A 121896-nucleotide genomic window follows, 5' to 3' on the forward strand; every position below is an offset into this window, starting at 1 on the left:
ATCTTGTGTTATTTCAGCAGTATAAGCATCCAAACTTTTTTTATGTTAATTATATTAATGATCGTGTTGTCCCAAGTTTTCTGAATGTAGAAGGACCGTACTTTCTCTAATCAAACTTCAGATAGATTTGTAATCCATAAGGAAGTAAAAGGTTATGTGGGCCAGGCAAAAACGTGGGTTAAGGTGATAATCAGATCAGCCACTACCTTATTAAATAATGGTGCTGCCTTGTGGGCCAAATGTTCTATGTCTGTTCATAAGCATTACATTCATTTTTTTTTACTGTGGTTGCTTATTTTCCATAGTTAGGACATGCAGCCTTTGCTCTGGGACATATTCTAGAATTGTGCTAAAAGCCCATGTTGTAAAGTGTTTTATGCATAGATTATGGATCTCCTTCTGGGCAAGTAAAGGAGCCATACTATCAGATGATCACAATGACATTGAAATAATCCTCAGCATGACAAACACTCTCATAAATCTGACTGTTTAAAAAGATTTCCAAGTCTGGGTAAGGAAGCACCAGCTCTTATTGGCTGTGTTAACTCTGTAGCATTTGACCTGTCTGAAAAATTCAGGCAATTTTATGAGATGAAGGAATTAGAATCATAGAATCATTGAATCCCTACAGTGTAGAAACAGGCCCTTTAGCCCAACAAGTCTACATCGACCTTGAAGCATCCCACCCACACCCAAAACCCCCAAACCCACCTAAACCACACATTCCTGAACACTATGGGTAATTTAGCATGTCCAATCTACCCAGCCTGCACATCTTTGGACTGTGGGAGGAAACAGGAGCACCCGGAGGAAACCCGGAATCATGAGGAAAGTCAAAATAATTGGCATACAATTGTATAATTGTATTTTGGCCCATTTAGATGTTGTTATGGACCAGACCAAACACCTTAAGAATATATTAAGAAGATAGTCTATACCCTAAGTTTTTCATATTTTAGAGATATTGTGTTCCAGATGCAATTCAATTGGTCAAGCTATGAGATTTGAAATAAAACACACTCATTCGTACTCTATAACTAAAAAATACAGGCAAAGTTAAAATTAAAAAGAGTTGGCTTAATTGTAACTCTATTGAAATGCTTTACAAAATAATATATGTGCAGTAACTACTACTTATTAACTGTTCCAATCTAGTAACATCCCATAAACACACCCTTGGCAAAGGCAAATTCAGTAAAATAGATTGTCTCACGTGTAATTGTAGCAGCAGGAAGTGAACACCAGCTTTTAGCTGTAACAGAGAGAGGAATAAAAGCTTCCACATCCAGCTTCAAGACCTTAGCAACTGCTACTGAAGGTTAAAAGTAAAGAAAAAGCTCAGTTCTGTGGGTGCTTGACACCACCCATTCAAGCTGCTTCTATTGTTTCAAGTTTAAAACAAGCTCCAAACCCCTCATAAGCTGTTTACTTTATTAGCTTTGGAGCACACTGCTTGTCACCTCTGTCTCAACCTTCATTAAAAGGAAAGGACAAAATACACCTCTTAAGGCTGTAGTATTATCACATCATGCCGTGTGAAATCTTTCCATCTTGGGTATTTGAGCGCAGGTATTGTCCAAATCTAAACATTTATGAAATAAGTAGCGCTCTCTTTTTATTTTTGGAGGTTTTTTTGGAGCAGTCAGTTGTTGTTTTCCTGTTCTAATGAAGTATACGTACTCTTTTGGGTAATTATTGGTGAGCATATATGAAGATATTTGGTTGGCATATTTAGTCACTTCACTGCAGAAATGAATAAGAAAATTACTAGTAAACAGCTAAATTGCTTATACAGTTTCTTGGTCTCTTTTGCTCCTTTGAATCAGTTGGAATGTTCAACTGATATTAGTCTGACAAGAGCTAGATCATTAGTCTGAATTAGTAAATTCTGTTCTTCGTCCAGTTACTGGGTTTGGTTCAGCTACTGTTATTATCAATTATCAATGTCTCTGTTCCTTAATCTATTCAGTCTATTATTTAATGGAATTTTATTGTTTGGTTTCTTGCAACTCAGTCTGTTGTAGCAATGTTAAGGTTCTGTACTATCAAACAATTATAATGAACTTCATCATAATGTCACAAAGTATGCTCCAACCAAGCAATATTAAACCAAATATTAATATTTTAATGCTAATCTGTCTCATTGCACAAAATTAGTGGTGTGTCTTATGATGTGAAGATTCAAATATTTTTCCTTTGTAAGTCAAACAATTTACACCTTTTATTTTCAGTTGTTTCAGTGGCCTGGTGAAAAGAATCTGTGCCAAGATTTAATGTTTGTATCTTTGAGTATAGTGATCTTTGTGACAGCTTTGACATTTTGATAAAACTTAATTGGTCTTTCACTACTGGTCTATGTATATTAATACTGAGTTGGCTACTAAACAGCTCCCGGCCAAACACATGGTTAGCGCAGAGGATGATCCACTGCTTTATATTCTATTGATTTGTTCCATTTCTGTTTGAAAAATGATGACTGCTATCCATCTGTGATCAAGCCAGACCGGACAGCAATCCATGCCACAGTATTGGTGGTATTATTCTGACTGTCAGCTGGACAAGCTCAAATTCTAGATTGTTGATTTGTTTTGATTTTCATCTTCTTCTTAGGTAGTCCCCGAGGCTCAAAGATGATTTGCTTCCACATTAGCTCATTAGGCTCAATGATAACTGTAAAGTTCGTTGTGTGATCTGCAGACTGTGCCACATATGAGGTGCTGAAAGGATTGGGGAGGTGAGCTGTTATGAGGATTATGCACCCTCTTTGCCTCTTGGCATTCCAACAATGTCTCTTGATGTATTCAGTGTCCTCTAAATGAACATTCTCCATTTTTGTCAGTCACAAGCCAGTGATGTCCATATTTGATCTCCTGTGGAATGCACTGTTCTCAGGAAGTCTCTTTCCATGGACCTGGCTGTGTAATGTTCTTGTGCCGGTCTCTATTTTGTTTCTCATACTTTTGGTATAGTAATCCATACAGTGACCGCTATGTGCATTGTAAGATTTGTGATGCCATTTGCAGTAAACTACTTAGATTGTAGTTTGCCAAAAATTGTGACACTATGGTTAGGCCAAAACCATCTACAATGATTTATCTATTGCAGCCTCTAATTTGTTTTGGAAATGCTAAATTTTGGCATTGTGAGAAATGAGACTGCTTTGTTCTCCGACATACTCTGAGAGTTGATTCCTTCAATATCTGTGTGAATAATACAGCTGAATGCAGTTGTGATTTCTTTTCTTGGAACTGAATTTAGATTTGGAAACACAATTGTACCAAAATAGTTTTGCTGTGTACATGCAATGGTCATGGGAGTCAATCTCCATGTTGTCAAATTATAGCAATGTTAGCGACATGAGTTACGACCAGATAGAATGAGATAGATGGTTGACCCAACCAAACATAATGAAAGATGTTACTCAATCAAATGGTGGTGCTTTCAAGTGGGAAAAATTTTAAAGCAAAGTATGTAAACTACATTTGTTATCTGAGACTAATTGTTCTAGTAACTCCTGACGGATTAGAAGCTTTTATATTGACTGTGATAATAAACTTTGATCAGCCCAGAGAAGGTAAAAACACTTTCCACATGTTCTACAATATTTAGTGGGAACAATTGTGAATAACCTGAATTCATAGCTTCCCTGCACGAACAAAATATGACAAACTATGTTTTAACCATCCCAAGCACACAATCCTGACCTGTATAGGTAAGGTGATAATTCCACATTGAAGAAATATAGTGATTGTACAATTGAATCTACAATTTAAGTAATTTATAAATGTTTACAAACAACAAAAATTGTTGATGCAATTCCATTTTTAAATAAGGATGTCTTCCAAAAGACCATTCAACACATAGTATTTGCAATTGTTTTCACAAGTTTCAGTAAGAGTCTTAAACATCGAAATCAGAAGTATTAGGTTTATTAAGCATACATAAATGCTTAAACATACATGTAAATAATTACACTTGCAACTACAACCAATCATGAATCACACAAAAAAGAAAGTGCTGGAAATATTCAACAGGTCTGGCAGTGTCTACGAAGAGAAAAACAGAGTCGAGTGTTCAAGCCCAGTGACACATTTCCAGAGCTGAAAGCAGTTAGGAATTTTGGTATTTATGCTGATGATAGGATGGGTTTGGTGTGGGAAAGTGGAGGGTAAGGAGTCCTGCATTCCAGATATCACTAGCTCATGAGACGTCATATTGCATTGTGTCCAAAGATGTGCAGGTTGAGAACGGCATGCTTCAAGAGGATCCACACCATTAACTCATGATCTAAAGTATATGTCATCCTTGAATCGAGGGACAATTTCTAACAATAGTATAACGATTCGGACACCTTCAGAATGGTAACAATGGCACATCTTCCTGATACAGAGCATTGTTCCAGGATCACACTCGGTTCAACAATCCAGCAGGACTTTAAATTAATTTATGCTTCCTTGCTTAATGTTATGCAAAGAAGATTTTATTTGTATCAATACAGTGTCAAGCTGGAGGAATGCAGCAAGTCAGGAAGCATCATGGAGCAGAAACGTCAATGTTCTGGATTTACACCCTTCATCAGAACCGGCAGTTTTTGCAACATTTCAATGCATTGGTGAAACTCTTTATTCTGATTTTAACCGATCTTCTGTTAGACCTAGCTAATAGCTTGTTTCTTGTTGGGGATACGGAGATGGCCAAAACCCTAGAATCCATGTGAAGCATATTTGATTTAGAAATAATATTACTGGTGCTAATAATGGTGCAATTTTACTTCATCAGTTACAAATGCTGATCATGTGTTCATAATACCACAAAAAGCATTATTCAAACAATGGGGGCAGTTGTTTGATACTTAGATTGTCAAATGTGTTTAGTTGTTTGAATTGTGTTGAGGAGGTGGTTTACAAATTTTGTAGATTTTTCACCTCTGCATATTGTCTTTGTGAAGTGTACTTACCTGTGAATTTAAGATGATTTGTTTTAAATACCACCCAGATTTTAAAATGGCTACTGCCAAGTTGTTAAGTCCAATTGTTTAAAAATATTTAACTCACAACAATTCTTTCATTCCGTTAAATTTAAAAGCACGACAATTCCAATGTTTCCAAATTAATAACTTCTTTGACCATAAGCTGAAGTAACTTTGAAGTAACCGATATGTCCATTTTCAAAGTATCAAGTCTCAGTTTTTGCAAATCCTCCAAAGATTGAATCACGGTTGTCCCATAACAAAATAATCCAAATTAATAACACCCTTGGGAATAAATCTAAATTTGTTTGTTAAACATTGACTTTAAGCAAAACTTAAACGACACTTTTGAGATTTGAAGCACATCCAAAACTGAAATCAACATCCACAAAAAAAGTCGAGAGTCAAAGAGAAATTGGAAGTGAAATCGCCCTTTCGTCCTGAAAAATAAAAAAGGGCAAGGGGCTAGAAAACCTTGACCTTCCCGGGTATGTTGTCAGTCTGATGGGCTCCTTTGACTGTTTGCTGATGTCTGATCCCATATACCTGTGGGTTTTTTTTTGCGCATGGCAAGGTTACAGAGAGTAGTGGGTGTGCGTGGATATGTATGTGACAAAAGGCAGCTCCAGCAGCAATCACTCTAATCTCCATCCAGTTGCGTGGGTCCCTGAATCCCTTTGACAGACGGGGCTCCAGCTCTCCACACATAGACAAACACAGACCGTGTGTTCCGGGTATCAGCTCTTCAGCCCAGCTCGGTGTAGTCCAGAGCAGAGTCGGGCTTGTGCGTTGCACGTCTGCGTTTCCAGTCGACACTGACTCATTCGCCCCGGACACATCGCACTGAGGGAAGAGGGTGGGCAAAAAGTCAAGCAGATCCTCCCCTTCCAGCGCCGTCAGCAGCCTCTCCACAGAGCGGAGAGGGAACTGGGGGAGAGGAAGAACCTTCCTCCCCTCCCCTCCCCCCTATAGATACCTCTTTCTCTCGCACACGCATACGCACCAGGAGAGGCAGCTACAGTCGAGCGGGACAGTAGAGAGGGAGCAGGGAACCGTCACTTCCTTCTTTCTCCTCCCAGGTGAGACCTAGGCGAAGCCGGGGTTTGGGGGCCTAGTGCTTGCGCGCTGCGGTCGCGAACTTGGAAGTTGTGGAGCGGTAGATTTCCGTCTCGGGCTGAGTTGACAGAAAATGGCGCCCCTGGCTCCTGACAGGGGTAAGAGACGGAGGCGTGGGGAGTGGAGAGACAGAGATAGAAAGGCAGGAGCCAGGGGTCGGGAGCTGCTTCTGTGTCCGGGAGTGTGCGCGCAGCGGGCATTTCTGCAATGAATATAAATGCGCGACTCTGTGTGTGGATTTATATTTGCGCGTCGCAGAAAGTTGATTTTTTTTAGGGACAGGCATGCATGAAAGGCCGCTGTTTGTTTTTTTGCAAACATTTTTGCCTTTTGTTGCAAATTTGCACTCACTCACAAAAAAACGTATTAGGTAAAGAGCTGAGCATGGTTTTTCTTCCCCCCTTTTTTTAAACACAAAGGAATCGACTGGACGTGGCACTTGCGTCCTGCATTTTGCTCGCAAGCCCCGGGGCTCTGACAGGCGCGTAAAGGCGGAAGAAGGTGACCCCGGGTGCCCGTGCGCCAAGCTGCCGCTCTCTCTTTTTGGAGAACCGTGCGGGGGCCCCCAGGAGGCGAGCGGCCGCCAAAGGCGCACGGGCAGCGGGCGAGCTCCGGCGGCACCACTTGGCACCGATACCCACCCCGACAGAACAGCCCTGCCTCTCGCACCCCCTCCCTCCTTCCTTCACACCATTGGCAACAGTGGCTTTTTTTTGTGTTTTAAACATATTTCGCCCTCTTTAGATTCTTGGCAGTTTTAGGAGATATTCTTCTAGCACCAGCTTTAAAATAAATGTTGCTTCCTTTTTTCTGCTCTCTCTCCCTCCTTCTGAGGTGTCTCCCCTTTTTTTTTGACTCGTTCTTTGCGCCGCAGTCTTCAAGTGCGAGCGTGGGGCACCATTCGGTGCGGACTGACAACGTTTACGTTTTGTCGCCTACAATCGCGGCTTTGATCAAGTTCATCTGCCCTTTTAAATCGTCCAAATTCAAGTACTTTGTAGGGGGGGGGGAAACAATTGACAAAGTAGCTACACGAACATTTCCACACACTCACTTACCCTCTTTTCCCCCCCCCCTCCCGTTTATTTCTGTCCTTTTTGGGATAATAGGGCGATGCAAATCGTGAAGGGGGAAATAAAAGAGAGGCTGCTGTGTGCGCTCGGGCCGCAGCAAGACGATAAAGCTTTCCAAAACTCATTTTATTTTAAAAAAAGAGTTGAGGTTGCTTTAAGGGGGAGTTTTTTTAATGGCAGGGGGGCAAATTCAGTCAGGTAAAGGGGGTTTTGCCTTGATTATTTGCACTAAAGTAGCCGAGACTGGAACTGCGCAACCGGAATGTTGCCTTGCGCACACTCGGAGCTGACATCTTGTAGCCAGTGGTTGGGGCTCTCGAAGTCTGGGTGTTGTCTCACATTGGCCCCGGCTCGATACAATGTATCCGCCACGGGCTGCAACTTTGTATCCACCGCGTTCCCTCCAACACAAGACACCTTCCCCCCCCCTTCCTCGGAGTCTCACCGTATCTTCCAGAAAACGGGAAGGGTTGGGGGTTGGTGTGTGTGGAAGGGGGAAAGGTGTGTGTTTTTTTTGGGGGGGGGGGGGGGAGGGAGATAAATGGATATGAGAGAGGGCGGTCGGGGTGGCGTGTGTCTGGGGTTGGCTTTGGAGAAGGGATTCTGTGGAAAAATGGCACCGAGTCCCCGGCTCTTTCTCCCCCCGCCCCTCGGCGTGAAGCAGACTCCAGGAGAAGGGAGGGATACCGTCAAAGCGGAACTTTTTGACGGCAGCGATGAAACCCCATTTTTAAAAATGATTAATTCAATGCGGTATCCTCACTTTTTCTATGTTTAGCCCCCTTTTTAGAAGCGCGCTGAGAAGCGAGGGTATCCACTTTTTCGTTTTTCTTGTGGAAAACGAGTGGGGGATCGAACGCAGTTTCTTTCAAGTGATGGTTTCAGCGCTGAGGTTCTGGTGGAGGATGATGGTTTGGGGGGCGGTGCGGGGGGTAGCTGTCTTTGCTGAGTGTTGTGCCCACACCTTGTCCTTCGGAGCTGAGTAAAATGCTCGGATCACGCCGAATGGAAATTGCGCCATGCCGCCGCCTGTGACTGAGGTCCGCTTCTACCAACCCTTGAGCTCAGGAGGCGGTGCCACTCTCCCGCTTCCTCCCCTCCGGTACCGGCTGGCAGAGGGAGCGGGGACGGTGTGCAGCGTTTTTCTGCCAGTTCTCTTAAGAAGTTTACAGTGGCCTGCTGTAAGCTGCGTTTCCCCGCAGCAGCGATACTTAAAGGGCGGGATCGTACACCACTTTGAGGCTCCCTGTGGCCGTCGGTAGAAAGAAACGGTTATGTTTTATTAGCATTATGGATGTGGCTTTCCCCTGTTTTCGGGTGAAGAAGTTAGGTCTATCTTTGCGTTATTGAATGTTGAGGTTTGCGTCACTTAAAGTCGGGAACTGTACTGTCAAGCGCCCTGTGGATTCAGTTTCATGGGTCGTCTCAAGTACATCATTATAAAATCCACATCGACGATTAAAGAATGCTTTTTTTTAAAAGCTTAACTCCAGCGACTTTTGCATTCCAGGCTTTATTTTTTCGGGGTGGGAGGGGAAGTTCATTGCAAAACAGGTACCTGCATAAGATCTCCTACTCGTTATGTTAACGAGCGCAAGCGTTATTCGAGGATAGGGCATTGTCTGTGTGGAATAGTTCCAAGACTTTTTTAAAAATTATGTATCACTGCCAGTTTCTCCGGTGAATTTAACCGCATGTATCAGTTATCCATAGGACTCCGCCTCTACGATGTGCCACCTTTGAAATTTAACATTGTTTTGTGTTTACTGTAGAGTGGGAATGCACATGCTGTGACCGTGTCTGGTCCAGCAAGTCAAAATCACGGTTCAAAGTACCAGCACTCCTTTTAGAGTTCAGTTTTCCACACCAATTTCGTTTTAAATAGTATGGAGTACTTGCTGTTCATTATTCTGCCTCTTAACAGATTCACTCATTTTTAAAACCAATTGTTCTTGTTTCTGTGTTCCAAAGGAATCTTGTGAATGGGCAAATCGATTTGCAGTGATTAGCCTCAGCAGCTGTCTTGTCAGGTAACTGCGAGAGATGCAGGAAGAAACTTTTTCTTGTCAGGGAAGTAAAGCCTAGTTGAGTGGGAGGTAAGGGATGAAGTACAGAGCTCTAAATTTCTATTGCACTGTTTTTTGGTAGACGGTTGAGAAGAGGCTCCTTCAGATTTCAAATATTTCTATAAACAAAACTCTTACATTTAAGCGAACCCCCTGTGGTGTCTCTGAGTAAATGCTCTGATTCAGCACTGCGCTGTGCCAGACTGCCAGATCCTCAGTGTAACCTCTTCTCTTCTCCCTGATGAATTGGGCAATCCCACTTCATAATACCCCTGAGATTACTGCAAGTGAACATAGTGCTCTTGGCTAGTTAAGGGAAAATATTTAATTCAGTTCCACCTATTTCGGTTTTACTCTTGACAAGTTGCTTTGTTTGGGCCCCAGGTGTGAAAGGATCAAACGTTGCTGTAAGGAAATATCCAGTGCCCCCACCAACCACAGTGGTTTACTGTCCCAATTTTCAGCTGGAACGTGGTTACTTATGCAGACTGTCAGAGTGTTGTTAGGCTGTGTAAAGCACTGAGGCTCCTCCCTTCAGGAGAGAAAAGTATGTGGTCATAATTTCTGCTGACATGCAAACAAAATGATTCTTGTTTGAAACTATTAAAGTTGTGATGGAATCATCAAAATTTCACCTCTGAGCTTTCAAAGGATATTGCAGTTCAGTAAATATTTTTAGGATGGCTTTTAATCTGTCTCATATTCAAATTTTATTTTACTAAATTCCAGCATTCATTGTTTGGATTATGTACAGCTACATAGATTTAATCAGTGCCATGTTGCAAAATGTCACTGGATGTTTCGGAGAGCAGGGGAACATTCGGAGGAAGCAATGAACAATAAGGAATAGAAACGGGCTAGGAGGAGGGATGAAATTAAGATGGTGTATTTGAAAGCTTCACCTTTCTCTTTCACGCAGTTCCAAAAAACACTAAAGATTCAAATGCTTCAAGCTTAGAGTGTAAGATGTACAGATCCTCAAGATGGAGTTTGGAAAAGGGTGTAATGGAGAGGTGCAGCTGGACTGTGAAGGAAATTATTGAAGATTTTGAAGATAAACACAAGGCAGTAAGTGGCTTGAAGCTTGAAGAGGACTTGGTGTTGGATAGGATGCAAGTAAAGTATGCATAGCACAGTGTTTTGTGAGGACATGAGAAAAATTGAGGTAAGAGTGAACTGTGATGAATAAACTTTTAATTGGTGGAGATTGGGTACTGAGACAGGCTGTGTTCTCAAGATGAAAATGACAATATTGGTAATAAACTGAGGATTTTGAGGTTCAGTTTAAGATTGAACACCATCAACAGTTTGAGATTTGAGCCATGGAGGGAATAGTTGGAGGTCAAATTAGAGTTTCTAGCAAAATCTACTAATAAGATTTTTGTTCCGGCTGATGTTTATTTGGAGATAGCTCTGGCTTAACCGTGACTTTTAAACGAGCATTCTGATATTGCATAGCAGAAAATAGATTATTGGTGAATGGTTCTTTTTTTCGAGTGGAGTACGGTAGATGTAGTGTACTCCAGGGGTTGGAATTTGCACCACTATTCTGTAATGTGCACTCAAGGTTAGATCATTAATATATAAGGTATAATCTCAAAATTTGCACACAACAGAATTTGAGATTATTATGAATAGTGAGGATTGTGATAGACTTCAAAAGGGCATTGAAGGAGTGTTGGAATGGGAAGACAAATTGTTTGAAATGTAATGTAGTGAAGTGATTCACTTTTGTTGGAAAAATGAATGAGGAAAAGGTAATATGAAGTAAAGGACAATTCTAGCCTTACAGGAGCGAGTTTATCTTGTAGTCATAGTCCTACAGCACGGACGCAGGCCCTTTTACCCAAACATGCTGACCCCATTTCCTTGCACTTGGGCTGTATTCTTCCAAGCCTTTTGTATCAATGTATTTGTCCAAGTGCCTTCTAAATGTTGTTAACAAACCCGTCTCAACCACTTCCGCTGGCAGCTCGTTCCATTCGTGTACTGCCCGCTGTGTTTTTCAAAAAGTTGCTCCTCAAGTTCCCATGTATTCTTTCCCCTCTTGCTTTCAACTGATGCCCTCTAGTCCTCTTTCCCCAACCCTGGGGAAAAAGATTGAGTGCATTCATGCTATCCATGCTTCTATGATCACATTTACTTCTATAAGAAACATGCCTCAGTCTCCTCTGCTGTAAGGAAAAATGGTCTAGCTTGCCCAACCTCTCCCTGGAAGTCAGTGCCTTGAGCTCTGGCAACATCCTTGTCAATTTCTTCTGCACTCTTTCTGGTTTAATAACATCTTTCCTAGGGCAAAGTGATCAAAACTGAACACAATGCTTTAATTGCTGCCTCACCCAAGTCCTGTTAACTGCAGCAAAACTTGCCAACTTATATACTCAATGCCCTGGCTGATGAAGGTCAGGGTGACAAAAGTCACCTTCACTGCTCTGTCAACCTGTGACTCCACTTTCAGAGAACTGTGCACTTGAACTCCAAGGTCTCTCTGTTTCACCACATTCCTTAAGGTCCTACCATTCACCGTGGTACCATCCTACCTTGATTTGCAAACTTTGTGGAAAAATGGTTGCAGATGGCATGGAAGGTTGTAGAAGTGCATTTAAAGGCACACAGAATGAGTAAAGGCATATAATGCAAAGATGAGGAAGTTACAATGGATCACTTCAAAAAAACAACTGGTTTGATCTCAACTGGAGCAGTATGTCAAATTCTGGGTAACAGAAGGTGGTGAACGCTTTAGGAAGGGTGCAATGAAGATATGAGAATGGTTCCAGGGATATAATGTTCATTTAAGTGAATAGATTGCAGGAGCTGAGTATTTGTTCCTTGTTTTTTAAAAGAACAGGAAAAAAAAAATTGACAAGATGTTTTAAAATCATGAAGGATCTGTAAAGGGTAGTTAAATATAAACTGTTCTTTGACAGATTTGAGAATAAAAGGATAACCATCAACTAAATGATGAATATACAATGAATGCAACAAGAGTGATGGTGACAGGACCAAAAATTAATGCAATAAATTGATATATCCGGAATGCACTGGCTGGAAATTTGGAAGCAGCTTCAATAATGATATAGGAGAGAACCCTGATAAGAGAAATTTTTCAGGCTTGTCAAGAAAGGGCAAAGGTGTGAGATGAACTGAATTGATTGCAAAGAGGGGCCAATGCCTTTTGACTAGTAATCATTCTATGACTTTTGTTCAAAAAAGAACATAGAAATTGTTCTGTGATGTGGCCAATAAGCCATCAAAATCTGTTCATTGTTACATTGCTCTTTGTGGGAATTTGCAGTGATGATTGGGTTTCCATGCTTCCAAAGATCCATGAATGATACATTTCAGAAGTGTTTCATTAGCGTTTGGAAGCATTTTCATATTCTGTTCAGTGATGATTTAATCAAAAGTGAAAAAGGATAAATCATCTCTGCACGTGCTCCAAGGAGAATAGTGAGAAAGTTCATTGTTCAAAATCAAAGTCCTGGTAGCAAAAAAAAAATGAAGAAATCAGCTATACACAAACCATTATGGAGAAAAGTTTCTTTAACTCATTCACTGGGCAGAAACAGTGAAAGATATGAGAATTGGAATAAAATGAAAACCTAGTTGAAACGAATGGTAACTGCGTACAAGATAGTATAAAGAATGATTATCTCCTTTTGATGTTTTGGGCCACACAGCAACTTGTTTAAATAACGATAGTGTAAATTAAATTATTTTGAAAAGGCTTGGAAAAGTTGAAAGGACTGTCAATGTTTCCTTAGGATTTATTTGTCTTATTTTTCCCAGGGTGCTAAGAAGAAAAAGGATTTGAAGTGCAGATTCCCAAGTACATGGGATGCACTGAACATTGGGAGGCATGATTGCAAATTTGCAAACCTGCACGTTTTTGAGTCAACAAGGCCAACTGAGGCAATGATACTCAATACCATAACTAAATACAATAACTAAATCCCATATCAGCGTCATTGGTCCTTGGGGAATTTTTGACAAGCAGACAGTAGATTTTGAAAAGGTATTTGACAAAGTTACACCTACTAATTTAGGTAAGCTCTCTTCCATGAGGACTTAAGATGATCCATGGAAAAGTATAAGAAATAGTTTGGATGATAGAATCGGTGGACATTGATTGGGAAGAACAAGCTCTTTGGAAGTGTTGAGAGGGGTGCATCTGCTCTTGCTACAGTTGGCTATATCTGTTATAAAGATTTTCTAATTCACCTGTTCAAAGATGTTATTAAACATAGATGGAGCAGTTGGGACTTGAATCTGGGATTCCTGGTTTAGAGGGAGGCAATTGACTTCAATTTGGAAGCTTGTAAATCAGTTAACAAGCAAGAACATGTAACTCATTTATGTAGAGAAGCTTGAGAAATACAGAATATATGAACGTGCAGCATAATGGAAGGAGAAATTTAATATGGATATTTACAGTCTGCACAATAAGAAAATGTGCAACACCCATTTCCATGAATTGTGTTGAAATAAATCAAGCGAGGTATGGGATCCTTATGGACTTCTTGAACGGTTGATGCATTTTAACCCCTTGAGAGCGGTGGTCAGTGGAGAAAGTAGAATGTTGTACCTACTGTATAGTTGTACTAGACATCATGCTCAAATTGTTCTATGTTGCCTGAATCAGGTCAAATCTTGTGTTGTCATCAGACACATATATTTAAACCAGTTGAGAGAAGGGACATTATGTTTGACATCGATGATTAGATATTTGAGCTTTTAACAAAAATGGGAATAACATGGGTCTTTCCATCTTGGAAGCCGTTGATTGAAAGCTTGACGTATAATGTTATAAAGGGTATGGGAAATGGTAAATCGGAAGCATTGTTGCATTATATATTGTTTTTGGGTAGGACCAGGAAGGCATAGGTGAAAACTAGTTGAAGATGCAGTTCTTCCCACAACAGATGGAACGAATTACTGAGGAATAACGGCGACACAAAACTCAAATTATTTAAAATCTATTTGAATACAGCAGTAAGTTTTGAAGGATTAGTGAGTTAAAATAAGCTGATTGCATTCCACACCCTTTATCAATCTTGTGAAGTGTCTTGTAAGTAATTTGACCTTCCTGTCTGCACATTGGATAGGGACGGATGAATCCTTTCACTGAGTTTTTTTTTGTGTATCTTTCAAGAGTAGCCTGATTTTTTTTTAAAAAAAAATTTGTTCTGAAACATAAAGCATTGAGCTACAGTGATGATTCTTTGTCTTTTGGGCTTATTCCTGTAGTAGTCACTTGAAATAAATGTAGTTAGCTGTTGTGATTTTTACAGAGTCCCAAGTTCTTGATTTCGATTGTAACCTCTCTGAAAAGGTATCAATTCTGTCTCATCACCAAAGGAATGTTTGAAAACTAAGAGACTTGATTTTCTTCCGGGAAGATTGTTGTTTGTGTGGTGTAGTTACGAGTTGCTCATCAAGATTACATTTGAAGTATTGACAAAACTGACTGCAGGATTGCCTGTGTAGTTGAAACTTCGGGCAATTACCCAGTGTCTGAAGCGCTTTGTAAACATCCCCAACTCTTGAATCTGTTGGAAACTTTGGATGCATCGAGCAGTTAGCCAGGATAAGTTATGGAATTAAGACTGGCTGTAACTCGTAGCTACCGGTGAAGCAAATACTGTCTTGCATTCTTATTACCAACTGACTTCTGCCCCGTACTTCCCTTTTCTGTCACTGCTGGACCGATGACCCCCCCCCCCCCCCCAAAAAAAAAATCCCAGGATCTCAATCTGACTGAATCAGTCCTAAATACACCCGTCCATGCAACTCTTCTGTTTGCTGGCCACACACTCATCTATCACTTATCTCAAGCACTTAATACCTGTCAAAGTGGCTTTAGACCCTTTAAACTGTGAATTGTGGCACCTACTACTGCAAACTGGGTGTGAATTGTGTTGATTATGCCTGCTGTTGTCCCCCCCAAGAATTCCTTTTACAGGACTGTGCTGCTTCAACTAGGAAGGCTTCTAGTCCAAAATTGCAGCTCAAAAACATCTTTAGATGTGGTTGGGTAGTTTTTGTCTAAATGTGTCAGAGTTTTTGTTTCCAGTCCAGAATTGAAGATTCTATTCATACTGCCTGATTAATTTATAGTTGTGTGACACTGGAGTAGACCTGATGAGCTCTTGTTTGGCATGTCATTGCTGTGCTTTCAAGATGTATGATAAGGATTCTATCGTAAGATTTAATATCTTGTAATAGAAAAATAGGAATAAAATATATACATTCTCTCAATCTCATGTAAAATTTTACTCTATTTTCATTAACTTTTTTAAGAGATGTTATGACATACCTCTGGAACAGGTGTGTCTTGAATCTGGGTCTCTTTGTATGGAGATAGGGACACTACCATCATGTTGCAAGAGCCCCAAAGGTTTTAGATATTATTGTACAAGTTGTAGGAAGTACATATTTCATTGTAAGCTTGTTAGTCCCTCTTACTATTTTAGAGCGATGCTGTCTGTGTTAATGATACAATTCTGTGTGATCCATAGCTGTTGCATTTATTGAGATTATATTTCATCCATGCTTTCATTTATTTGGAATCTCGGAAATTATTCAGAATGCTTTATTTGAAATTATTTTATTCAGTTGAAATTTGAAAATCTAAAAGTTGCAAATAAAACGCAAAAATCAAAGGTTTCTGTATTTTGCACCAATTGAGTTAAGAATTACCCATTTGTACTTTTATATCTAAAATTTGGAAGCTCTTTCAAAAATTCTGTGAACTGATTTCTACACATGCAAGTGTGTGCACACAAATGCATTTCATCAGAAGATGTGCAGACTGATCTTGGACTGTGCAGTTTGAGCACAGTTATTTTTAATCAACAGAGATAATGGGAACTGCCGACGCTGGAGAATCCAAGATAACAAAGTGTGGAGCCTGATGAACACAGCAGGTCAAGCAGCATCTTAGGAGCACAAAAGTTGACATTTAGGGGCCTAGACCCTCCTTCAGAACAAATTTTTTCTGAGGAAGGGTCTCGGCCCGAAATGTGTTCATCAGGCTCCACGCTTTTTTTTAATCAACATCCTGTTGGGACATGTTATGGGACACCTTCAGGGTGGAAGGTCCATGTTTAAGTCTCACCTGGGGTGGGGACAATACCAGTGTGCCAGACATTCCGTCAGTCTGTGTGTATCTTGTGCTTAACTTCCTAACGTTTCTAATGTTATTCAATTAGCTGTGCTAATATGTTTTCCTAATCAATAACAGATTTTTGCCCAGAAACTTTGCTTGAAGTGATTGCTAAGAGTAAGGTTAAAGTGGTTGTATTTGTTTCTGAATGTTTTTGCACTTGTATGACTGAGGTTGGGAAATGCTGCTGTTTGGATTAGAAAACAACAGATTTTGGTATCCTGTAAACATCAGAAAATGAAATAACATGAGGGAGTGGAGAGAGTTTTCATGTTCAGATTCATTTTTAACAAACCAAAATGTGAAGCAAGATAATTGCTGATGTTCTGTGCTAGTTAGAAAGCAACAATTATTGTTTATGAAGTGCATATGGTGCAAATTGATTTTGAAGGTTCAGGAGAGAAAGCTGTTGTTTGATAAAGAAAGTGGCAAATTTAGCATTTGTTTCACCTTCGATATTTTGAAGAAATTAATGATTTTGGTTTATGTTTGGCAATGACACAGTGGCAATGTCACTGGCTTTGTAATCAAGGAAGTCCAGCTAATGTTCTGGTGCCATGGGTTCAAATTCCACCATGGCAACTGAAATGAAAATACCTAGGCTAATGTTGACCATTAGTGATCTAGACATTGAACACTGGATTAATCTAATTTAGGGAAGGAAAACTGCTGCCCTTGAGATGTTTTGCCTAGGTGTGCCTGCAGCAAATTTCTGGAAATGACAATGGTGAGCCTAGCCCTGTCTGCGTAGCAAAGTCCTCCTTACCAGTGCCATATTTGTTGCCTCGAAGACCAGTCAGGCAACAGCCTGAGATAGTCAAAGAACTACACCTTTCACGTTGTAAGGCACTACCATCAATGAAAGTGGTGGTGACACATTGATACATTCAGAGGAGTAGCCTCTGGATCCCTCAACTAACTGGATCACATGAAGTCTCATGGCATTTCTCAAACATGTGCAATTAAACCTGCTGATTTACCATCAACCACTTGCATCAGCTAATCAGTATTTCTCCATGACAGACAACAATTTGAACAAGCAGACGTATAGCAGCTCCTCTTGGTCAAGGCTCCTAGCACCCTTACTGACTGAGCTGACCGGCCTCTAAAAGATGTAACTGCTAGATTGGGTCTGTGGTGTGTTGGTGTGGCGGGGCAGGGGGTGGGTGGTGGCGGTGGGAAAGAGTGTGAATAAAACCTACTTGGACCTTGTCATGACCAACCTACCTATTGCTGATGCTTCTGACCAATAATGGGAGGAGTGACAGCTACACAGTACTCCATAGAATCATAGAATCCCTACAATGTGGAAACAGGTCCTTTGGCCCAACAAGTCTACATCAACCCTCAGAGCGTCCCACCTAATCTACACCTCAGCACTATGGGCAATTTTCCATGGCCAATCTACCTAGCCTGCACATTTTTGGACTGGGACGAAACTGGACCACCTGGAGGAATCCCACACAGACACGGGGCGAATGTGCAAACTGCATACTGACAGTTGCCTGAGGGCAGAATCAAACCCAAGTTCCTCATGTTGTGAGGCAGTAGGGCTAACCACTGAGCCACCGTGCTGCTCCAAAGTACTTGTGGAGACTAAGTTACATCTTCACATTGGGGGTACCCTTCTTTGTGTTGTGTGTTACTCGTGCCATTTTACTTGAGAGGTTTTTAAACAGATCAAATGACTAATCTGGGCATTCAGGAGATTCTGTGGGCCAGTCGAAGAACGGTTTTCAATCACGATCTAAAGTCAGGACTGAGAATATTTCCCACTCGATTGTTATTATTGAGCATGATTCAACGAAGGGTGGAAGATGGCACACTAGCAACCTACGGAATTCTAAAGGCGAGGTGTCAAACTGGTGAAGCTACAACACAGGGTTAGTTGCAAGTCAGCCAGTGGAAGCAGAATGTGATTAATCAAGCAAATTATCTCCCAACCTAAGGATCACATCTGAGCACTGCGGTTTTTCTATATCCAGTCATGAACACTGGACAATTAAATAATTAATCCAAAGGATGAGACTCCAAAAACATTTCCAGCCCCAGGAATTGGTGTAGCCAATACATGCAGTGTAAATGCATGTTGAAGCATTTGTCAGCCTGGAGTGCTGAATGGGTGATCCAGCTTAGTCTCTTCCCGAGGTCCCTACCATCGCAGATGCTAATCTTAAGCTAATTCAATTCTTGGCACTTGATATCAAACAGCTGAAAGGATTGGATACCGCAAAGACTGTTTTGCCCTGATGACATTTCAGCAATAGAGTTGAAAACCTGTTTGCCAAAACCAGCTATGTCCCTGGCCAGTCATTCCAGTTCAGCGATTGGAACACGACAGCTACCTGTTAATGTGGAAAATTGTCCAGGCATGTGTTACCCACACAAAGCAGGGCAGTTATAGGCCTGATTGGATTTTTCCAATCTGTCGACTCTGAATCAGCAGGACAGTGAAATATCAAAAGGCAGTTACTCAGCAATCATTTGCTCTCTGAGATAATAAAATGTGAGGCTGGATGAACCCAGCAGGCCAAGCAGCATCTCAGGAGCACAAAAGCTGACGTTTCGGGCCTAGACCCTTCATCAGAGTCTCTCTGATACTTGGTTAATGTTCTGCCGGGCCATGTAGCTCCTGCCTACATTTGAAGCCTTAGTCCAAATGTGTACAAAAGAGCTGAACTCTGGAAGTGAGATGACTCTCATGGCTCTGTTCTCCGTATCTACTGCAAGAGGAAAAGAAAGGCAAATAAAAGTCAATTTGGACAGAATTTAGAGGTGAAGGGAAGGAAGCATGAGAAGAGAAAGATAAGCAGGTAAAACAGCAAGGCAAAGTAGCCTGAGCCTGCAAAGAAGGTCACCATGTTCTCAGATATATCATGTGCACCTACTGGGAAGTTTGACCAATATGTTTATATTTCTTATTGTTTTAAAAGTTAATTTTCAGTGACAGGAGTTATGGTCATGGATGGGTCAAAACCCACAATGGAATCTGTAGGTTTTGTCTAACCTTTTGCGTTTGGTTAGTCACTGAAACACATTCACGTGAGGTTGTAGGTGTTACTAATATAACATTCTATTGTTAATTATGTGAAGGTAGAAGGAAAAAACAAACAGCCATAATACTTAGTCAAAAGAACGTAACATTTGTTGGAACTTTGTTTTCGTGATTATTTCCAACATCATCTACTTCCAGAGAAATATAATTCCTGTTTCAGTGTAGAAATCATTACTTAAGTGACCTTGCACAGTATTGTTTTTCTTTGAACTGTGGAGACAATTTTATGATTCCTTTGAGTTCACTGGCATGAATTTTTCATAATTTGGATGGACTGAACTTTGTCAGCTGTAAAAGTTTGTCGACTTCAATTCAGATTCTCTCAACCTGGAAGTTCCACACTAAAACACTTTTTAATTTGTGTGTGATTTGGTTGGCTTGAAATTTTAACTTGGTTCTCAGAAGAAACATTGTTTTCTGAACTGAATTCCAAGTTCTCCTGACCTTGTACTTAGAAGCTTCTGTCTTGAAGTCAAAACTGTAAACCCAACAGTATAAATACTTTTATCTGTTAACACTTGCAAGTGTTTTTGCAGGCATTTGACCACAGTGTCCCCCTTTCTTGGAACTGATGTAATTAAGTCACTGTTCCAAATTGACTTTCTGATCTTTTTTTTCCAGGACTAATGAAAATTCATCTGCCTCTAGTTTTAAAAATCTAAATTCCAGGCATTATAATGTACACTTGTCATTGCGTCAGGTCTTAGCATAAGACTTAAAAGGTAATTTGAGTTACACATGTTAGAATAGCTAATAATTTTAAATGATTTGCAGATCAAAATGTCCCTTTTAAAAAGAGCAGTTCTTCAGGACTGGCAATATTGAGATTATAGAGACTCTACAGTGAGGAAGCAGGCCATTTGGCCCATCAAGTCCCACACTGACCATCCGAACATCCCATCCGGACCCACCCTATCCCTGTAACCCTGCATTTCCCATGACTAATCCACCTGGCCTGTGCATCCATGAACACGATAGGCAATTTACCATTGCCAGTCCACCCAACCTGCACATCTTTGGACTTTGGGAGGAAACCACACTGTCACGAGAACATACAAACTCCACACTGTCACTTGAAGGTGGAATTGAACCCAGGTCCTTGATGCTGTGAGGCAGCAATGTGAACCACTGAGCTGTTGTGTTGGCCCAAGATCTCCCCATTTAACTAAACATTTGCAGTCAAAAGTCAAATTGCTGTCTAATTTCTACTTGAACCAAGTGAGCATTGTTGGTCTCACTTCTTTTTCATAAATCCAGAGTCCTAATGTCTTTGGTTCAGTGCATTGCTTTCAAGTGCTGTGATTACTGTTTAGGCAAATATAGCAGCTGTGTTGCAAGCAAGATCAATAAACAGAAATAAGACAAACAATAATATTGAGAAGGAAATTTTCCCGTTTTTTAAAGCATTTAACTGTATGTTGTTGATTTAATTTTAACATCTTATCCAATACGTTGTTCTGCCATACTGCACAGAAGTGCAAAGGGGCCATGGAACAGGGACCAAGCTCACGGCTGTTAATTCATGAAGTATATGCTCTAACAACTGAGCTAATTTAGATCTAGTGAATTTTGTATTATCACAATGAAATTTTGTACTGTGGACTGAATAGAGCACATATTAACTTGCCCTTTTCCTACTAAAGTTACTGGCTGCCCTTTCATGCATTTTCTAGCATTCTGATACCTCTGGAATATTTTGCTTTCAGTTAAGATGAAGTAAGAATGAGAATACAACAAAAGGAACCAGGATTTAGATGCCCACTTGACATGTTAAGGCTATGTGCTGGAAAATGGGATTAGAATTGTTAGGTGTTTGTCTTTGGTGCAGATTTGATGGGCTTTGAACCTCCTGACTCATGAAGCTTTATGAAGATCACACTAAATATCAAATATTAAAACTGTTCAATGTAAACTGGGCAGTTGTATCTAAATGACTCCTCTGGAAGCAATAGGGTGCTGGTGGTACAGTTAGCTACTTCATTTATCTGCACAAGGGGATAAATTAAATATTAGTGAGTTACCACTCCAGTTCATTTGTCTGATACTTAAGTTAAACGTTTCCTTGGGACTAGAAAAAAAGTTCATCTGGGATGAAAAATAGTAGATGGAGTAAATGATGGAATGTATATAAACGACTTAAGTGGTGAGGTAGGGTAAGGTTATGTTTTTAGTTTTCTATGTTGTAAAAATATTATTGGTATGCCTGTTGTAAAGCTTAAACTCTTGGTTTCACATTCATTATGACAATATGTTGGTGACAGCCTAGTTACTTTACGATTTTTGAGGTTGTGCAAGTTGCTTTGTATTGAAGAATGCCAACAGCAGATTAGGACCAATTGATAATAAAATTCCAGGAAGTGCATTTTGTTTGCTTAATGTCTAGAATAAGAAAAAGATCACTTTTTAACTGTCTGAGATTAATTGTATAATTACATGTAATGTAATGCTCATTCTTGGCTATAAATGTGCAATTAATGCTACATTTATAGTCTAATTTGGTGCCATTGGGGAGGGTAGAATGGAGGCATAGTTTGCAATGGAATAGTGTGCTTATAAAAATACACTTTTATTGTTTGCTTTTAATGCCCTTAACATTTTTAGATGCCGAAATTTTAAATGCAGATTTATTTTCTTTTTATTCAATGACATTGTGCACTGAAATTGACAGCTGGGAAAATCTATAACAGCAACCTGCAATGATGAATTGTTTTGTGGTTTATCTATTACCTGTTACTACTCTGCAGGTGCATTTAAGCCCCTGTGCCTTCGGAGAGTGGTGGGGGAGCAGGGACGGGCGGGAGGTGTTTGGGCAGTGGTAGTGTCCCTACCTATGAACTAGAAGGCCCGGGTTCAATTCCCACCTTCAGAGGGCTGCAGTGACAACTCTGAATAGGCTTTTTCGAGGAAAAGGTTCGTGTATTGGGCTTCTTTTGACACAGTGGTACTGTCCCTTCCTCTGAACCAGGATTTAGGTCCCACCCTGCTCCTGAGGTATGCAGTAACATTTCTCAACAAGTAGATTCAAACAAAGTCTCAGTCTGTCCGCTTCTGAGCAGTGTTTCTGTATTTTCCCATGGCTGCCAAGGTCAAAGTAGCTTCTTAGAGTTCTAGGAATTAGAAGGAATCAAGGCAAAGTACACAGTAGTGTTAATGTAGTTGAGTGTGATGTTTGGGTGGAAAGAAAGATTATAGTAAGCACCTACTTGACTAAAATTCTCATCTGTATTTGTGAAACAGAATTACAATCATTGGAAATAAATGAGGTCTTTAAGCTCCACATTCACATCCATTCTAATGGGTCTGTGCACAAAGTGCTTGATTCTTAAATATGTTCCTGATTTGCGATGTGTGGATGGGTGCTGACCTCATTCAGTGCCAATTTTATAATGTGACGTGTACTTGTCTTGAATGAATACCCCCATCTACCCCCTTTGATTGCCGTAGCTTGAGGGGAGATTTTGTTTGTTGGTTCTACTTTTGTGATTGCGTAAATAGAAAGCAACTGTCATACATTAAATTGTGCAATGGTGGTTTTCGTGCAAGTTTGAAGACTGAGTGTGGGTCTACTCAGTCTTGGGGCGGTGAATTCAATTGGCACGAGTCATTTTTGGTGAGCAAGAAGTTATTGGGATTTTACTAGTCTTTCTCACTAACATGGAGAAACTGGTATTGTAATTCCTGCTTTTCACGTAAAGGAGTTGTCAGTAACTTTCTGGATCAGGAGTTGTTTCAATAACTAGTGTATTCAGTATATGAAGAAATAGAGATATGCAGCTTAATTCTTGTTCGGAACGTTTGAGCAGGACTCTACAATTGGGCGGCACGGTGGCTCAGTGGTTAGCACTGCAGCCTCACAGCGCCAGGGACCCAGGTTTGATTCCAGCCTCTAGTAACTGTCTGCGTGGAGTTTGCACATTCTCTCCCCGCGTCTGCGAGGGTTTCCTCCGGGTGCTCCGGTTTCCTCCCACCGTACAAAGACGTGCAGGCTAGGTGGATCGGCCATGATAAATTGCCTGTAGTGTTCAGGGGTACGTGGGTTACAGGGGGAATGGGTTTGGGTGGGATGCTCCAAAGGGCTGTGTGGACTTGTTCGCCCAAAGGACGTGTTCCCATGCTAGGGAATCTAATCTAATCTAATCTAATTAACACCCTGGAGCCTGCTGTGCTATTCCTAGATCATAGCTGATCATCACCTCAAAGCTGTTTTCCTGCACTATCCCCATATCTTTTGATGTCATTACTAACTAGGAATCTGATAATCTGTCTTAAATTAACTTAATGACTGAACTACTATCACCCACTTGGCAGAGAATTTTAAAGATTCACCACCACCTGAGTGAAGAAGTTCCTCCACATTTCAGTCTCAGATGGCTGGCTCTTATTTTGAGTTTATTCCCTAGTTCTGGCCCTAACATCCAGAGGAAGCATCATTTCAGCATTCACCCTGTGTAGCTCTTCAACCAAGAATCAGGTTTGGTGAACCTCTGCTGGACTCCAAGTCTTCTTCCTTCGGTAAGGAGATGAGAACTGTAGACGGTGTTCAAGGTTGACTTTCACTTTGTGTTCCATATAATTCGAGGCAATTCTTCTTTGCCCCTTGTGTTCAAATCTTCTTGCAATAAAGGCTAACGTACCACTTGCCTTTCGAATCTCTTACTGCACTTGTTTTCGGTGATTTCTGAACAAGGACACCTAGGCCCCTTTTAGACATTTTCTTGTCCTGTTTTCCTCAATTTAAGAAATACCTGCATTAGTGCTACCAAAATGAATTGCCTCTCATTTATCCACATTAGAAGCCATTTGCCAAGCTCTTGCCCACTCTCTCGGCCTGTCTAAAATTCTTTTTGAAAGTTTTTGAAACCATGTAGAAATTCTCAATCCCACTAAGCCTTATGCCAACTGCAAGCTTGCATATTTCACAATTGGCCTCCATATCCAAATAGTTGGTCAGGACGGTATGACCCCAAGCACTGCTTCTTGTAATACCTCATGGGGTTTTGACTGCCAACCTTTACTCCTACTCTCTGCTTCTTGTCCAGTCATCAGTCTGTGTTCCTATACTACCACCAGTGCCGTGTACTTTTTTCTTTCAACTGATCTGTGTGGGGTTTTATCAACAACCTTCTGAAAATCCCAATACACCACATCTACTGGCTCCCTCCTGTCAACTGTACACACAACACCCTTTTAAAACCTACTTGTCAAACATGATTCTCCCATGAAATCCCAATATGTTGTTTTTTTTTCACATGTCCAGTTTTTACCTCTAACAATAAATTCTGTACTTTTTGCCCGCTACTGACAGGCTAACAGGTCCATAGTTGTTTGTCTTTGCACTTTCCTTTCTTAAGTGGTGAGGTAATGTTTGCAACTTGCCAATCTGCAGAATTGATAAAAGTTTGAGTACCAAAATGTCTATCATCTTTTAACCCTCTGAAGAGTGAAGGTCATTGGGTCTTGGATATGTCAACTTTCAGTTCCATTAATTTCTCCAGTTTTTTAAAAATATTTTTGAACGCTGGCTATATTTTGATTTATCACTATGATTGGGTCCTTGGATTTCTGTTATTGCAGGGAGACTTTTATTTTCCTCCAACAGATACCCAAACACTTAATTTTTGCTGCCATTTCCGTATTTCCCCATTATGAATTCTTCTGTCTCTATCTGGAATGCACTCATTCTTGCCTTTGTGAATCTTTTTCTTATTTCTGAAGCCGTAGAAGCTTTGATTTTTTTTCAGCTTTTAAAGTTTTTTTTCTTTTGCTAGTTTACAATTTATATTCTGTAATCTTTATCAGTTTCTTGGTCCTCCCTTTGTACTCAGGCTTGCAAATTTGTGACCTCTTCTGAATTAGTACTATCTTTAAGCATGGTGCTCTCGCTTTTCCTTATGCTTTTTATCTTGCTTTTAAATGTATTTTTTTTGACAATCAAGCAGTAATTCTGTAAATTAACGGGGGAGGCGATGGCCTACTGGTATTATCTATGGACCGTTAATCCAGAGACCCAGATAAAGTTCTGCGGAACAAAAACAAAGTTGCTGGAAAAGCTCAGCAGGTCTGGCAGCATCTGTGGAGGTGAAAAAGAGTTAACGTTTCAGGTCCAGTGACCCTTTCTCAGAACTGAAGTTCTGTGGACCCTGGTTCAAATCCCGCCACACAGATGGTGGAATTTAGATTCAGAATTCCAGGTATTTATTGAATTCAGCGATGATTGTGAATCCATTGTCAATTGTCAGGGGGGAAGAAGAAACCCATCTGGTTCGCTAATGTCCTTTTTAGGGAAGGAAGCTGCCATCCTTACCTTGTTTGGCCTATGTGTGACTCTAGACCCACAGCAACGTGGTTGACTCCAAACTGAGTTTGGGCAATTAGGGATGTGCAATGAATTCTGCCTGGTCAGTGTTGCCCCTCGTTCTGTGAATGAATAAAGGAGGAAAAAAAAATAGCCATTGACTATCTGTTGCTCGACATTTCAATTTGTTTCCAAAGAGCCACAGCCAATTTTTCTCCTCATTACTTCATAATTAGCCTTGTTTAGGTTCAGAATCCTTGTTTCAGATTGACCTGCATCTTTTTTGAACTTTATGGAAAATTCTGCAAATAGTGGTGACGATTCCCCTAAAGATTCTTTTGCAACAAGATTATCCATTAGCCATTTTACAACTTCCATTACCTAATAGTATATCAAATGTAACCTGTGCCCTAGTTGGTTCCTCAAGTTTTCTGAAGCAATACAATCTCAAGCACGTTTCAGAAATTCTTCCACCACAGCGTTGGTGCTCGTTAGATTTATCCAGTCTATATGCAAGTGGATGTCACCCATTTGCTGCAATCCCCTTGCTATAAGCACCTCTTGATCACCCTGCAGCCTCTGTACCGGTAATTAAATCATAGCATAGAACATTACAGCACAGTACAGGCCCTTCGGCCCTCGATGTTGTGCCGACCTGTCATACCGATCTCAAGCCCATCTAACCTACGCTATTCCATGTACGTCCATATGCTTATCCAATGACGACTTAAATGTATCTAAAGTTGGCGAATCTACTACCGTTGCAGGCAAAGCGTTCCATTCCCTTACTACTCTGAGTAAAGAAACTACCTCTGACATCTGTCCTATATCTTTCACCTCTCAATTTAAAGCTATGCCCCCTCGTGCTCGCCGTCACCATCCTAGGAAAAAGGCTCTCCCTATCCACCCTATCTAACCCTCTGATTATTTTATATGTTTCAATTAAGTCACCTCTCAACCTTCTTCTCTCGAATGAAAACAGCCTCAAGTCCCTTAGCCTTTCTTCGTAAGACCTTCCCTCCGTACCAGGCAACATCCTAGTAAATCTCCTCTGCACCCTTTCCAAAGCTTCGACATCTTTCTTATAATGCGGTGACCAGAACTGTACACAATACTCCAAGTGTGGCCGCACCAGAGTTTTGTACAGCTTCACCATAACCTCTTGGTTCCGGAACTTGATCCCTCTATTAATAAAAGCTAAAACACTATATGCCTTCTTAACAGCCCTGTCAACCTGGATGGCAACTTTCAAGGATCTGTGTACATGGACACCGAGATCTCTCCGCTCATCTACACTGCTAAGAATCTTACGATTAATCCTGTACTTTGCCTTCTGGTTACTCCTACGAAAGTGCATCACCTCACACTTGTCTGCATTAAACTCTATCTGCCACCTCTCAGCCCAGCTCTGCAGCTTATCTATGTCTCTCTGCAACCTACAGCATCCTTTGTCACTATCCACAACTCCAACGACCTCAGTGTCGTCTGCAAATTTATTAACCCATCCTTCTACGCCTTCATCCAGGTCATTTATAAAAATGACAAACAGCAGTGGATCCAACACCGACCCTTGCGGTACACCACTAGTAACTGGTCTCCAGGATGAACATTTCCCATCAACTACCACCTTCAGTCGTCTTTCAGCAATCCAATTTCTGATCCAAACTGCTATATCTCCCACAATTCCATTCCTCCGCATTTTGTATAATAGCTTGTTGTGGGGAACCTTATCGAACGCTTTGCTGAAATCCATATACACCACATCAACCGGTTTACTCTCATCTACCTGTTCGGTCACCTCAAAGAACTCAATAAGGTTTGTGAGGCACTACCTTCCCTTCACAAAACCGTGCTGACTATCTCTAATCAATTTCTTCTTTTCTAGATGATTATAAATCCTATCCCTTATAACCTTTTCCAACACTTTACCAACAACTGAGGTAAGGCTCACTGGTCTATAATTACCAGGGTTGTCCCTACTCCCCTTCTTGAACAGGGGAACCACATTTGCTATCCTCCAGTCATCTGGCACTATTCCTGTAGACAATGACGAGTTAAAGATCAATGCCAAAGGCTCGGCAATCTCCTCCCTGGCTTCCCAGAGGATCCGAGAATAAATCCCATCCGGCCCAGGGGACTTATTTATCTTCACCCTCTGAAGGATTTTTAATACCTCTTCCTATTGAAGCTCAATCCCACCTAGTCTAGTAGCCTTTATCTCAGTATTCTCCTTGACAACATTGTCGTTTTCTAGAGTGAATACTGTTGAAAAATATTCATTTAGTGCTTCCCCTATCTCATCTGACTCCACACACAACTTACCACTACTATCCTTGATTGGGCCTAATCTTACTTTCGTCATTCTTTTATTCCTTAAATACCTGTAGAAAGCCTTAGGGTTTACCCTGATCCTATCCGCCAACAACTTCTCATGTCTCCTCCTGGCTCTTCTGAGCTCTTTTTAGGTCTTTCCTGGCTACCTCGTAGCCCTCAAGTACCCTAACTGAGCCTTCACATCTCATCCTAACATAAGCCGCCTTCTTCCTCTTGACCAGAGATTCCACCTCCTTCGTAAACCACGGCTCCCGCACTCTACAGCTTCCTCCCTGCCTGACAGGTACATACTTATCTAGGACACACAGGAGCTTTTCCTTGAATAAGCTCCACATTTCCAATGTGCCCATCCCCTGCAGTTTCCTTCCCCATCCTATGCTCCCTAAATCTTGCCTGCTCCCTAAATCTTGCCTAATCTCATTGTAATTGCCTTTCCCCCAGCTACAACTCTTGCCCAGTGGTATACACCTATCCCTTTCCATCACTAGAGTAAACATAACAGAATTGTGATTGCTATCACCAAAGTGCTCACCTATTTCCAAATCTAACATCTGGCCAGGCTCATTACCCAGTACCAAATCTAATGTGGCTTTGCCCCTTGTTGGCCTGTTTACATACTGTGTCAGGAAGCCCTCCTGCGCTTGCTGGACAAAAACTGACCCATCTATAGTACTCGAACTATAGTGTTCCCAGTCAATATTTGGAAAGTTGAAGTCCCCCATGACAACTACCCTGTCTCTCTCACTCCTATCGAGAATCATCTTTGCTGTCCTTTCCTCTACATCTCTGGAACTATTCGGAGGCCTATAGAAAGCTCCCAACAGGGTGACCTCTCCTTTCCTGTTTCTAACTTCAGCCCATACTACCTCGGTTGACGAGTCCCCAAACATCCTTTCTGCAACTGTAATATTGTCCTTGACCAACAATGCCACACCTCCGCCCCTTTTACCATCATCTCTGTTTTTACTGAAACATCTAAATCCCGGAACCTGCAACAACCATTCCTGTCCCTGCACTATCCATGTCTCCGAAATGGCCACAACATCCAAGTCCCAGGTACTAACCCATGCTGCAAGTTCACCCACCTTTTAGCTTTTTGACTTCTAGCACCATTAATTCATCTATCTTCTGAATGCACATATCTTGCCTTTAATTTTACGCTTCTATAATTTGACCCCAGCTGACTACAAATTTTGTTTCTACTGCCTTCCACTTTCTCTTAGCTTTTCTAATACCTGAATTTCCTCTCGGGTTCCAGTGCCCCTGGCAAGCTATGTGAAATAGCAGTAGCAAATCTCCTTGCCAGGATATTAGACCCAGTCTCACTATGGTGTAATGCACCTATTTTTGTACAGGTTCCACCTGTCCCATAAATGTATAGCCTTCCATTTTGCAACATCGTTCTCGCCAAGTGTTTATCTGTTTAGTCTTACTGTTTCTATATGCCAACACGTTGTACTGGGAGTAATCCTGAGGTTACTGCTTTAGATGTCCTGATAATCTGTCTCCTACCTAACTCCCTAAATTCTTTTTCTTCAGCACCATGTCCCTCTTTCTACCTTTTGTCATTGATACCATAATCAGCCACAACCTCTGGCTCCTCACCCTGCCCTATGGCTGCTCTGTTAAATACCCCACTGATGCCAGGGAAGCATCACAGCATCCTTAAGTCACGTCTGCAGCTACCGAAGCAACCGTGGGTTCTCCTAACAATCGTTGCCCTTCCACTGTTGTCCATACCATCTCCCCCCCTGCTGGATCTGTGCTGCCAGTTTGACTCTTGCTACAATTTGCTTATGAAATAAATTGGTTGGTTGTCAATTTGTAATAAAATGAAATAAAAACCTTTTATAACGAAAGGATTTTTATCAATTATTCAAATTTGTATTTTAAATTTAGACTTATTGCCAAGGATCAGCCTCAAGATGACATGGTGGTAACTGATATGGAAAACAAACCTATTGTCAGTCTTGAAACATTCTCAGCCAGGTATGCAAAGATAGTGTCTCACTGACTGGTCCATATCATTCAGTATAAGAGTTGGCCATGGCCACTGGTCTTAGATTTCTTTTTCTAAATAGTCTTCATTGGTGGTCCCACCGTTCTGCCCTCCAAGACTGATCCAGTAAGAAGGTAAAAAGTATTCAACCATGATATAATTAGTGTCCTTCAACACCGCGATTGCAGAAATGAACTTGCATAAACATATCTGGGTCAACTGAGATTTAGCAATGTTTTTGTTGTCATGTGATTAGTATGCCTCAAGATTAACTATTCTTTTACTTTGCTCATTTTTATCAGTAGGTCACTGCTACCTTTTCAAGGGCAATTGGAAATGGACAATAAATGCTGGCCTGGCTAGCAACGCACCACATAAACAATGAAGGAACAAAAAAGTAGGATAGATTATCCTTTACACATTCCTTAACTCAGTATTCTGAAAAATGTCATGCTGACATATCAGGTAATTGGGCAACAAATATGAATATAAAATTTTGACAGGGTAGAAGAGGTGTCCAAGGTTTTGTTTTTTTTTTCTCCCTTGAGACTATGGTGTGCCTCTCAGGAACAGAATGGCTAATTACTCAGTCATTTTTAGTTACAGGAATTCTACTTCAAATCGCATTCTTCTGCACTTGGTATTGCAATGATACTTGGTTCTCAGTTTTTATTTCCTTAGCATTATCAACTCTTATCCAATTACACAGAAGGGGTTGTTAAGTGAACAAATGGAGAGGGAAGGTTGGTAAGAGGCTGCCACATGTATGTGATGGGGAGAGGTGTTGGGAAATTGTGTGCAGTTGTGGGAGGGTGGGGAATTAGGTGATTACAATGTGATGGAGGAGGAGAAGGTAATTTCTGAACCTCCTTTCATCAGGGAATATGGAGAGGTTGGCTGAACCTGTGCGAGTACACAAAGTAATTTTTCTTATTTTGATATTTTAATCTACTATATTGAACTTTTTCTGACGCTGTAGTGACTAGTGGGACTTGAACTTATGTCCTTGCTGTAGAGACACTACTATTGCACCACAAGACCCTCAATGATTAAATGTTGACACAACCACAATGTGGAGTTTGATTTGCTACTCATCATTAAAGAGTTACCTGCTCCTTTCATGCAAGAACACATCTGCATCCTCCTTCATGTAGATTGGCCTGGGGTGGGCTGGTGGGTGTGGGCGGGGAGGGGAGTGAAAAGCCAAATTGCGAGCATTGCATATTTTTCACTTCTTTAGCTTTATTGACTGTACTCAGTTGTTTTTGCATCACTGCTGTCTTTTACTCTGGTATGTTTTGTTAAATACTGCTATGATGCTAACCGTTGTAATTAATCCTTTCTAAAATCCAATACCCTCTTGTAATGTTCTGGTTGGACTCGTGCTTCCCATGCTTTTTGCAATATTGCTAATGTTTGTTATAAACAAGACATTTTCACTAGATTTCTTTTGTTCTTCCTTCAGACCTATAAATTTGTTTGTTTACTGTCTTGCTTAACTTTTGTAACGTGTATTGTTGATATTAGAAAACTACTTCTACTCTTTCCCTCCTTGCGTTATCAGTTCTTCTATCCAACCTGTTTGTTTCTATCACAACTCTCTGCTTTAAATATCTTCCAGATGCACCATGATTTTTATATACTAATCAATTCCCCCGGTGTTACATTTGAGAAATCAGGGCAAGGTGGTCTTTAGGGAGAGGGGATAATTGGATCATAGTGCACAGCTGTACCTTTTTGCACTTTTTTTAAACGTTCCAGCGTCCATATTTATACTGTATGTTATTGTTCTAAATCTGCTGTGCCAAAACAAAGCTTGCTGGCAATGGTGGGTCAGCAATGCCTCTTGTGATGGCATGTTGTAATTGTGGTGTGTAGTGTTGCTATAATAAATGTGAAATTAGGAATTAGTTATGGACAGGAGTTAAAAGGAAAAGTATTCTAATATCAGATACATATCTTAATTGATATGTGATGTATTTACTCATCTGTTCAGTTATATAAATGCTATATTAGCAAATCATTATTCATTTTTATTTTTCAAAGCAGCAAATATACTTTTCTATAGGCTATTCTCTTGCCTCAGAACGTGTGGAAATCCAAGTTGATCATGCTGTCTTGCATGCTCGCGCGCTTTGAGAATCCTGTAACTATGTGGTATCGCTTGCCTTACTTGGCCGCTAAGGCTTAGATCGCAGGATTAATAATCTAAAAGATTTTAAGCCTTCTTTCCTTGCAGTGAGTGCTGGTTGAAAGTAGGTGCATCCTTTTCACCCTGCACAAAAATAGTTTGGTCAGCTCCATAACGTCAGACTTTTCACCAGACTGAAATGAAACTTCAGGAATTATCTCTGTTTGAATACTGCCAGTGACAAATTTCCACTGTTGACTTCAGAAATGAAAGAAGTAGGAGCAGGAGCAGTTATTTGTCCCCTTCAAGTCTGCTCTACCAATTGATAAGATCATGACTAAGCTCATTGTGGCCTTAACTCCACTTTCCTGCCTGCTACCCACAAGCTTTAACTCCATTATCATTCAAAAATCTGTCAATCTGGCCTTGAATATTAAATATATTCTGTGACCAAGGATCAACTGATCTGTGGGAAAGTGAAGTACTCAAAAGTGTTGAGGGAGAGAACTCCTCCACATCTCCATCATCTTACGTGGAGACCCCATACTTTGAAATCTTGTGCCACGTGCGCACAATGAAGGGAGATGTCCTTTTAGCATCTACTTAGCATCATACTCCTTTATAATCTTTTGTTTCAGTCTGACCACCTCTCAATCTTCTAATATTCTAAATTCTAATGTAGTGCAAATTTTCACATGCAGTTTTTTCTTGGATTATAACATTTATACACTTCTGCTTTGTTTTGTATGATTTCTTGGGTGACTGAGCTTTTTTTTTACAGCAGTAGCGTAAACGTTATTGCCTCAGTAAACAGTGGTCTTTTGGAAATGAAAATCCTGATATCATCTTCATTCAGTTTTCGATCAAGGTCAGTCTCAAGAATTTTGTTTTGCTCTTCCGATCTTCACTAAGGAGGAAAGTTGTGGTGATATAGACTATTTCTATAACTTCACTGGCGCTAAGAGCTTGTGGAGAAGGCTTGGATAACTTTATCACTTCGCATACGGTTGCTTTCTGTCTCTTACTGGGGCTGAAGAATCAGCAAGTGTGAATCCCTACACTGGTTGTTCTACTGAGGGGGGTCTAGGCCCGAAACGTCAGCTTTTGTGCTCCTCCGATGCTGCTTGGCCTGCTGTGTTCATCCAGCTCTACACTTTTAACTCGAGGCAGTCTTGGGTACTGTCAAGAAGATGGAAAGCTGAATAAACATGAATGAATTGGATGCAAGTGGATAAGTGCTTCTTGCTCATTTTAAAATTGAAATCATTAAATAATTTTTCTCAGGATCCAGGTGTTGGCTAGATTTCCTGTGCAGAGAAAGTGGCATGGCACAGGTAGTACATTTACTGAATCAATTCCAGCTAATAAACAGAAAGCCCTTTCAATGTAACTTTTTCTGTCGTCAGTTAAATCCATTGTTATTAACATTGGATCTTTGTTTTTGTCAAACTTTTTAAAATTCTGAATTCTAAGGAAGAGTCATTTGACCTAAAACATTAACTGTGATTTCTCTCCACAGAAACTGCCAGACCTGAACTTTTCCAGCAGTTTCTATTTTTATTTTTACAATTTAGTCCCTGGGTTAAGCAGTATCAGAATAATAGGCTAGCATGCTACTTGATAAGTGTGTTATTTTAAATGTAGCTGAATCCAGTCTGATCTCAAACATTTCTGCCCTCTGCTCAGAATGATCCCTTGGCTTGGGTACTAAAGTATAAAACCTGCCACAGTTACAGCAGCCACACGTTACTGTGAATGGAAGGCAAGACTCCTTTTTGCATCTTCTGTTCTTTTGAGTAGAACTGTGATTTTACTGGCAAGAAGATCAAAATTGGGTGAATGTCAATTGGCTACACTTAGCCTATCACACCTACAAAATGGGAATGGGAAGACCGACTTTGAGAAGTACTTTTTGGCACTTTCAACGGTGCATATTGGTGTGATTGATACTTATACTTTGAGCATAGATAACTCCTGTTAAATTTGCAGGGCAGGTGGGTATAAGTTAAGTTTTAGATGGGGTATTTGAATTTGTTGGCTCCTTTTTGCAAAGTTGATGTTTCAGTAATCGCATTAATTGCAAGTGAACCATATTATTTCATTTGAGTTCAGCAGGGGTCATCGCTAAATTAAGTTGGTCGCTTCTGTATGGCAGGTGGGGATGAGTTGGATAGTCTGTTTAATTAGAAGCTAACTATAAAGTTGGATCTTGAAGCAGAAACCCATAAATGCTAGAGGCAGTGGGAGTGCAAGAAGAATGGAACACAGGAAAAAGAAGGTGATAAACCAGTTTTAAGCCAACACAGTGAAGCTGGGTAGCAAAGCGTCTTTGCTACTTGCTTATCACCAAAAGCAAGCTGTTTGGATTGAAATAAACAGCTTTGTTCCTTACTTGTTCAGTGTTCCTCTATTCAAGATGAAAACAGCTTAGCAATTCACAGTAAGTCCTCTAAGTCATCACCACACAGTCCAGATCACTAGGGGATGCTGTTGTTACATTCCTGGGTTCTGCCGTTCTGTGGCATTTACCATTGAAGTGCAACATGCCTAGCTTAATGTAGTAATTGAGACCATTGACCCAACTCTGAATACATCAGATTTAAATTTGCTTGCATAGCTCTACTGTACTTCAGTGCACAAATTTTGTATCAAATTGGGAATCCAGCACCAGCACAATGGACTATATAAATAGAGATTTTAGATTGTTCTTGGCCCTGTTTTTTGAATGATTATGCGGACAAGTTATTGGTGTCAACAAACCTTGACAGCGTTCAGTCTTTCAAGAACCCAGATTGCCACAATGGACTGCCTGCAGAACAGATACGGTTACATTTAAGATGCATTTCATGGCATTGCTCAGTGGGTCACTGTAAACGCCAAAACATCATCAGATCGTTCTGAAACCTTTTTAATAAGCTATTACAATGACCATAATTACCTCAATGGTCATTAGATACTGTATTGAATCTCACTGTGCAAAGCAAAGATTCTTGTGTTCATTGGCTTCACATTTATCCCACATCCCATGGAAATAACTTCATATAGTTTTAGTGTTGAGGTAGTGACCTTGTGTGTTTATATCCAGAGACACACATTGTTAGGAGCAAAGCAGATTTGTGGTCTGCAAGATCTCGGACACAAGTTTTCATAAGTAATAACTGTGGTTAACATTTACAACTGCAATTTTTGGCTAAGATTAAATGTGAAAATCTGAAAGCTGGTGTCAGATGTCCTGCTGTTCCCTAGGCTGTTCATAACAATATCTCACTGATAAACCTGACATAACTCGTATGTTATTTTTGGTGTCTTTCTTAATAAAGTATTAGGCTTGCTGCATTACCACACCTGGATGCATGATAGTTGCTGCTAAACAACCTAGAAGACACTATAAATTAGTTTTTACAAACGTGAAGTTTTATTCGTTCAGAAGATGGTGTTGGGGAATTTAGAAAATTGTAACTTGCTTAAAACCCAGTCTCCTTCGCTTCTATTTCTTAATCCAACATGTTTTTTTTCCTCTCTTCATACTTCCTGATTCACATTTCCTGGTTTAGGCTGTGTGTCTGACTTTGAGGATTTTCCCAACTGTTGAAAGTCTCACTGCTGGTTGCTTGGCTAAAAGCAATCAGTTGTCTGATTAAAGGATACCACCCTGTGGTATATGTGCTTCTGCCCTGAAGTCCAGCTGCCAGGGAGGTGAATGACTGCAAAGTTGGAGTCCTTTATCTGTATGGCTTAGCACTGATTGGAACTGTTGAGTGACTAAGCAGAAAATTAAAATCGACTGCTGTACTTTGATAAGCTATGCTTTTATTCTGAGATAACAAGGTGTAGAGCTGAATGAACACAGCAGGCCAAGCAGCATCAGAGGAGCAGGAAAGCTGACCCTTTCTGAAGAAGAGTCCAGACTCCAAACGTCAGCCTTCCTGCTCCTCTGCTGGTTGGCCTGCTGTGTTCGTCCAGCTCCACACCTTGTTAGCTCCGACTCACCAGCATCTGCAGTTCCTACTGTCCCTGAAACAATGTTCTTTTATTCTTGTTGGATAACGAGTGTTTGGTTATATTGGGCTGAATCTTCCCATACATTGGCTGTATCATTTGTCGGCTCCAGGTTTTCTATCTGCAAGGCAGAGTGTGTTTTCTTTCACCGACTGTCCCAAACTCGCCTCATTAACTACCAACCATACCACTATGGCACAACGCTTTTATCTGATGCTAGCCTAATTCTCCCACTTGCTGTAGCGGGAAGTACCCACCAGTGCCAGGATGTGCTGGGATCCCTGGCATCTTTTTAAAAAGCTGCGGCGGCAGTCAAGCGTTGTCAGTCCAGACTACCTTGCATGGTTTGTGATATTTGCCTCAGATATGGCCCATGAGGGGAAATTGATGCTGGGTTTTATGGACAGGGCCATGGAGGTTTGGGCGAATGAGGTGGTGCAGGGTAGGGATGTTATCTTTCCCCACATCTGACCTGAGGAAGCTGTGACACCAGGCTCTGACAGCGTGTTCTGAGATTGAAACTACACTGAACCCCGGGCAGCAATCATCCGGAAGAATGCCTAGCAGTGTCTGAAAAATTGCTTCCTCACTCTGCCGGGGTAAGGACCACTATAGTGTTTTTCTACTACCTCACACTCGCTCTGTCTCCATAACTGCACGCAGACACCCCCCCCCAAGCCCCGCGCCACACACACCCCACAAGAGGGCTCATGCTGTACCACTCTTTCCATTTTGTGCAAAATATTTCTTCACTTGTTATTACCCACCCAGTTTCCCCACACCGCTAACCCTGCATGACATCTCCCGTGCCTACTTTGTCCCTCGCTTGGGACAACATATTGCTATTCTCCCACCTATACTAGCACTAGCAGCTGTGCCACCCTCTTTCGACACCCTTCTCCCCCACCGTCCCCCTTACTCTCATTCTGAGAGAAAACAGACAACATTTGAGCATTCCACTGCCTACTTGGCTGCTTTCTATGTTTGGTTCCTCACTCCCTTTTGAAAGTGTATATTGTCTGTGCTCAAGCCTGATCTGATACAGACTTGCTTTGCCTGGCCCCTTGATTGAAGGGTATCGTTAAATTGACTGAGGAATACTCCTGTGGACTTTGAAACGTGGTCATTTGTTTGAAGACCTGCAGTGAGTTAGCCACATATGCTTTTGACAAATGGGATGTGCGATTAATGTAACATGATGCCACATGGCATCGTGTCCACTCCTTGATTGACTGCTGACAACCATGACAGGCAACACTGACTTTGCACGCAAAGGCAAGACAGAAGTAGGGTGAGCCTATTAACTCCTAGATGAGGCAGCAAGGCAAAGTAGGGATGCTGTGAGCTGCCAGGTAGGTTTAGAGTGAGCAAGCAGCTTTGAAATGCATTTTGGTTCAGTCTATGAGCTGGATGTCTGTCCATGTGGAATAACAGATGTAGAAGTGTACTTAGCTGAGTGTACCATGAGGATGTGATGAGACTGGTATATTTCAGAAGCCAGCGTCCATTGACATGGGATGCGTGTTGGTATTATCCATGGAGTGTGCTCTGCGATATTGGTGTCTAAATCAGAGGGCTGAAGGATCAAGTGGTGAACTATCTGCTCTGACTTTCACACCAGGAGTTCTCGCCATCTTGTGACTGGGCTGTGAACTAAGAGAGTGGATGATAATGAAGCAAGTTTTTAAGTAATATGAGGATGATAATGAGTGATAATCCCTGTTAATAGACCTCTCTTCATCACTGAGAATCTTGTTTTGATGTCTGGAGTTGAGTTGGAAAATGAAACTTGTCGGTCTGAACGTCCACCAAGGCCTCACTCAATGTCTGTCTTAGCATGTTTCTAAATTTCTGACTGTAGCCCACGTTGTTCAGGGCTTGGGAAGATTCCACCCTCTGGAAATCGCTTTGGGCAGCACGGTGGCTGCCTGATAGCGCCAGGGACCCGGGTTCAATGCCAGCCTTGTGTGGGTGACTGAAGTTTGCTCACACTCCGTGTCTGCGGGTTCTCTAGCTTCCTCCCACAGTCCAAAGATGTGCAGTTTAGGTGCAATGGCCATGCTAAATTGTGCAGAGTGTGTAGGTTAGGTGTATGAGCCGTGAGAATTTCAGGGTTTATTGGGGTTGGGTCTGGTTGGGATGTTCTTTGGAGGGCTGTTGTGGACACAATGGGCTGAATGCTTCCACATTGTAGGGATTCTATGATTCTGTGCATTTGTTTATTTTAGAGAATATACTGATTGTGGAAGCAGGTGATTTCTCTTTCAACAAAAGTGAGAAGTATTGATTTGCTGCCTTGGTAATCTGTTTCATCAGAATGTATTCTTTAAGTGAGTCACATTCATAACTTATCCTTGTATAATTTGATTTTTTTGATTTTTTTTTAAAATGTTTCCTAGTCAACATACCTCTGTTTACTTAATTTGTTCAATATTCATGTGTGTGGTAAAATCGTTCAAAACTAGAGTCCGTATTAGATTTGTGTGGATAGATGGGAAAAGCACAAGACTGCTGATGCTTCATTTGCAGAGTGAAGAATATGTGACATAGGAATTAATTTTTTCTTTCAGGTTTCATTGTCTACATGACATGACTAAGCCATAGGAGTCAAACTCCAAGACTATGCTGCTTTTGGATTTAAATGCTACAGCACTCTTGAGACTTGATCTGCCATTTAGGAGATCCAAAGGACAATGTTTAGAAAACCCAATTGATGTAACCACGTTTATAAATAAGGTCTAAATTTTATTTTTAAGGACCTGAGTGTTTTAAGTAATAACATAATCAATAGCACAGCACTATTCCCTCTCTCTCAATCTTTGCTTTGCATTTAGTTCAATGTCTGTCTTGTGACAGAGCAGCTGTCTCAACTTCTTCTTAAACAGTGTGCAGCTGAGGTAGTCTTAGACCCCTCCATGTATGTTAGTTCAAAATTGAACAGCACCCAGCTTTGTTTGCCAGCACTGAGTTTTAGTTTCAGTAGGTATGAAACAGGGTTGTCATCAAACCACGTTCTAATTTTGTGAGACAGGTGATTATGTCTGGTCTTTGTTTAAAGTTTGGCTAAAGCTAAGAAGCAGCCTTGATCCCAGCCTCTCCAACTTGACATGAACAGGTCTTTTAAAACACCATACAAGTCTGGCACTAACAGTAGAAGGAGCCAATCAAGATTCAGGACAACTTTGAACTTTCCAACTGCAGACTGACATTCAGTTGTCCAGTCTTCTGAAGCCTGAATTTCCAAACATAGTTAACTCTTTTCCCCCTTCGAGTGCCTTTTTGTTTTGAGTCCTTAGAGTAACGCATTCAACAGTTCAACTGAAAGGGAAAAATGATTGAAATAGTAGTTAATAAGCCCCATTCCAGATCTGATTCAGACGAGGCTTTCTCCATTGTTGTTTAACACAATGGTTTGGGGTCAGTTTCCTGTTCGTCTTCTGCTTCTATAATACAGAACATTACACCTGCCTTTTTGAGCATGTATGCCTGCAGTCAGCTTTAGACCCACTTTCAGTGAACCGTTTCTTCTCTTGGTTGCAAACCAGCAGGACCTCCAGCTAGCAGAAATGCTGATTCACTTGTTTTAAATAATAGAAGGCGTGATTTTCAGAGACTTGGGAAGACATGAGTAATTGATTTAAGTCCAAACAAGAATCCCAACTGCAAAAGTAATCATAGTCGCCCTATATTTTACATCGTACAGAGAAATGTTGAAGGCCTTGGCAATTTTCTGCAGATATATTCCGCATATAAGCGGCTACCCTCAGTTCTGAGGAAGGGTCACAGGACCTGAAGTGTTCAACGTGATTTCTCTCCACAGATGCTACCAGAGCTGCTGAGCTTTTCCAGCAATTTCTTTTTTTTGTACCAGGAGTTGTTTGGAATGAAAATCCAAATAGTATTTCAATTCATTCTAAATAAGTAAAGTGTATGACTTCTTTGAAAAATCTTAAAATTTCACCATTACAAGAAAGAGGCTGCAAATGTCAGGCCTGCACATGAGTCCAGATTATAAATATTTGTTGTTGCAATTAAGAATGGGTTTTTAAAAAAAATGCTGGCTGAACTGACAATACCCACGTCTTTAAAACAAATTTAAAAAAAACTTTGTATGATTTCCATCCTGTGCATCCCTTAACAGACAAAGCCATAGAACAATAGAGCACAGGAAGAAGCCAATCAGCTGAACTGAGTGTTTGGAAAATCTAGCCATTTGGTTCCAAAGTGTTCCTATTTCCTTTTATCCCTGCAAATTTTCTGTCTCAAATTTTTGTTCAGTTCACTTTTAGTAGAAGATATGCCTTGAGGCAGTTTCTTCCAGATCATTACAGTCAGCGATGTGAAATTTTCTTTTCTCATGTCAACTCTGGTTCTCCTTGCCAATTATTTTAAATGAGAATTGCCCTGTTACTGACTTTGGTGTCACTGGAAACAGTTTGTTTTTCTTACATGGTCCATCAAACCCTTTGTAATTTTGAACATCTCTATCAAAGCGTTCATAAGCTTCTCAGCTTTGAGGATACACTAATTTGTTTATTCTCTCTGTGTGACTGCTCTTCAGCCCTGGTACCATTCTAGTAAATCTCCTCTGCACCGTCCTTAAATGTATTGACACACTTCTTAAAGTCTGATGTCCAGAGGTGATCACTACAGCTGACGCACATGAGTGCTTTTACAAAAGTTTTCATCACTTGCTTTCCTATCTAATGGCTCTAAAGCCAAGGATTCTATCATTGTACAAGCATTCTTAACTTGGCCTACTACCTTGACAGACTTTATAATTATACAGGTTCAGGCTTCTCTTACTGTACTTAATTTAAAATAATTTATAATTTGGTTTGTGATGCATTTTCTGATTCTACCTAGGAAAGAAAATCACCACATTTCTGTTCTAAATTTCACCCACTATGTTGCTGCCCATTTTTCCGGACTCTGCAAATGCGTAGTGTCAGTTGCTATCTGATTCATTGCTGTCTACATTTTTGAGGTTCCTGTCATACGTAAACTTGGAAATGAATACTCTCAGCATTCAAGCTGAAGTCACTAATGTATGCCCAAAGAAAAAGTCTCCCGATCTTATCCCAGTCTCTGGCAACTATCAGTGGATAAACCAAAAAGCTTGATGCCATTTTGGACACATCAGTCCATTTGACTGGCGCTGCGTCCACTCCTTCCACCAGTGCTGCTGTTACAGTCTACAAGTTGCACTGCAAAAATTCACCAGAAATCTTTAGACTGGTCCTTCCAAACCTATGACCACATTCTTCTCGAAAGGTAAGAACACCACCTGCTCCAAGCCCCACAATTATATTGCTGTTCCTTCACTGTCATTGGGTCAGAATTGTGGAATTCCCTCTCTAATGACATTGTGGGTCAACCTGCAACAATTTCAGAAGGCAGCTCACTGCCACTACTACCATTCAAGGGTATCTAGAAATGGTCAACAAATGCTAGCCAGCCCCGACACCCATAACCCATGAATGAATTTTAATTTTTTTTTAAACTCCCCTAATCTAAGGAACAATTACTATGTACTCCCATAACTAGTTTTGATTAATGCACTCACTGACTGCCAGTGTTGTTTTCAAAAGTCAGTTATCTGGTGCTACCCCACACACCATTTTTGAAAGCCCAAATACACATCATTAACCAGACTGCCCTGATCAATCCTCTTCTGCCTTTCATAAAATAATATATAGGTAAAAAAACACTTCATGCTGTATAAATTTTGGAATTCCCTTTCAGTTAAATAAATGCAATATTATTGATTTGCCAATTGTTTATTATTATTTTGCACACTTATTTCTCTCCCTGTAGTGTTCTGAAATTATATTTAAATTGTGGAGTGGGATTTCCAGGTGAACAGATTGTAGTGTAGGACATAATGTCCCTTGATAATGCGATGTGAAGGAATTCATTTTGTAAGCATTCTTTGTGCTGCAGAAACCAGCATTCTCTGAAAACGTAACGTCCAAGACCCACTGCGGTCCAAGGCAGAATGATAGTTGTGTACGCTTCAGTTTACTAATAGGGGTGGGGCCTGTTGCAAACTTTTTTCAATGAGTCACTTGGAACAGTTCAGTGATCACCATAAAGAGGTCCAGGCAATGTGGCTAGAAGTCAAGTATGAGAGAGAGAAGCAAACTCTCCTCATAGGTAACACTGCTTTTGTTGTATTGCTGGAAGGTTGACTGCATGACGTTACAGGAGACAGACTGGGAAGTCCCAGTAACAGATTTCCCTCTGCTTTTAGAGTGCAAGAATAAATTCGAGGAGTTAGTAGGCAGCTAAGCATTGAAGCCAGGACTCTGGAAAAATCCTGGGACCTTTTGTTTTACACCAAAAAATAACTAGTTAAACATAATTAAGTCCAGACTTTGAGAGTTTTGTACCCGTTATCCACACCTCCATGAACATAAGCACATAAGAACTAGGAGCAGGAGTAGGCCAGCTGGCCCCTCGAGCCTGCCCCGCCATTTAATAAGATCATGGCTCATCTTTTTGAGACTCAGCTCCACTTACCCGCCCACACACCATAACCCTTAAATTCTTTACTGTTCAAAAATATATCTAGCCTTGCCTTAAAAACATTCAGCGAGGTAGCTTCAACTACTTCACTGGGCAGGGAATTCCACAGATTCTAGCTGTACCCTGACTGTTTATTTACTTCCTTATTTATGCAATCAATTCAAACTCAATTAACTGACAAATATCGTTTTTCTAGTATAAGCTGTTAGAACCTTTTTGTTTTCTTTGTAAAATAATTAGAGATCTAACTGCTGCAATTTTGATTTGGGGATCTCTCCACCCTCTATTTTTAAATCACAATATTAATAGAACATAGAACATTGAACAATACAGTGCAGATTACACATCATTAACCAGACTGCCCTGATCAATCCTCTTCTGCCTTTCATAAAATAATATATAGGTAAAAAAACACTTGATGCTGTATAAATTTTGGAATTCCCTTTCAGTTAAATAAATGCAATATTATTGATTTGCCAATTGTTTATTATTATTTTGCACACTTATTTCTCTCCATGTAGTGTTCTGAAATTATATTTAAATTGTGGAGTGGGATTTCGGCCCTCGATGTTGCGCTGACCTGTGAAATAATCTAAGCCCCTCCTTCTACACAATCCCATCATTATTCATATGCTTATCCAAGGACTGTTTAAATGCCCCTAATGTGGCTGAGTTAACTACATTGGCAGGCAGGGCGTTCCATGCCCTTACCACTGTCTGAGTAAAGAACCTGCCTCTGACATCTGTCTTAAATCTATCACCCCTCAATTTGTAGCTATGCCCCCTTGTACAAGCTGAAGTTACCATCCTCGGAAAAAGACTCTTACTGTCCACCCTATCTAATCCTCTGATCATCCTGTATGTCTCTATTAAATCCCCTCTTAGCCTCCTTCTCTCCAATGAGAACAGACCCAAGTCCCTCAGCCTTTCTAGGCTCCAGGCAACATCCTGGTAAATCTCCACTGCACCTTTTCTGATGCTTCCACATCCTTCCTGTAATGGGGCGACCAGAACTGCACACAGTATTCCAAATGAGGCCGCACTAGCGTTTTGTACAATTGCACCATGACATCACAGCTCCGGAACTCAATCCCTCCACCAATAAGACCTAAAACACAGTAAGCCTTCTTAACAGCATTATCAACATCCTCAGTCTTTTTTTTCATTGACACATTTTGTTGAGTGTATGGTATCCCTTAGTGATTTATTATGAATGTAGCACTTACTGAGAGTTAATGGGAACTGCAGATGCTGGAGATTCCAAGATAATAAAATGTGAGGCTGGATGAACACAGCAGGCCAAGCAGCATCTCAGGAGCACAAAAGCTGACGTTTCGGGCCTAGACCCTTCATCAGAGAGGGGGATGGGGGGAGGGAACTGGAATAAATAGGGAGAGAGGGGGAGGCGGACCGAAGATGGAGAGTAAAGAAGATAGGTGGAGAGGGTGTAGGTGGGGAGGTAGGGAGGGGATAGGTCAGTCCAGGGAAGACGGACAGGTCAAGGAGGTGGGATGAGGTTAGTAGGTAGCTGGGGGTGCGGCTTGGGGTGGGAGGAAGGGATGGGTGACAGGAAGAACCGGTTAGGGAGGCAGAGACAGGTTGGACTGGTTTTGGGATGCAGTGGGTGGGGGGGAAGAGCTGGGCTGGTTGTGTGGTGCAGTGGGGGGAGGGGATGCACTGGGCTGGTTTAGGGATGCAGTAGGGGAAGGGGAGATTTTGAAACTGGTGAAGTCCACATTGATACCATATGGCTGCAGGGTTCCCAGGCGGAATATGAGTTGCTGTTCCTGCAACCTTCGGGTGGCATCATTGTGGCAGTGCAGGAGGCCCATGATGGACATGTCATCAAGAGAATGGGAGGGGGAGTGGAAATGGTTTGCGACTGGGAGGTGCAGTTGTTTGTTGCGAACTGAGCGGAGGTGTTCTGCAAAGCGGTCCCCAAGCCTCCGCTTGGTTTCCCCAATGTAGAGGAAGCCGCACCGGGTACAGTGGATGCAGTATACCACATTGGCAGATGTGCAGGTGAACCTCTGCTTAATGTGGAATGTCATCTTGGGGCCTGGGATGGGGGTGAGGGAGGAGGTGTGGGGACAAGTGTAGCATTTCCTGCGGTTGCAGGGGAAGGTGCCGGGTGTGGTGGGGTTGGAGGGCAGTGTGGAGCGAACAAGGGAGTCACGGAGAGAGTGGTCTCTCCGGAAAGCAGACAGGGGAGGGGATGGAAAAATGTCTTGGGTGGTGGGGTCAGATTGTAAATGGCGGAAGTGTCGGAGGATAATGCGTTGTATCCGGAGGTTGGTAGGGTGGTGTGTGAGAACGAGGGGGATCCTCTTGGGGCGGTTGTGGCGGGGGCGGGGTGTGAGGGATGTGTCGCGGGAAATGCGGGAGACGCGGTCAAGGGCGTTCTCAATCACCGTGGGGGGAAAGTTGCGGTCCTTAAAGAACTTGGACATCTGGGATGTGCGGGAGTGGAATGTCTTATCGTGGGAGCAGATGCGGCGGAGGCGGAGGAATTGGGAATAGGGGATGGAATTTTTGCAGGAGGGTGGGTGGGAGGAGGTGTATTCTAGGTAGCTGTGGGAGTCGGTGGGCTTGAAATGGACATCAGTTACAAGCTGGTTGCCTGAGATGGAGACTGAGGTGTCCAGGAAGGTGAGGGATGTGCTGGAGATGGCCCAGGTGAACTGAAGGTTGGGGTGGAAGGTGTTGGTGAAGTGGATGAACTGTTCGAGCTCCTCTGGGGAGCAAGAGGCAGCGCCGATACAGTCATCAATGTACCGGAGGAAGAGGTGGGGTTTGGGGCCTCTGTAGGTGCGGAAGAGGGACTGTTCCACGTAACCTACAAAGAGGCAGGCATAGCTGGGGCCCATGCGGGTGCCCATGGCCACCCCCTTAGTCTGTAGGAAGTGGGAGGAGTCAAAAGAGAAGTTGTTGAGTGTGAGGACGAGTTCAGCTAGGCGGATGAGTGTGTCGGTGGAGGGGGCCTGGTCGGGCCTGCGGGACAGGAAGAAGCGGAGGGCCTTGAGGCCATCTCCATGCGGAATGCAGGTGTACAGGGACTGGACGTCCATGGTGAATATGAGGTGTTGGGGGCCAGGGAATTGGAAGTCCTGGAGGAGGTGGAGGGCGTGGGTGGTGTCACGGACATAGGTGGGGAGTTCCTGGACCAAAGGGGAGAAAATGGAGTCCAGATAGGTGGAGATGAGTTCGGTGGGGCAGGAGCAGGCTGAGACGATGGGTCGACCAGGGCAGGCAGGTTTGTGGATTTTGGGAAGGAGATAGAAACGGGCCGTGCGGGGTTGGGGAACAATGAGGTTGGAGGCTGTGGGTGGGAGGTCCCCTGAGGTGATGAGGTCATGAATGGTGTTGGAGACGATGGTTTGGTGCTCGGGTGTGGGGTCATGATCGAGGAGGCGGTAGGAGGTGGTGTCGGAGAGTTGGCGTCTGGCCTCGGCGATGTAGAGGTCAGTGCGCCATACTACCACTGCGCCACCCTTGTCTGCGGGTTTGATGGTGAGGTTGGGGTTGGAGCGGAGGGAGCGGAGGGCTGCCCGTTCTGCGGGGGAGAGGTTGGAGTGGGTGAGAGGGGTGGAGAGGTTGAGGCGGTTGATGTCTCGACGGCAGTTGGAGATGAAGAGGTCGAGGGAGGGTAGGAGGCCTGGGGGTGGTGTCCAGGAGGAGGACTTGTGTTGGAAGCGGGTGAAGGGGTCAGTGGAAGGAGGGTTGGGTTCCCGGTTGAAGAAGTAGGCATGCAGGCGAAGATGGCGGAAAAACTGCTCTATGTCCGACCGTGACTGGTATTCGTTGATGTGTGGTTGTAGGGGGGCAAAGGTGAGCCCCTTGCTCAGGACTGACCGTTCGTCCTCAGTCACTTACTGAGAGTTGCTCCTTTTACAATTTCTTCAAGTATTGTTGCTAAGAAGAGTGCCACATCTACTGTCTCACCCAGAATGAGTTTCCACAGCTAATGCACTACTTAGCTCCAATTTTGACCCCCCCCTTTTTTTTAAGCTTCTCAAGCTGAAGGACGTTTTACCTTATTCCTGGTATCTCCTACTTATGGAAATTTCAAAATGTACAGCTCCAGTTTTAATTTTTTTAATGTTTTGTACACCCAGATAATATCTTTTTGATTTTGGGATTTTTTCATAGTTGTACTCCCTTCTAATACTGCAGACTGGAATCTGGCCTTGCTTGGCTGCTCAGTCAAATAAACCGCCCAAGTGGATGTCACAATTCTTCCATCTCCATTTTTGTTTGAATGCTACTTTGACTTCATAACAATAGGGAAAACATTTTTCGAATAAGATTGCTGATGCAAGGTGAGACTTGATCCAATTTGCCTTCTTTCCATTTCAGTGTATTTAAAAGCTCCAGAAGCCTGACTTAGAGTTTTGAATACTGTTTACTTCTCCCAACCCTCAAAACATCATCATGAATCATGAAGGTGCCTGAAAGCTGCCCCTCGTGATGCCAGTGAAATATAACAGGTCTACATTTAACTGAAGACAGCCCTATTTTAATAAGTTTTTATTCAGAAATATCAAACTCTGGAGACATTGTCTTAAATTGTTTACCCATGTAACAACCAGAGTATCCTCATTGCATTTGCTGTCCGTTTTGGAGGGTAAAGAAACACTTCCCTCCTAAGCTGATCTCCCTGCAGAAGTGCAGCTTTAATATCAATTGATCTATACTTCCCAAAGATTTGTTTCAAACAAAGCCAAAAGAAAATTCAACATCTATCCCTTTGTCTTGATCTCCCAACTTTACTTCAAGTTCTCATGCCACTAGCTGTGCTTTAGTCTTTTATTTACCCCATCAGGGGACAATCTTTTCAGTACAGATCCACCTATTTGATAGGGCATATTGTCTCCTATCTGGCAACACTTGTACGCAACAAATTCTTTCCAGTTTTGTAGTTTATTTGGCATCTTCTAGGTTGTTTGTGGCCATTTTCTAACTTCTGCTCCTGGTTGTATTTCTTCCTTGCTTCTATATTTCTTGCCTTTGTTAAACCATGTCCCCTATCCTGTCTGTCTCTTTCTGGACTGTGTAACTGTTTGACTTCCTTTCTGTTATTAATAGGATTTTGTTCACTGGTTCATGATACTTTTAATAAGGATATGTTTGATCCTGGGCGTACTTTTGAGCTTACACTGTTTTCTGTCTTCCATCTTTGTTCTTGATGTTGCCAACCCATGGGCCGAACCACTTGCTCTTCATCCTGTATAGGTACAAAAGGCATTTATGGAAGTTGAAATTTACATGCTGAACCAATTTCAGTTGAGTACTTTCATTTTGAATGGAATTGATTGTTGATGAAATTGGAATTGGTCACTTTAGCATCAAATGCACTTTATTTTTCTCAACTTCTAATTTCTTGCTGTCCTTTTGTAAAGGTGGTGGCTGTCAAAGCAGGTACAATTCCATGAACGCTGGCTACTTGCTCCTATCTCATCACAGTCATTATTTGTTTGAGTGTAAGCAGTGTGTGTCAGGAGACTTCGTTTAGATGTCCACATGTGCTTAGTTTGCATAAGTTGTTGCTTGGGTGAATCATTCACTTTTTACTCTTTGTAGTAAAACTATCTGCATGTTCTTTTTGATAATTGTGCTATTGTTAATGTCTGAAAACCTCTTGCACAGATTATAACTCCAATTTACTTTTCACTCCTTAACCCTAGAATTAATAAGATCTTTGCTCTGCATAATAGAGAATAACACAAGGGCAAATTGGGGATCACGTGTAAAACCTGACTCTAGTTTTGCTCCCTTGCACATTGCAATGCTTTTCTCATGTCTCGCTGACATAATGTGCCCAAAATCAGGTGTCACTATTCCTAGAGTTGCAACAACTGCAAAGATTTAATGAAGGACCCAAAAATGCTTCTGACTGCTACCCAGGTCAATAGCAGACCTGGCCAGGTTGCTTCAGTGACTGGGCACATAGGTGTCCTTATTGTAACACACTTAACACTAACAAGGTGTGGAGATGCTGGTGTTGGACTGGGGTGGACAAAGTCAGAATGAGATAACACCAGATTATAGTCCAACAGGTTTATTTGACATCACAAGGCTTTGGAGCATTGCCCCTTGGGTGAAGTGAGAGTGAAGCGCATAGGCATAAAAGTTATAGGAAGAGAGATCGATAGGCTGAGAAAGCAAAAGTTTGTACAAATTGTGAGAGTGGAGTGTTGACAGGCTGGATCTCTGCAGGTCATCAAGAGTGTCGGACGGTATGAGTAAAGTGTCAACAGCTAACAAGTAAAGGGATGGCCTATAATCTGATTTAAATGATTTGGAGCTGCCAGTGTTGGACTGGGGCGGACAAGGGCGGAAGTTAGATGGTACCAGTTTACAGTCCAACAAGCTTATTTGAAATCACCAAGCTTTTGCAGCACTGCCCCTTCCCCTGACAAAGGGACAGCACTTTGAAAGCTTGTGATTTCACATAAACTCAAATTAAATGAAGTAGAGAGATAATTAAAAAAATAAGTAACAATAAGGTGGTGGTGGAGACAAACCAAATAACTGGAATAACATAATAAGTACAAGAGTCATGTGCTGATGGCCTAACCGAAGTAATAAGTAATCCAAAACTCTGCAAATTAAGTTCGTGTGATCATAACAATTTATTAAAGTGGTGTCAAAACAGGACAGTAAGGAAGATTTTACAGGTACAGAACAGTGTGATGCTGTCACAGGTAGCACGACAACTAAAGATTGTGAAGGATGATCTGACGTGCCATGGCAAAAACCCATAATGACCACCTCCAGTAGACAGGCACAGGATATGACTGATAGAGTACACTTTGTCGTCCAATACTTTCCTGCAGCAGAGAAACGAAAACATGTTCTTTGCAGCTTTCAACATGTTACTGATGAGGATGAGCATCTTTGCCAAGATCATCCCTGTGCCTCCACTTCTCGCCTTCAAACAACAGCCAGGCTTTTAAACAGTCCATCGCCCACAGCAAACTACCCAGCCTTCAGGACTACATCGACCACAGCAATCTCTGCAAGACATGCAAGATCATCGACATGGATATTACTATCACATGCGGGAATGCCATCCACCATGTACCTAACAGACACTCCTATGACTTGGCCAATGTTGTCTATCTCATATGCTGCAGGTAAGGGTGCCCTGAGGCATGGTATATTGGCGAGATCACGCAGACGCTATGCCAACGGATGAATAGATACCATGTAACAATTGCCATGCAGGAATGTTCCCTCCCAGTTGGAGAACACTTCAGTCAAGGGCATTCAGTCTCCAATCTTAGGGTAAGCACCCTCCTAAGGCAGCCTTTGAGACACTCAACAACAGAGTTGCCAAGCACAAACTGATAACCAAGTTCTGTACCAATGAAGACAACCATAACCGTGATCTTGGGTTCATGTCATACTACATGTGACCCCACTACCTTCTGTATTTGTAAAATCTTTCTTACTGACCAGCTTTTATCGCCTTGTTAAATTGTATGATCACTCTACCTTAATTAGTTTATACACGTTTGGAGTACTTACTACTTTGGTTAGAGCCTCAGCATGCGACTCTTACACCTATCATGTTGTTCCAGTCATTTTGTTTGTCTTCAGCACCACCTTATTAATTTTTTTATAATTAGCTCTCTACTTCATTTATTCAGGTTACAGGTCATCTCTTTGCTTGTTGTTCAGCTGTTGACACTTCACTCACGCCATCTAACGCTCTCTTGATCACCTGCAGAGACCTATTATGTGGCCTCTCGACACTCCCCTCACACCATTTGATCTCTCTGCCCATTAATCTCTCTGCCTATAAACTGTGTGCCTGCGTGCTTCTCTCTCACTTCGCCTGACAAAAGGGCCATGCTCCGAAGGCTTGAGTTCAAATAAGCCTGTTGGACTGTGACTTGGTGTCGTCTGACTTCTGATCTGACTCTAACGAAAACAGCAAAAGAAAAGGATTTCCAATTTATGGAACTTAAACTTTACTCCATTTAAAATTCCCGTGCAGCCAAAGCACAAATGTTAGGAATGAAATGGAGCAAAAAATTCTATACTGCCACTTCAAACCTCAAAATTAGATGTGTTGGCTTCGTTATCCTTTTCAGTTCTTTGTTGATTGTATGTTTGACATTCAATCAGTTGGTTGCTTGCTTGACCTGGATTCTTTAAGAATGTAAGAACTAAAAGTAGGAGTGCATAATTCAGCCTAAACTCCACTTCCCTGGCCACTCTCCATAACCCTTCAACCTAAATGATGTCTCTAGCGTTTGATACTTCTCAATAAAGGTCTGTCTTATTAAATTGGGTTGTCTTCAGTTGAAAGTAGACCAATAATGTTTTATTGGGATCAAGAGGGGTAGGTTTCAGATATCTTTGATTTTACTAATTTAAAAATCTGTCTTTCTCCTTGCATTTACTTCATCTCCTGGCATCCACTGTATTCTAAGTAAGTGAATTCCTTAGATTCCACACCATTTGAAAGAATGTTTCTCCTCATCTTCATTGTACATCTGCTTCCGATGTCCAAAAGCTATGACCTCTCTTGTAGATTGGCCCACGTGAGGAAACATCCTCTTTAAGCCTACCTTGTCAATCCCCTTCAGCATCTTACACCCCAATTAGATCTCCTCTCATTCTTCTAAATTGTCAGGATGTATAGGCCCATAAGACACACCCTTCATCTCTGGAATCAATCTCTTTACGATGTTTGAGTTTGGCATGATTTTTTAATTTTAGTGTCTCTGAATGTAGTTTGCTGCTGTTTCAATGGAAAATTGGCAAAAGCAATTTTGCAGAGAAAGTGAAGAGAGAAAGATATATGCAGCCACCTTCTATAGGTTTCCTCACTTCTGTATTGCATTTCCCTCCAGATCTGTGTTAAACTGCAGATATCTTCTAAACAGCTTGTTCAGTGATGTCAGTAGACATCTCTGGAGCACATGCGCCTTGAACCCAGGCCTCCTGGCTCAGAGGTCGGGACATCATCTCTGAACTGCTAGAGCTGATAGCACAGCTGTACCAATTGGAATGTTATCATGATGTTGAGCTGTCCTGATTCCATGACAAATCGTGCCAGTATGTCTGAATTTAGTGTTCCCCAAAAAGTAGCATTGTTTGTGTGAATTAAGTTTGCTTCTGTTTACTGGCTGCAGGTAACTACTTATACATTTGTCTTTTTTTTAAAGCACTGCCTGTTGTTCTCCTTTTCAGTTCCTAGATATTTAGTAAGTGGTCTCTTACACTTTCCCATTTGCAGAAACCTGATTTTTAACATGTCTGTAAAATGCTGCAGTAACTTTATTGGTGGTGTTTTAATTCTAGTGACAAAGATATGCTTGGTTAAATTTTGGGTTTTTCTATAAATAATTTGAGTAGGGAGACTTAATCACCTAATTTGAAAAGCTTTTGTTTAAGTACTATGATAACTTCAGAATGATGGTTTAAATATAAAGTTGTGCAATGAAGTTTCAAATAATCCTGGTTTTGTGCTCATTCAGTTGATACATCGCAAGATGCAAGATAACAGGATGAACACTTTTCACTATTTGTAAAAGGTGGATTCTTCCAGTCAGCAACAACCTGAGAGTATTTTGTAACTCCAACATAATGTAGCTTTTTAATGATACTTCTTACCATTTGTCAATAGTCTGAAATAATGCAGTTGTTGCTATGATAAAGACAACATGCTAAATACTCCAAAGTACTTAACAGGAGAATTCCTACAGAAAATTTAAAATCAAGTTATGTCAGTTGGTGTCGCTTGGTGAAATGTCAGGAGCATCTTGAAGGAAGAGAAATAATAAAGGTGCAGAGAGATTTTAGGGAGGGTATTGTGGACTTTAGGACCTAGAAACTTGTTGGCTTGGTGTTACTATCTCTGTCCATCTGATTTTCTTCCTTTTGCTCCCACCAAAAACCTAATATCGCTGGTATTGACAGGTTTGGAGAGACACCTAATTTGTACCAAAACGTTCTCAGGACCTGATGGCTCTCTTTCCTGAGTTGGAAGAGGAGTCCTGTTGGACTGAAAACATTAATTCTTTGTCTCTATTCACAGTTGCTACCACTTCCTGTTTCTGTTTCACAATTTCAGTATGGCTTTGCTTTTATGTCTGTAGAATATTTGCTGTTTCTGTCTGTCATTTAAAGGAGGTTAATCATTTTGATGTAGTAATTTCTAGCAAAACAGTTACCTGTTCCTTAGAAACTATTAGTTGTTAATTCTGTTCCCAATTGTAGACTGGTAAATGTAAAGCCAGCATAGTCTCAGAGGACCATAGTGCAGCTATCTCATTAGAGAGAGACAACTGGTGGTGGGAGTTGAGAAGGAGAGTCCCATTGTGGTAGCTTCAGCTGGTGCAGGAATTGAACAAATGCTATTGGCATTACTGTGCATTACAAGTAAGCTGTCTAGCTGACTGGCATGTGAATATAGATTTTTCTTGTAACGTGATCAAAAAACTACTTTCAGGCATGTCAGACTGAATCCCAGACCGGGTAGGCTGGGATTATACTCAGTTGAATTCAGAAGAATGAGGGGAGATCTTATAGAAACATAGAAGATTATGAAGGGAATAGATAAGGTGGAGGCAGGGAGGTTGTTTTCCACTAGTAGGTGAAACTGGGACTAAAGGGTATCACCTCAAAATAAAGGGAAGCAGATGTAAGACTGAGATCAGGAGAAACGGTTGTGAATCTGTGGAATCCCTGCCCGGTGAAGCGTTTGAAGCTACCTTGCTGAATGTTTTGAAGGCAAGGCTAGATAAATGTTTGAACAGTAAAGGAATATTAAGGGTTATGATGAGTGGTTGGATAAGTGGAGCTGAGTCTCAAAAAGATCAGCCACGATCTTATTAAATGGTGGGGCAGGCTCAAGGGGCCAGATGGCCTACTCCGGCTCCTAGTTCTTATGTCGCTAAAAACTACAAAGTGCTGTTATCTGTTCATACTCTTGTGCTGTGCTGAATAGTACTGTTGCTCGTTTTCACTATAGGCCCATCGTATGGACCCATCTGTCAATAAGACAATAATTCAGTTGCTGTTTGATGACTAAGTCAGTTGTAAGAAGCTCAGTTTCACAAGTTGTGAAAGTGTTGATGGTTAATTAGTGCCTGAATATCTGCTGTTTCTGCTTTGATTCAAAGCAAAGCAAAACAATGGAGTTCTCGCTTGAATGTGGACCAGGTTTTCTTGAGGACCATATTTAGATTTTATATTCATAAAATTTTGTTGGATTTCTTGAAACTTTGCTCTAATTGGTACACTTTTTCAGAGTTAACTTCCTTTATGTTGCCTTTGTAGAGATTCTTGGAGTAGTTTTGCAACCAAAACACCATTCAGAACCTTATTGCCTGGTGACATGCAAAAGGACAGCCTTTTACTGCTTCACAACTGGACAAAAGTATGTATGGGGCAGAGATAAATGTTAATTGCTTTCATTAGATAATGAGTATTTGGCAGCATTCAGATGGTGGGGATTGTGGATCAGCAGGAGACTTGGCAACTTCATTCTCTCTGAAGGTTTGAAGCTCGGAATTGTTGAAGATGCATGTGACTGTTCATTTGTGGCAGAACACATTGTCCAAAACCCATAAGTTTGTGCTTTGAAAACTAATAAAATACCATTTTGTATTTTGAGATTCAGTCACATTTGACCACAGCTACTTTTTTTCATTTGTTGCATTTTGCTAACTTGCAATGTCAATTTATCAAATTAATGATTCGCTATTATTCATTTAATATTATTTATACTTGTGATTACCTATTCTACCATCAGTATATTCGTTCAGTGTAGCTAATGTAGTCAGGTATTGAGAAACGTAATTGCCAGCCAATTGGCACATGCTGACTGATCTCAAAATTATTTTGATTCTTCAAGTTAGGTTTTTTTGGGCATGCATTTTATTGAGTAAAACTTTCCATTTAGGCCACATTGTGAATTTTTAAAAATGTATTATAAACAGCATAATTATTAAATATGCAAGTAATGGTCACATTGAACCAAAATAGAGGTGTCAGACATTGGCTTGTTTTCATCCATGTTCTGTTACAAACTGTGCCTTTTGTACCCGCTCCTCCACCCTCATTCCTGGAAGATATGACCTAGTTACCCTGGTTATTCAACTGTTGCTGTTTCCTTGCATCTATATCAAAATGTCAGATGTAATCATGCAATTTCAGAACTACTTTCTAAGGCTGATGCCTTAGATTATTATTGGAGCTTTTTGGGCTGTCTGGTTCCTTGGAGGTCACGGACAGCTCCTTTCGTTTCTAAATCGACACTGTCCTGACCAAAAAAAAGACAGCAGCTCTACTGTGAAGTGCAGTAACCAGACAATAAAAGGTGTTGCTTATCCCAGATTGGATGCTAGCAAGTGAATGTTTTCCACTCCCTGTTAGTTTCAAGTGCTTCTGGCTGGCAAAGAGAACTGACCCAACTTGTTTTGAAGTTTGTGATCAGTTCTTTTATTTATTCACGAGGTGGTGAGAGATTGTGGCAGACCAGAATTTAGAGTGGGCTGAGAATGGCAGGGAAGTCTGAAACACACTATAAATACCATTTTAAAGCAGAAGGTAATGCATCCTGCTTCATTGTGTACATGTAGATGGCTTTTTTCTTTTTGTTTGTTGGTTTCTTTCAGAAAGAAGCACCTAAATCTTAAAGTTTGAAGCCCTCAGCGTGACAACTTTAACGAACAGCTGAATTAATAGATTTCTTGCAATCCAATTTAGTAGCTTTTTCATTGTGTCACCCACTGATTCAGGGACATTTGAAAGTGTGTACAAAAGGACCTAATTATGGGAGTATTATTTAACAGTATTTACACCTGCAGTGGTCCCGTATGGCATACTACTCCTGTATGGCTGCCATTGTGCAGGTTTCGGTTTTGGCACAGGAAAGAGCTGCTTTCAAAGAGCATCTGTATCCTGTTTAGTGAAGATTGTTAAAGAAGAAGCAAAACTTTGACTGCATGAACGTCAAGTTTTCTCTTTGGATGCTGAACATCAGTATTAACTGACATCTCAGTGGGAAAGAAAACATTTGCCATTAGACAAAGGTTTTAGGGTTCTTCAATCTTGTTGGAATTGTTAGGTGTATGATGTGTATGAAGTATTAAACATCTCTCAGAATGCCAAAATTAGTGCGTCTTTTGGAAAAAAACACCAATACCACAGATTGCTTCTCGATGTAAATCACACTGGCTTATTTTATATTACTTACCAGTATGTGAATCAAATCCATCTGGGGACCTTGTCTCTCCCTCGCTCTCATTGGTTACGAGTAATTGCAATTACACAAACTCTGTATAAATCCACATTAGTCAAGTCTGCCTGAGTAGTGCAGAGCGATGAGGATTTTCTTGTAATGTGTTTGGTGATAATGAAATATTGTCTGTGTTGCTTAACATTGAAAGTAATTCAATTTCATCTCCCCAAGCTTCTGTCAGATCATAAAAGTGACATGCTGTTAAGAGTACCCAGCCATGCTACAATTTGAATTCCTTGTTATTCTTGTGCTCTAACAGGCATTGCAGTAAATCACAATAAGCCAGCACATGCTGCACGGAGCAAGTTAATGGACAGAATGATCATATAGATGCTGTAAATGACCTTCTTGATTCGGACACTGAAGTGCATTTTACTTTGGGCATTAATGCTGTGTAGCTCTTGCTTCTCAATGAGAGGGGAAAGAATAGTGGCACTCATCAGGTGCTTCATACAGGTGCATGATGCCTGTTGGCCGATGCTTCTGGTGGATCTCTCTGCTTGTCTGGAAGAGACAGAAGGAAGAAGAAAGATGTTAACGGAAGAGGTGACCTTGACTGCCATCCACGTGCCACTGCTAAGTTGCCTGCTGGTCGCCTTGCAGACGAGACTGCAGACTTTCATGTGAACCCACAGTGTCTTGTAGTCTTGAGTTGAAACCTGGCCATTGTTGGGTAGCAGTCACAGGACAATTGATGCTACGGTGATGGATGTCATCTGCCTGGCTCTGATGCTCGCTGAACTCTGACAATATGGTGTTTTATTTTGTACCAGTTGAACACTAAAATGCTTGATGTATATTTCTTTGGAACTATTACTGCTTGTTAATTTTAACTTTACGTAACTACGCAATGTAAAATTTTTAATTTACATAGCTTGTCCCTTGACATTTTGAGGAAGTTCCTTTTTTTAGTTTCCCTGTATTCAACTCCTGTTCGGTTTGAGGTACTTCTAATTCTAATACTTTTTAATATAATTCCAATGGAATTCCATTAAGACCTTCTGGTAAATTTCTGATCATCAACTATTATAATAGGAGAAACCAAATATGTGAATTAATTTAAAAACTGCAATACTTCTTTCATAACTTTGACAAATGATAATGGAAACCTACGCAGATAACAGCATAAAAGTGAAAAAATAGAAAGTCTTCCAAGCTACAGCTTCTGAGTGGATGCAGTTTCTGTTCCCTACTCCCACCTTGCCAACCCACAAGAGCCAACAAATTGGATTTGATTTCAGTTTAATGCACAATTACATCGAAATTGATCGAAGTTTTTATTTAGCGAGTCAATGTCAGGCCTAGTCAAAGTAGTTTCAATCTGAGTATATTGATCGTTGAGGACTTGCTGACTTGTTCTACCCTGACTAACCGAGCCTGAGCAACTGTGTAAGTAACTTGAGTAGTGTGTGCTCCTGTACATTTCTGGGGTTCTGTAGTCAACCCAGAGCCAGGAAACCATTTTCTGCAAATGAAGATGTAACTTGAAATAAAAATGAAGTCGGACAATACTGCATTGATCAGTGAAGTGAAGAGGGGTAGTGGTTTATTATGTGCTATAATCTCCTAAATGTGTCTCTTGGACCTGTTGTTGAAATTGATATGCAAGAACATCTCCACGCAGGAGAAACGTTCGAACTGCTCTTGAAAGAATTTGTGAATAAGTAGTAATGGTGTACCAGTGAACACAGTTTAATCAATGATTGACACAAATCATATTGATGTCAGTATTTTTTAGAAAGGAAGCACAGAGCGGAATGATTTCATAGAATCCCAACAGTGTGGAAACTGGTCCTTCGGCCCAACAAGTCCATAGCGACCCTTGGAGCATCCCACCTAAGCTACACGCCCCTGAACACCACAGGCAATTTAGCGTGGCTAATCCACCTAGCCTGCACATCTTTGGACTGCAGGAGGAAACCAGAGCAGCCAGAGGAAACCCATGCAAACATGGAGAATGTGCAAACTCTGCACAATCGCCCGAATGTGGAGTCACCACTGTGAGGCAGCTGAGCTAACCACTGAGGCACTGTGCTGCCAGGCCTCAGATCAAATTTTTTTTCCTTGCCAATTTGAGAGGTAAAATCAGTGGTTCATTAACAAAATTGCAGAGTGCAGGCAAGGTTAGAAAATGTACTTTTAAATTGTGATGCCAGCAAAAAGCAGTTTCAGCTTATTTTATGACACACAATGAAAGGCAAGCATCGCAGTGTTGACGCCAGCTATTTACAGTGACTTTTAAAGCATATGAACTACATTTATGACACTTTACTGAGCCAGTTAAAACAAAAAGTGGGAATTCTTTTCAAACGTTCAGAACTGCGTAGATAGTTTTGTTATTTGTTGCGTCAAGGGCAGTAAGTTCTCCCAACATCTTACTGCCAATAATGTAAATTGCATTTGGTAGTTAACCCAACCAATAATCTTGTGGATTGGCATTTTCAGGCTGCAGCAACAGATGAAAAATTATTCTGACCTGTTGTTGTCCATTTTAAAAAAAATAAACATTTAAAAATTGGATGCAAGTTGAGGAAGTCTGCTCTGGAGATTCCTAGTTTTTTGACTGTTTTCTTAGTGGACAGTAACAAAACCTATGCATTGTAGCATCTCTAAGTTCAGGACAATGGTAGAAACATCAAAATGGATGATGAAGCAATGCAATTCATATGGTTTTGTGTTATATTCAGAACAAATATTTTTCATGGCCTAGTTTTCTAACCATAGGAAGTTAATGCAGAATTCAGACTGATAGTACTTTAGTTCTGAGAGTGATGTGGTTTGTTGCTCTGCCCGCGTATCTTTTAGCTGCAGTGATCTGCACCTGCTGATCATGCCGACTCCTATAGCATGCTACTGCTTTTATGTTTCCTCCTTTAGTACTTCAAACGAGTGACACGCAGTACAAAAGCACATTGCCCGCAGTTGACCTTTGACATGCGCTACGAGATAAATGGCAGTTAATTAGAAAGCTCTATGTTTTCTTTTAAAGTATGAGGTATCTTTTTATATTGTCCTAAGCCGGTAGCAGGTTGCAGTTCAATAGTGTGGTGCCAAAGTAGAGTGGAATCTTCTGTTACAATAGCTAGTTACTTTTTTTAATATTAAGCTTCAGTGTCTGTGCAATGTTAGGACAGCTTTGCCACCCAGGCAACTGATATTTTTGGCAGTGCTTTGGGTTGCTCATTGATAAATGCTTTGTCAGTGGAAACTAAAAGCTAATTGGAATTGACTTTTTTGTGGAAATGATGCTAAAAAAGTAGTCATTAATCTGCAATATTTTGTTTTGATGAATTTTCTTTGCTGTTGCTGACAATTAGTCTTATGAATGTGGCAGGAGTTGGTGAATGATAATTGAGCATGTGGATAATTGTACAATGGTTTGACAATTTCATTCAAGGTTTAAGCCAAAACTTAAAAGTAGATAGCGGTATTGTATGGGAGGAAAGTTTAACCAATCAGAAAAAAGCTTTCAAACCTTTTTTGTATTTTCGCTACGTAAAACAATATATTCAAACTTTTAAATGTGTTAGTTGATAAAATTGTGGTTTTGTGCACAAAGTGTGAAGAAATTCAACCTTTTTACTCATTTTAGTAAACTATTAGGGGTGTCAAAATTGTGAAGAAGTCCACATGTAGCATCTCATGGAAGGTTCCTCTTCCAAAAATGGATTAATGAACTTTAGCAGAAAAGAATGAGAAAGAAGGCAGCCTTGTGCTTTGTTAGTCCTAATAAAAAAAAACAACAGATATGTGAAGCCCCTGCATAGATGAGCACCTGCTATGTTCAAATCTTCAACAAGCTGAATATTTTGCTCTCAGTCAGGCCTGGAATTTTTACACAAAGCAAACAAAAAGAGATGCTTTGCCTTTCAAAACCATGAGAGCTCCTTTACTTCAAATTATGCTGTACGATTATCCACTTGAGAAGGTAAATGGGGCTTTGGCTTAACTTCTTGCCAGAAAAAGAGGGTGCCTGTGATAATGCATTTTTCCCTCAGTACTGCACTGCATTGCCAACCAAAGTTGTGGGTTCAGCTACTGAAGTGGAGCTTGAGCCTATGACCTCACTTAGAAAAGTGTGTCCTGGCACTAAGTTGTTAACATTATATTTGCTGCACCTGTCTTTTGTCTTAATTTTGTAAGAAAGCTCCGTGAAACCACATTGCAGATCTCCCACTTCACCAAAAACAGCTAGACATGTCACTCTCGACTAAATCCAAAGTAAGCCACAACATATTTGAAGTTGATCCAGTGCACTTTTGATGCTGTGAAATTGCTTTCTCTGTAGGAAAGCTGAGCTCTGGTAACTGATGTACTCACCTGATCTCATGTAAAATCTGATCATCTTGTACCATATTGCAAAATCTTAAGACTTAATGTTACAACTCACTTTTCATCATTTTGGCCCTTGTTTAAACAGTGTACACAGTTAGAGATTTACATTTTTTTGAAACCCTTATTTTGCAAATGAGGAACTTCCGTAATTTGCTGTCCTTTGGAGATTTACTGTTGTGTTTTCATCCTGCTTCAGCAGCCCACAGCAAGTACCTATCTTGTATTTTTGTTGAGTTGGCACTAAGTATTTCATTGAGGCATAGAATTTATGCCACACTTTTAGCTATTAAAAACATTCTCTGGATAATAAATTGTTAAACTTTATTAATACCTTTGTTAAGTTGTATTAAATCAGCAATTTTTTTGAGCTTTGTGTTAATGCACTTTTGCTTAAATTCTTTATTATACTTGTTTCTGTAGTTGGCCACTGTCATAGCTATGTTTTTACTTGGGACCACAGTCAAACTGTGACCTGTTCTGCATGTGAGTATTTATGAGCACTTGCTGAGAAAGTGATTTGCTGATTAATAGAGAATTTTAATCTAACATGTAATGAAGTGATATGTCCCAATTTGCTGCAGTACCCAACTGCAGAGCAAAAGCTGTTTTACACCAAAAAAAAACTTGCTTGCAGTCTCGGATTTTAAATTAGGCCTGAATTTGCTTGAGTAGGATATATACTGTTTCTCCTGGGTGTGATGTGTAAAATGGGTTTTCTGGGGGCCTCTGAAAGATGAGACCAGCAGCCTATCTATCTTTTTCTAAGATTTGAGAAAAAAACAAGACAGTGGAGATTCAAAGCAGATACAGATTTTTTTAAAAAAAAGTCAAGCATGAGGTTGGATAAAGCTAAACAAAGAAAAAAAATTCCAGCAATCTTAAGTTTTACACATCTTTAACAATTGTATACTATGTGTTGGTATGGAACTCCACATAAAACATTCATTGAAGATTTAGGCTGGTGAAATGTACACACATGCAACAAATTTGTTTTCTTTCTGGGCTCATGTATTTAACATTTCTGGAACATAGCTGAAAGAGAAAAATAAAACCTTGCATTTGTATAGTGTTTTTCATGTTCACCAAACATTTCAAAGCGATTCACAGCCCTTGAAGTGTTCACTTTACGTTGCCATGATTTGCAAACAGAAAACATGCAACAGAACACTGACAAGGCAATCTGATGATAGTTGAGGATAAATATTGGCTAGGGCCCCAGAATTTACTCCCCTTTTTGAAGTATGTCTCAGGATCTATCAGGGCCATCTAAGACGGCATGTGGGCCTTGGTTTAAGGTCTCAACTGAAAGCCTGCACTTCCTCAGTATAACCATTGGAGAACTTGCGTTGATTTGAGTTCAAGACTTGGGTGGATGCTTGAATCCCAGGATTGAGAGACTTGGAGGCAAGAGTGAGCAGTGACTGAAACATTAATAATTAAAATACATTTGTATAGCTGTTGTCCAGCCCTGCCTTTCCTGAGGTTGTTCAGAAGGCAATTAAAGTGTAACAATTTCTTAAAGCATGCGGGGAAGCTAAGGTTAAGCATGCTGCTTTTGTCAATTTAGAGGAGAGTTGCAAATTATCCAATACATCATGACAATCCACTCACGATTCATGGGAATACCTTCCTTTTGTTGCAAGCTGTAGCATGAGTTGTTCACCAATAACAGCCTACCATTAAAACTGTGGTATTTTAGCAACAAATTCAGGGCCTTAATCGTGGTCATTTCTATGAATTTTACGACTCAAATTTCATTTAGGATCACTTGCTGTATGCTTGTCTTTCTTGATACAATTGTTTTGAAATATACAGGAATATGGATCATATTTTGCAGAAACATTGACAACAATGTGTGCAATCAGCCTATTGATTAGTGACCATTAGTTTTAAATTCGTAATTCCAACGTTAGCATGTTTACAAAGGCTGATATCGAAGATTGAATTCCTGGAGACCTGACAAGACACTTTTCCAATCCAAAGGAATTTAAACATTGCATTTTCCATTGTGACAACAGAATCTTGGCACTGACGCACCAGATGGGGGGCAGGGGGTGGTGGTGGTGTGGTCATTACCCAAATCATGTAGGGACAACTTGCACCAGCTTCATAAACTACTTCTAACAAAATTCTGACGTATGATTTTTTTTGCCATAGGCCTCACTAGAAGTGTGTTTTGAGCTGAAATTTTCCTTGGTAATGTAACCGCAAAAGAGTTTACAAAGATATAAATTAAATTGTTCTAAGTTTTCTGATATGTTTCATGCCATACTTAACTACAGAGGAGTTTTTTTAATGTCCTGCTACTCTAATAATTGCATTGGAGCTAGCTACTTACTCGTAGCCAGATTTTGATCTTGTATTGAAGTGAGTTAAGTGAAAGAAATGTTTTTACCCCACATATTGATAAAGCGCTCGGCTAATAATCCAGTAGATTTGCTGGAAGGATGTGAAGAAAATGAAGCTGTTTTCATGTCTGACTTGTCAGATACGTAGCCTTGTGCATCAGGATTGGTGTCAGTAATGATCAGCTGATGGTTTAAACCGTGGAACTAAATCTGAACAGTGCAATCATGGGATGAATGAAATTAAATGCTTGATATTCTTTTTCTTTCCCCTTTTTACATTGGCTTGCTCCCCTGCTGCCACCTCCCCTCTTTGTTTTTAGTTTTGTGAATAAGGTAGCCAAGTTTTTTTTTTCTTCTGTCCTCCCCGGTAAAATGCAACCAGAGCTTATTTTTTTTGGGTGCGGCACTTCACAAAAGCCAGTGTTACCAGTGTTCTCTGCCGTCTTTATTTGCATCTCTTGTGTTCTTGTCAATATTAATGGGCGACTGGAACATGATTGAATAATACTGAAACATTTGGCATGCAGTTTGCATTGTTGTCACAGTTCAAGTAACAAATGCAGACAATAAATTATAATAGTGGATAAAAGCAGAGAAAAATCCATCAGTTTTCCACCTGTTTCCTGCAAGTCCAGAGAATAAGTTTGCTTATTCAGTGGAATCCAGATCGAAGCGCTGAATTAAGCTCTGTTTATTCTGCAGCTGTAAATGTGATTTTGTTGAGGCTGTACAGCTGCGTCACGCTAAAGGTAAAGATGTGCTTCAGTGTTAAGCGATTACCCTTCAGTTTAGTCTCTTTTAACGCTGTTTAATCCACCAAGCCTTACACTTGCCTGTGGGTGTGATTTGTCGAACCTGGGTGACCATCATTTTCTTGGGCACCAGAAACTTGTGCCTTTGCAAGAAGAGTATTCAAGAGGTATCTGCAAAGTGCACATGAGTACAGTAGGACCCCACTGGTGAAATCCATTTGGCAATTAGCCAAATTATCACACTCATATTAGACCCTTGATGTTCTCAGCGGGATTATTCCTTTCGATTTGCTTTGAACACCAACTGCCAGTTTTGGGCTGGAAAGAAATGGGAGAAAATTTAAAACCATCTCAACAAGAAACGGTACTTGACGCACACCTGATCCAACAGTGGCGTGTCCTGATACTAGGGTGGATGATGTCGCAATGAAAGTGGAAACCCTCGGGGAATCCACAAAATTAATTTAATATGATTAACAGTGGTATTGCCTTAAGAGTTTGTGTCACCGTTAATCATTCTGAACCAAGCATGCACTAAAGCTAGTAGAAGTGAGATTGCAACCACTCTATCATTGGTGTATTCAGGCTAACATTATTGTAGTATAAACTAGCTGATTGCCTAAGAGTATCTAGTTTAACATGAAATACTTGCTGTTTCTTGTTTTTAGCTACTACTTCTAATATCTCCTTTGGTGTAGTGCCAGTTTTTACCTTGTGCCTTGGGACGTGATGTTGAAGGCATTACATAAATACAAGCTGTTGGCCTGGAGCCACCAGTCAGGAAGGGGGACTGTGTGAGTTGTGATTCTTTATCACTGGGCTTAGTGTAACTTCAGTTTCAACCACAGTTTGTCGGCTTTATGCTGTTAGATGGCTCGATCAGAAATTTTATTTCCAGTGTGATTACTGCAGTGTTATAATTGTAAAGCACCTCAATCAGTAACTGTGCTAAGTACTTAATTGGCTTGAGAATCACTCGCAAGTTCAATAGGTGTGAGAAGTACGAAATAACTAGTAGTTTCTATTTCTCTGAAATGCAGGAACACAAATAAAGTAACCACTGCAAGTTTCCTCCAAGCCTCAATCCATTTTGACTTGGAACTGTATTGCTGTTCCTTCACTGTCATTATCGTTTGAGACAATTCCAGGCTTCCATTCTGAAACTAAAATCTCCCCTCCCGCTACCGCATCCGAAAACTAGCCCAGCTCATCCTGCCTCCCTAACCTGCCCTTCCTCCCACTTATCCCCTCCTCCCACCTCAAGCCTCACCCCCATCTCCTCCTACCGACTAACCTCCATCCCACCCTCTTGACCTGTCGGTCCTCCCTGGAGTGACCTATCCCCTCCCTAACTCCCCACCTACACTCACCTTTACTGGCTCCATCCCTGCTTTTTTGAGGTGCCTGTCTCCTCTCCATCTATCTTCTCCTCTGTCCATCTTTGATCGGCCTCCCTCTTTCTCCCTATTTATTTCAGAATCCCCTTCCCATCCCCCATTTCTGAAGAAGGGTCTAGGCCTGAAACATCAGCTTTCCTGCTCCTCTGATGCTGCTTGGCCTGCTGTGTTCATCCAGCTCTACTCCTTGTCATCTCTATATTTTTGCTACCTTCCATTTCAAGGTTACTGTTTCAGAGCCGTGGAGATTCCTGAAGATTAAAACCAATGCAGGTACTATCTCTGCAGCTGCAACTTTTAGAACTATGTGGTGTCGATCATCAAGTCTCCGAGAACTGTCAGCTTTTAATCCCATTAATTTCTCTACTTTTTTCCCAAATATATTACTTCAAGTAAATAATATTTACCTTAAGCTTTTCCTTCACATTAGACCCCTTGAATCCTCATTGCTTGCAGAATATTCTTTGAAGACAGGCACAAGTTGTCCAGTTAGAACCAGGGTTGAGCTATGAAACCTGAATATATGGTGGCCATTCTTTGTGGCTGAATGTCTTTGACAGGCATCATCTGAGCCTGAAGGTTAGCTGAATGTGATTACACTTTCTATTTTTATTTCAAGTTCATGCCGCCACCATTGATTTTTGTGATGTCAACAAAAATAAAATAACTCCACCGAGGTTGGTATCCTATCACCAAGTCACGCCTTACTTACATGCGGAGAGTCTTTGACACTGACCCAGCTTCCTCAGAGCCAGCTCTCAGTGAACAAGATGTCTGAAACTCGTGTTCTTATCCGTCAGCCAGGACTCCCTGATAGAGCCTGTTAAACTGGTCCAATCAGGCTACTCATTCTGAGGTCTACCTGGCTGACCTCGGTACAATAACTGCAGAAAGCATGGGACTTGAATTTACAGTGCTCATTAACAGAATAATCAAAATACTTTAGGGCTTTTGAAAGCCTGAATCTCAGAAGCTTTGGTGGAGACAGTTGGTATTAAGGAACTCTTAGCCATCATGACATAAGGGAAGGGCAATTTTACAGCGTGTCAGAACAGAAGTAAACATTAATCAAGGTTATTGACATGCTACAAACTACTAATTACTGCAGGGGAGTGTGGAGCCGTCAAGGGAGTTACAGAGAGAGTGATCCCTCCGGAAAGCAGACAACCCTCTACATCAGGGAAACCAAGCAGGAACAGCGCCTCATATTCCGCTTGGGAATCCTGCAGCCCAATGGTATCAATGTGGTCTTCACAAGCTTCAAAATCTCCCCTCCCCCTACCGCATCCCAAAACCAGCCCAGCTTGCCCCCGCCTCCCTAACCTGTCCTTCTTCCCACCTATCCCTCTCCTCCTACCTCAAGCCCCACCCCCATCTCCTACCTACTAACCTCATCCCGCCCCCTTGACCTGTCTGTCCTCCCTGGACTGCCCTACCTCCCTACCTACACTCCCCTTTTACTGGCTCCATCCCCGCCTCTTTGACCTGTCTGTCTCCTCTCCACCTATCTTCTCCTTTATCCATCTTCAATCTGCCTCCCCCTCTCTCCCTATGTATTTCGTATCCCCTTCTCCCTTCCCCCATTTCTGAAGAAGGGTCTAGGCCTGAAATGTCAGTCTTCCTGCTCCTCTGATGCTGCTTGGCCTGCTGTGTTCATCCAGCTCCACACCTTGTTATCTCAGGTTCTCCAGCATTCTGAAACTACTGTGTGTGGGGACGGTGGGGGGAGGTAAGAATGGCCATAGTAAACCTTCTGACCTTCTTTAAGGAGCAGGCTACTGAGCTGGCAGTTCACCAAGGTGACCATGCCTGTGTCGTCCTGATTCTGCCCCACATCTCACCACAGTCCACATCACTCAGACCACCCTCTGGTTTGGCCAAGGGTGTCTTCACTTAAAGTTGGGATTGCATTCCTGAAAATTGCAACTTTAAGAGAAAGGTGTTGGTTCCCATGGAAATCAGCGTTAAAGCTGGAGATTATCCCTGTCCTGTGTTAAGCTGATATACGGTTCTTTCCTGCAGTGATAAGTGAAATAACTGCTTAAAAATTGAGATAGTAAGAACCTCAGATGCTGGAGTTTGAGATAACGCAGCGTGGAGCTGGAGGAACACAGCAGGCCACGCAGCAGCAGAGGAGCAGGAAAGCTGATGTTTTGGAGAAAGCTGCCAATCCGAACCATCAGCTTTCCTGCTTCTCTGCTGCTGCGTGGCCTGCTGCTTAAAAAAAAATTTTTTTTTGTTTCAACACTCACCGCCTGTGTTTTGTGCCAAGGAGCCTTTTTACTCATTTGGGTTCTGGGCCACTTGCTCGGCCATTAATTATTTCTGACAATTGCCTACTTATTTTTTTTGTGCTTGGGAGTGATTGTGTGTGGTGTCCCTTCCTTCTTGCTCCCTCTCCAATGCTAGTAAAACTGCTGGGTCAGGTTGATCGAATACCATACATACAAGGACTGATCTGTGAAGACATTCCAGGAATGAGATGTTAGTTTTCCGTTTTGAGATTTTGACATAGTTGAGCAATTGCTTAGGCCTGCATCGGGCTGCTCCTGTTTTGGGTGAAAACCCAGCTTCCACCCACCACTATGTGGTGAGGTGCATCCTTCAACACCCAAGACTGACCCCCCCCCCCCCCCCACCAAAAAAAACCTTAGTTGCCATTAATGTTTATGTTCCTTTTCCATGCATGTGACAATGAGCTCACTTTGGCCTTCATTATTTTCTGTATGATGGTTTCATCTCTGTTCGCCTTTATGCTTCCCTTCAGTACAAAACTCTTGCCAGTTTTGAACCCTGTGACTTACTGTGTTTGTACTGTGCAGCAGTACTTGTAAACAGATCTTTGTGATTCCCTCCTGTTCCTATGCGTATATTGTGTGAGCTTACCTTTTGTATCTCAATTCACGAGATAAACGTAGCTTAAGTTTTCTTGTCAAATCCTTAATCCCCTAGCCTCCCCCTCTTGACAGTACCTGTCCTTATTCGGGTGTCCTTTCTGTCTTGCTTCTGTTTCCACCTGTAACTGTCAGCCCTTTCATTACCTCCCTGTATTCCTGCGTCCCTGACTTGGATAGGCTTGAGCTATTAATTTGTAAGTAGAAGAGTTTTGTGTTTGCTGACTGAATGTAATGGAGGATTTATATTTTTGGCAATTTCTGAGCCTCAAATTTTGCCAATTGGCATTTTGTGCTGTAAATTCACTTAAGGTTCTGTATATTGTCAATTCCTTTCCTTAATTCCTATGGACTTAAGTATAGCCTTCAGAGGGTATAAATTCCAGTGTTAATTTGTGCTATATTAAGGCAAGGGCGATTTATTATTTAGGCATATAAAATAAAAACTTGCTGTTTGATAATGGGAGTCATATTGTGGGAGTTATCTTGTGCAGCTGTCATCATGTGTCTTGACTTTGTGGCTCATTGAGGAATCTTTAAGCTCTTGAGCCAGTTCCATTTTGCTGTCTGTTCTAAATTCAGCACTGCTCACCTTTTTTGACTGTTATCTTAGCTCTCTCCTATCGGTATGCACCCAGTGGATGGGAAGCATCTGCAATTGTCTTTTTCTTGCCTAATTGCTATTTGTAATAGATAGTAGGAACTCCAGATGTCAAGCAATCTGCGATAACGAGCTGGATAAACACAGCAGCCCCTTTTTAGGCCCGAAACGTCAGCTTTCCTGCTCCTCTGCTGTTTGGCCTGCTGTGTTCATCCAGCTCTACACCTTGTTATCTGCTTTTTGTAAGAATTTATTTTTGAGAAACATTCATTGAACATAACACCAGCTTGGCTGAAATTTGAAGAAGTTTAGACAAGGCAAACATAGTGATTGACCAGTTTTTGGATAAAATAGATCTCTAGTCTCTCAAATGACAGCTTGGGAGCCAGCAAGAACAGGCCATGTTGGAAATAGTGATTTCTGCATTCCCAAGTACTGGTGATCCTGCTGCACTCTTATTGTTTTACTAGTGCATTAAGTAAGCCCCATCTGAATATCAGTCATGCATTTTTCTATGTTTTAGATAGAACATTACAGCACAGTACAGGCCCTTCGGCCCTCGATGTTGTGCTGACCATACGTGCGTACATCACGTACATAACTTTTATATGGACTAACAGTATCTCTGCCAGCAGCCACTGAATTGAAACCTTGCCAGTGATCCATTCACCAGGACCTGACTTCAACATTTGATTGTCTCAAAATGGCCAATGAAACAGAACAAAGGTTAATGCTGCTCAGACAAAGTAGGGACAGTTTAAATCCAAATGCGTGGTTACGCTGGTGGTCATGGGTGTCTAGAAAAATATACTTAGAGTTTATTTTCAAGCTTTGAATGTGCAATTATTATCTACCAGAAATGCGTGAACAATATTCAGTCCATCTTCTGAAAAGTAAACTTCTTGCAGTAAATGGCTCCCTCATGTGGCTGTTTTTAAATTTTGCAGTTCTCAACATTTGGAGTTGCTGTTCTGTGGAGAGGTTGGCTTGGATGCCAAGTACTTCCCGGTGTCCCTTTTTGTACAGTGATCATTTTGACGTCCCTTGGTGGGGTGTGTGTTGGGGGAGCGATTATCTTCCTATTTATTTGTCTAGCACTTAGTCTGCTGGAAGATATTAGTCACTTTTTTTCTCGTACAGGAAGCTGGGAAAATGTGGCCCATAGATCATAGAATCCTCACCACAAGGAATCGGGCCATTTGGCCCAACAAGAATGTACCGACCTTCTGAAGAGCGTCCCACCCAGACACATTCCCCTGCCATTTCCCTGTAACCCTGCGTGTCCCATGGCCAATGCATCTAACCAACACGCCCCTAAACACTAATTCTCACATCTTTGGACTGTGGGAGGAAACTAGAGCACCCAGAGGAAGCCCACACAGAAAAAGGGAAAATGTGCAAACTCCACATAGATGGTTGCCAAAGGTGGAATTGAACCCAGGTCCCTGGTGCTGAGAGGCAGCAATGCTAACAACTAGGCCACCGTACTGCCCCAAATCTCTGAACAGTTAATGTTGTGGTTTCAAGCTCGTGAGCAATGTTTCTTTTTGCCTCTCTTTAAAGGAAGGCCATGATTTTGCTGTCATGTTTAAATTATTTGCAGCTGTTTACAGCTGAGCCCAAACAATCAACAGTCAGGTCTGACCTCAGCACTGTTTGTAACATGACTCTCGGCTTGGGTTGTGTGATGGTTTCAACATTGCTTGTAATTGTAAAAGATGTACAAAGTAGTATGTCTGAAAAATAAAACTACTTGCTGTCTGGTTCACTAGATACAAAATTGGAGCTTCCTCCTGGAGCAATGTTCAGATGCATTAAGTATGGTACTCAAAAAAGCAACCACAATTATGACAATCCCCAAAACATTGTCCAAAATATGACCTTCCAAAACTATATAACCACTGCCATCCAGAGGAAAAATAGCCGACATAATCTCCCTCCTCAGTTGTAGTCTCTTCCATTGGATAGAAGGTATGAAAATTTAAATACGTGTATAAACAGATTCAAGAACAGCTTATTTTCCACTATTTCGCGAACTTTTGAATGGACCTTTTACAAGTGTTAATGTTTGTTCCCTCTCCCTCCCTCACTCTCCCTACCCTACTCCCTCCCCTCCCTCCCCCCTCCCCCATGCACCTTGCCGTGGCTGTATGACTATATTCTATATTCTGTTCAGCTGCTGTGGATCAGTATTTTGATTTCTTATCCAGTAAAATTCTTGCCCCCATGTTTGCTCGTACAGATAGGGGTGCTTTCTCTATCCTATTTTAGCAATTGAGCAACGGCTTTCCTGCAGGAGATCCACTCTGACTCTTGTCTTTAGAGCAAGGTTGGCCAGTGGGCAGGCAAATTAGAGTTTGGAGCTCAGCAGAATGGGAGCTGGTGGGACTGCATGATAAACCCATCATCCTGAGATATTTTTCTACTGATAAAATCCCCTGAAAACAGGAACCTGCGTAATATGATCCCCAACCTTTAGCCCCATATGGGGATATGTTAAGTTGCGTATCTAGTTATTTACAGTGAAATTTCTTTTGAGTATATCAATGGTTTTATTAGGTTTAATTCGTAACAGTTTTATCTTTATTCCAAACAGGTGAACAAGCAACGCCGTTGAGTTTGTGGTAAATGATCAACAGCGACTAATCCATCTTCAGTAAGTAATTAGTATTATTTATAATGTTATTGTATTTATTTCATTAGGACACTCTCTGCTTTCATGTGAAGAATATGGTAAAACCCTGCAGATGATGGTCCACTCTGCCCCACCCACCCCCCAATCGGACTTTCTTTTTGATTTGACGCGGTGTTGCACAGTGTGCTTTGAATGTAACATTCCCAGCTGAAGATTCAGCATCACCTCCTGGGACTTGCTGAAGTTGTCACAGCAAGGGTGGTGGAGAAGAGCTGGGAACTCCCTCGCATCCAGTTAACTTCCTTGAGTTTGTTGACGAGCGGGAAAGCACCAGAAGGGAATTTATTCAGCTATCGTCTTGTCAAAGTCCCAGTAGTTGATTTGAAAGAACCATGAGGGAATCTCTCTGGCTTTGAGCTCAAAACTGGAAGTTGCTAGAAGAGCTCAGCACTTCTGGTAGCAGCTGAGAAGAATAATAAAAAAGAATCAGAGTTAACATTTCAGGCCTGCTGACCCTTCCTCAAAACTGTTCGAGGAAGGGTCAGCAGACCTGAAAAGTTAAATCTGATTTATTTTTATTCTTCACAGATGCTGCCGGACCTCCTAAGCTTTTCCAGCAACTTCCGTTTTTGTTCCTGATTTTATAACATCTGCTGCTCTTTCAGTTTTTCTGTCTTTGGGCTGCAGTTTTGAAAGGTCACTGATTTCTCATCTAAAGTGCGTGCCTATGTGACTGGAGCAGCCCAGAAGGCACAGTGCAGATCGCTCACAAGTTGTCCCTTTTAAGAAACTCTGTGCCACACACACAGTCTCCATACTTCTCAGGCTGTGAAGTCTGTTCTGTGAGGATCTGCAACATCCACTGCTAGTGTCTCTTTTGTCATTATTTACTTGGGGCTTTCAGGAAGGATTCCTAGTTCACCACCGATGGTGCGGTTTGAGGGAGACAACATTTAGATTTCACAGAGTTGCTCACAGAAGGAGGCTGTTTGGCCCATTTGTGACCATGCCAGCCATCACCTATCCACTCTAATCCCATTTTCCAGCACTTGGCTGGTAGCCTTGTCTGCTGTGATGCTTCGGGCGTTCACCTCAATACTTCTCAAATGTTGTGACAGTTCCTGCTGCCACCGCGTCCTCCTCCTCTTTAACAGGCAGTGAGTTTCAAATACTCCATCCACACTGGCGGGGAAAAGAAAAAACAACGTTTTAAATCCTTTTCTCAGTCTTTCCTGCCTCTTCCCTTTAAATCCACGGCTTCTGGCTATTGATCCGTTATTGAGGGGGTATTGTTCTCCCGAACTGTGCTTACTACACCCTTCGTAATCTTTGAGGAACCCAGTCAGGTGACCCCCAACCCCCAAAAGCCGCCTCTGTTCTCCGGACAATTACCCCTGTCTTTCTCATCACTCCTTTTATTAAATTGCTCCAACCCAGGCAACACCCCTGGTGAATCTTCTCCTGTCCCTTTCCAGTGAGCTCGCATATTTCCTACAGTACTCCAGCTGTGGGTGAACTAATGTCTTGCACAGTTCCATGCTTTTGTATTTGATGCTTTAATTAATTGTGCTTTGATTAATAAAGTAAGTACCTTATCCCTTACTGACCTTGATCTATATGCTAAGATAATGAAATGTGAGGCTGGATGAACACAGCAGGCCAAGCAGCATCTCAGGAGCACAAAAGCTGACGTTTCGGGCCTAGACCCTTCATCAGAGAGGGGGATGGGGAGAGGGAACGGGAATAAATATGGAGAGAGGGGGAGGCGGACCGAAGATGGAGAGTAAAGAAGATAGGTGGAGAGAGTATAGGTGGGGAGGTAGGGAGGGGATAGGTCAGTCCAGGGAACACGGACAGGTCAAGGAGGTGGGATGAGGTTAGTAGGTAGCTGGGGGTGCGGCTTGGGGTGGGAGGAAGGGATGGGTGAGAGGAAGAACCGGTTAGGGAGGCAGAGACAGGTTGGACTGGTTTTGGGATGCAGTGGGTGGAGGGGAAGAGCTGGGCTGGTTGTGTGGTGCAGTGGGGGGAGGGGACGAACTGGGCTGGTTTAGGGATGCAGTGGGGGAAGGGGAGATTTTGAAACTGGTGAAGTCCACATTGATACCATATGGCTGCAGGGTTCCCAGGCGGAATATGAGTTGCTGTTCCTGCAACCTTCGGGTGGCATCATTGTGGCAGTGCAGGAGGCCCATGATGGACATGTCATCTAGAGAATGGGAGGGGGAGTGGAAATGGTTTGCGACTGGGAGGTGCAGTTGTTTGTTGCGAACTGAGCGGAGGTGTTCTGCAAAGCGGTCCCCAAGCCTCCGCTTGGTTTCCCCAATGTAGAGGAAGCCGCACCGGGTACAGTGGATGCAGTATACCACATTGGCAGATGTGCAGGTGAACTTCTGCTTAATGTGGAATACCATCTTGGGGCCTGGGATAGGGGTGAGGGAGGAGGTGTGGGGACAAGTGTAGCATTTCCTGCGGTTGCAGGGGAAGGTGCCGGGTGTGGTGGGGTTGGAGGGCAGTGTGGAGCGAACAAGGGAGTCACGGAGAGAATGGTCTCTCCGGAAAGCAGACAGGGGAGGGGATGGAAAAATGTCTTGGGTGGTGGGGTCGGATTGTAAATGGCGGAAGTGTCGGAGGATGATGCGTTGTATCCGGAGGTTGGTAGGGTGGTGTGTGAAAACGAGGGGGATCCTCTTAGGGCGGTTGTGGCGGGGGCGGGGTGTGAGGGATGTGTTGCGGGAAATGCGGGAGACGCGGTCAAGGGCGTTCTCGATCACTGTGGGGGGAAAGTTGCGGTCCTTAAAGAACTTGGACATCTGGGATGTGCGGGAGTGGAATGTCTTATCGTGGGAGCAGATACGGCGGAGGCGGAGGAATTGGGAATAGGGGATGGAATTTTTGCAGGAGGGTGGGTGGGAGGAGGTGTATTCTAGGTAGCTGTGGGAGTCGGTGGGCTTGAAATGGACATCAGTTACAAGCTGGTTGCCTGAGATGGAGACTGAGAGGTCCAGGAAGGTGAGGGATGTGCTGGAGATGGCCCAGGTGAACTGAAGGTTGGGGTGGAAGGTGTTGGTGAAGTAGATGAACTGTTTGAGCTCCTCTGGGGAGCAAGAGGCGGCGCCAATACAGTCATCAATGTACCGGAGGAAGAGGTGGGGTTTGGGACCTGTGTAGGTGCGGAAGAGGGACTGTTCCACATAACCTACAAAGAGGCAGGCATAGCTGGGGCCCATGCGGGTGCCCATGGCCACCCCCTTGGTCTGTAGGAAGTGACCACCCTACCAACCTCCGGATGCAACGCATCATCCTCCGACACTTCCGCCATTTACAATCCGACCCCACCACCCAAGACATTTTTCCATCCCCTCCCCTGTCTGCTTTCCGGAGAGACCATTTTCTCCGTGACTCCCTTGTTCGCTCCACACTGCCCTCCAACCCCACCACACCCGGCACCTTCCCTTGCAACCGCAGGAAATGCTACACTTGCCCCCACACCACCTCCCTCACCCCTATCCCAGGCCCCACGATGACATTACACATTAAGCAGAGGTTCACCTGCACATCTGCCAATGTGGTATACTGCATCCACTGTACCCGGTGCGGCTTCCTCTACATTGGGGAAACCAAGCGGAGGCTTGGGGACCGCTTTGCAGAACACCTCCGCTCAGTTCGCAACAAACAACTGCACCTCCCAGTCGCAAACCATTTCCACTCCCCCTCCCATTCTCTAGATGACACGTCCATCATGGGCCTCCTGCAGTGCCACAATGATGCCACCCGAAGGTTGCAGGAACAGCAACTCATATTCTGCCTGGGAACCCTGCAGCCATATGGTATCAATGTGGACTTCACCAGTTTCAAAATCTCCCCTTCCCCCACTGCATCCCTAAACCAGCCCAGCCCAGTTCGTCCCCTCCCCCCACTGCACCACACAACCAGCCCAGCTCTTCCCCCCCCCCCCACTGCATCCCAAAACCAGTCCAACCTGTCTCTGCCTCCCTAACCGGTTCTTCCTCTCACCCATCCCTTCCTCCCACCCCAAGCCGCTCCCCCAGCTACCTACTAACCTCATCCCACCTCCTTGACCTGTCCGTCTTCCCTGGACTGACCTATCCCCTCCCTACCTCCCCACCTACACTCTCTCCACCTATCTTCTTTATTCTCCATCTTCGGTCCGCCTCCCCCTGTCTTCCTATTTATTCCAGTTCCCTCCCCCCATCCCCCTCTCTGATGAAGGGTCTAGGCCCGAAACATCAGCTTTTGTGCTCCTGAGATGCTGCTTGGTCTGCTGTATTCATACAGCCTCACATTTTATAATCTTGGAATTCTCCAGCATCTGCAGTTCCCATTATCCTTGATCTATATGCTGTTGTTTTCGGGGATCTGCAGATATGCTTACCAAGGTTTGTCTGGTTTTACTATACCTCCCTGAGTTCGTACCATTTATCACCTATTCCTTTATCTTGATAGTCCTCCTAAAATGTGTCGGTTCTCACCTTTTGCAGGATTAAAATCTATTAGCTCTTTTTCTGTCCACCTCAGCAGGCTGTCTGTATTGCCCTTGCTTCCTCGCGATATGCCACACAACCAAATTTCATGTCAACTGTGAGTTTGCTCACCCAGACATAGTACGTTTGTGTCCTGATCATTTAATGGACACTTGAAGCAGCAGGAGAATTGGCCCCAAACTCTGTGGGCCATCACTTGAAGCAGGCTTTCTGGCAACGGAGGATGGCAAAATGTTTTTGTTTTCTTTGCAATCAATGACTGACTAACTGAAATCAGTGCTTTGAAACATCGTTACACGATGACCCCCACGATGAGTGTGGGTTTGAGGGGCTGTGAGGGCGGTGGCCTGCTCAGAGTGGAGCCCCCGTAGCTGTCATAACTTGGTCAGCCCTCCACAGTGGCCATTATCTGCTCAGAGCGCCAAAATTTCAACTTGTATCCTACTTGTGGTCCTGACCCCTGTGTTTGGCAAGTCCTGACCAAAATCCCACATTGCGAAGCTGTGTTCACAGGCTTTGTTTTTGGCTGGGAGGAGGGAGGCCATTTAATCACGAGTAAAGCTCTAGACCTTGGTCTTTATTCAAACCAACATTTCTTACCAAACATGTTTTCATACTACCAAAATAAAATGAGTATTAAGAAGAAATTTAAAAGAATTAATTATGTATTAGTACATGGTAAAACACTTTTTTGGATCTTATTTTGCAGGTCACGTGTGGAAAGTAGAAATAAATTTGTTGGCTTGTGGCAATGGATAGGTCAAATGCTGCATTGCGGAAGCGAAATCAGGTAATTGTGAGATTGTTCCAATTGACGTTTATTATGAAGTGGATTTTTTAAAAACTGATCTGTAGTAAACCTCAAGTGTCAGTGTCTGAAGTATATTCTGGAATTGGTTTTTTGGCAGAGGCTTGCCTGGAGCATGAACGCTGACCTTATCAGTTGGCTGAATGGCCTATTTCTGTGCTTTTAAATTCCACATAATGCAAAACACAGCTTTTCATATCTAATTGTAATATAGAACAATTTCACCTTTTGGACTGGGAATAGAAAATTACTGCAAAGTGAGACATTTATGATTTGTTCTTTTTGACGGTGTGCAGTGAGTTTATCTTCCTGGCTATTTTTTTCCCTTTTGGAGATGCTTATTACAGTTAATGTTTTCACTCTGCAATATTCGGCATGTTGTCAGAGTCGGTCAATGCCAAGTAACATTTGTAGTGTCTGTAGTAAAAGTTGTATGCAATTCCAGGAGGGAATAGCGCATGATAAAGTGCAGGAGCTGAGAAAGACTGAGACAAAAGACTTGAACCTTTACTTTAGGTCTGATTTTTAATTTTAGAATTGCACTTCTATGTGCTGTGAGGTGGATCAGTCTTCACTTTTCTGTTTATGGAGTCCCAATTATAAAAATCAATGCAAGCGTTTCTTGTGATAATTACAGAAAAACAGGGTCAAATGTTACGTGATAATAAAGTGTGAAGCTGGATGAACACGGCAGGCCCAGCAGCATCTCAGGAGCACAAAAGCTGACGTTTTGGGCCTAGACACTTCTTCAGAGAGGGGGATGGGGTGAGGGTTCTGGAATAAATGGGGAGAGAGGGGGAGGCGGACCGAAGATGGAGAGAAAAGAAGATAGGTGGAGAGGAGAGTATATGTGGGGAGGTAGGGACGGGATAGGTCAGTCCAGGGAAGATGGACAGGTTAAGGTGGTGGGATGAGGTTAGTAGGTAGGAAATGGAGGTGCGGCTTGAGGTGGGAGGAAGGGATGGGTGAGAGGAAGAACAGGTTATGGAGGCAGAGACAGGCTGGGCTGGTTTTGGGATGCAGTGCAGGGAGGGGGATGAGCTGGGCTGGTTTTGGGATGCGGTGGGGGACGGGGAGATTTTGAAGCTGGTGAAGTCCACATTGATACCATTGGGCTGCAGGGTTCCCAAGCGGAATATGAGTTGCTGTTCCTGCAACCTTCGGGTGGCATCATTGTGGCACTGCAGGAGGCCCAAGATGGACATGTCATCTAAAGAATGGGAATCCCCCCAGACCTCTCACTGACTGAGGACGAACGGTCAGTCCTAAGCAAGGGGCTCACCTTTGTCCCCCTACAACCACACATCAACGAATACCAGTCACGGTTGGACATAGAGCAGTTTTTCCGCCGCCTTCGCCTCCATGCTTACTACTTCAGCCGGGAGCCTAACCCTTCCTCCACTGACCCCTTCACCCGCCTCCAACACACGTCCTCCTCCTGGACACCACCCCCAGGCCTCCTACCCTCCCTCGACCTCTTCATCTCCAACTTCCGTCGAGACATTAACCGCTTCAACCTCTCCACCCCTCTCACCCACTCCAACCTCATTCCCCGCAGAACGGGCAGCCCTCCGCTCCAACCCCAACCTCACCATCAAACCCGCAGACAAGGGTGGTGCAGTGGTAGTACATCGCCGAGGCCAAACGCCAACTCTCTGACACCACCACCTACCGCCCCCTCGATCATGACCCCACCCCCGAGCACCAGACCATCATCTCCAACACCATTCATGACCTCCCACCCACAGCCTCCAACCTTACTATTCCCCAACCCCGCACGGCCCGTTTCTATCTCCTTCCCAAAATCCACAAACCTGCCTGCCCTGGTCGACCCATTGTCTTAGCCTGTTCCTGCCCCACCAAACTCATCTCCACCTATCTGGACTCCATTTTCTCCCCTTTGGTCCAGGAACTCCCTACCTATGTCCGTGACACCACCCACGCCCTCCACCACCTCCAGAACTTCCAATTCCCTGGCCCCCAACACCTCATTTTCAACATGGACGTCCAGTCCCTATACACCTGTATTCTGCATGCAGATGGCCTCAAGGCCCTCCGCTTCTTCCTGTCCCGCAGGCCCAACCAGTCCCCCTCCACCGACACCCTCATCTGCCTAGCCAAACTCGTCCTCACCCTCAACAACTTCTCTTTCGATTCCTCCCACTTCCTACAGACAACGGGGGTAGCCATGGGCCCCAGCTATGCCTGCCTCTTTGTAGGTTACGTGGAACAGTCCCTCTTCCGCACCGACACAGGCCCCAAACCCCACCTCTTCCTCCGTTACGTTGATGACTGTATCGGCGCCGCCTCTTGCTCTCCAGAGGAGCTCGAACATTCCATCCACTTCACCAACACCTTCCACCCCAACCTTCAGTTCACCTGGGCCATCTCCAACACATCGCTCACCTTCCTGAACCTCTCAGTCTCCATCTCAGGCAACCAGCTTGTAACTGATGTCCATTTCAAGCCCACCGACTCCCACAGCTACCTAGAATACACCTCTTCCTGCTCACTCTCCTGCAAAAATTCCATCCCCTATTCCCAATTCCTCCGCCTCCGCCGCATCTGTTCCCAGGATGAGGCATTCCACTCCCACACATCCCAGATGTCCATGTTCTTCAAGGACCGCAACTTTCCCCCGACAGTGGTCGAGAACGCCCTTGACCGCGTCTCCCACATTTCCTGCAACACATCCCTCACACCCCGCCCCTGCCACAACCGCCCCAAGAGGATCCCCCTCGTTCTCTCACACCACCCCACCAACCTCCGGATACAACGCATCATCCTCCGACACTTCTGCCATCTACAATCCAACTCCTCCACCCAAGACATTTTTCCATCCCCACCCTTGTCTGCCTTCCGGAGCGGCCACTCTCTGTGACTCCCTTGTTCGCTCCACACTGCCCTCCAACCCCACCACACCCTGCACCTTCCCCTGCAACCGCAGGAAGTGCTACACTTGCCCCCACACCTCGTCCCTCACCCCCATCCCAGGCCCTGCGATGACTTTCCATATTAAGCAGAGGTTCACCTGCACATCTGCCAATGTGGTGTACTGTATCCATTGTACCCGGTGTGGCTTCCTCTACATTGGGCAACCAAGCGGAGGCTTGGGGACCACTTTGCAGAACACCTCCGCTCGGTTCGCAGTAAACAACTGCGCCTCCCAGTCGCCAACCATTTCCACTCCCCCTCCTATTCTCTAGATGACATGTCCGTCATGGGCCTCCTGCAGTGCCACAATGATGCCACCCGAAGGTTGCAGGAACAGCAACTTATATTCTGCTTGGGAACCCTGCAGCCCAATAGTATCAATGGTGGACTTCACCAGCTTCAAAATCTCCCCTTCCCCAGCTTCAAAATCTCCCCTTCCCCCACCGCATCCCAAAACCAGCCCAGTTCATCCCCTCCCCCCACTGCATCACACAACCAGCCCAGCTCATCCCTTCCTCCCCCCACTGCATCCCAAAACCAGCCCAGCCTGTCTCTTCCTCCCTAGCCTGTTCTTACTCTCACCCATTCCTTCCTCCCACCCCAAGCCGCACCTCCATTTCCTACCTACTAACCTCATCCCACCTCCTTGACCTGTCCGTCTTCCCTGGACTGACCTATCCCCTCCCTACCTCCCCACCTATATTCTCCTCTCCACCTATCTTCTTTTCTCTCCATCTTCGGTCCGCCTCCCCCTCTCTCCCTATTTATTCCAGAACCCTCACCCCATCCCCCTCTCTGATGAAGGGTCTGGGCCCAAAACGTCAGCTTTTGTGCTCCTGAGATGCTGCTTGGCCTGCTGTGTCCATCCAGCTTCACACTTTATTATCTTGGATTCTCCAGCATCTGCAGTTCCCATTATCTCAAATGTTACGTGACATTTTCTCATGCAAACAGCCTACTCCACCATTCAGTAGCTCATGCCTAGTCTAACTTTAACTCCACTCTATGTTCCTGCATATCCCTGTTAATCTTATTCACCCCCCCCCCGCCCCTCCTGATGTGTGCAAATCCATCTACCACAGCCATAAAATTGTCTACAGATTTTGCTTCCACCACTTTTTGAGGATTGGGATTCCATAGACAGGCAACCCTCAGAGCGGGGGAAAAAAAAATTCCTCACCCCCATCCACGATGTCATCACCTCAGGTGACCTCCCACCCACAGCCTCAGACCTCATCGTTCCCCAACCCTGCACCGCCTGCTTCTGACTCCTTCCCAAAATCCACAAACCCGCCTGCCCTATTCGACCCACTGTCTCTGCCTGCTCCTGCATCATCAAACTCATATTTCCACCTATCTTGACTCCATTTTCTCCTCCTTGGTTCAGGAACTCCCTACCTCCATCCGTGACATCATCCACTCCTCCACCTCCTCCAGAACTTCCAATTCCCCGGTCCCCAACACGTCACTTTCACCATGGGCATCCAGTCCCTATACAGCTGCATTCCCCATGCAGATGGCCTAAAGGCCCTCCGCTTCTTCCTGTCTTGCCGGCCCGACAGTCCCCCTCCACTGCCACCCTCATCCGCCTCGCTGAACTCGTCCTCACCCTCAACAACTTCTCTTTCAATTCCATTCACTTCCTACAGACTAAAGGGGGTTGCCCTGGGTACCCGCATGGGCCCAAGCTATGCCTGCCTCTTTGTGGGTTACGTGGAACAAACCCTCTTCCGTACCTACCTTGGCCCTAAACCCCACTTCTTCCATTTCATTGACTGTATCGGTGCCGGCTTGTGCTCCCAAGAGGAGCTCAAACAGTTCATCCACTTCAACACCTTCCACCCCAACCTCAAGTTCACCTGGACTTTCTCTCTAACACCTGCCTCACTTTCCTAGATCTCTGACTCCATCTCGGGCAACCACCGCTAGAAACCAATATCATTTCAAGCCTGCCGACACCCACAGCTACCAAGAATACACCTCCTCCTGCCCACCTTCCTGCAAAAATGCCATTCCTTATTCCCAATTCCTTCGCCTCTGCTGCATCTGCTCCCAGGATGGGACATTCTACTCCCGTACATCTGCGATGTCCTTGTTTTCCAAGGACAACATCTCCCCGCAGTGGTCGAGACCGCCCTCAACTGTGTCTCCTGCATTTCCTGCAACTCATCCCTCACACCTCGTCCTCGCAAGAGCCAAAACAGAATCCCCCTCGTCCACACATATAGCACCCCAACAACCTCCAGATCCACCACATCATCCTCCGACACCATCTGCAATCCGACCCCACCACCAAAGACATTTACCCTCCCCACCCTTGTCTGTTTTCCAGAGAGACCACTTTCTCTGTGACTCCCTTGTTCGCTTCACACTCCCCTCCAACCCCACCACACCCAGCACCTTCCTCTGCAACCGCAGGAAGTGCTACACCTGCCCCTACACCTCCGCCCTCACCTCCATCCCAGGCCCCAAGAAGACTTTCCACATCAAGCAGAGGTTCACCTGCACATCTACTAATGTGGTATACTGTATCTGCTGTTCCTGTTGAGGCCTCGTCTACATTGGGGAAACCAAGCGGAGGCTTGGGGACTGCTTTGCAGAACACCTATGCTTGGTTCCCAATAAACAGCTGCACCTCCCAGTCCCGAACCGTTTCAACTCACCCTCCCATTTCTCAGACAACATGCCCATCCTGGGCTTCCTGCAGTGCCACACGATGCCACCCGAAGGTTGCAGGAACAGCACCTCCTAGTCCACTTGGGAACCTTGCAGCCCAATGGTATCAGTGTGGATTTCATAAGCTTCAAAATCTCCCTTTCCCCCTACTGCATCCCAAAACCAGCCTAGCTGCCTCCCCCTTCTCTCCCTATTTATTCCAGAACCTTCACCCCATCCCCCTCTCTGATGAAGGGTCTCAGCCCGAAGCATCAGCTTTTGTGCTCCTGAGATGCTGCTTGGCCTGCTGTGTTCATCCAGCTTCACACTTTGTTATCTTGGATTCTCCAGCATCTGCAGTTCCCAATATCCCAGCTCATCCCTGTCTCCCTAACCTGTTCTTCCTTTCACCTATCCCTCCTCCCACCTCAAGCCGCACCCCCATCTCCTACCTACTCACCTCATCCCGACCCCCCCCCCCCCCCCCGACCTGTCCGTTCTCCCTGAACTGACCTATCTCTGCTCTACCTCCCCACCTACACTCACCTTTACTGGCTCCAACCCTGCCTCTTTGACCTGTCTGTCTCCTCTCCACCTATCTTCTCCTTTTTATCCAGCTTTGATCCACCTCCCCCTCTCTCCATATTTATTTCAGAACTCCCCCTCCCGCATTTCTCAAGAAGGGTCTAGGCCCGAAACATCAGCTTTCCTGCTCCTGAGATGCTGCTTGGCCTGCTGTGTTCATCCAGCTGTGTACGCCTTGTTATCTCAGATTCTGCAGCATCTGCAGTTCCTATTATCTCTGTTTCCTCATTTCTGTTTTGAACTTATGATTAAACTATGATTTCAAATTATAGATTCTTCAACTGGAGGAAATATCACTTCAACATCTAGCTAGTCAGGTCTCCTCAGGATCTTTTATGTTGTAATTAATTCATTTCTGGCTCTTGTAGACCCCAGAGAACGAGGCTAGCCTTTCTAGCCTTTCCTTAGACAATCTGTTCATTCCAGGTATTAGTCTGGTAAACCTTCTCTGAACTGCGTCTAATACATAAACATCCTTCTGTTGATACAGTGACCAGCCCTATATACCCTTCAAAACTAGGTTTTGATTTTTTTGCGGGGGCTACATTTTGGTTTTCAGGGGCTCCTTTCTTTTTTCTTAACTCGGTGAATAATTTACCTCATATTTATGTTGACATAGATCATAGAATAGAATCCCTGACAGGCCCTTCACCCCAACAAGTCCACACTGACCCTCGGAGCATCCCAACCAGACCCATTCCCCTATAACACACCTAATCTACACATCCCTACAGGGAAATTAGCATGGCCAATCCACCTAACCTGCTCATCTTTCGACTGTGGGAGGAAACTGGAGCACCTGGAGGAAACTCATGCAGACACAGCGAGAATGTGCAATCTCCGCACAGACAGTCGCCCGAGGGTGGAATCGAACCCGGGCCCCTGGCACTGAGGCAGCTGTGCTAACCACTGAGCCACTGCCGCTCCGGGTATGTAGATAGAAGCAGAATGAGATGACTTCCATATCCTCAACAACAATCATCCTAAAACTTTGTTTTGGAAGGGGAAACAAAGAACTTAGATTCTGGTGAGGTTTGGACGAAAACAAAACTGCAGAAAGCTGCAACATAGAGGAATTGGTGTGTACGTGTAAACAAAACACAAACATGGCACACAGGTGTAGCAGGTATTCTGGAAGGATAAGGGGATGTTGGCCCTTTATTTTAAGACGATTGGAGTATGAGTAGGGAAGTCTTATTGCAACTATGCAAGGTGCTGATGAGACCACACTTGGAGCACTGTGAACAATTTTAGTCCCCTTTATTTAAGGAAAGATATCATTTCATTGGAGGTTGACACAGATGATTCCTGGTACAGAGGATTGTCTTGTGAGCAAAGGTTAAATAGGTTGGGATTGTGCTCATTGGAGATTAGAGGAATGAGAGATGACCTCATGGAAGGATATAGGATTCTCAAGGAACTTAACAGCGTAAATACAGAGAGGATGCTTTCCCTAATAGGAGAGCCTAGGACCAGAGGGCACAGTCTCAGAATTAATGACTGTCAATTTAAACTGAGGTAAGGATGGATTTCATCTCAGAGGGTTGAGAGAGTTTGGAACTCCTTGCCACAGTGTGTTGTGAGAGCAGAGTACTTGTGTCTATTTAAGGCTGTGATAATTCTTGATCGGCATGGGACTTGAGGGCTATGGGGAAAGGGCAGGAGAGTGGACACGAAGAACGTTGGATCAGCCATGCTCCTATTGAATAGGGGAGCAGGATGAAGGGACTTGTAAAGCTTATTCCTGTTTGTATTTCTTGTGGTCTTAACCACACAAGGAAAGCATTAATTTCCAAAACCCCTCTGAATCTTGAGTTGCCACAGAGCAACTGGTCTAACTTGGTAACAAATGTTTTCTTTTTGAAAGGTAAGAGACATGCAATTCTGTATCCATAACGTTATTGCAATCATCATGTTTTCTGTTGACTGAAGTCCTGTTCAACAGCAGCACGTTTGCCTTTGTCAGTCTTCATACTTCAGGTAATTCACAGAAAGACAAGTATAAAAGCATGTGTTAACAAGTTGGCTACAGTGGACTGGGACAATATATTAAAAAAGAATGAGTCACCAGATAGTTTTTTTTCCAGTCCAAAAAAATCAGCATTTTTCATTTGTAAAGCTTAACTGGATTTTGCATTCTCCATTTCCTTTTTTCTAGGATGTTTCTGCTCTTCATGATTAAAACTGTTACTGCTGGGGATTTAAACCTCTTTTCACTTTTAGAAACTTGTTGCTAATTTCAAGCAATTATAATATTTCAGTGATTTTATTTTTTAAAAAGCTCTCATGCCCAAATTTCAGGAATGTGTTCCCTGAGGTGTCAGTTTTCCTGCATCTCTTTATTGGGACCTGTCTGAATGGTGTTGCCAATTAATGATACATTTGTGACAGCTGTACATTGTTAGTTGCTCTCCCACTGGGATTTGAGGCGGGCTAACCAGAACCCTTTGAAATCAGAAAGAAAAGACTGTCATACTAGCAGACACCTAAAAGCAAAAGCCTTGTGTTAACTCACTGCACCATTCTGTTGCTTGTTTTTTTTTGGAAGAAATGATGGGCCCGCATCTTCTGAGTAATGGTGATTTGCCACTTAAGTCCTTTAAAGCTTACTGTTTCAAAGCTCAGCATTTCTGGTGCAAACTTCTGATTTGCCCCCAAGAGGAAGCACGAAGCATACCAGGGAGTATTTCAGCACAGCACAGTAACAACTTTGGATGTCAGTTCATGCTGCTATTTTTACTGCAGTAACTGACCTCTTCCAGAGTTTAAAGGTCCAAAGTTTTTGTGAAGTGACAGTGAAGGTAAAAGGGCACTGTTTTCAAATTGGGATGACCCTATTAAGATCAGAATGAGAATTTATTTTGCTGGCAGTTGAGAGTTTGGAACTCAGCCTCAGAAAGCAGTGGAGGCTGGGTCTCTGAACATCTTAAAGAAAGAAGCAAACAGGTTTTTGGTCAATGGAATCAACAGGGAAAAATGGAAGTGTGGAATTCAAAACGCACACAGATCAGCGTGTTTTGAGAAGCTTTATAGCTCAGGTTGAAGTTCTGGATGTGAGTTTGCTCGCTGAGCTGGAAGTTTTCAGATGTTTTGTCACCATTCTAGGTAACATCATCAGTGAGCCTCTGACAAAGTGCTGGTGTTATGTCCCGCTTTCTATTTATCTGTTTAGGTTTCCTTGGGTTGGTGATGTCATTTCCTGTTCTTTTTCTCAGGGGATGGTAGATTGGCTCCAAATCAACGTGTTTGTTGATGGAGTTCCGGTTGGAATGCCATGCTTCTAGGAATTCTCGTGCATGTCTCTGTTGGGGTTGTCCTAGGATGGATGTGTTGTCCCAATCAAAGTGGTGTCCTTCCTCATCTGTATGTAAGGATACGAGTGATAGTGGGTCATGTCGTTTTGTGGCTAGTTGATGTTCATGTATCCTGGTGGCTAGCTTTCTGCCAGTTTGTCCAATGTAGTGTTTGCCACAGTTCTTGCAAGGTATTTTGTAGACGACGTTCGTTTTGCTTGTTGTCTGTATAGGGTCTTTTAAGTTCATTAGCTGCTGTTTTAGTGTGTTGGTGGGTTTGTGGGCTACCCTGATGCCAAGAGGTCCGAGTAGTCTGGCAGTCATTTCGGAAATGTCTTTGATGTAGGGGAGAGTGGTTATGGTTTCTGGGCCTGTTTTGTCTGTTTGTTTGGGTTTGTTGCTGAGGAATCGGTGGACTGTGTTCATTGGGTACCCATTCTTTTTGAATACGCTGTATAGATGATTTTCCTCTGCTCTTCGTAGTTCCTCTGTGCTGCAGTGTGTGGTGGCTCGTTGGAATAATGTTCTAATGCAGCTTCGTTTGTGGGTGTTGGGATGGTTGCTCCTGTAGTTCAGTATTTGGTCCGTACGTGTTGTTTTCCTGTAGACGCTGGTTTGAAGTTCCCCATTGGCTGTTCGCTCTACTGTGACATCTAGGAATGGCAGTTTATTGTTGTTTTCCTCCTCTTTTGTGAATGTTATGCCAGTAAAGGGTATTATTGATGGTCTTGAAGGTTTCCTCTAATTTGTTTTGTTTAGTGATGACAAAGGTGTCATCCACATAGCGGACCCAAAGTTTGGGTTGGGTGATTGGCAGAGCTGTTTGTTCGAGTCTCTGCATTACTGCCTCTGCTAAGAACCCTGATATCGGAGATCCCATGGGTGTACCGTTGGTTTGTCTGTAGGTTTTGTTATTGAAAGTGAAGTGGGTGGTAAGGCATAGGTCCACTAGCTTGATGACGATATTGTCCAGGTAGCAGATCAGCCGTGGTTTTATTGAATGGGAAAGAAGACTTGAACGTACATTGATATGGCTTGCTGATGCATTTGCTTCCATTTCCAGAAACCACTACCACATACAGACCTCCAAGGTCTACAGAGGTGGGGGGGGGGGGGAGGAGGGAATAATTTGGGGGCATACTTCTGCTATTTCACATGTTTTATAACCTTAAAATAAAAACTGACAGGAAATAGGACTTGCTTGCATTTCTTGCACTGGGCTTCCATTTGCAAATTCTGTGAGAGAGAGATCCCAGTTCCTAATTTTTAAAAAGACATGTGCCTTACATTTTAAAAAAGAAGCTTGCTGTTTTCATTAACTCCGTCACCTCTCTTCCTAACTGTGATTAAAGGTGTATATTTAGGATGTAAACTGATTTTATATTTTACATGTACAATATTAATTTCCTTAATATCGTTTGAGTTTTGTATTTGGAATCCCTAACATATGGGTTTTCTGGCTGTCTCAAATTTGGTTATTAACTTGTCAGTATTTATGTACCCATGGCAATTTCTTTTAACTGAGGGCTACTTTGACATCCTAATGGAATTCTTTTTTAACTTCAGGTTTTTATGACATAACAAGGTAAACGATTGTACGTGTGATAATGGGAACTGCGGATGCTGGAGAATCCAAGATAACAACGTGTGGAGCTGGATGAACACAGCAGGCCTCTCTGATGAAGGGTCTAGGCCCGAAACGTCAGCTTTTGTGCTCCTGAGATGCTGCTTGGCCTGCTGTGTTCATCCAGCTCCACACTTTGTTATCTTAAACAATTGTACATCAATGTTTTTATTAGGAACTGCTGGACTGATAGGTTTCTTTTAGATTTGTTGGAAGCACCCAGTTTCAGATCACGTTGAGTGGAGCAATTCTGTCAAGTCTTTGTATGTAGATGCACATTTAGGGCAGTGTTCCTGAGAAGGGGCAAATATGCTAAAACTAGATTACCTTAGTCCCAATCCAGAAGTTTCGGAATAAAACCCTGAAGAGGTAACTTGAAGCAGAGTGCCAGCCTTCCTTCCATTGATTCTGTCTATATTTCCTGCTGCTATTAGAAAACAGCCAACATAATCAAAGAACCCTCACACACTGGTTATACTCTCTTCCACCATCTTCCATTGGGCAGAAGATACAAAAGTTTGAAAACACATACCGACTCATTCAAGGTGGGAGAAAAAGTGGACAGATTGTGTCGCCACTGTCTACCTGCAGTCACCTATCACCATCCCACCTACCTTCCCCAGCCCCACCCCTCCCCTCTCCATTTATTTTGGAGCTGATGCTGCCTGGCCTGCTGTGTGCCTCCATACTGTGTTATCTCTGACTTCAGCATTGGCAATTTTTACTATCTCCAAATGATTCAAGAACACCTTCTTCCCTGATGTTTTCAGACTTATATATGGACCTATCATATATGAGAGTTGATCTTTCTCTGCATCTTCTCTGTAGCTGTAAATGTATATTCTGCATTCTGTTCTACCCAGATACTCTTATGACACATGATTTATTTGATTAGCATGCATTACAGTACTTTTCACTGCATCTCGCTGCATGTGACAAGAATTAATCAATTAACTCAAAAGTATGTTTAAGATCAATTATATGGTGGCTCCAAGAAGACTCCATTGGTTTTTATTCTTGGAAGTAAAGTCTAATGTATTTGAGAAAGGGATTCTGGTGTGATTACTGTACAAGGATTGCTTTAGAATTTTTTCAAAATTTTAAAAAAATATCTTGCAAAGGGGTTTTTTTGGGATTTGTGGGTTTATACTTTTACTACACTTTTAGATTTGTGTTATGTGAATAGATAGTTTATTCAATTTTGTTTTCATTTATTTAACTTAATTAAATTGTCTTACTGTTTTTTAAAGTGAAATCTGCAAAATGGCATGCCTGTGTCACAGTAACAGATCACCTTAACCAAAACAAAATATGATCTATTAAGCTAGACATTAATCTTTGATCTGACTTGTCCTGTAATAACATAAGCTGGGGACATGATATAAGTTATAAGTATCATTTTTAGAGTTTCTATTTCAAAATAGTGGCATATGGGTGTTGGTTGCTTCAGTGAAGGGTTTTGTTTAATTGTTCAATTCTGTTCTACCAACTGTAGGAAGGATGTTGTGAAACTTGAAAGTGTTCAGAAAAGATTTACGAAGATGTTGCCAGGGTAGGAGGGTTTGAGCAATAGGGAGTGGCAGAATAGGCTGGGGCTATTTCCTCTGGAATGTCGGAAGCTGAGGGCTGGCCTTATAGAGGTTTATAAAATCATGAGTGGCATCAATAGGATGAATAGACAGTCTTTTCCCCAGGGTAGGGGAGTCCAAAACTAGAGAGCATAGGGTTAAGGTGAGAGGGAAAAGATTTCAAAGGGAATAAGGGACTACTTTTTCACACAGAGGGTGGTGTGTTGGTGGAATGAGCTGCCAGAGGAAGTGGTGGAGACTGGTACAGTTACAATGATTAAAAGACATCTGGATGGGTATATAAATAAGGATTTATGGGCCAAATGTAGGCAAATGGGACTAGATTAATTTAGGATGTCTGGAGCAAAGGTGCTGTTTCCGTGCTGTACAGTTCGATGACTCTGACTCTCTGACCCAGTCTTTTAATCATTCTGGAAGAATGGCCTAATCCAATGTATATGGGAGAGCATGTGACTGACCCTGTGGAGTGTTACTGGAAAACTATCTTCATACTAAGGGATTTGCAATAGGATCAGTATACGTTTGAAAGCCTTGAGGAGTTTGCTTTCAGTTCACAGCAATCAATCCTCGATTATATCTGAGAAGATCGTTTGTTTTTGTTTCTTTTTAGTGCAATTTAGACGCGACCTGACCTTCCAGAAAGGAGTTTTTCCAGAGTTGCACAGTTACTTCAGTAGGAAGGATTCGTTTATGCAACTTCCAAACCAGGAGTGTTTTGGTTAGAAAGCTGCTTCTGCTGAGTTAGTGTAAGCGTAGTTTTTTTGGGTAGTCGTGTAAGATGTTTTCAGGGCAGAAATTGTGAAGAATCAGTTAAGAAGGACTTCCAGATTTGATGCAGAGGAATAATTTCTCTCGATTTGAACCACTGTAATGGACAGTGTCAAGAAACGGGTTGAAACTTTGTTGTGACTTTGAAGATATTTTAACTTTGTTTTATATTTAGATAACTTTGAATTTCAGCTCATTTTAGTTTGTATGATCATGAAGAAAACCTCCATCTTCCTGAGAATATATCTCGGTGACTAGCTGCCATGTTAAATACACGCTTAAAAAAAGGATATATGATATATTGAACCAGGCTTTGTTCTGGGGTCTGACTAGTGCTGTAGTATCATCAGCTGAGGTCAGAACAGTAAAACCAAATGTTGGGTTAAATGGAGAGACAGTAGAATAGTTTTGTGTAGTGCACTATGTATTTGTAAAATACCATGTAAATTGATAGAAATTAAACTCTTCTTCATGCATACTCTTTTGACATTTACTGCAGTGAAGCTCTTGCTTTGCTCTTGCATGAAGAGCTCTTGTAACCTGCAATGCCACCTTTACTCGATTAAAACTTTTGAAAAGGCTGTAGAAATTGATCACAGATGCATGATCAAAATTTCCAAATGGGAGGTGGGGGACATAATAAGAGCAGAGGGTTGTTAAGAAAGCATATGACGTTTTGGCTTTCATTAGCAGGGGTATTGAGTTTAAGAGTCGTGAGATCTTGTTGCAGCTCTATAAAACTTTGGTTAGACCGCACTTGGAATACTGCGTCCAGTTCTGGTCGCCCTATTATAGGAAAGATGTGGATGCTTTGGAGAGGGTTCAGAGGACGTTTACCAGGATGCTGCCTGGACGGGAGGGCTTATCTTATGAAGAGAGGTTGACGGAGCTCAGACTTTTTTCATTGGAGAAAAGGAGGAGGAGAGGGGACCTAATTGAGGTATTCAAGATAATGAGAGACATAGATAGAGTTGATAGCCAGAGACTATTTCCCAGGGCAGAAATGGCTAACACGAGGGGTCATAGTTTTAAGCTGGTTGGAGGAAAGTATAGAGGGGATGTCAGAGGCGGGTTCTTTACACAGAGAGTTGTGAGAGCATGGAATGCGTTGCCAGCAGCAGTTGTGGAAGCAAGGTCATTGGGGACATTTAAGAGACTCCTGGACATGCATATGGTCACAGAAATTTGAGGGTGCATACATGAGGATCAATGGTCGGCACAACATCGTGGGCTGAAGGGCCTGTTCTGTGCTGTACTGTTCTATGTTCTATATGCTATCAGGATCAGAGAGACTTAAGAAAGTAACATTACATATAATTTTGCCTGTTAGTCCAGACTCTGGGTGTACTGTGGTTCCAATGTATCACTCTGAGGATGTAATTGCTGGAACTTGTAACTTGCTTGAGGGCGCGTAAAGTGGCCAAGATTAGATTTGGTATCTGTAATAAACCATGTCTGATGTTCCTTGCCGTTACCCAAATTGAATAGCTTGAGAAGTTTTATTAAATTAAAATAATTGTCTTTGCTCAAGTTATTTTTTTAATGTAACTTTCAAAACCTGTTCTGAATCTTGAGGCTTCAAAATAGCTGATAATTTTCATCTCATTCCGTGGCACATTACTTGAGATCAGCTCCTTGCACTCCAGTCTGTACACTTTGCTGCCACCCATTAAACAACTTAATCTGGGACCGTGAATTTGTCACTTGGAGTTGTGCCTGGAGTGGGGGAGGAGGTTAGCTAAAACTGTTACTTTCTGGCAGCCAAATTGGGAACTGGCAGTTCTCTCTCAAGGCAGGATTAATGGCCTTGAGAGCCCTTGCTTGCAGATGCATGATCATGAGCCAAAAGCTTATCCATTGGAATCATTAGACTATTAGTTTTCACTGTGGAAAAGCAAAACAGTTCGCCACCACCTTCTCTAAGACAATTAGGGATGAGCGATAAATGACGGCTTAGCCAGCGATGCCCGTGCACCTTAAATAAAAACAAATCTCTGGTTGTTTATTTACCTTGGGTTGCCTGGTGTGCTGCCAAAAATGCTGTGGTGGTCCAGCTTATACAAGGCACCAGGAAACTATCTCCTTTTCAGACACTAACAACAGTAAATTTCTAGGAGTCATTTAATAAGGTGCCGCATCAAATGCTTTTGTGGAAAATAAAAGCTCATGGTGTGTGGTGTGACATATTAACATTAGTAGAAGATTGGCTGGCAGAAACCAGGGATTGAAAGAGCTCATTGTTTCATATTTGCCTATCCAATGAAAACGAGAGCATAACAGATTGTGCTCACGTGAGAGATACATCGTTACCTCTGGAGCTCCCAAGGTTCTATGAAGGGTCACCATTGTCTTTTGCTATCGATGGTCACATCATTTAAAGGAAAAGGATTGGCTTCCATTGATGACACGCAGCTCTAACACTCTTGCCACCATGAGGTTGAACCAGGCTACGAGCACACAACCTCCCATTCTCCCTGAGCTGAGATCATACTCCACAAATGGTGGTGTTGCAAAGACCTTAAATTCCACCACATTGTTGTTAGAGTTGTTGGAGAGATGTTCTTCCACTGGTCACAAAATTCAAAATTGACTGGAATGGAGATAATACCAACTGTATAGGTTTTTGATCATGTCTAGTTTAATATTAGAAACAATTTAGCCATGTTTCTTCAAGCAACAAAGAAAAACTAGCTTATTACAAATACAGATTATTCAAACTTTGTCGAGCGAGGAGGAAATAAAACTCAACAACTACCACTAGAGGGGGGATAAAATACTGGGGAAACTATTGAGGCTAAAGACTGATGTGTTTCTGACCCTGATGGGTTATATCCTTGGATTTTAAAGGAAATGGTTGCTGAGATAGTGTGCGCAATGGTCGTAATCTTCTCAGAATTTTTAGTTTCTAAGAAGCCCAGGAGGATTGGAAAGCTGTCAATCTAACACTTATTCAAAAAGGAGAGAGATAAAACCATCAACCGCAGGCCTGTTATTGTAACATCTGTCATTGTTCACATTTTCCCAAAGTGTTATAATGAATGTAATCGTAGTGTATTTAGAAATGTACAATATAATCTCGCAGAGTCAGCATGGCTTCCTGAAAAGGAAGTCATGTCTGACAAATTTATTACAGCTCTTTTTGAGGTAACAAGCTAGGTAGATGAAGGCGGAACAGTAAATGCTACATATTTAAATTTGCAGAAGATATTCTGTCGGGTACTGCATGTAAGGCTGCTTAGTAAGAAAAGTGCCCATTGTTTTTGAGGTATTGTGTTGGCACGGATAGAGGATTGACTGACTAATAGAAGATGAGAGATTTGGGATGAGGAAGTCATTTTCAATGTGACAGTCTATAACTAGTGAAGAGCTACAGGGATTAGTGTTTGGGGCCGTAATAATTTACAAAATAATATTAATGACTTGGATGAGGGAAGCGAAGGTACTCACTCTTGTCAAGTTTGTGGATTGCCCAAAAAAGTAGGTGGGAAGTTAAGTGCTGAGAATGAGTGCGCCTGCAGAGGCATATAGGGATATAAGCATTCAGACACACTAACAAGGAACAAGACGAGGCCATTCAGTCCTTTTTGAGCCTGCTCAGTCGTTCAATAAGATCACAGCTGATCTGATTTTAACCCCAACTCTACATTCCTACGTACCCTTGATAATCTTTCATCTTGGTAATCAGGAACCTGTCTACCTGTGCCTTCAAAAATACTTAAAGATTCTGCATCCACTGCCTTTTTGAGGAAGGGAATTCTGAAAACACTCAATCTTTTGAGAGAGAAAGAAAATCATGGAAGATGTAACATAATGTGGGAAAATGTGAGGTTATGCACTTAGGCTGAAAGAGTAGAAAACCCAAGCAATAATTATAATTTGGAAGAACTGCAGAAAGGTGCAGCACTAAGGAATTTTGGAGGTTTTGAGTCAGCCTTGAACTATTTTGAATGGCCCATTGAAAAACATTGCAAGCCCTGTCCTCGCCAGGCAAATTTCAATGTAACTAAATATATTAAGAAGAGCCAAATCTAGTAATCAGCCCTGTGACTCTATTGTAGCACCTGTTTGGAACTGCTTGTCCCCAGTTGTCACAACATGCACCTAGGTGGCTACTAGCAGTAGCCCCTGCTAGTTGCTACTGAAACTTTCCTCTGAGTCCTGGTCAATTCCAGACTTGCCTATTCTTGTTGCTTCTGTGAAGCCTCCTATCTGCTGTCTTTGATGAACATTAGCTCGTTCAAACTTCTGTCTGCACTTTACTCTACGCAAAGTTCTTGCAAGCGTTACTGTTTTTCTTGCCACATCTGTTTCCTAGGTTCCCCCATTGCATCCCTGGTTAAATGTCCCCATAAAATGCCATGAACAGGTGCAGAAGATAGGGAGGAAGGCAAATGGAATGCTGACTTTCATAACTAAAGGGCTGGAGTATAGTGGTGCTGATGTCATGATTCAATTATACAAAACCTTAGTTAGAGTATTGTGTGCAGATCTGGGCACCACATCATAGGAAGAAATGTTTTGACCCTGTAGGGAGATCAACCCAGGCTTACTTTGATGATACCTGGATTTGAGGGGATTAGTTATGCGGAGAGATTGTACAAATAAAGCATTTCTTCTCTAGAATTTAGACGGTTAGGGGATGATCTAATCAAGGTCTTGAGGATATTAACAAGGAAAAACAAGGCAGACAAAGGTAAACTATTTCCACTGGTTGAAGATTCTAGAAGCAGGGGGCTTTGTCTAAGAATTAGGGCTAGGCCATTCAGGAGAAATATTGGAAAGCATTTAGACCTTCTAAGGGCCTGGAGGTTTGGAGCTCTCTTTGACAAACGGCAATCGATGCAAATTCAACTGTTAATTTGACATTGACAATTTAATTTTGAGCAGGGGTATTGAGGGGAATGGGCTCAAGGCAGGCCTGTGGAGTTAGGCCACAGTTCAACCATAATCTTGAATGGTGGAACAGGCTCGAAGGGCTGAAAGGCCTCCTCTTGTTGCAGTGTTCCTGCAAAAACTAAGGAGGTCCATGAATTATGACTGAGTTAAGGAGAGATTTTTTTCCTCTTAGAAGTTTGTGCATCTGTGGAACACCTTTGCCCAAGAGCAGTGAACACAGGATCATTTGAGTGTTCTTAAGACAAGGTTATGTAGATTGTCGGCAAACAATGGAATTTGTGGTTATCAGGTAAAATGGAAATATGCAGTTGAAACCACAATCCAATCAGCCATGATCTTGTTGAATAGCATGGAGGCTTGAGGGGCCAAATGCCTACTTCTCTCCTGCCCCTAGTTTGTATGCAAGCCCTTTTCAGGTTTGTGCGCATCTTCTTAAAGCGACAAAATGTCTTCATTTGACCACCTTTTGTGGTTTTTTTTAAAAGAAAAATCCAAATTGTTGTTTTCTCTTGTTTGTTTTTTCATCACCTTTTTCACCTTGTGTTGAATAATTGAGATGGTGGACGATGTGGTTAATTAAGTAGGAAATGAGAACAGGAAGAATTAATTTCTGTTTGTCTACCAAGTCTGTCATTTATCACATCATTAGCTCTAATCTCCTAGCTCCTATGTTCTTTTGTAGGTCCCTTTTTTAAAACGTGTTACTGCTGAATCTGCATCTTCCACTCCTCCAGGTAGCAAATTCCAGACCAACTCAATTCACTTGTAGGAAGTAAATACACCTCAACTCCTGTGGTTTGTTTCTTCCCATCTTTTTATCGGTATTTTTTGTTTTTGATTCCACAGTTAAAGATGTATTTATTAACTTGGCAATTTGGCCCTTGGGTTAACCAAAACTAAGAACTCTGGACAATATCAAATTTGAACTATAATGCAATGCGTTTGAATGTCTAGATGTGGGGGAGAAAAGAAAATCATGGTTTGTAACTTTTGTTCACATTTTGTGTTTAGTATAATAGTCGGAATGAAAGTGACCTGGAAGAAAGTAGGCCACGAATTCAAAAGACGCTGCTGAGGGACAAGTGTTGCCAGACAGACCACCACCACCATGGCTGCTGTGAACCAGGTACACTGAAATGTCTTTGCTCATCAGCCTCACAATTTGTTTAAGGACCAGTACAAATCGCCATGTTCTCCTTCATGTTTTCGTAGTATCAGAGTTCTGTGCACTCTCCTGCCTTTCTAACATGTTGTAGAAACTGACAGTTTGATCTGCACCATGGAGTGCTTGGTGGAGACCTATCTGGGACATAATTCCAGTGCAGTCCTGTCTTTTTGTCATTGACTAGCAATGGCACTGCTGTGAAAGACACTAACTCAAAAGCTCTTCCTTTTTTAAAATGTCCTTTTGCATTAAGAGCTCAAGAAGTAGGCTGTGTCCAAATATTGTCTTGCTTCCTCTTCATCTGTACTGCTTTCTCTTCCTGTTCTCCATCCAGCATTTTCTGTTTCTGTTACAACAGCTTACTGAGTTATTGTTTATTTGATGCAAATTATTTGCTTCCATTTAAAATTAAACACTTGGCATGTGCATTCAAGAGAAACACATTTGATCCAAACGAAAGTATATTATTTATCAATAAAAATATCTTAAATGCCACCGATTTGTGAATGCTTAAAGAATTCAAAATTCAGTCCTTTCATTCTCTGTGGCCACCTTGATGTGGAGGCAGAAGTTTCCAACCACTTCGCAATTTGGAGCTTCCACAAACAAATAGCAATTTTCTCTGCTTGGCCTCCAGCTGAGTGTACTGACAGCATTTATATATTTTATGACCTTAAAGAAACAGTCCAGCTTGAAATGTTTTACCCTAGCAGCAACGTGGTACATTTTGCACTGCGTGGTATTACATCGCTGTCATTATGAAAGCAGCATGGTTTCAAATTTACTGCGTAGGGCACTGTGGGTTATCTTATCAGCCTTGTGCTATTTTTGTGATCTTTGTGCATTTTAATGTTGAACAATTACTTGAGTGCAATTGTGCTGTGTGACAAACAACCATGTAAACTTGGTATTGGGTTTGCAGCAAACAGTCTTACCTGTTTGATAAAAGAAATAAATAAATTAGGGACAAACAGCTTTTAAAAATCGTGGACAAAGGAATTTTGAATGATTGCACGAACAAGTTTTGCTACTTGTATGTTGTGCTGTTTTAATTTTACTTCAGCTGCGAGGTAGATTTGATCATATGTCACTTATTCAATAAATGGCAACCAGTTTCATTTGTACCAGCGTCACTTTGCCCTTTTTGTATCAAATTTACAGTGTACACTCAGGAGCCAGGAGACCCCCCTCTATTGCAGCAACAGCTTCCAACTTCAAAATCAGGAATTCAGCAAATCATTGAGTGTTTTCGGACAGGTACAGAATCATAATTTACTGATTTTTAGCTCAGTTGTGCAAATTATATTGCAGCATATAAGGAATCTGGATTTATACAACTGACTGATATGACAAAGCTATTATACATGTAATTGAAGGAAGTAATCTTACCTGATAATAAAATGTGAGGCTGGATGAACACAGCAGGCCAAGCAGCATCTCAGGAGCACAAAAGCTGATGTTTCGGGCCTAGACCCTTCATCTGATGAAGGGTCTAGGCCCGAAACGTCAGCTTTTGTGCTCCTGAGATGCTGCTTGGCCTGCTGTGTTCATCTAGCCTCACATTTTATTATCTTGGAATTCTCCAGCATCTGCAGTTCCCATTATCTCCAGTAATCTTACCTGTTTTCTTTTTTAATGGTGTTAAAGCAAAGAATAAATGAAGTCAAGTAGAATTTATCACATTCCAGTGAGTGGTGATATTGTAACTGAAATGACCATTCCTTTCTGAATATCTTTTTATCGAGTAAACTACTGTCCTCTTTACATTTTTGTCTGGTTGAGTTAGTGCGAGGATTACTTACCTTAATATAAGAACTGACAAATTAAGTTTCTGTAACTACTCAGCAGGTGTAATTCTCCACTCTTAATTCTGTCACTTTCTCATTATTTGTAGTATGTATTTATCAAAATAGTGACTGCATGCATTAAAAGTCACTGGTTGCCAACAGGATTTTTAGTGACGTTTACGTTCTGCTCTTTCAATATCTGTGTATGGCATGATGTATAATTCAAAATGGGAAAAGTTAAAGCAGTGATAATGGGAACTGCAGATGCTGGAGAATCCAAGATAACAAAGTGTGGAGCAGGCCAAGCAGCATCTCAGGAGCGCAAAAACTGACGTTTCGGGCCTAGTCCCTTCCAGACCAATAAGAATTTGTAATAACTGCACTTAGAAAGAAAATGGTTATTGAGAGACTTTTGTGGAATGAAACCAGTCCTTTTAAAACATGTAAATCAAGTTCATTATCTTTCTACCATATTTCAAGTTTGAATAATTGCAGACACCTGGTCAGTTCAGTATAATAAGCTTTTGTTAAGGAATATCAAAGACACCAAACTTACAGCTTTGAGTTTCTAACGTACATTCTAAGGGACGATTGTCCAGCATTTAATGTCCAGAAGGTAGTGATGGCCAGAGAATAGACATTACACAATTTTGAACCATTTGGTTAGAGCTGTGTCCCCTAAAAGCAAGAATGGAAAAATCTCTTGCGGGGCCCTGTCAATTCCAAAAATAATTTTTGGGGCCCTATTATGACCTGCAACATGAATAGAACTAGAAACTAACACCTTGCAATGCCACTCAATGCAATTTTAATTATATCATTTTCCTCAGTGCTCATAGTCTCCCTATGTTATAGCTTAAATATTTATAATTATTTTAAGATATTTTATTGCAAGCTGATATCATCCAAGCCAAGGCAGTGAAAGCCATTTTATTTTACATTTTGGCTGCTGTGCCTGTTTTTCACATACATGTTGTGTTTAGTTTTCTGTTTTTTAACACTATTCCTAATTTAGTCGACTGGAAATTCATTTTAATTCATGCAGATTTTTTACAAAATTTTAGGAAGAAATGAATAACTGTGATCGTGCACATCTAATTAGAGCAATCTTTATTGGAACTTGTGTATTCAATATGTGATTTGTTATGTACACAGGAACCACACAACTGAAACATATTTTGTTGAAAGAGGTAGACACCATCTTTGAATGCAAATTGTGTCGAAGTCTGTTCAGAGGATTGCCCAACCTTATTACACACAAGGAGTTCTACTGCTTCCCAAGCCTAAAGATAGATGAACGTAAGTTTCTCGTTGCTCTTTTGTCCCAGTGACAAGATTTGCATAATATTGCAAAGAGTTAGAAGTGCCTGATTGTCAAACCTAGTAACTCTTTACACTTCTGTTGTTTTGAACTTATTTCTTTTGTCCCTGGCTGTGCCTAAAAGTCAGCATTGATCTGGACTCGCCGATTGAGTCCTATTGAACAAAAGCAGAAGTTGCTGGAAAAGCTCAGCAGGTCTGGCAGCATCTGTGAAGGAAAAAACAGTTAACCTTTTAGGTCTGGTGACCCTTCCCATGAATCCTATTGATATGGACTTCGAGACTTTGAGGTTTAATTTTAATTCGGTTGTCCGATCTGATGTCCTGTGGATGATGATAGGTCAGAGAAATCTACATTTGAGTAAAGATTTTTCATGCCACGTTTGTAAGCAGTGGCCAGATTAACTTTTTAATGTTTGAGATTTGATCGACTGTTGTTGACTAATTGGTATCAAATGCCTGAGTGCTGATCACCCCAAGCCTCCCTCACTGATCCACCCTGTTTGTCAGTCTGCACGTCGATCCACGCTTTTTTTCTGCCTTCACGAAAGGAAAAGAATGACAAGATTTGGCGCCTCTGAATTAGCATGTTCAGGTTCAAGACCGTCCTTTCTGTTGACACAACAGTGCAGCACTTGGGGAGCACTATACTATTAGAAGTGTTATCATATTTTCCATTTCTGCCACAAGCAATCCTTCAACCCCAACTTTATCCTCTTTGTGTAACATTTCGAAGTAACGTTATCTCGCTTTGTGCCTTTGCAGACTGAATATAGAATTTAAGCAGGATAAAGATTAGAATTTGCATTGTGGCAGCCAATGGATATTTATTCCTTTGGCTTGGTCTTGGTGTGAGCTGTGATCCTGAAGTTGAAAGACCGTTGCGGTAATCTATTAACACCATCCTAGCGGAACCATGTTAAATGTACGCAGTGACAAGGCTATCAATATATTGGTATCATGGAACTATTACAAAAATCATGCTTGAACCTGTTTGCTATAATGCTGTGCTAATGGGTTTCATATCATTCTAGTGCACTGTAATACTCCTACATTTCATGTTCCCGAATACCACTATTTCCTTCGTCCAAACCTGATGCCACCCCCTGCCATGCGTTTGGCATAAATGACTAGAATCCTTAGCTTGCAATTAACTGAAGTACATGAGTGTAAGTGCAAAATAATGTTAACAAATTTGGGTGAATAATAAACTCAATGTTGCTGATCTGCATGTGATGATGAAAAAACTTCAGTGACTGGTGTTTGGAGACTCCAGTCTCGTTGTCCATTCCCCTCTCTCAATTTGTAGACATTCAGATAATTATCTCCCTTTCTAATTTTGCTACGAAAAGCGATTGACTCCAATGACCCTTACCCCTTCTTACTTACTAAGAATCTATCCATCGCTACCTCAAAAATATTCAAAGACTCTGCTACCATCTTTTCAGGAGGAGTCCCAGAGACGATAAATCCTCCTGAGATTAAAAAAAAATGCCTCACCTGTTTCAAATAGGTGACCCTTTCAGTTTAAACAGTAATTCCTGCTTCTGGATCTTCCCTTAGAAGGATACCTCCCCTTCAATCTTACTTGTCAAGACACCTCCAGATCATGTATGTTTCAATCAAGTCAGCTTTTTGCTTCTAAACCCCGGTAAATTTCACTTAAGACAACCCATCCGTTCCAGCTATTAATCTGTAAACCTATGAACTGCTCCCAGCTGCAGGCATTGAATTGTCTACTCCTGTGCTATTGTGTTAAGAATACCTTGTGACATGTTGTTTTAAAACAGTACAACAGGCATGTGGTGAGCAGCTCCATGGAAATTTGATGATAATAGTGCAATGACAAAACCACCATTGTACATTACTGGTGCCTATATCACGTGAGTTTGTAAGGGATTGCTGTTACATGTGCAAGGTATTTCAGAAACAGCAGTCGTTAATATATCGGTTGTGCACATTCTGCATGGATTACTCAATCTGTAATTTTCAGATACTCTGTTCTGGGCTGCTTTCACTTTCTTTGAGGTGTGGTAATTAAGAAAGTGATAAATAACTGTTCTTGATTGAATATACCTTGTGTTTTACATTAAGTTGTTAAAACATATTGTAACATTAACATTAACAGATCTGGCCTTTTTGCATACAGGCTGTCCCTTGACAGAAGAATGTGTTGAGACAAGCAATTGGAGTTGAATCGTATTTCTGTGGGATTCGTGGGATTTTATGGTTGTTACTCCGACATGCCTACCAAATTCTGAGCATGTGATTTATGGTTCTCAGTGACAGAACTCAATCAGCGGCTAATTAGTGTTGTCTGTTGCAGCCTTTTCAAATTAAGTATCTCACTTGTTAGAGTCTTTATGTAAAGAATATATCAGCCTGCTGTATGGATCCTTTAAAAGCTCTTCTTTGGTCCTCTCTTGTGGTATTAGTTCAGTGTTGTCTCAGTTTAAGGTCCCTTAACAAGGTGGTATCCTGAAAATACAACCGTCTCTCAGGACTGCACAAATGTGTCAGCATAGATTATGCACTCAGTTCTTTGGATCTTATCTCGAGTCAGAAGTTTGTGGGTTTGGGAATGCTACTAACTGAGTCAATGACACTTAATTGAATTACAAAGAAATTAGCTCTGCCAGTTGTTCCAAGTGATAAGAATATCAAATATAAGAAGTAGGAGCGGTAGTAGGTCATCTGGGACCTGGAGTCTCTTTCCCACCCCAGCCCACCCAAACCCATTCACTAAGCTCGAGGTTGATTTGCCACAGTCCATAACTCTTATGCCAACTCCTTATAGCACTCAACTTTTCTGTTTCTAGAATCTATCCAGCTCCTCTTCGAATTCGTTCAGTGATCCAGCTTGTAAAATTTTAGGTTACAGTATTCCAGATGTTCACTATCCTCTGGGATGAAAAAAAACTTGTATATTTCAATGTGTTCACCCCTCATTCTTCTAAACTCTAATAAATGAAGGTCTGACCTGTTAGCCATTGCTGTTAAATCAACCCCTTCATCCCAAGAATCAGCCAAGCGTTTCTTTTTGGAGCTGCCTCCAATACCAATATATCCTTTTGTGGAGGTACAAAGTTAACATTTTTAATTTAATGTGACTTCAGAAGTTGAGTATTATTAGGGTTATCATCTGCACCTGTTCCAATATTCATGGGAAGATTGTGGCCACAGTCAGTGTTTTTTTTCATGTTTAACCTTCATTTATTTAATATAATCATAGCTGTTCACAATTTACATTTGACAATTTGCACTTGTAATCAAAAACACAATTTCTAATTTAAATGGTGATACCAAATTGAGATATAGTCAATACTGAAGATAGTAACAAATTTTGCGATGGTATTAATCAACTTGCACAGTAGACAGCTAATTGGCAAGTGAAGTTCAAATGCTGCAAAACTTTAAGGAAGACTGTTCCTTTGGTCAGTATGCAACTTCTGCACTAGAACCATTGGTACTCTGCCAAATTTCCTGGTGCTTTAGCTTCAAGCTTAAATGGAAGAGTATTAGAACAGTGTGGGAATGAAGTAATCCATTGACTTGAGTGCCCATTTGGACAGGTTGAGGAGTGTGGTCAGGAGGAGAAACATGGAAATAAGGATTTCCAACACGTTCTGATGGAAATGATCACAGAATGACGTTGGGGATGTGTGAGATTCAAGAGATTCACTTTCAGATATTTCAATTAACCTTGTTCAAATGTGTTATCACACATCTCTGGAGCTGATGGGGCTTGAACCTGGGCCCTCTGGCTTAGAGTAGATATGTTGGGACAAGGGAGACAGTCCAGATGCTCCTGGCAAAACAGTGTAATGCGGGGACTTACCTTTGTGGATGTGGCCTTACTTGCCTTGTTTTGTCTTCTGGAAGTTTCAAAGCATGAGAATCCTTATCTCTGGGTCTTAAGGAATAGTTCTGACGCAGTAGAAGTTTTACTTTCCTCAAAAGATTTTAATTATTCACACGCTTCGTAATAGCAGATCGAATGCCTGCTCCCGAGCTGCCTGATTTTAAAACTCTAGGCAGATTAAGGTCCAGTTTGAGAAGATGAAAGACTTTTACCTTATCTCTAAGTGATGGGAGGGGCTAAAACTCTCCCCTGCTAATCAGTGATCTCAGCTGCTTAGCTTTGATTGAGGGAAACAGAAAAATATTGGCAGAATGTTTGTTCCCCTCCCCCCATCATTCCTGAACGTTTTTCCACCCTCTCGGGTGTGGCTGTTGGGAGCCTAGGAAATATTTGGTCAGGTTGATCCAGCTATTGTAAGTGTAAGGGCGACTGATAGACCAGCTTCTCTCTTCCTATCCGTCTATTTCACATGCTTGTATGAGTAAAGTTGCACATTCCATGTCAGTTGCAATTTACTAAGAAATTAACAAGCAAAAGGAATCTGTTTTAATGTCAACCCAGCGGGATAACACACTGGAAATGCTTGGTGTATCTTTGAAACATTGTCCAAAGTTGCACCTGCTTACTTAATACCTAATCATACGATTACTGCTTTTATGGCATTCAGTTAATCTTATGTAGGACAAGTCAGTTCCTGGTAAGTACATTAGGTTTAAAAACTGCAGGGAAGGATTCTGATTGTAAATCTGTTCATGCAGAATACCCAAAGGAAATCTTTTCCCCTTTGAATATGTGAGCAAGTGCAAACTTCCATTAGTCAAATGTTCACATTTTTTATGGCTCCAGAATCTCTCTCTGCAGTGACATACATTGTTTGATTCAGGTGCTCGCCCTCCATCTTGATTTGAGTAGAAAAGCAGGCAGACCTGAGGGTCTGTAACAACTGCTTGGGGGGGTGGTATTTTCTTTTGTCAGATGCATTTACTTGAGATCATGGCAGACTGTTCATGTAGAGGTTGTGGATTCCGTGGTATTGTTTAGATAAATGGAGGGGTTTCTTTTTTACCAGATATTCCTCCTTCATTCAAATTGGGAACTGATGATCAGTTCCTTCATTGTGTTTGACTCTCATTTCTCTAACTACTTCGTACCTAAGTTTTTTGTTTAGGTATCTTGGTACCTAAGATGGTGCCATGTGTTGGCGTTATACACTTTTCACTATAATTCTGTACTTGAGTACATGTGACAGTAAACTCTAAAATCTAAATCTGATGTTTTTGGGCCCTGCGTTCTGCCATTTAATTTCAATGCTGCCAAAGACAAGCATTATTTGGTACTGCAGAAATAACTCGGAGTGTGGCATTCTTTTGAGACACCCTGAATTTGTGATTGGATACATAATAAGTGTGTCACTGGAGGAAACATTGCAAAAAATCCATTGGAACCATGCCTGATGTCCTTGGCTGCCAAATGGTGCATGTGTTGATTGTAATCTTGCAAAATTCCCTAGATTATGGAAAGCCCCCATGAATTGGAAGAAAAAGTAAATGGAAAATCTCTAAGAAGGGAAACTACAGGTCAATTTCTCGCTCATCTGTCATCATTGAAAAATGGTCTCATCCAGTATGAAGGAGGTAGTAATAGGGCATTTAGAGAATCATAATGCCATTTGGCAGAATCAGCATCATTTTTGTGAAAGACAGTTGTCTTTAACAAGTCTGGTAGAACACTTTGAGGATATAACAACCAGGGTGGAAAAGGAATGCCAGTAGATTGCCTTTCAGAAATTCAGACGCATAATTAGGCTTACCACACAAGATAAGAGCTTGTGATGATATACGAACATGGTTAGCAAAGTACTAACTAATAAGAGACGGTTGATTTTTCAGGTTCAGGAAAATGAATCATTTCCAGGTTAGAAAACCGTAACTAGTAGAATTCTAGAGGGATCAGTGTCTGGGCATCAACTATTTACAATCTATAATTAATGACTTAGTTGGGGAGGGGTGTTGTGGGGCCTGGGTACTTGTGAAATGTATATTTTGACCCATGTTAGGTTGGTCCTTATCGGTTCCTTCAGGATTTGAAAGTTCTATAACAGACTCTCTCAAAACATAAGCACGTAAGGCCGTAGATTTGACTTTGACAGTAAAACTGCTTATTATGCAAAGGAGGTCTAAATAAAACAAAGCAAACTATCTAACGCATAAGAAGGTGAAAGATTTCAAAACACATTGCAAAAACAGAAGCCTATTTAGTTGGGAATATCATAACTTTACCATTTCTGGAGGGCAAAGAATGATAAATTTCCCTCCCCTATTCATCCGTAGGCTTGACCTAATTTCTGTTTTGTGAACTAGGAGAGCATTTTCTTGAATCCTTCCAAAACTGAGATTGCAGACTTTCTCAACTTTGTTTGGTTTGAAATCTGCATTGATTTATTCAATCTGGTCAGGAGGTCAAGGAACAAAACAGCACAGGAACAGGCCCTTCAGTCTTGCACCTGCGCCAACACATTTTGGCCTTGCATATTAAAACTGTCTTTCCTTACAGGACCTGTGTCCCTCTATTCTCCTCCTATTCATGTATCCATCCAGGTGCTTCTTGAAGGCTGCTATTTTGTCTGCTTCCACCACCACCTCCTGGCAGTTAATTTGTGGCACTCACCATTCTTTGTGTGAAAAACTCTCTCACCTTGCACGTCTCTTTTTTGAATTGCCCCCACACCTTGAACCTGTAACTGACCACACCACCCTGGGAAAAAGCCTCATACTTTCTACTCCATCCGTCCGTCCATCTGTCCATAGTCTTATAAATGCCTTTCGGGTCACCCCTTAACCACCTGCGTTCCAGTGGAAACAAACCCAGGCTGTCTAACCTTTTGTATTAGCTAAAATCCACCTATAACCAGGCAACATCCTGATAAAACCTTTTCTGCACCTTGTCCAAAGCATGCAAGTCCTTCTGGTAGTGTGGTGACCAGAACTGTGCAATATTCTAAGTGTGACCTAAATAAAATTCCATAAAGCTACAGCATAACTTGCCTATTCTTCTACACAATGCTCCTCCCGTTGAAGGCAAGCATGCCATAAGCCGCTTTTTTAAACGGCCTTATCTACCTGCACTGCCACCTTCAGTGATCTGTGGACCCGCACTCCCAGATCCCTCTGCATGTCAATACTTCTAAGGGTTGGTGCTTAAGTTCTACCTGTACTTAACTTCTCAAAATGCATCACCTCACATTTGTCCGGATTAAACTCCATCTGCTGGTTTTCTGCCCATGCCTCCAAATGATCTGTCTCCTGATGTATCCTCTGATTATCCTCCTCACGAGACACGACTCCACCAATTTTTGTATTGTCTGCAAACTTACCAATTAACCCAGCCACATTTTCCTCCAAACCATTTATCTAGATCACAAACAGCAAAGATCCCAGCACTGATACTTGTGGAACACCACTAGTCACAACCCTCCAATCCAAAAAGTATCCTTTCACCTCTGCCCTTCTCCAATGATGAAACCAGTTCTGTATCCAACATCAGCTCTCCCTGATACCATGTGATTTCATCTTCTGTACCAGTCTGCCATGAAGTTCTTGTCAAAGGCTTTACTGGAGTCCATGTAGACGACAACAACCACTTTTCCCTCATCAATCATCTTCAATACCTCCTCAAGAAACTCAATCAAGTTAGTGAGGCATGACGTCCCTGCACAAAACCGTATTTTCTATCGCTAATAAGCCCATTTGCTCCTAAATGTATAGATCTTGTTCCTAAGAATCTTTTCCAATAATTTCCCCACCACCAACATGAGGCTCACAGGCCTGTAATATCCTGGATTATCCCTGCTACCGTTCTTCTATAATGGGACAGCATTAGCTGCTCTCCAGTCCTCTGGGATCTCACCTGTGGCCAGAGAGGATGCAAAGATGTCTGCTAATGCTCCAGCAATTTGTTCTCCCGGCTCCCTCAGTATTCTGGAATAGATCCCATTAGGACCTGGGGACTTATCTACCTTAATACTTCTTAAGATGCACAACACCGCTTCCTTTTTAATAGCAACTTGGCTTAGAAATTTGACACACCGTCCCCCAGAGATCATCCTCCACCAATTCCTTCTCCTTGGTGAATACCAACACACAGTATTTGTTTCAGACTTCACCTCCCTCTTCTGGTTTCACACATTGATTCCCTCCTTTGTCTTTCCGTGGCCCAACCCTTTCCCTGGCTACCACCTTGCTTTTTATAAATGTGTAAAAAGCCTTGGGATTCTCCTTATCCTGTTTGCTGATGACTTTTCATAACTCCTTTTTAGCTCGACTAATTCCTTAAATTCTTTCCTACTTGTATACTTAAAAAGCTTTGTCAGTTCCCATTCTCTTAGGCCTTACGTATGCTTCCTTTTCTTTTTGACCAAGGTCACAACATCCCTGGTCATCAAAGGTTCACATAACTTGCCATACCTATCCTTCATTCTTGCAGAAAAGTGTCACTGCTGAACTCATGTCAATTGCAGTTTGAAATACTCCCACGTGTCTGGAGGTAGTTGTTTGAGGGTAAATCCACAATCAAACTAACTCCAGTTTCTGCTTAATATTGTTGTCGTTCACCTTGCCCCAATCTAACATCTTCACCCGAGGACTGATCATGTCCCTGTCCATGAGTATCTTAAAACTCATGGTATTATGGTCACTTACTCCCAACTGCTCCCCCACAGAAACCTCACTTACCTGGTGGGGCTCATATAACCCCTTCCCTGGTTGGACTGTTTACATATTGTGTCAAGAAACCCTCCTGAATGGCCCTTACAAATGCTGTCCCATCCAAGCCCTTAGGATGAAATGAGTCCCAGTCAACGCAGGGGAAATTAAAATCACCCACCACAGCAACCCTGGTTATTTTGTTTTTACATTTTCCCAAAATCTGTCTACATATGGGGCGGCACGGTGGCTCAGTGGTTAGCACTGCAGCCTTACAGTGCCGGGGACCTGGGTTCGATTCCAGCCTCGGGCGACTGTGTGGAGTTTGCACATTCTCCCCGTGTCTGTGTGGGTTTCCTCTGGGTGCTTCAGTTTCCTCCCACAGTTCAAAGACGTGCAGGCTAGGTGGATCGGCCATGCTAAATTTCCTGTAGTGTTCAGGGTGTGTGGATTATAGGGGAATGGGTCTGGGTGGGATGCTTCAAGGGGCGGTGTGGACTGGTTGGGCCGAAGGGCCTGTTTTCACACTGTAGGGAATCTAATCGTATTCCCCTGGCTGTTGGGAGGCCTGCAGTATAACCCTGGCATTGTGATCTCACCTTTTTGAGTTCCTGAGCTCTACATGTTGCCTAACTACATGAGTCCTCTGATGTTTCCTCCCTCAGTACAGCTGTAAGATGCATTACTGGTAAAGGAGTAACTTCCCACCCCTTTTACATCCCCTGTATCACACCTGAAGCATCTAAATACTGGGACATTCAGCTGCCACTCCTATCCCTCTCTAGCTAAGTCTCCATAATCTCAATAATGTAGAAATAGGTTTTCACAAACTGTACTTTTACGCTTCCACTTTTTCATCACAGCAGGGAAAGCGATGGTGTAGTGGTAGTGTTACTGCACTGTTAATCCAGAAACCCAGGTAATCCAGGTTCAAATCCTCCCACAGCAAATAGTGGAATTTGAATTCAATAAAGATCTGGAATTAAACTTCACTTGGCAAACAGCAACTTGCACATTCTCCTTTTTTTTAAAAGCAGCATTTTTTTTTCTTTCTCCCTTTCAGTTCACAGTTCAAAAATAAGATGTCATTACATTGAAGAGCACTTGGAATTGACCGACACTTGAGTTGAATCTATTAAGAGTATCGCGAAGCAGTCCTATTGGCTGTAGGCTGCAACAGTGTTAGCACTAGCTAATATCATATCAGGTTTTGTTGTTGCTATCTACCAGTATTGTTATTTTGGCTTAAAGAACTGTAGCTGTTATTTCCTATCAATATGTAAATACTTCCTATTCTCGGACAATATATTGAACATCATTAGATCCAGTCTCTTCACAAATAGTATTTTCTTCATTTGAAAGTCACTCCAGCGATGAGCACAAAATCTGACCTGATATTTTTGTACAGTACTGTGGAGGCCTGCAGTATTGAGCGAAACTCCTTTCAGATGTGGCCCTATCTTCCCTCTCATGTGGACATTAAAGGTCCCAAGATATGAATCAAAAATAGTAGAGAATTCTCTTTTGGTATTAGATATTCTTTATCCTTCATCCAGCATCACTGAGAAGTTATTAGTTCAGTATTTCATTTATATTCTTCAGAACCTTGTTCTGTGCAAATTGGATGCATATTTCTGAAGTGAGTGTCCTTTAAAAGTGAAATGTTTTCAGAGATTTTGAGGCCACGAGAAATGCTATACAAATATAAACTGTTCTTTCCTTATTATCATGTGATTAAGTACTATTACTCAATCTTATATACGTACATTTTATTTGAGTCAGTGGAAACTTGTGTTAAGGTTATAATTAGTCTATAGAAATTATGACTCATTGACCTTACGTAGATTATTTTTACAACAATGTTAAAGCTGCAATTTCATTATTTGAATAATCTACACTGTTCTAAAATAATAAATTATATTGGAATAATTTTTAGAATTTGTCATTTTTATTTTAAGATTTATTTTGTGCACCCCATCCAAGTAAAGTCTTTCTACAACTTTTAGGTTTCACAGATCCGAGCGATAAACAGAGTCACACTATCCGGGAACTTTTGGAAGCGATTTACCCCAGGGTTGATAAGCAAGAATACATCATCAAACTGGAACCCATAGAAACAAATCATAATGCAGTGTACCAGCATGTAACTAGACTCAATGACTCAGCCCTCAACATAGAGAGATACAGTCCTCAAACTTCGAGCCCATTACCAGTGCAAGAGTCAGATATTGAAAAGATGCCAGAGATTGTACCAGAGGAAACGTTGGAACTTGTCCATTCGGTTCCTTCGGAGCTTATCAAGAAAGAAGTATCTGCCCAAAGGTTAGAAAAAAGTCCGGAACCCCTTCTTACAGAGATAGAGATCTCCAATGGTTCCAGTCTTGCTCCCCACTTGGTCTGCTGCCTCTGTGCCAAAACTTTTAATTCCCGACGCAGTGTCAGGCGACACATTAGAAAAGTACATAAAAAGAAGATGGAAGAACTGAAAAAGTACATAGAAACAAAGAACAGTGTGGGGCACCAATCTTCCCTGTCTAACACCAGAAAGCGCTCAAAGGGCATTGGAGTGGTCACTGTGGGTCGGAATTGTCCAGTCTGCCACAAGTTCTTTGCCACAAAAGCAAATGTACGTAGGCACTTTGATGAGGTGCACAGAGGCCTAAGGAGAGACTGCATTACACCTGACATTGCCACCAAACCAGGGCAACCACTTAGTTTGGAAGAGACATCAACTGAGCATCTGGTGGTCCCTGTGCCTCGTAAGCGCAAGTCTTCCTCAAAGGCAGAGTACAACCTGACAGCATGCAAGTGCCTTTTGTGCAAGAGAAAGTATAGCTCACAAGTTATGTTGAAGCGCCATATGCTGATTGTGCATAAAATGAATCTGGGAGAGAGTCTGTCCAAGCCCCCGGAGCAGAGTACTGCTATGCTGTGCTGCATGGAGTTGCCTGAAACTAGTGCCTACTGCACAGGCAACATAGAGGCGTCTCTGCCCACCAACAGGCCCTCACCTCAGGGCGAGCCCAAAGGCTCAAGCCAAATAGGAGAGAAGAAAATCACCCCAGTGCTGAAGAACAAAGTGAAACAAGAAAACGAGAGTCCAAAGGCTTCAAGTCCGGCTGCTGTAATTGGCCACTCCAAGCCCAGGAAACCCAAGCTCTCGATGGGTTTTGACTTCAAGCAGCTCTACTGCAAGCTGTGCAAGCGGCAGTTCACCTCCAGACAGAACCTGACAAAGCACATTGAGCTGCACACAGACGGCAATAATTTCTACGTCAAGTTCTACAAGTGCCCGCTTTGTACCTATGAGACCCGCCGCAAGAGGGATGTTGTGCGGCATATAACAGTGGTGCACAAGAAGTCAACCCGCTACCTGGGCAAAATCACCGCCAACCTCGAGAGCCGAGCAGTGAAAAAACCGATAGAGTTTGTGTTGAACAGAGTGCCGAGGAGAGGCCCCCAGAGGGACGAAGCCAAGCACACCAAGAAGCACGACAGCATTTCTGCTTCCCCTGTCCCCTGCCCTGCTGTCACTGGCAGGAAAACTGATGCAGCGGAGGCTAGCACTGAAGTAAAGTTCACCAAACACTTCTCGCTGCACAAGTGCACTAAGTGCGGAAAAGCATTTGCCAAAAAGACATACCTGGAGCATCACAAGAAGACGCACAAAAATGCAATTGTAGCACCGGAGGGAAATAAAAATGTTGGCCGCAGCACCCGATCCAAGGCCCTTCTCTCTGGTAAGAGTTCTCGTAGACTTCATTAATTTTGTGATTTTTAAAAGCTGTAATCTTTCTTTGCTTATTGCTCCCTTACCCTTGAACCTCCCCATTTCAAAATTTGTGTATTAACGTTTAAAATGCTACTAATGGCAACTTGGAGAGCAAGTTCAAAGTGGTCCCTCACACAATCAACTGGAACACGCTAGCTTTCGATGTGCCCTGATTTTAGTCTAATCTTGGAAGGGGTGCGCATCTGAGTTTCCAGATGATCCGTATGGTTCCTGCCCAGTAACTTAGATTAAGTTTTTGATCTCTTTGCTTTGTTTAGTATCATAGGTAAAAGTCAATATTTTCTTTATTTTGTAATCAGCTAAAGAATTTTACACACACGCAGGTGTTACCCTGATCCGTTGGCAAGTAGACTTTTAGTGTGTTGGGTTTGGGGCCCAGTTCCTCCTCCTGGGTGGAATTGCTTGACTCTTAGTTGACAATAAGCTGTGAAATGTGTCTGGGCAGTTTGATTCTTATTGCAGATTATCATATATATTGGAACACTGTGATTTAAAGTCATTGACAAAGGCGGGGAGGTGAGAGTGTGTTTTAAAAATGCAACGCGTTACTATGATCTAGAGTGCCCTGCCTGAAAGGGTGGTGGAAGCAGGCTCGGTATTACCCTTTTCAAATGGAATTGGGTAAACATTTGAAGGGGACATTTTGCAGAGCAAACCGGACAGCTTGGTTTTAAAGACCAGAGCCAAGCAGAGTGGATCAAATGTCTGCACCTTTTGATGTATCAGTCTGTACAATGTGGACACAGAGTCATACAGTAGTGGGGCTTGGTTTATAATTGGTTATATCCTGGCTGCTAGTCACAAGTGGATGAAATGTTCTTTGGCTTACTGGCAGGTAATCCCGATTGTTGATTTGAAGACAATCCACTTTTTTAATGCAGTAGGACCCAACCCTAAACTTGCTCAATGACCAGTGAAAATTCAGTGCACGTGCACACACGTAATTTGACTTTGTGTTCAAGGAAGAACCTGTGCATTTCATTGAACGTGGGATGGTCACTTTCATTTTCTTCCCAATTTAACACCACCTTTTCATCATTTTTCGGTATACTTTGTTAACGTGTGGGATATTTACTTAAACCAAATGCTTCCTGTCCTGTGAAACTTTGAAACACTGTGATGTTGATAGCAGTGACCAGCTTTCACAGAAACCTGACAGTGTAGAAGCAGGCCATTCAGCCAATCAAGTTGACACCAACTCTTTGAAGAGCAGCCCACTCAGCCACCCCTGTACACTATCCCTGTGACCCTTGATTCCTCATGGCTAATCCACCTAGCCTGCACATTACTGGACACTGGATAATTTAGCATGGCCAATCCACCTGAACTGCATATCTTTGGACTGTGGAGGAAGACCGGAGCATCCGGAGGAAATCCATGGGATGAATGTGTAAACCCCTCGCGCACGTCACTCAGGGCTAGAATTGAACCTGGGTCCCTGGCGCTATGAGGTAGCAGTGCTAATCATTTTCAGGTAGCCACTCCCTGGCCTGTGAATGCTCTGAGTAATTATGTCATTGGGCGACTATACCTGATTTAGGACTGAGACCAGAGGAACCACCTTCACATAAATTTGAAAACCTTTGGAGTGCTCAGAGCTGTAGTTGAACATATTTAAATTTGAGATCGATTTATATATTTTTAAGAAATTTTAAGAGAATTGAGAAATGTGGGTATATCATGGGAAGGTAAAGCTGAGCTAAACAGGTTGAACATTAACTGGTTGTTCAGAGAGAGGGACCAAATGTTGCTCTTGCTGTTACTGCTTATGACCTAATATTTAATAATAAGATAATGATCCTTTCTAGATTGATTAAATCATGATTTCTGTAGTGTTAACTATTTTGAAACATTAATGAAAAAAAAAAGCAGGGATTAAGGAATTCAATGGGATTTGCAAAGAGATTTCAGGAACAGATTAACCGTACATCTAAAAAGCAATAAATATTCTTAGATTTTAGATCCCAAATCCGTTGAGGTTGAGAGGTGTGTTTCATTCCAGGCCAGGAGCAGGTGTAAAGCTTGTGACAGAATAACACACAAACCAAGTTATCCAATCTAATTGTCTTGAGTCCCCCCCCCCCCCCAAACCTTAGAGGAGATGATTAATTGGGTACTGATTTGAAGATGATGTCGCCTATATTTGAAGCAAACTTAAAAGCATTGTTCTATCTGTTCCTGGACTGATGTTCACTTGGTGCAGTAGGTCTACAAAGAAAATTAATTTCTCAGTATTGCCGAATAAAGAAACCTGAAGTTTTTTTGTTCTGTATTCGTCAGGGCAGATGCAAAAATACTAAATCTCAAAGGGAACAGCAGTTTATATGCTTGGGCTCTAGTTTGTTGAGAATTTGTCATGTAGAACGCATCAAGGAATTAGTTTTTTTTCCAATTAGAAGGGCCCTATCCTCTGGAAATAGGCTTTTCATCGCTTACAATTAAGCAAAAACATTGGGCGACAGCGGTCCCTGGCACATTTTCCTATGTCAATGTCTTGGCCAATCTGAACTAACTTGTATTTTTGAATACAAGCAAAGCTTCAGGAAAGTCTTTTTCCATAATGCGTTCTCTGTGATAAGTCAACTCTGCTTGACCGAGATGTTATCAACCAGTCTCATGCATGTAGATTGTTATACCCTTTGAAATTTGGCATTCTTGTATCTGTCCTGACGAATGCGTATGGAAAGTTTCAACAGTATTCTCCTTTTCTGTAATATTGTATGCCAAATAACTGTTGCTTTAGCCTCAGTATGATCATGAAGGTAATATAATCACTATAGAACATGAATGTGCTAAGTTTAAAATAAACTGCTGCATTTGCTGACTTATTAGATGGAATAGCCAGGAAATAAAGAGTCATGGTGGAAATGCCATTATGAAAAGGCTCATTGCTACCTTTTACTAATTAGCCAAGATTGTGAGTTGCATAAAGGCTTAAATGTTTAAATGATCTGACATGCTGTTTTCACCTCTTAACACTCTTAACAAATATCAGCGCATTAAACTTCTCTTTTTTTTCAAATCCTCTGTGCCCAGATACTTCCAGATGACATGTCCATAAATGGACTTTTTGGGACTCTTGTCGTTCGAAGATTCAAATTGGTAGCCGAGACACTGAGAATCATTGAGTAAATAGCAGCTGTGAAGAAATAGGAAACCAAAGCGGCATGGGCAGGAAATTAGGAGCAATTCTGTGAAATGACGTTAAAAACAAGAGAAGATTATATTTTTAAGTAACAAAATGTAAACTGGTACAACATTCCAGACCAGCGGTCCTGCCACTCTGGCAGAAACGTACTGTGCTGTACCAACATTGAACAGCATGTTCCTTTCCAGTACCTTGGTGAAATGTGCTCTGCGCTCACGAGTGAATAGATCTTGGAACTGACAAATCGTGTATGGGAACGGAGGAACAGGTTGATTTGAAAATTATGGCACAGTTATAATTCTGCTGTTGGTGGTGTATGTCTGTTATGAACTTATAGATCGTTGATGGCGTGGCTTAGCAGAAATCAAAAGAATTTTGTTTTGGAACTAGGTGAGAGTACCATGCCACGCAACACACTTCTCCTGCTAAGACTCTGCTGTACGTAACCTGACCTTTCTGTTTTAAGATCACAAATTCTAATTGCTGTGCATTCCTGAAGTCAAATAGAAAACGAAGAAACCAGCAGGCAATGACATTTCTTTTCTTGTCCTTTTATATATTTTTTAAGGGTGATGCTAAACTTTTGCATGTGATTGTCACTTCCAAAACCTTTACGTATCTATAAAAAGGTTGCAAGAAAATATGATTAACTGCACCACACTTATAGCTGAAATTAGAAACAATAACTGAAACATATCCTGATAGCAAGAGAAGACTAATTTATATCTAATTCTTATATAGTATACCAGTTTTTAACACGTTCATTATAAGTATGAACGTTTTGATAGTCATTCACAGGAGAAAGCAATAGATTTAAGATGATGAAATGACTTTTTTTTAAAAACCGTGACAGTGTTTATTTGTGTATGTGTGCTTAAAATTGTGGATTCTGTTTTGAAAGAAAATTTCAGTGTAGGTACAGCAATCTGCTTGCACTTAAGTCCAATATCCTCAGCTGAAATCTCATTTTATTTTGGGGTGCCCTTCGAAATAGAGAAGATACATGTTGGAACGTGAACAATAGCAAGAATATGCAAACACTGTGGCATCACTTACTGCCCTCAACTGTTTAACCTTTTAAAATATTAACCTGTTTTGATGCAAATTATACAGCAACTAGCTACAGTGATTAATTAATTGTTTTCTTTACAAATAGTTTTAACAATTATTGGTTCATAACGATCTTAAAATGACCAATATTGTGACTTGCTGATGTTAAGCATTGAAGTATAATAGTTTTTAACATTTGTTAAGATGACAAATTATTTTCTACATTGTCAATTTTTGGATTGCTCATCAGATTGACAGCAACACATTTTAATTGGTCAAAATTAACCTCAGTTTGACAGGACAGCTGTCTGCTTTGAGGGTCTGGCGAAGCTACTAAATATAGGAAACAATACCTGCAGTGAATGACAAGATCTCTTAGTGAGACATCCCAAGCATCATCTTATTTCTCCAGTTCTGAGAATCTCTTGTATTGAATGTTGATTGCAAAAGCACATAATTTTACATTACCAATTTTCAGGAAATTTTGAGTTAAAACTTGAAATGGAACTTATTTGAACTTATTTGAAATGGAAAGAGACTCAGTGGGCGCCTGTTTGACAGTCAGCAGTCAAACCTTCTCACTGCTGTTGTGTGAAGTGGCCTGGATATAAACTCATTCAAGCCAGTTTTTCTCATTCACAAATTGTGAGAGACCATGTGTAATTATCAACCTCCCATATGCTTTTCATTTCTAAATACCAGCCCTTGCCCAAGGAAGGGCTGGTAGAGAATTTTTTAGTCTTGCTGATATTAACTGAGGGGAGGGTGTGTGTGTGTGTGTGTGTGTGTGTATATAATATATACACGTGTGCATACATGTGGTTGAAGTTGAGGGTTGTCTGACTTTGATTGGCAGGTGGGCCACAACTACAGACTTGTTAGCACGTTGCAAGTCTTGGATAAGTTTGAGGGTCACCTTTTAGTCTCCAGCCTGTTGAGTTTGAAAAGCTTCCCATCAAGTTGAAACACGTGACCCCTTGTTGAATTTGGATCTGGGTAAAATCCATGACTAGCCTGGATATGTGCCAAGCACATTGAAAACAGTTTGGATGCCAGTCATTGCAAAGGATGGTTACTTTGATGCTGTCATGCCAGAGTTGCATGGTAGTAACAAACTTGGCTAGATGTACAATTCTCTCGAGTACCTTCAAAAGGGTTTTATGGCCGATGCAGTCAGAGGCCTTTGACAGATTATTAAAAACCGTTTGGAGCTCTTTGTTTCAGATACTTGGATTTTTCAAGTGACAAACATCATGCCTTTGATTTCTCAAAGCAAAAAAGGACTGGTGGGAGAAGACCCAGGATGCTTTCTGGGAGAATCTTCCTATGCCAGAGCCGAGGAATATGTCTGTATCATTCTCCAAATTGATTTATCACTCTACCTGAAAGTGTCATGTAATGAGCATGTGATGTCATGCAAATTGGCTTTGTTTTGTTTTGTTTCATACAAATTATCCAATGTCTATTGATAAATTCCCTGGTGTTTTATTTTAATGCCATTTGTAATGTTGACAAAGTCAACTGCTACAATGCATTTGTATTCTCAGGCCTAAGTGTGACAGGTTGAGCAATCTAAACCATTGATCAGTCTTACCAAATCACCAGTTGCTAAACCTCTCTTTGCCTGAATTACACCACGTCACTGAAGGGAAGGTCTTGTTTTCTTTGAACAGCCTGGATTATATTAAGGGTATGACATCTGTGTAGGGACTTTGGTTCATAGATTCAACACCTTTCCCAAACCCAAAAATTGGAAGCAAGGTCCCATGACTAAATGCCACTGTTTCTCAATTGTGTAATTGTTTAGATTTTTTTTAGATTCCCTGGAGTGTGGAAACAGGCCCTTCGGCCCAACAAGTCCACACCGCCCTTTGAAGCATCCCACCCAGACCCATCCCCCTATAACCCCTGAACACTACGGGCAATTCAGCATGGCCGATACACCTAACCTGCACATCTTTGGTCTGTGGGAGGAAACCGGAGTACCCGGAGGAAACCCATGCAACTACTTAAACTTGGAATACGTCATTTTTAATTTACTGCCTATACAGAAATAAGGATTTGAATATTGAACTGGGATTTCCACTGGGAATTAAATTAACAGCTGTTGGGTAATATGATGCTATAATTGCCCTGTTATGTATGTGTGTTTAAAAATCTTGCATTAGGAAGAGGTTTAGCAAACTTAGAAGTATGATATGATCACAATGTCATGTAGCAACAACAAATTGATACTTTTCCAAAATGAAGCACAAGAATAGTTTTAGTAAAGCTTTTCACTAAATAAATGCAGTGACTGCCTATCAAGCTGAAATGACCTAAAAACAAAATTCTCCACCTCAGCTATTCTACAGGGTGAATTACTTGGAAGTGTAACGAGTTTTGAGGTCAAGCAAATGCAATTTCTGAGGAAGTAAAATTGCATTTAGTTGTGTGTTGCATACAGTATGACTTCTAAACATTTGACTCGCTTAAATTGCTTGACACTAGTATTGCTAATGGTGTCAATATATCGTTTGATCCTGTCAGTTTCATTTTAATGTAGTTTATCAAACCTCCTGTGGTCTGCCTTCAAATAAATGATTTCCAAGCACCTCTGCCTTCACCCCAGTCCCTCTCCGTACCACCCTCCCCTTCAAAAGTCTGCTGCCACCCTTTCTACAACATTTAAAAACGCTGCTTTCCTGGATAGTGCCATCAGATTTGCTACGCTCAATCTAGTGGCCAGTGCTCATCGGTGCACTTGACACTGATCTCACAGAATCATATGTTGTAGGCCACAGATTGTGTGAGGAGCGTGAGAATTACACTGAGATTGCCACTGCCTTCAGTTTTATATTTAGAGTTCCACACTTTTAAAAGGAGATTTCAATCAGAGCTCTTTCAAAAGTGCAGTGCATACCCCAAAACTGACAGGTGCAGAACAGTTGAAGGGAGGCTAATTGTATTCCCTTTTCTCACAGCAGTCAGATGCCATGTCTAGTAAATTAAACATCCAGTGTCACCGGCAGCTACTGACAGCTCACGTGCTTGCCCTTTCACAGGAGCAAAGTGTGAGGCAAGGGTGCTGGTTAGACAGGGATAAGGTGTTAGGATGCCTGGGCACAAGGTGGGGAAGAGGCCAGGTAAGCACTGGAGGGTATTTTCTGATGGATATGAGGTACTGGGTCTGGCAGTGGTGTTGAGTTTGAGACGGAGACGGAGAGATGGTTGCCGGGAGGTGTTGAGTCAGGATCTGGGTTGCAGGGGTATGAAGGAGGAGACCTTAAGAATTTCTCCAGCCTCCTCTGTTTTTTATTTCAGATTTCCAGCATCCATAGTATGTTGCTTTTATCTAGGCCTTTAATATTCTAGCTTTTCTGGACTCTTTTTAAAAAACTTATCTTAAAATCTCCAAATTATGCAATCTTAATGGATACTTCAGGGGTAACAGGGATAAGGATTTGTCCATCAGAATCTTCAACTCTTCAGACAATTCCCTCAGAAACTTTTGACATTGGCAATTCTGCAGGATCCATCTGTGTTACAGAAATGGCTACTTGGCCATCAGAAAATCTGGGCAGCAGGTAATTCTACATTTTGGTGATGTGTTTTATATTGCAAGCTATCTCAGCTCGGGATGCAGTTTTGCACATGTATGGTAAAGAGTTTCACCTCTTGCATTGAACTGTTCTCCAAAAGAAAAGAGAAAGGAACCTAACTCTCCAGTTTTCTTTAACATTTGATCCGCATGAGACAACCCGTGATTCACGTAAAGTCCGATATTCAGGAATGCAGCCATTATTTTGCTTGAGGGCTTGCCCAATTGCCTACAAGGGAATGAAAGAAGTCATAAAGGAACAGAGCTGAACATGAAATTGTTTCTTGTTAGGTAAATGAATAACAGCAAAGCTTTCCTTTTGTTAAAATTTACTGCTTTGCATTTAATATTGTATCAATGATATTCTATTCAGACAGTGTGTTGATAAAATCAGTTGAGTTTATTGAAGGCTTACTGTTGAGGAAATTAGATATCCATGGCCATTATTTAATAGGTACCTAACAATAAGCAGCAATAATCATTTTCATGACCAAGTATTTGAAATATTTCACCTGCCTTTTTACTGCATGTTTCAATGCTTGCTTTTACTGAATCATGGAAATGTTATGGTGCAAAAGGAGACCATTCAACCCATCGTGTCTGCTCTGTATCTTCAAATAAGCATCATTACCTAGTGTCAATCTCCTGCCTTTTTTCCCAGATCCTTGCATGTTATTGCCATCTAGATAATCCTCTCGAATGCTTCAAATGAACATGTTTCCACCACGTTTCCAGGCATTGCATTCCCCCTTCCCTAACTCTTACATCACTTTAGCAGCATCTCATTTTTTTTTCTGTTTTTGAGCAGAAGGCTCTCAAATTAATGCCTGCCACCGGCAGCACAGACTTTTCTCCGGTTTGGCTGGTTGTGTTGTATTATCCGCTAAAAGCTGGCTTGCGTGGTCAGGATGTGATAGAAAATTAAGTGTTGGCTGCCGAGGTTTGTCATAGGAATGTTGTGGTTGGTTTCAGCAAAAAAAACGGGAAAGTCAGATGCGGTTGCTTGGCTTTCGTCATTATACAGGCTTATGGGGACGTTGTCTAAGAAGACGACCAAGCTTGGCTCTGATGTACGTCCAGGTGGAAGGACCTTTTTTTTGTGCTGTATGATATTATTCTGTTCTAAGCTTGTTGGAATTTTGTTTGAAAACTTTCAAGAATAATGGTTTCTGGGCAGAGGCACTGGATGTGCATTTCTGCAGTGAGGAAGTAAACACCCAGGTGAGGTGAAGGCAGAAAGCTAAAAGAAGGTAGTGAAGTGAAGGAAAACCATGTCCACTACCAAAAAGAAATGTTTAGTTTATGTAAACTGTGCTCTGTTAGAACAAAGATCGAGTAAATACATCCTTGACGGTCAAGTGGTTCTAAACCTTCAGCTCCAGCGAGTGCTTTTGAGGCAATTAAGGGTACAAGGATAGTTTTTGAGTAATCCTGCTGCATAATTTTGGGTAATCTAGAAGCTGAAGCGTCACTGAATACATAAGGAGCCCATTTAGTGAAGAAATTAGTCAACTTCATTTTTAGGGTTCTGAAACCAATGTCATGTATACTTCCAGATGCAACTGATGCCTCTTCATATAGAACAGCTTTTATTTAGCTGTTTGATTTTTATTTTTCTGAGGCAATGAATTTGAGATTAGTGGCACAGTAACTGAGGCAGTTATTTTGGGTTTAATAGTGAGAGGTCATTAGTTCTCAACCTTGCTCTTTGGGAGGAGACTACTTCGGAGTTTTAGAAAACTTTACAAGTACCAGCACAGTTTGTTACCTTACAGAGTGAGAAAACTTGACAAGAGCATTTCAGATTAACTCGATGATCAGGGCATTGGTAAATACGTTTGAAAAGTTGGAGGAAAGGAAATAATCCTACAAAATTAAACTTTTTTGCTCATTTGAAAGAGACATTCTTGTGGTTTGCAGTTTTCTGTGAATATTTTTCTTCAGAAATTCACGCATTTCTATTTTGTGTGTGTATACGCACGCACATATTTGTATGAAGGAATGTGTTGTTAATTGTACTGGATATTAATTGCTGCTATAGGTAAACTGAATGTAGATGAACTTTGTCTTTGGAACAAAGGTATACTGAGGAAGCCTGAATGAAGAAACCATGCTGGTGCAACAACCAGAGTAGTTGTCACTGCAGAGCAATCAAATACCAACTATGACTTAATCCATCCACTGTTTTGTTCTGTGATGGTATCATATGATAAACTGTCCTGAATATTGTTCGGAGCAAAGAAAAGAAAATTGCCTAAGAATTCCTCTGGGTGGCAGTGACTAGCAATAGCTTATTGTACTGACAGCAACATTAAGTATAACAGTAAATAAAGCCATTGAAATTGAAGTTCTGTGCACTGTCTGTTTCGCTCTCTCTCACTTGCTGTCTCGTAGATTGCTGAGTTATTTTTTGTTTACGGGATTTTGACCTTAGTTCTGCACAGTCTTAGAATTCTTTTTAGACTTTAAACTGAAGAATCTTTTTGTGTTTGAAATTTACATTTCCTCCACCTACCCAAGTCATGTTAAGTATGTATATTTCTACTGCGGTTAGAAGGGCTATCAATACCACTAGAAGGTGGTCATATAGCTGTTCAGCACTTCGGTCCAACTCGTCCATGCTGACATCTGACATAAATCTAGTCTCATTTGCCAGCATTTGGCATATATCCCCCTAAACGCTTCCTATTCATATACCCTTCCAGATGCCTTTTTAAATGCTTTAATTGTACCAACTTCCACCACTTCCTCTGGCAGACTTCCAAACACATCCCACCCTCCAGTGTGGACATGTTGCACCTTAGGTCCCTTTTTGAATCTTTCCCCTCTCATCTTAAAGCTATGACCCCTCTAGTTTTGGAGGGGAAAAACACCTTGTCTATTT

The 121896-nt window shown here is 42.0% G+C and overlaps 1 protein-coding gene across 3 annotated transcripts; it reads left to right on the forward strand.

Annotated features, from left to right (window-relative positions):
* Positions 1 to 5717: 5717 nt before the first annotated feature.
* znf800a (zinc finger protein 800a) lies at positions 5718 to 121359 on the forward strand. 3 transcript variants are annotated; one of them, XM_059652332.1, is made up of 9 exons: positions 5718 to 6048; positions 32985 to 33071; positions 70915 to 70974; positions 76165 to 76245; positions 95619 to 95733; positions 96934 to 97029; positions 98715 to 98858; positions 109448 to 111181; positions 114271 to 121359. In XM_059652332.1, exons 4-9 carry the CDS (start codon positions 76207 to 76209, stop codon positions 114282 to 114284), a joined length of 2142 nt encoding a protein of 713 aa, XP_059508315.1. In that variant the 5' UTR covers positions 5718 to 6048; positions 32985 to 33071; positions 70915 to 70974; positions 76165 to 76206; the 3' UTR covers positions 114285 to 121359. The 3 variants fall into 3 exon arrangements, with proteins under 3 accessions (XP_059508315.1, XP_059508316.1, XP_059508314.1); XM_059652333.1 differs by having other exon boundaries at positions 32988 to 33071; XM_059652331.1 differs by lacking the exon at positions 32985 to 33071.
* Positions 121360 to 121896: the final 537 nt, after the last annotated feature.

This window comes from Stegostoma tigrinum, chromosome 18 (genome assembly GCF_030684315.1).
Source record: "Stegostoma tigrinum isolate sSteTig4 chromosome 18, sSteTig4.hap1, whole genome shotgun sequence".
Taxonomy (NCBI): domain Eukaryota; kingdom Metazoa; phylum Chordata; class Chondrichthyes; order Orectolobiformes; family Stegostomatidae; genus Stegostoma; species Stegostoma tigrinum.

Coding starts and splice junctions, on each gene's coding strand:
- znf800a (XM_059652332.1), top strand. CDS start 76,207: ATGGATAGGTCAAATGCTGCATTGCGGAAGCGAAATCAG. Junction 76,246..95,618: donor CATTGCGGAAGCGAAATCAG/GTAATTGTGAGA, acceptor TTTTGTGTTTAG/TATAATAGTCGGAATGAAAG. Junction 97,030..98,714: donor CATTGAGTGTTTTCGGACAG/GTACAGAATCAT, acceptor TTATGTACACAG/GAACCACACAACTGAAACAT.